At 46.7% G+C, this 125,123-nt stretch overlaps 4 protein-coding genes across 5 annotated transcripts; 2 read left to right on the forward strand and 2 right to left on the reverse strand.

The window, feature by feature from the left end:
* Positions 1-1,425: 1,425 nt before the first annotated feature.
* ARHGAP25 (Rho GTPase activating protein 25) lies at positions 1,426-28,338 on the reverse strand. The gene is made up of 11 exons (XM_083629424.1): positions 27,910-28,338; positions 17,617-17,816; positions 13,317-13,407; positions 12,443-12,562; positions 8,198-8,405; positions 7,116-7,248; positions 5,980-6,053; positions 4,524-4,645; positions 3,692-3,897; positions 2,779-3,374; positions 1,426-1,958 (listed from the first exon to the last, which is right to left on the reverse strand). Exons 1-11 carry the CDS (start codon positions 28,052-28,054, stop codon positions 1,760-1,762), a joined length of 2,094 nt encoding a protein of 697 aa, XP_083485550.1. The 5' UTR covers positions 28,055-28,338; the 3' UTR covers positions 1,426-1,759.
* Positions 28,339-31,471: 3,133 nt separating this feature from the next.
* CDS2 (CDP-diacylglycerol synthase 2) lies at positions 31,472-77,954 on the reverse strand. 2 transcript variants are annotated; one of them, XR_014551816.1, is made up of 14 exons: positions 77,747-77,954; positions 61,612-61,745; positions 51,300-51,396; positions 49,987-50,084; positions 49,468-49,607; positions 49,164-49,222; positions 46,444-46,526; positions 43,611-43,698; positions 42,686-42,754; positions 40,250-40,402; positions 37,919-38,038; positions 37,141-37,244; positions 33,428-35,998; positions 31,472-33,147 (listed from the first exon to the last, which is right to left on the reverse strand). XR_014551816.1 is itself a non-coding variant. In XM_083629541.1 (13 exons), exons 1-13 carry the CDS (start codon positions 77,810-77,812, stop codon positions 35,869-35,871), a joined length of 1,341 nt encoding a protein of 446 aa, XP_083485667.1. In that variant the 5' UTR covers positions 77,813-77,954; the 3' UTR covers positions 31,472-35,868. The 2 variants fall into 2 exon arrangements, 1 of the variants encoding a protein (XP_083485667.1); XM_083629541.1 differs by having other exon boundaries at positions 31,472-35,998.
* A 3,069-nt stretch (positions 77,955-81,023) lies between these two features.
* Positions 81,024-84,902, forward strand: PCNA (proliferating cell nuclear antigen). The gene is made up of 6 exons (XM_083629681.1): positions 81,024-81,399; positions 82,584-82,681; positions 83,536-83,603; positions 83,816-84,010; positions 84,212-84,335; positions 84,433-84,902. Exons 1-6 carry the CDS (start codon positions 81,179-81,181, stop codon positions 84,510-84,512), a joined length of 786 nt encoding a protein of 261 aa, XP_083485807.1. The 5' UTR covers positions 81,024-81,178; the 3' UTR covers positions 84,513-84,902.
* Positions 84,903-88,084: 3,182 nt separating this feature from the next.
* Positions 88,085-100,764, forward strand: TMEM230 (transmembrane protein 230). The gene is made up of 4 exons (XM_083629774.1): positions 88,085-88,228; positions 93,457-93,584; positions 96,072-96,194; positions 99,263-100,764. Exons 2-4 carry the CDS (start codon positions 93,489-93,491, stop codon positions 99,401-99,403), a joined length of 360 nt encoding a protein of 119 aa, XP_083485900.1. The 5' UTR covers positions 88,085-88,228; positions 93,457-93,488; the 3' UTR covers positions 99,404-100,764.
* The last annotated feature ends 24,359 nt before the right edge of the window (positions 100,765-125,123 follow it).

Consider the following 125,123-nt stretch of genomic DNA (forward strand, 5'->3'; position numbering starts at 1 on the left):
TTTTCCCCTGCCCACCCACCCTCAGTTTAAGCTGATAGTCAATGACTTTCTGTGGCTACGGTGGTCATCGTTCTTTAAGGGGCTGGGTAGGAATTTGCCCACCGGGCTAATTGGCACTGACCTGGTGGTTTTGTCTACCTCATAGCAAGCATCACAACTGATTGGGCATTGGGGCAATCCTTTGTTTTGGATGGAGGGGAGGCTGTAGTCTCCGCCTGCCCCTCCAAACGCTGGGGTATCCCGTTAAAGAGATCCAGGGGGAGTGGCCGTGTCCACATGCCCAGGGGGGCCAGGACCGAAGGCACCCCCCAGACGGCGGTCCCTGCGAGGGCCACTGTGGCGTTTGCCCTCCTATTGTGTGACATCATACTGGGTTCATAGGGAAAGGGTTAACTAATTGTAAAATGACTAACCAATTGGAACCCAGGGGGCAGAGTTAAGTGTGTATAACTGTGTATAATATAACTGTGTATAATTACAGAGGGTTTTTGGAGGAGTTAGAGTTAGGGTGGTTGAGAAGACAGTCTGGAGTTAGAAGAGACAGAGAAGATAAGTCTGTAGGTTGGGCTAGTCTGGTGTGAGAGAAGGAGAGAATTTGTTAAGAGGAGTCAGTCAGAAGGTATTAGGAAGGTAAAGGTAAAGGTAAAGGGACCCCTGACCATTAGGTCCAGTTGTGAATGACTCTGGGGTTGCGGCGCTCATCTCGCTTTACTGGCCGAGGGAGCTTCCGGGTCATGTGGCCAGCATGACTAAGCCTCTTTTGGCGAACCAGAGCAGCGCACGGAAACGCCGTTTACCTTCCCGCTGGAGCGGTACCTATTTATCTACTTGCACTTTGAAGTGCTTTCGAACTGCTAGGTGGGCAGGAGAAGGTACAGGCCGGTAAAGAAACTAAAGTTAAGATACTGACAGGAATAGTATCAGAGAAACCATAAACTTGTTAATGTTTGAAAAAGAAACTTGGGGGTTTTTTGGTTCACTTTTAACAACTGACTGGACTCAGTGTTTTACCAGAGAGTAACTGGTTGGTGGCAGCGGGGAAGCGAGCACAGTGGTGGCAGAGGGATCAATAGACCGTTAAACGTCCGGGGACCCTGTGTGATCGCCACAGCCACCCTATTTGATGTAAGTCTTAGGAACCCCCGTCTGGATTGACCACGCATCACTTCCGGCGGGTGGGCCGGAAGTATTTTGATTGCCCCATGCCTAAGCCAAACCTCTTTCATCTGTATTCAATAAAGTTGTGGCCTGTTGTAACCCAAAAAACCAGCCTCATTGGTCTCTTATTTGCATATGTTGAGGTATGGGAACCCCATGCCTGGTCCTTCAATCAACATTGCCAAGCAGGATTAAAAGGAGGGCTGAACTCTGTCCTGGCAAAATAAATATAACATGGAATGAAAACACACACAAAAAGCCAGCAAGTGGAAGAATGCTGGGGTGGCAGCTCTTGCAGTTTGGCCACAAGAACGGGATGTTTAATCAATGGAGGTCAGGAAGGAAAATGGCCTGAGGCAGCTGTGCTGTTATTGCAAAGAGAGTTGGGCGTGGGAGGACGTTGCAGCCTGCAGCTCTCCACATCTCCTAAGAGCATCTATCAGCTGGCTGGGACCCACCAGTTTCCACCAGGCCTGACCCGTGACCCAGCACATCAGGCCAGTGGAAGAAAGGCAGGCACGGTGCTCGAAAGAGCCTCTGACCGCCCCCTGCCCTGCAAGGAGCATGGCTAGTTTCTGTTCAGAATGAGCAGCCCTTCCCCTTAGTCAGTTTTCGTTGCAGATTGGATCATGGACCTTATGGAGTTCTCCAGAAGTTGGTTCTTCTTTTCAAGGTCAGCCTGGGATCGCTCGACGCTCTGAAGCTTACTTTCCAGCTCAGCAAACCTATTCTTTTCTTCCTCGATCTCTTTGTTCAGCCTTACCACTTTGGCCCAGACCTCATAGTTCTCCTTCTCGAGGCTGCAAAAAAAAAAAAAAAAAAAAAAAAGGAAAGTGATGTCAGCAGGCAGGGCAGGCCCTACCATTAGGAGAGTGAGGCAACTGCCTCAGGCGGCAGGGGATGGGAGGAATTCAGCGATGGGAGTAAGAAATGATATAGGGACGCGGGTGGCGCTGTGGGTTAAACCACAGAGCCTAGGACTTGCTGATCAGAAGGTCAGCAGTTCGAATCCCTGCCATGGGTTGAGCTCCCGTTGCTCGGTCCCTGCTCCTGCCAACCTAGCAGTTCGAAAGCATGTCAAAGTGCAAGTAGATCAATAGGTACCACTCCGGCGGGAAGGTAAATGGCATTTCCGTGCGCTGCTCTGGTTCGCCAGAAGCAGCTTAGTCATGCTGGCCACATGACCCGGAAGCTGTACGCCGGCTCCCTGAGCCAATAAAGCAAGATGAGCACCACAACCCCAGAGTCGGCCATGACTGGACCTAATGGTCAGGGGTCCCTTTACCTTTACCTTAAGAAATGATATATAAATGACACTTGTCTTCCATAATTCTTTGGGGAAATTGCTGGGGTGGGGAGGAGAGAATGTGCATTCTTTTAGATGACTGCAGGGCATTGGGATTAGATGAAATAGAAAAAAAATACATACGATAATAACAAACAATAACACACACCCCCGGATAATATTATTGTTGTGGTGATTAAAGGAGGAATGGGGGGAGAACCATGTGCCTTGAGCTCCATGGAGAAAAAGGTAGGATGGGAATGGAACAAATAAAGAATAAAATAAAACCATCAGCTTCAGAGAGAAACAGGCTCAACTGAGTTATTTTGCATTACCTCCTAATTTGCTCTTCATAGTCCTTTTTCTGCGACTCCATCTCCTCCTTCAGCTCCACAATCATCTTCCTAAGCACCTCAGGGTCCTCTGAATGGCAGCCCCTGTTTTCAGGACTGGGGTTTGCAACCACTGCCCCGTTCTGCCCAGGATGAGGAATGTCATGTATTGGAGAACCCTGTCCTGAAATTTCACTAATCTGGTCCAATGGTCTCTCATTGTGGGCCTCCTTCCTCGTTTCCATCGCTGAACCACTGGGGGTGTGGGAGCTGGAAGCCTGTGGGAGATTGAACCACTTGGACAGTCCCCCTGAGAGTGTCCTTTTGTGGGCACCTGTAGAAGAAACAGGCTGCAGGCCAGCTGGGGAAGGTGAGGACCAAAATTCACTGTTGAAAATCTCATTTCCATCCGTGCTTTGGTTCCCTCTGTTGGAGGAAAGGAAGGAAAAGCATTTCCTGCTGGGTAGTGTCTGAGTCCTTTTCCTGGGCTCTTCTGTCCATGACCCCAGAACGTCGCTGGGCTGCATCTCCCCGTTACCTTCTGCCGCCTCAGCTGACCTGGCAGCCGATTCGGAGATGGAGACGTCAGGGTTGTCTTTCTGAAAGAGAAGAGAGAAACCTTCAAGCGAATGCCGAGGCCAAACTAGACACCGGAAGGGCAGGGCGGAGAGGCAGTGTGGTGCAGTGGTCAGAGTGTCAGACTGAGACCTGGGAGGCCAGGGTTCAAATCCCCACTCAGACAGGAAGCTCACTGGGTGACCTCAGGCCGCTCACTCACTCTCAGCCTTGCCTACCTCGCAGGGTGGTTGCAAGGATAAAATGGGGGGGGGAGAGAAATATGTACGCAGCCTTGAGCTCCTTGGAGGAAAAGTGGGGTACACATTAATAAATAATAATAATAATAAAGGCTGCTCACGATTTGCCGCAGGAGAGTCCTGCTCCCTGCTCTGGCCATGAGCGGCCTCTGGGCAGCATCCCAGCCGACGGAGCTGCGAGGAACTGGAGATTTATTGGAGTCACTCTTCTGCAGAGGCGGAGCAGGAGCCACGTCTTTCGATATGGGGAAGAGCTTTTCATGGTCGCTGATCAAGGTTGACATCACTTTCTGGATCTGGGGAGTGCCTGTGGCGGGGGGGGGGGAGGAACACACCAAAGGATCATGCTAGGTAGAAGCTTGGGGCAGGGGGAATGGTGCCCCGGACCCCCTGGGTAGGTTATGGAGACCCCCTGGGGCCCAAAAACCACCAATTGGGAGCCACTGATCTATACAATATCAGCTTCATTTAGTAATATAGAAATGTAGATTGCACTTACACACCGTACTTTTCGCTCCATAAGACGCACCTAGTTTTTAGAGGGGTAATGCAAGAAAAAAACTATTCTTTAAAGGGAGCGCTGAGCAGAGCCTGTATGCATCCCATACAGGCCACACACACGCTCCGTGCGGCTCTTAGGGGCCTTTCCAGGAGGTGGGGGAAGGGACTGAGGGGCTAAGCCAGAAGCTAGAACAGCGAGAGGGTGCACTGCGCAGCGATCCCTTTCGCTGTTCTGGCTTCTGGGATAGCCACGCAGCCTGCATTCGCTCCATAAGACGCACACACATTTCCCCTTACTTTTTAGGAGGGAAAAGGTGCGTCTTATAGATCGAAAAATACGGTATGTGAACATTTGCAAAATGGGGTGCACCTTGTTGGATAAATGGGGCACCTCATTTCATCCAAACACCCCACCCTTCCACCCCATTGCACCTCTCATAATGGTGGCAGGGTCTTCTATCTTTGGTCTGATGAGATTCACTCCAAACACTGTCGCCAGATTCTCCACACTCATCTTGTTGGTGGAGGAACTCTGCTGGACTTCATGCAGGAACCTGCCAGAATCCGGAGGCCAGAAAATCGGAAAGTGAGAGTCCAGCAATAACAGGTCCATAGGTTTATTTTTTATTGTGACTACAGTTAACTCACAATTTGTATGGGGGTTATGCTTAGGGCGGTGGGGCGAGTTGCGTGCAAAGTCAAAATTGCATATAGTCCGTCTTGGCTGTGAGTCCTGGAAGACCTGCTCCCTGCGCCTTGCAGGCCTTTTCCCCTTGGCCTGGGAAGGTGGGCCCGGACCGACTCCAACTACAAAAGCAGTTGAATCAACTCTTGGTCTGAAGTATTGTTTAGGGGGCTCTGTGTGGAGGGGGCAAGGGTTGCTGTTATTGATATGAATTTTTGTATCTTTGTTTTAGATCTTTAGATTTCATGTGGAAATTGTTCAATTTGGCTGTTTGTTTTTTGAAGTTTTGTTTGTTGCTTATGACTGTAATTTTGTTATGTTGTGATTTTGGGGTTTTTTTCATGTTGTAAGCCGCCTGGAACATGGTTTCAACTTTCAAAAAGCAGCATACAAATAAAATTACGTATGTACGTAGGTACTCAAAACAACCACTTGGAAGCGCAACTGTGCAAGCAATCTTACCTCCCAGACCCAGCATGACAAAAAGGTCTTGTCCCCCTCAAGCAAGTTTAATTTGTGCAATTTGAGTTTAATTTGTGCAATTTCAGCCGGCTTGCTGGCAGCACGTAAAGCTGAAATTACACATGCATGAGTTGCAAATTGACTGCATTTTACTTTATTTTATTTTTTTTAAAGCACTTTCTGAGTTTAGCCTGTGCAAATGCTTCATCGGTGTATTGAGAAAAGCATGCCTCCCGGCGCCAACTCTTCTTTTTTTTTAATGTCTTTTATTGCTTTTTTACATATAACAATTAATTCAACATAACTTATAAACAATACCTGTCATTTATATCTCCAGTGCCCACTTTGGAAACCTATTATTATTATTATTAAAATTTGTATACTGCCCTCCATGCAAAGATCACAGGATAGTTCACAACATAAAAATACAAAACGAGAACAAAGCATACATATTAAAACAAAACCAGTGCTCTACACGTTCTTGCTACTTAGAGGGCTTGTCCCAGTCCTGAAGAATCTGAAAATTACCAAATGTTTCTGCTTACTTCTTTCTCGGACAAACAGAAGATTAATATTTCTACCTCTAACAATGTGAAGGTCCCAAAAGTCGGGACTGAAATTCACAGCCTGCTGTGGTCTGCAAATGAGTGCCCTGCCAGCGAGAGGGTTTGGATGTGGCAACTTGTACATCTCCTGGTATAAAATGGCGAGATATGAATGCATCAGTGAATGGGCACCTACCGGCAGATGTAACTGAGGAGGTTGTAATTGTCCCGAGGCAGAAGAGAGAGCTGCTTCACTAGCTGACGATGACCCTAGAAGAAGATAAGGCTGGGTTTTCAGTTGTCACAAGCATTTATCCCTAGCACAAAATAACATTGTCATTTCATAGAATTGTAGACTTGGAAGGGGACACAAAGGCCCATCTAGTCCAGCCCCCTGTAATGCAGGAATCACAGCTAAAGGATCCCGAACAGACAACCACCAAACCTCCGTTTAAAAACCTTCTGAGGGAGTCTTTTCCAATATCAAAAGCCCTTATCCTTGCACTTGTCCCTACAAAGCATCGGTTCAAGTGGTTTTGCTTTTGCCCCACTGCTTTGTCCCAGAAAACCCGGTTCTTGGCAGTAAATTGGAGCAAACATTGATCCAGAGAAAACTCGAGATTCAGCAGTAAACAGCGTGTTTGGGGGTGGGGTGACGCAGAGCAAGCAGAAGTGTGGGTGAGCCTTAAGTCTTTGAATGCAATCAACATACATGGTTTTCCTTATGCCAATAGCAGCTGGGCAGGGGGAAGCCTGAGCAGCTTCAGGGGGGCCATGGTCAAAAGAGTAACTCTCTTTTTCTCCTTGCCAAGGCACTGGCAAGAATCTCATAAAGTGCTGTTTGCCTTTCAATGGGAGGCCTCATTGGCATCAATAGGAACTTCCTGTGAAATGCAAAGAGCAGCTTTGGAGGTGCAATTTTTGTGAGGACTGTGGGAGGGAGAGAAAGTGAAGACAGTCGTACCTTGGATCTCAAACGCCTTGCGAGTCGAACGTTTTGGCTCCTGAACGCCGCAAACCTGGAAGTGAGTATTCCGGTTTGTGAACGTTCTTTGGAACCCAAACGCCCAGCAGGGCTTCTGCGGCTTCTGATTGGCTGTAGGAGCTTCCTGCAGCCAATCGGAAGCCGTGCCTTGGTTTCCGATCTTTATGAAAGTCGAACAGACTTCCGGAACGGATTCCATTCGACTTCCAAGGTACCACTGTACTGCTCTTGGAGGTGCGTCCCAAGGCAGCTCAGGCTGTTTACATAACCCATACAAAAAGCGTGCATATTCACTGCATCCTGGAAAGTAACATGAGATTACTGACAAGAGGTGCGTTATTCCAAACCTTTGCCTGATCGGCCGTCAGAAGCTGGCCGCACAAGAGGAAGTCCTCATACTGTGTCCAAGGAATGGCAGGCTCAGGGAGTTCCCTGAGGTAGAGTTTAAGCAGAGAAGCCACTGTGTGCACATCTGTGTCTCTGCAAAATAAGGAAAGGAGATAGAGAGGCATGCAAAAGACCTTGCTACTGGCAGGAGCAGACCCCACAAACAGTGCTGGAAAACTGGGGACATGTCATACCTATGTAACTCTAGGTTTCGCTTTAAGGAACTTCAAAGGTAAAGGTAAAAGGACCCCTGACCATTAGGTCCAGTCATGGCTGACTCTGGGGTTGCGGTGCTCATCTTGCTTTATTGGCCGAGGGAGCCGGCGTACAGCTTCCGGGTCATGTGGCCAGCATGACTAAGCTGCTTCTGGCGAACCAGAGCAGTGCACGGAAATGCCGTTTACCTTCCTGCCGGAGCGGTACAATTTATCTACTTGCACTTTGACGTGCTTTTGAACTGCTAGGTTGGCAGGAGCTGGGACCGAGCAACGGGAGCTCACCCCGTCGTGGGGATCCGAACCAGCGACCTTCTGATCGGCAAGTCCTAGGCTCTATGGTTTAACCCACAGCACCACCCGCATCCCATGGGAACTTCAAAAATGGGGCATAATTCAGCACCCAAATAGAACACCATATAAAAATACTTTTATTCTAGCATTTCTCTGAAGGCATGCATATGAGCCTAAAGCAGGGATAGGCAACCTAAGGCCCGGGGGCCAGATGCGGCCCAATCGCCTTCTCAATCTGGCCCACGGATAGTCCAGGAATCAGCGTGTTTTCACATGAGTAGAATGTGTCCTTTTATTTAAAATGCATCTCTGGGTTATTTGTGGGGCATAGGAATTCGTTCATTCCCCCCCCCCCAAAAAAAAATATTGTCTGGCCCACCACATGGTCTGAAGGACGGTGGACCGGCCCCCTGCTGAAAAAGGTTGCTGACCCCTGGCCTAAAGTGTGGGGAGAATGTGGGGTGTTAAATCTAAAGGTCAATCCCATCCCAGAACTGGCAGCCTTGGATTCCCTTGAGAAATACGCCACCTACTGGTCAAAGGACGGCCTCTCTCCCGCGTCAAAGGCATCCCGCAGCTCTTTCACCAGGTTGTCCTGGCCAGGAAGTCGGAAGATGCCCTCTTCGTTCAGGCCGTGCTTCCTGATGAACTCAGCACATTTCTCAACCAAGATGGGGACCTGATGCTTCCCAAATTTCTGCTCATACACCATGGTCTCCACCAGCTGTTGGCCAAAAACCACTGGGGGCAGGGGGGGAGAGAAGAAGACACAAAAGAAAGATAGGTTCTCACAAGGTCCTATTCTGGAACCAGCCCACTTAATCTTCAGTTCTGTTTCTGCATCCCTGCCCAGATTTTAAAGACTACAACTCGCATCTGGCATATGATGCTGGTCTGACGGGAGCAGGGATGGGTTGATGGGAGTTGTAACCCAAAATTGGGAACAGTGGGTCTCAACCTTTTTCAGACCACTGCCCCTTTGTTTCCATAAACTCACCCCAGTGGCCCCCAACCCCATCCTACCCTATAAAAAGCATCATTCAGAACAGTGGTTTACACAACCCACTAAGGCACCAGATCGGGGCAAGTCTGACACAGATGATCCTTAACTGAAATTCTGTGGAATTCAAAATACAGAAGTGCAAATGATGAAACAACAAAGTACTTTTGCATTTTAAAAAATATGAGAGTACAAATGATGAAATAACACCAAAAAAAAACCCCTTACTACCTACTACAACAGCCCTGCAATTTGGGCTCCTCTCATCCCCCTGTGGTAGATGAGAGGGGGAAGAATAGTAGCTTTTCTAAGACCACCTAGAGACTTCATTGACTCACAGCTCAGCCATTCCTGCCAGTTTATTTCACCACTTTAGAGACAAAAGCTTCTCAGTGTCTCTTGGCATTTGGCAAGTCAAGTCCTGCTGTATAACACACAGAGAGCAGTGGCGGACTTTGGGCTTTAAACTTTCAGCAGCACTCTGTGCAACACCAACATTCAGGCCCCCACCCCCTGCCTTCCATTGATCGTCATTGTTGCAGTGTCCCCTGCAACTCCTTTTCAGCTCAGTGCCCAGGGTGGGCAAACTGGTTGCACTCTCCTAAATCCACCTCTTCAGAGAGCTCCTGGCGCATTTGTGGGCACTGCTGCTGCACCACTCTGTGGCAGCTTGCGCTCTGCATGAATTTCTAAGAGGCTGGCATTTAAAGAGGCAGCAGTACCTTTTCTGTGGGCCATGGGCTGCTGCTGCTTCTTCTTCCTGTACTCCCAGCAAAAGAACATCTCCAGGTCGGGAAAGCAAAAGCCCAACTCCCAGCCCTTCATCGGGAGTCCAGGCAGGAAAAGGATGGCAGAGAAGTCCAAGTTCCAACCAGCAAAGGACTTCAGAACTTGCTTCTACGCCTTTAGGCAGGCTTCTGTTCTCATCCTTGCTTCCAGATTCTGGAGTCTCTTCCCTTTCCAAATCAGCCCAGCATCCACACATCCTTCTTCCCAGGAACGTCGAGAGGGGCAAGGATCTGACAAAGAGCTCTTTGGCTTTTAGAGAACCATCATAAACCTGTCATTGTACATAGTAAACGGGTGCCTCCTTCCATTACTCCTGCATATGACTTCCTTCACTCAGGCTGAAGCTGCCCTCTCCACATCACGGCTCCCTTCTTTGCAGCAAAAGAAAGAGGCAGTCATTTCCCTCCAAAACGGCGCCACGATTCAGCGCTAGTCAGTCTGGGGCCTGGGATCGCATCTTGCCTGCTCCCTTGAAATTATGGCACAGCCTTCGAAGGGGAGGGCGCCCGCAGCCTGCCTCCCCCAGTTGTTACGAGGCCAAAGACTAAAGCACTTTGAAAAAATCAATATGCTCCGTGGATGATCGAGCAGGAGCCCAAAGTCTCTCCGACAGGAATACGTCTGTGTCAGTGATGACGCTGCCCATGTCAGAGTCAGGGCTCTGAAGCCTGCAGCCGAGTCAAGGTCTACACTGACGAGTGGCTAACAGACAGGCTCTGAATGGGCGCTTCATGAGGGGGCCTGGGGAAGCCCAGCCATCTGCCAGTAACAGGCGCAAGCGTCTCTGGGTCCTCGTCACATCAAGGCCTCCTTGTCTTCACCACTAAGGTGGCCTCTTGTTGCCAAGGCCAAACTAATTACAAAATTATGCATGCTTTATTTTGCATACCACCACAGAGGCAGTTTGTTGGAAATATGGAGTATAAATAATATGCATATTTGTTTTACTTATTTGCTGCGTTTCTGTCCTACTTTCTTCCTCCAAGGTTGTCCCCGTCTTTGTTCAATCCCAACAACCCTGTGAGGTAGGTTGGGCTGAGAGGCAGTGACTGGTACCCAGGGTCACCCAGTGAGTGTCATTGCCGAGTGGGGATTTGAACGCTGGGACGCGAGTGGCGCTGTGGGTTAAACCACAGAGCTAGGACTTGCCGATCAGAAGGTCGGCGGTTCGAATCCCCATGATGGGGTGAGCTCCCATCGCTTGGTCCCTGCTCTGCCAACCTAGCAGTTCGAAAGCACAAAGTGCAAGTAGATAGAAGATTGGAAGAAATTTAAGGACTATTTACAGAAATATTGCAAAATTAATGAACTTTGAAAGATGCTGGATTGAATTTATGTGGTCTCTAGCTGTTATGATAAAAAGAACTGGGATTAATATTGTTTAAGTTATAAAATTTAAAAAGTTGATTGGAAAATAAGGTGTTAGTTAAAAGGAATGTTAAGAGATTAGGATTTGCTGGATTAACAATTTGAACTAGAAAACAAGAAGGGGAGGTATGAGGAAGTCAAAGAAACATGTTATTGAAAAATTGATATCGAAATTGATTTGTTTTTAATATTTTTCTTTTTCTTTTTCTTTTTGTGTCTGTATAAAATTGAAAAATTGAATAAATATTTATAAAAAAACAAAAACAAAGTGCAAGTAGATAAATAGGTACCGCTCCGGCGGGAACATAAACGCCATTTCCGTGCGCTGCTCTGGTTCGCCAGAAGCGACTTAGTCCTGCTGGCCACGTGACCTGGAAGCTGTACGCCGGCTCCCTCGGCCAGTAAAGCGAGATGAGCGCCGCAACCCCAGAGTCGGTCACGACTGGACCTAATGGTCAGGGATCCCTTTACCTTTACCTCCCAGCTCTTAGTCCGACACTAATCCCTACATGACTCATTTGCTTACACCCACCCCAGGAACATTCAACTGGCAATCAGGGGCTAAATACGGATCTTCCACACCCATTTTCCAGCACCCAAAGGTAAAGGACCCCTGGATGGTTAAGTCCAGTCAAAGGCGGCTATGGGGTTGCAGCGCTCATCTCGCTTTCAGGCCGAGTGAGCCGGTGTTTGTCCACAGACAGCTTTCCAGGTCATGTGGCCAGCAGGACTAAACCGCTTTTGGCACAACGGAATACTATGACAGAAGGCAGAGTGCAAGGAAACACCCTTTACCTTCCCCACTGCAGCAGTACCTATTTATCTACTTGCACTGGTGTGTTTTCGAACTGCTAGGTTGGCAGGAGCTGGGACCGAGAAATGGGAGTTCACCCCGTTGCGGGGATTCGAACCGCTGACCTTCCGATCGGCAAGCCCAAGAGGCTCAGTGGTTTAGACCTCAGCACCAACCACATCCTTAGCGCCAAAAGCACCTTGCTCACACCTGGCTCTTCAGCATGCGTGTATGCTTTTAGGACTCATCTGATTTTTAAGATTGCAAATTGTTTTTAATTGTTTTTAATACAGTCATACCTCAGGTTACAGATGCTTCAGGTTGCATTTTTTCGAGTTACGGACTGCCGAAACCCGGAAGTACCAGAACAGGTTACTTCCACGTTTTGGCGGCCGCGCATGCGCAGAAGCGCTAAATCGCAACCCACGTGTGTGCAGACGTGCTGCTGTGGGTTGCAAATGCTGTGGGTTGTGAACGTGCCTCCCACACAGATCACGTTCTCAACCCGACTGTCCACTGTATTGTGTTTTAATGATGCCACCTGCCCTGGGATCTTGGGGTGAGGGTCAGGTGATGAATAGCAGAACAACAACTCGTGCATTGCTGAGGCTGGCTACCACACAGCTCTCACAATGCTGCAACCCCACAGCTTTCTCACATCCTTAGAGTTTCAGAAACCTCCATCACAGGAAATTTTATCCTGCGACTTCCCGCAGTGATGAAGATGAAAACTAAAAGGTGGGGATGTCTCTTGCCCTACTGAAATGGATAGAAAGTGAATTAAACCAACAGCATGTTGATACAAAAGAGCTTTGCGTCCCCCTTTACCTCCTAAGGGAGACCCCACCATGCGGCGGAGAGATTTCACCCAGTCCTCCATGTCAGACTGAGAACTGGCCATCAGCACGTAGGAGTCTTGTCCTGCACGATTCTGGTCTCCCGAGACGCCTGCGTGGGGGTGGAAAAAAGCAAGTTACTCATCCTGGAAAGTGGAGAAACTGCTGCAGATGGATTTCTCTCCCTACTAATGTCTTTCCCCAACAGGCTTTTGCCTGTAAAATATGGCAGCAACTCAGAGGAGCAGTGCTTCCCCAGGGCTGAATCCAAAAAGGGCACTTAAAATCAACATTTATTCAGAGCTACCTTTTTTAAAAAAATGAGGAAACAGCAGTTCTGGCCACTCCCTGCTTTGTTCCAAAAAACTCCTCCCCAGTGTGTGCTAAAGGTAAAGGGTAAAAGGACCCCTGACCATTAGGTCCAGTCGTGGCTGACTCTGGGGTTGCGGCACTCATCTCGCTTTATTGGCCGAGGGAGCCGGCGTACAGCTTCCGGGTCATGTGGCCAGCATGACTAAGCCGCTTCTGGCGAACCAGAGCAGCGCATGGAAACGCCGTTTACCTTCCCGCCTGGAGCGGTACCTGTTTATCTACTTGCACTTTGATGTGCTTTCGAACCGCTAGGTTGGCAGGAGCTTTTCCAAGCGCTGCTCTGGTTTGCCAGAAGCGGCTTAGTCATGCTGGCCACTTGATCCGGAAGCTGCACGCTGGCTCCCTCGGCCAATAAAGCGAGATGAGCGCCAAAACCCCAGAGTTCTGTGACTGGACCTAATGGTCAGGGGTCCCTTTACCTTTACCTTACTGATTCAGACCAACACGGCTACCTACCTGAATCTGAAATTGCCATGCCATTGAGGGCTGCTCACCTTGGATGATTTCAAAGATAAATCTCCCCACTTCGTCAGAGCCTGTGGCTGCCACCTCCCTGATGGAACTTCCATGAAGGCGTATCGATCCCTGAAACCAGAAACAGCAGCAAGTGTGAAACATAAAGCAATATTTTATGATTTGTAAATTAAGTGAGTATATAGAATTGGCAAAATTAACTTCAATGATAAGATATCAATCAAATCAAAAGTTAAGAATGGAGTGGAAGTATTTCGAACATTGTAAGTCAAAATATTGTTCTAAAAATGACATGTTAATAAGCTTAGAATAAAAAATGTAAGCAATAACAAAACAAAGAAAGAAAGAAAAATCAGAATTTAACAAAAATAATTTATTTTGGAATGCAAGGGGGGAAAGGTAGAAAGAAATATACAGAAGTCGAATTGCTGTGGAGGGAAGTAGAGGGTGGGTGATGGGTTTTATAATTAAGTGTATAATTATGCACTTATAATCATTGGGAATTTTAGTTATTATGTATATATTTTAAGTTTCAATAAAGATCTTTGAAAACAAACAAAAAAAAGCAGTATTTTATTATTGACAGTTGAATGAATTCCCTTGGAAGGTGCTGGACTCTTCTTTGCTGAAAGTTTCTAAAACAGAGTTTGGATGGCCAGGCCTGTCACTGATTCTTCAGCTGTGATTCCCCTTCCAAATCTACGATGCTATGATTCTATTACTCCCCACTACCCACTCCAGAATGGAACAGAAAATCAGTCCCTGTTTTTTGCAAGGGGAAAATATTTTTGGGAAACTGGGTGGCGGGGGGCGGGCAGGCAGGGTGGAATTTCAACCCTGCCCCAATGAAGGGAGATACAGCCTTTTCTTCATGTCGAAGGAAGAGCTCAGACGACAACGTCATGAGTCGGGGCAGTCACGAGGAAAAGGCAGATGACTTGAGCCAAACTGGTAGCAAGGGCTGCCCTGGGTGTTTTCATGGTTACTCAGCTGTATTGCACTTAAAAATAAAAAAAAAAGGTGCAAAGTATTTTTATTGTGAAGATTGCACATCATCGCCAGATAACTCGTGGGTGTGACAGATTAAGTGTGTGGGGTTGCAGGGTCTTTTCCTGCCACAGGAAGCACTGTGGAAGAAGTCAAAGGCAGGAGGAGGTTGAAGCAGACGTGTGGGTGGAGCGAGACACAGGACGGACCTGTGCAAATGGGAAGTGAAATCAGAAGAGAGGAACTATATTGGTGGGGGCAGAGCAGCCGAGCAGCTTCAAGCAGATGAGACTGCTGTTAAGGGAGAAATCTGAGGGCTCCCTTGGACAAAAAACATGGACACCAGCCAGAAATACCAGAGCAAAACAGAAGCCGGTAGGCTTGGTCTTTATTGAAGACTGTGGCAACAGGACTCCCACCTGCCACAAGGTGGAACAAGATGGAAGCCCTGAACAAAAGAGCCCCCACACTTTTATTAGCTGCTAATCCCCATGTTACACCCCCAAAAAACTACATCACTAATACATCATGGTTACATCATGAAAGGGGAGGTCTGGTGGCAGGAATCTGAGCATCCTGTACCCTGCCCCATGGTTCTCCTTGCCCTCCACCAAACACCCATCAAGTGTAACAAAAGAGATATCTACATTTCCCTGTTTCCCAGCCAAGTTAATCACACCCTTTTGTCTTCATCTGGGTTTGTTATTTCTGGAATGGCTACCTGTCTGGCACTCAGGTATCAGGATGCCAGGAATTATCACTCAGGCAGAGGGGCAGCTGAGTAGCTGAGCTCACATGTCTATATGAATTTCTGAAGTTTTCCCTGTGAGCCAGTATATAGATACATTAATCAGTGAATTCTTACATTTGGTATTGTGCAGCAAAGGCCCTTTGAATAGATAGGAAGAAACTGTGATGAAGTGTTTTGTGAGGATAAATCACAAAAGTCACAAAAGCAGTTGTGCTGATTTTGGTAGTGGGCTGCATGTGCATGATATCTGCTGGAGGGGCAACCCCCTCCCCAACCTATACATAAATTCCCGCAACATTGCCAACTGTTTAACCAGCCCCTGCTCCTGCGCCTTTGATGGCAGTTCATCTCCACCACACCATGAATACTTCTTCCTGCATGGCAAGGGGCTGGACTAGATTACTCTTAGGGATCCCTTCCAACTCTACAATTCTGTGATTCCAGGTGACTCTACCTACTGATCTCTGCGGATTTTGACCTGCTGCTCAAAGCACAGGATCCAGGCCCATGTTCCTCTATTTTAGCGGGTCTTGATTTGTTTGGGGCACATTGTTTATTATAAGTCAGTCGGCACCCCTAGTGAAGAGTTTCTTGAGCAGGGGCTGACAAGATCACTGCCAATGAGTGAGGGTCTTTAGAGGTAATTTGGTTTGGGGTGGAAGCAGGGATGTGCAAAGTCCGTTTTGGGGGCTTAATCCGGCCCGCCAGTCAATTTAATCCAGCCCCAGAGGCAGTTTAAAACCTCAACAACTTCAATCTTTAAAAAAGCTCAAAAACATCAATCCTAAAAAAAGGTCAACAACTTTGATTGGCCCTTTGGTTGGCCCCCATGGCCCTCCACTTCATCAAATCTGGCCCTCTTTGAAAAAAGTTTGGACACCACTGGAAAGGCCTTTTCCCCACCCCCAGCAGTGTGCAGAAAAGTAAGAATAAAAGAACTGTCTTGGTGAGCCAGAGCAAAGTGCATCATTCTAGCCCCACATTTTGTGGTCAGCCGACTGCTCCTGAGAAGCAGCGGCATAAAGGCAACAGTGACCTTCTTCCGCTCTTTGTGCCCAGCATCTAAAACTCAGAGATAGACTTCTCTTAAAGATGGAGGTTCTATTCAGGAGCCCTTTGAAAAAACTTGTCCTTGGTGAATTTCATTCACGCCGTTAAACATTTGCCCAAGGCTAAAGCTTGTGAGAGCGAGCTGCCCAATGGTAGTATCCACTTAAGGGGGCAGCTTATTATTTTGCAAACATTCTACAAACGTTTTCTAGCAAACTTTCTGGTGACGGCGTCACAAAATCTGGTTTCGTGAATCTTCATCTACATCATGAAAGAAGGAGAATTTATAGTCCACCAGTGTAATACCAGCTGCTCTGTGAAATGGGGAAGGAAGCTGGGTATATATTTAGCTTATGACGCCGGCAACTTGTTCAGCACTTAAAACATGAAAATGCCACCAAGGCTGTGCACACATTGCCAGCTAAAAATGCAGCTGTGTCATCGTTCTTCTCAATTCAGATTGAAGCTGGTTTGGGGGGGGGGGGGGAATGTATCAAAATGCAGTTTTCCATAAGCAACAACAGGATAGATATGGGTTGTGGCCAACTACCAACGTCAGCAGTGGGGAGCCAATAGATGCAGAGGAAACCAACAAGGCCTTATATTGGATAACATTACCAAAGAAGTTGAAAGCTCAGAATCTGGTTCACACTTTATGTGAGCTGCAGGATAGTGAGAGCTGCGTAAGCAAGGAGGAGCCTCCACAAGCCCTGCCCCAGCCCCTCCCCACAGCCAGGAGAAGGACCACCAGCTCCCCCCACCCTTTTGCCCACTTTCCCTGAATCTTAGTTTGTCATATTGTCCAGAGCAGGAATCATGGTTTTTAGGAAACACTGGTTGGTTTCAAAAGAAGGCTACACCAAACCATGGTTTCTGAAAGTGGCTTGCCCATCTCCCCTGCCCTCCCCACATCTGCACTGCAGGGGCAAAAAAAGAACCCTTTGGATTTTGCCCCTGCAAGATTCCTCCCCATACAAGCTAGCAAAGAGAAGCAGCTCCACTAGCTTGCAGGTGGGGAAGAGAACTTGCAGGAGTCAAGCCAGAATCACTTCTCCGGCTCGGATTTCAATCTGAGCCAGGGAAGAATTCGGGGGCTGCTCCATCTGACCTCTCTCTTCTGAGGTGTGACAATATAATCAGCCCTTTCCCCCTCACAAGAACTTCACTGACTTTGCTTCCTGCCACCAGGGCCGGCCCACTCATGGGGCTCTGTGAGACAACTGCCTCAGGCGGCAGGCTCGGGACAGTAGGTAGGGGCAGCAGATCTGAGGGCTCCAAGGTCACTCCCTTCACCACCTCCTGTGCTTGTCGCCCACTGCCCCACCACCTGCTCCTCTCCAGCTTCCTTTTTTCTCCACCTTCAGAGCACCGGGGATTCCCCTGGCCATTTTCAGTCACCTCAGGTGGCTGTTGGGCCTCAGGTGGCAGAACATCCTGGGCCAGTTCTGCCTGAGACGGAGCTCTTTCCCCCTGGCCCATGGAGAGCCCAGACCACCAGGGCAATCCCTCTGGACCCTCTACCTGAACAGTACCTGGGGCTTGAGGTCCTCTTCATCCTTGTAGTAATACAGGTGCTGCCCTTTCAGGACAAAGTACCTCTGCTGCCAGTTCTTGACGATGGAGCGCTGCTTCTTCAGCCAGCCGGCCTTCAGGGGCCGCTCCAGAAGGTTGGGAGGATGGGGCCAGCTCCCCGAGCCCTTCGGGTCGACGGCCATCATGCTCTGGGAGCGGACTGGGGAGAAGCGAGAGGCAGTGAGCTGAAGCAGGGAGAACACACACACACACACAAAGCAAAACCAGGGGGCGTTTCTGGCCCAGAAGTGGCTCAGGCACGTCAGGGAGGAAAATCCACCATTGCACCGACCGAGCAAAGAGCAGAGGAGCGAGTCCAAGGAGCTATTGCTGGCGGATGGCGGGGCTCGCGGCAGCCCGTAGCTTTGAGAAAGGAAGCCACCGCAGCTATTTGTTCAAATGGACTTCCTTTTTCCTGCGTGGGCGTTCGTCTTCACAAATGCAGGCAAGCAACCGAAAGAAGCTGCCAACCAGGACATCAGATTTTCTTATTAAATGCGGCTGTTCAGGAATGAGGGGGACCTGCCGGGGGCCTTCCTTGGCAGCCACCGAGAAAAATCAGGATAGGACATTTGTGTCCCGTGCCAGGAATGCCACACTGGGCAAAAGATTCTTGCATTGTAAGGGTTGGACCAGATGACTCTCCAACTGCATGATTCTAAACCTAATCAGATGTTCAGAAAGTTGATGGGAGTTTTAACCTGTTTTTAGTCTGCTGTTATTTTAACTTTTGAATGTTTAAAATTATTGTTGTTGATTCTTCTTATTGATAATTTGATTCTTTTATCTTTGGGGGTGTTCGAGGAGAAGGAATGTTCCTTCTGGGGGAGTTTGCACACTTTTGACCCCCCAGCTCTCACCTGTGACTCCTAAAAGCTGTCAGCGTGGGACAGTGGCCACACCCCAGGAAACAGCTCTCACTGGCCCACTAAACCAGGTGAGGGTAGCCAGTCGGCCTCAAACCCTCAGTGAGTTTGGGACGTCCCCCTCCTGTGCAGCAGATTGAGGGGACGAGACCAAGAGTGGGTCCAATGGTCAGGAAGGTGGTTTCTGCATGCTCTGTAGGAGGGAAATGAGGGGCAGATGGGGCTCATCCCCCTTTAGGAGCCCTTTAGGAGAAGGAAAACTCTGGTCCTAAACCTCCACTGCTTTGCAGGATATCTTCAAGAGAAGAAAAGGCCAAGGAGTAAACCCTCTACAAATCTGGAGTGGAGTCCTGAAATATACTTGGATTCGAGAGTGGATTTCATGCTCTTTATTCAGCTCATAGTGGTGAGGAGGAATGGATGTTCCCCCAGAATGTCTGCTTTATATACATTATTTACACAATGGGCCCCACGTGATTGGCTAATTCCGGGATTCTCCTGTAGGCCAATCAGGTTGCGGATTCACTTCCACCTGGAGCTGGATTGGGTGGCTCCTGCGGACCAATCAGACTACTGCATTTTGGATCCTCTTGTTCTAGGACCAATCAGACTGCTGCATTCTGGATCCTATTGTTCTAGGACCAATCAGACTGCTGCATTTTGGATCCTCTTGTTCTAGGACCAATCAGACTGCTGCATTCTGGATCCTATTGTTCTAGGACCAATCAGACTGCTGCATTTTGGATCCTATTCAACTCAGTACATAACGAGTCCCTAAGGCGATCGGATGGTGCCTTGTACGCCTCCTTCCAGCAACTCCTGTTGGTGCTAAATGTATTGCTCTGCTTTCCTTCGGACCACATCAGTGAGGCTGAGAGTGGGGTCTTGGCATCTGGGCAGACCATGATGGCTTGTGCCCCAGGGAGGTCACTTCGGTACTGCTAACACAGCAGTTTGGTTTCATCCCTGGAGGTGCACTCCATTGTCTCTCAAGACAGACAGATGCTGACAACACACAACCTGAGCATAAGAGTGAAGGGCTCACAGCATTCACACCCCAGATCTTTCTTCTCCATTAGTTGCAGCTTTGGATTCAGCACAGAACTAGCAGGTCTCTGTGTCTCTAGCTGCCAGCCATCTTCCAGCTCAGCTCACCCACCGTCTCGCTGGCTGTTGTTCTCCTTCCTAGCAGCTACGGGTGCTTGTGGAGGGAAGATCCATTCATTTGTCTGCAGGGCCCCATCACTTGGTTGTAGCGTCCAACAAAGCAGTTTAGCTTAATCCCCGGAGGTGCACTCCATTGTCTCTTGAGACAGACGGATGCCAACAACTTTTTAAAGCCATCTTGGCTGGTGGCCATGACAGCCTCCTATGGGAAACGGGGTGGGGTGGGGACCTTTCTCTATCCACTTTCTCCATGCCATACAGTTTTTTTATATTTCTGTTGTGTTATCTGGATCTCCACCCAGGCAGTGCCAGATTTACATAGAAGCTAAACAAGCTATAGCTTAGGGCCCCACTCTCTTGGGGGGCCCCAAAAAAATTAAAGGGAAAAAACACAATGTACATTTCCAAAATATAAGATAAAAAACAAATAAAATTGCTTTAGATACCTATTAGGTCCATAAATTACATCATAATAATAATAATAATAATAATAATAATAATAATAATAATAATTAAAAAAAATTATTTATACCCTGCCCTCCACAGCCAAGACCTGGCTCAGGGCGGCTAACACCAGGTATAAAAACAATTACTGTATTTTTTGCTCTATAAGACGCACTTAGTTTTTGGAGGAGGAAAACAAGAAAAAAAAAATCTGAATCTCAGAAGCCAGAACAGCAAGAGGGATTGCTGCGCAGCCTGCATTCGCTCCATAAGAAGCACACACATTTCCCCTTACTTTTTAGGAGGGAAAAAGTGAGTCTTATAGAGCAAAAAATGCAGTAAATAGAATACAACTTAAAAACAAGAATAAAATACAACATTAAGATGCAGCCTCATTTCAGAAGAAACTCAAATCAAAAACTTTTGGGGGATGAAAACGTCAAACAGCATATATTCAACACAAACAACAGTGACAATTTGTTGCTGACAAAGGACAGCTGGACATATAAAGGGCCTCATTACCTTCAGTAGCTTAGGGTCTCATCAGACCTAAATCTGGCCCCGCATTCAGGCCATTCATTCCTCAAGTTTGCTGCCCCAAATCCCTTAGCAGGAGATGCTGTTGAAGCCAAGGCAACAACAGCAACAGCCCTATAGGCTAAGGCTCCTCCCCAAAGTGTCAAGGGCTAAATTAGGCCATTCAAATATTTGCTTCAGCAGAAACACAGCAGCCATGCAATAAGGTGCAAAGTGGAAATGAAACTGATTTGAGTGTGACTCTGAAGCTCCTGAGAGGTGAGCCAGAAACTAGGCAGACTCAACTGCCCAGGTCATGTGGGCTCTTGCTCAGGTTCAGTACTTGCAATACGGGGCCTGACCTGCTCTACAGGGCTGTTGTCACCAGGTAATGCATAAAACTCTCTCCAGCTCTGTAAAGGTTAAATATCATTATTAGCTAATGAGCTCCCTCTGCTGGAGGCTTGTGGATCAGGTTGTGGGTAAGATGTGAATTCAACGCAGTGCAAACGCATCTTACACAGGTGTTCTGTTCCAACAAGGGTTCTGTGTATACATGGAAAGTGTGTACAGTGGTACTTCGGGTTACAGATGCTTCAGGTTACAGACTCCGCTAACCCAGAAATAGTACCTCAGGTTAAGAACTTTGCTTCAGGGTGAGAACAGAAATCGCGCGGCGGCAGCAGGAGGCCCTATTAGCTAAAGTGGTGCTTCAGGTTAAGAACAGTTTCAGGTTAAGAATGGGCCTCCGGAACAAATTAAGTTCTTAACCCGAGGTACCACTGTATACCTAAACCCTTGGAGCTGTCCCTGTGGTGAGGCGGGTGCAAGAATGAGAAAGAGAGAATCTCCTTCTTGAACAGGCCTTGCCCAGCAAGCAAGGCAGAGAATTCAAAAGCTCCTTTCTTGTTAAGTTGTGGGCGAACATATCAGACGACACAGCGATTCTTCAAACAGCTCTTGTTTATTCACAGGCCAGAACAGAACTGAACTGAAGGGCTCAGTCAGCCTGCTTATATGGAGCTCCAGTACAACGTAACTGTAACAATTTTCTAAAACTATCCAATCACTGAACGTCACTTTCGATCCCTTATTTGCATAACTATCTACAGTATCCCCTGCTGGCCCAGGGTGAGAACTTCAGTACCTAACATTTCTCACCAGAAAACCCAAGCAAATTCATGGAGGAGAGGGCTATCGAGGGCTCTGAGCCACAAAGGCCATGTTCTTCCTTCACAGTTCAAGGCAGCCAAGCTTCTGAATACCAGTTGCTGGAAACAGCCTCTTGGGCACCTGGGGTGGCGCGCCCAGGGGTGGGGAGAACCACCCATAGGGGCAGGGTGCGCAGCACCCATAGGAACAGGATGCACGGCGCCCTTAGGGAGGGGTGGGATGGGGTGCGCGGTGCCCATAGGGACAGGACAGGGCGTGGGGCGTGGCATGGTGCCCTTAGGGATGAGGCATGCCCCGGGGGGTCAGGGCCTCAGCCGCACTATAGCTGCGGGAGAGGGGAAGCAGAAGGCGGACATCATGGAGCCTGTGGGCTCCCGATACATGTGGCTCCGGCACGCTGCAGGCCCCACGGTGAGTGCTGCCCACCATTTTGCCACCCCCTCAGTGGGGACACCCAGCGCAGACCGTCCCCATCGCACCCCTCGCTACGCCCCTGAGTGTAAACCACAGGAGGGGAGAGGGCTGTTGTGCTCAAATTCTGCTTGCGGGTTTCCCCATTGGGGCATCTGGTTGCGCACCATGAGAACCGGATGTTGGACTAGATGGGCCATTGGCCTGATGCTTCAGGCAATAGTAATAATAATAATAATAATAATAATAATAATAATAATAATAATAATAATTTATTATTTATACCCCACCCATCTGGCTGAGTTTCCCCAGCCACTCTGGGCGGCTCCCAATCGAGTGTTAAAAACAATACAGCGTTAAATATTAAAAGCTTCCCTAAAGAGGGCTGCCTTCAGATGTCTTTTAAAGATAAGATAGCTGCTTATTTCCTTCACATCTGAAGGGAGGGCGCCACTACCAAGAAGGCCCTCTGCCTGGTTCCCTGTAAGCTCACTGATGTTCTTGGGGATGTTGTTGACTCTTTTCTTTTCTTAAAAAAAAAAACATTTTTCTGTGCTGGGAGCTGCCCAGAGTGCCTGGGGAAACCCAGCCAGATGGGCGGGGTATAGATGATGAAATGATGGTGATGTTGATTTGAACTACAACTCCCATCAGCCCCAGCCAGCTCAACTTTAGGATGCTGGATCTGAAGAGAGTCGTAGTCCCAAGCTTTTTGAAGAGTATGCAGTTGGGGGAGGCTGCCTGGAAGCGCCACGGATCAGACTTCATATGGGGCAGCTTCCGATGTCCAGAAATGGCATCTGAGCTGCAAGTGAAGTTTCCAAACAGTCCAAATGCTTGTTGAGTCATTGATCAGCCACACACACAACTGTGATAACGGAGGCAGGAGAGGGAAAGTGAGGCGCAGGCACCTTTGGCCTGCTTTGACTCATTTGCACTCTGTGTTTCTTTTGTAAGCTCATTTTTTGTCTTATCAAGTAAGGTGGAATTAACGTATTGTCTCCTTCCTCTGATCCTCGGCATTTGAAGTTCATTGCCTTTGTCGTGATCAGCCTTTTGGCTGAAAAAGCTGCAGGAAGAACAAATGACGAGAGGATGAGCCACCCAGCTTTTGTGAAGCTTCGTTGCTCTGTCTCACAAAGCCCCAATCAAGGCAAGACACCAGAGATCCATAATCGGGTCTCCCACTTTAAAGAAAAGAAACCTTCCGGAGAAGAACCATTTTCTGATCTAAACCTCCCAGAGGTCTGAAGCTGTTTCCTCTGCTGGAGAAAACACTCTTTATTTCCCAGAAGCACAAACGACTGCGAGGGGGTGGGGTGGAAAATATTGCAGCAAAAAGGGCTGTTGTTGTTTTTAAGAACGTAAGGAAAGCCTGCTGGATCAGGCCAACGGCCCATTTAATCCAGCATCTTGTTTTCACAGTGGCCTGTTGCAAACCCAAAAGCAGGATTCAAGCGCAAGGGCAACTCTCCTCTCCTGTGAGGTTCAGAGCAACTGGTATTCAAAAGCCTCTGACTGTAGAGGCAGAGCAGAGCCATCAATAGACCTCCCCTCCAGGAATTCATCTTTTAAAGCCATTTAGGTTGGTCCTATGGGAGCAAGTTCTATAGTTGAGCTATCAAGGGCTTTCTTGAATCTTCCAGCATTCCAAGTAATTTCTATGGTGGCGCAGATTGCAGCTATAACAAAGGCGGTATTTTTTCATCCGCCAAGCTAAGCAGTTGGCTCCTTACCTCTCTCACCCTGACATAGCCACAGTGATCCACGTGACGGTCACCTCCAGACTGGATTATTGTAACTCGCTCTACGTGGGGCTGCCCTTGAGACTGACCCAGAAACTCCAGTGGGTGCAGAATGCGGCGGCGAAACTCCTTACAGGGTCCTCACCATGGGATCATATTCACCCAGTGCTATACCAGTTGCACTGGCTCCCGGTGGAGTACAGGGTCAGATTTAAGGTGCTGGTTTTAACCTTTAAAGCCCTATATAGCCTAGGACCCTTGTACCTATGGGACCGCCTCTCCTGGTATGTCCCATGGAGGACCTTACGGTCTTCAAATAAAAACATCTTGGAGGTCCTGGGCCACAGGGAGGTTAAGCTGGCCTCAACCAGAGCCAGGCCTTTTTCGGCCGTGGCCCCGATCTGGTGGAACGCTCTGTCACAAGAGACTAGGGCCCTGTGGGACTTGACATCTTTCCGCAGGGCCTGCAAGACAGAGCTGCTCCACCAGGCCTTTGGCCAAGGCACAGTCTGACCCCCTTTCTCCTTCTGTAATCCTCATAGAACTCTAGCCCAATGGTTGCCATTAACTTGATTCTGAATTGATTTTAGAATGTATTTCAATTAATTGACTGTGATTTTATGTAAACTGTGCTATTTTTACTGTTGTTAGCCGCTCTGAGCCCGGCTTTGGCTGGGGAGGGCGGGATATAAATAAAATATTATTATTATTATTATTATTATTATTATTATTATTATTATTATTATTTTATAAGTCAGAGCTGTCAAAATATAAAATAAAAACAAAGTATCCGAAATTTATAGGATATAACAAAAACTAATCTGTATAAAACTGTGCCACTCAAATGTCAGTAACTGTGCCTCTCTGAAGTCTTTACTCTAGCACAGGGGTAGGCAATGTGTGGCCCTTGGGCCGATGTGGCCCACGAAGACCATTTTACCATTTTTGCCATCCTTTTTTTCTTCTTTTTTCAAATTCAAAATCCATATTTGTTTTCCAACATAAGTCTATTACATAGATTACCTAAATTAAAATATACATCATTACTCTAGGCTTCCCTTTGCTATATGTAAATACATCGCAGTTAAGAAATTTCTATTATAAATAATATTATAGATTCCCACATGCCCCCCACTCCCCTTCACCCATGTGTGATCTCAATATTTTATTTCTTCTATCTTATTGTGTTGTTATAATTTAATAATTATTCAGTTATTTCTATTGTTATTTTCTTGCTTACCCCTGCACGTTTTACACATTATCTATTAATATTTCAATTCCGTAACAATATTTCTTCATGTATTCCTTCACTCCACCCCACTTTTTGATTATTCTCTGATTTGAGCGACCTCTAATAATTGCTGTCAATTTTGCCATTTCTACAAATTTGCAGAGTTTGTTTTGCCATCCTAATACAGTGGTTCTTTGTGCAGCAGGAAATCTCAACCTGTGGGCTGCCTTCTGGACTGCTTTGATGCCCCCCCCCCCAGCCCACCGCTGATTCCAAAAGAACTGATAGTGAAAACAATGGAGGAATGAATGCAAATAGGCTTGCAACAGATGCTTAGATACAAGCCGGATAACTTGCAGATATAAGAGCAAGTTCATAGAGTTGCAAAATGTGCACCTCATATTTCAGCTTGAGAGGAAACTGCAGGTAACCTGCACATGCCTTGATGGCATTTTCTGCACACTGAAAATAACGGCTCAGGCACGAAATGTCGGCTGCATGCCATTTCCGGGTGCTTCCTGTCGCAGGCTCTCAAAACACAAGCAGGAAGAAGCAGCGCTTCATGTTTTCAAGGTGCCCAGCAAAAAACCTTAGTGCTGGAAACATCCGCTATTTTGTGAAACCTTTTCTCAGTTTATTTCGTGATGACCTTCTCCACGTCAAGAGAAGCAGAGAGAACGTGCTAAATGGCACGACAGTTGGTGCCATTACTCAGAATAAAGTGCCCCTGGATTTAGCACAGCTGACGTGGGTTTATTGATTGCAGCCTTAGGAGGAGGAGCCAGACTTACTCGTTTTGCACACCCTGCTGCTATAGCATCACCCCTCGTGCATCTCCTGTGCTTTGGGGGACACACTTCAAGTAACAAAGGGTTTGGTCACATTTAGAAACTTATACAGAATGGCAGAAAAAGGTTTGGCAGCACTAATGCAGAAGAATGTTTTGCTCCACAGTGTGCCCACCCCCAAAAAGAGACAGTTTGTGCAAAGCAGGTAGGAAAGGTAAGACTCACTCTCAGGGTGCCAACTTGAATAAAATATTGGGGGCAGGTAAGCCCCACCCCGGAAGTGAGAGCTGGACCATAAAGAAGGCTGATCGCCAAAGAATTGATGCTTTTGAATTATGGTGCTGGAGGAGACTCTTGAGAGTCCCATGGACTGCAAGAAGATCAAATGCATCCATTCTTAAGGAAATCAGCCCTGAGTGCTCATTGGAAGGACATATCGTGAAGCTGAGGCTCCAATATTTTGGCCACCTCATGAGAAGAGAAGACTCCCTGGAAAAGACCCTGATGTTGGGAAAGATGGAGGGCACAAGGAGAAGGGGACGACAGAGGACGAGATGGTTGGACAGTGTTCTCGAAGCTACCAGCATGAGTTTGACCAAACTGCGGGAGGCAGTGGAAGACAGGAGTGCCTGGCGTGCTCTGGTCCAGGGGGTCATGAAGAGTTGGACACGGCTAAACGACTAAACAACAACAACAACAAACCCACATAATCAATCACATGACATGGTCACACACACCATTTTAATGGCAATGCCCATCAACTTGTGTGGGCAGCCCCCTAAAATATTTTATTGGGGGGACAAAAGCTCCCTTGGCCCCGAGGAGTTGGCACCTTCTTCCACCTTGGAAAGAGCACAGGACACAGGTAGACCAGCCCCAAATATGGCCCACTGCCGCCATGGCTAGAGGCCGTTGCAGCAGGTCCTGCGTTTCAACTCACAGAAGCAGCAGGTCTGAGAGTGTCAGGCGCTGAGGACAGATGGGAGATGGGGAGGCTGCTTTCAAACCCCGATTATGAGGACCTAGAGCCCCACCTGTGTGTGTGAGAGAGAGACCAGGGAGCAGCAGGAGAGAAAAGTATGACCTTTAGGACCTTTCTGCTGCAAGATCTTCTCCCTTCCCTCAGGGGCTTATTCAAGTGATACCAACAGACATGCAAATATTTTTCTCCTGCAGAACTGCTGTGGTTAATCCTTCTGCCCGGGGTCCCTATATTCCCTGGGGACAAACATTTGCTCCCTCTGTTCAGAAGCTGTGAGGTGGCCAGAAAGACACAGGTGAAACTGAGGAATAATGACATGATGTAGTCGAGCACGAAGTGGCAAAGTTTGGGGGGAAGAGCTCAAAGAGGAGGACAGAACTTCAGAGCATAGAAACTTCATCCCCTCAAGTGATCACCGCCTGCTCATTTGCAGAATCAAAAGGGTGAAAAATCCAACTTCCTCCTTCTTATATATAAAAAAAGAATTAAAAGCTGAAATGCTGACACTGCATCAGATCATAAGATGCGTAGAAAAGACAAGCAACATGTCTGAGATAAGGAGGTAAGCTAATCTGATATCTTTTTGTAGACGTGGCCCCTGGGCTCAAAACGGCCTGGGGAAAATGCTGTGCAGAGGTTTGTAAACAGCAGAGGAAGTGTGCCTTTGGCTAAAAGGGGGGGCTTCACTTCCAAGTTCTCACGAAACCCAAGCAGCCCTTGATACACACAAGAGATTAAGGAAACAAGAGCAGCAAGTGCGTTGGACAAGGGCCAGAGAAATCTGGGTTCAAATCCCCATTCAGCCAGGAAGCTCATTGGGTGACCTTGGGCCAGACATTCTGTCTCAGCCTGGCCTGCCTCGCCGGGTCGTTGAGAGGACAAAATGAGGGAGGACCATCTAGAAATGTAGTCAAGAAAAAACAGCCGTACCTATTTTAGACATGTCCATCTTCAGGTTGAGATCCCAATTCCGTGGCAGCTTCAGAGACATCCCAATTCCAGCGGCGGGAAGGTTTGCCCAACTGCGTCTGAACTGCGGGTCTGAATCTCCTCCACAGATTGTGTGTGCGTGCATGCTATATATATATTTAATTTCCTTCTGGGCTTACTTGAAAGAAGAAAAAAAGTCTCGGTTGACGTTGGTTTGCCAACAACTTCCTGTGATCTTCTGTGAGAAACCCAAAGGACTTCTCTTTTTGTATTTTCCAGTTCAGTCTCTTCAATTTCCAGGTGCAATGCAAATATCAGTTTATTTCCAACCTGCACCCCCCATCCCTCCAAGGACTTTGGAGAGCACCTGAGCTCTAGCTGCATTTAGCTCCCTACTAACGTGCAAACGTGGAGTAAGACCGGCACATGCACACACCCTGAAACATTTTGCAGGCTTGGTTCATGGAGCTGCATGGGCGCTGCTGTGTTAGTGCATTTGAGGAAGTGGGGGCTGCAGCTTGTACATCACTCATGCGCTGGGGGGTGGGCAGTGCCGGATTTATGTATAAGCTAAACAAGCTATAGCTTAGGGCCCCTCTCTCTTGGGGGCCCCCAAAAAATTTAAAGGAAAAAAAACCTGGATGTATATTTCCAATATATAAGATAAAAAACAAATAAAATAAAACCTACATACAGCAACAGTGTTTTGTGTTGTGTAGGCTCCTATGAGGGGACGTGGGTGGCGCTGTGGTCTAAACCACAGAGCCTAGGACTTGCTGATCAGAAGGTTGGCGGTTCGAATCCCTGCGATGGGGTGAGCTCCCATTGCTCAGTCCCAGCTCCTGCCAACCTAGCAATTCGAAAGCACGCCAAAAAGTACAAGTAGATAAATAGGTACCGCTCCGGCAGGAAGGTAAACAGCATTTCCATGCGCTGTTCTGGTTTCGCCAGAAGCGGCTTAGTTATGCTGGCCACATGACCCGGAAAAACTGTCTGCGGACAAACGCCAGCTCCCTCTGCCTATAAACAAATGAGTGCCACAACCCCAGAGTTGTCCGCGACTGGACTTAACTGTAAGGGGTCCTTTACCTTTACCTTTAGGCTCCTATGATGTAAGTAATGGGCCCCACCTGCTAGCCTGCTCCCTAAAATATCACTGGTTTGCTCATTTCTATATATAGGGTGCCTACATTCTGCATGTACAAATGGCTTTAGATACCTATTAGGTCCATAAATTACTATATAGCATGCATTCATCACAAAAACAGTGGCAGTTTGTTGTTGACAAAGGACAGCGGGACATATAAAGGACCCCATTACCTTCAGTAACTTAGGGCCTCATCAAACCTATATTTGGCCCTGGGGGTGGGGGGGAGATTACAACCAGAAAGTTTTATGGGTTTTGTGTGTGCAACTCAGCTCATGATTGTGGGAAACGTCTGGCAACATGCCGCGAGCGTGGCATCGCCTTTAGATCAGACTGTGAACAATGCTACAAATTTGCATTATCAAAAATGTACAAATTGCTTTTGGAAGGGTATACAACTTTCATCTTGGGAAAAGTTATGGAAAGAGGACATAAAATTTACTGCGTGCTGTTCGTTGAAGGAAAATGATATGAAAATGATGTGTGGTTGGTATCCAACACGAACTGAAATTGCAAAAATGTATAAAACTAGTTCAAATTTGTGTTGGAAATGTAAAGGGAAGGAGGGTACTCTTTACCATATGTGGTGGACATGTACATTGGTAAAGGCTGTCTGGGAATTGATATTTAATGAACTAAAGAAAATGTTTAAAAATACATTTGTTAAAAAACCAGAAGCCTTTCTACTAGGTATAATAGGTAAAGAGCTACCAAGAGAAGATAAAGTACTTTTTATGTATGGAACGATGGCAGCGAGAATGCTTCTAGCCCAGAGATGAAGAAGTACCAACAAAAGAATGGAAGACTAAACTGATGGAGTATGCAGGGATGGCGAAACTGAGGGGGAAGGTCAGAAACCAGGAAGATCAAGTATTCCTAAAAGACTGGAGTAAATTTTCCACATATTTAAAAGACTACTGTAAACAGTTAAACCTTTGGCAGGGATGTGATGACACTTGTAATGTGGAATCAACTATGATAACTGTGGATATATAATAGATGGATAAAGGTAAAAGATGAAGAATACTTGATTTTAAACACAGAACCCACAGAGGGAGGGAAGAAGAATGAACATTTTATTTTAATGTTTGAAATGGTTAAAGTTAAAATGTGAAAATTATGTAAAACCAATAAAAATTTATATATACTGTATTTTTCTGTGTATAAGACTAGGTTTCCCCCCTAAAAAATAATGTCAAAAATTTGTTGTTGTTTAGTCGTGTCCGACTCTTCGTGTCCCCCTGGACCAGACCACGCCAGGCACTCCTGTCTTCCACTGCCTCCCGCAGTTTGGTCAAACTCATGCTGGTAGCTTTGAGAACACTATCCAACCATCTCGTCCTCTGTCGTCCCCTTCTCCTTGTGCCCTCCATCTTTCCCAGCATCAGGGTCTTTTCCAGGGAGTCTTCTCTTCTCATGAGGTGGCCAAAGTACTGGAGCCTCAGCTTCACGATCTGTCCTTCCAGTGAGCCCTCAGGGCTGATTTCCTTCAGAATGGATAGGTTTGATCTTCTTGCAGTCCATGGGACTCTCACAGACAGTGTTCCATGAGGTCAGCCTCCCCATTTTGGACTCCCCAACAGCGCCCCCGACCAGCACAACCACCTGCTGCTGTAGAGTACAATCGCATCTTAAGAGGCATTTAATATAGTGACAATCCGTCATATAGTATATGTATAGTGACAGGCAATCATATAGTATATATGAATTTTAGAATGAATTGATTTTAGAATGTATTTCAATTAATTGATTGTGATTTTATGTAAACTGTGTTATTTTTACTGTTGTTAGCCGCTCTGAGCCAGGCTTCGGCTGGGGAGGGCGGAATATAAATAAAATTTTATTATTAGTAGTAGTAGTAGTAGTAGTAGCAAAGGTAAAGGTAAAGGGACCCCTGACCATTAGGTGCAGTCGTGGCCGACTCTGGGGTTGCGGCGCTCATCTCACTTTATTGGCCGAGGGAGCCGGCGAACAGCTTCTGGGTTATGTGGCCAGAATGACTAAGCAGCTTCTGGCGAACCAGAACAGCGCACAGAAACGCCGTTTACCTTCCCACCGGAGTGGTGCCTATTTATCTACTTGCACTTTGACGTGCTTTCAAACTGCTAGGTTGGCAGGAGTTGGGACCGAGGAATGGGAGCTCACCCCGTCACGGGGATTCGAACCGCCACCCTTCTGATCGGCAAGTCCTAGGCTCTGTGGTTTAACCCACAGCGCCACCCGCGTCCCGTTGTTGTAGTAGTAGTAGTAGTAGTAGTAGTAGTAGTAGTAGTAGTATATATGCTGTATTTGGTACAAAGTTGTAACTTTGGTACAAAGTTGTTTTTGAAAATGCAAATAAAAATTTTAAAAACAAAAAATAGAATAAAACAAACCCTTCTGCTTGGCGTAAATAACTGCACGCACACGCACACAAACAGTTTAGATACATTTTTATTTAACAATATTACTGTATATAAATAGGATAAAATACCTTTATATAATATTTCACATTCTGACAGTCAAATGAACCCAAAAGTAACAGAGGCAAGCCTACAAGTGTCTGCAAGAAAACAAAACCCAAAAGAAACCAACCACCAATATTCCCCCTGTAAAAGACAAAAGCACAGAGAAATAAAGCAGAGGATTTGTGGAAGGGATAAGCACATCAGAAGAAGAAAAACAGGAGGAGAGAGTCTGTGAGTGCAGAAAGATGTCACCGGGGCATCAAAGGGGTTCACAAGTTCTCGTTGACACAGACATGCCGATGAGCACAATGGTTGTATTGCCAGCTTTAGATATTGTGAATGCGGGACTTTTCTGTCAACCTAAGCTACCCCTCCAAACATACAGAGCTGTTAGCAGAAAGAATTGGGGAGGGACTGAGAAAGGTTGGGAAGTGATGGCGAAGAGTCTGCTTTGATGCTTGGGAAGTCTGTTGTCTAGAGGCAGTTAAGGATTCCTTCTGGGAGCCCTTGCTAGCAAGCGGGGCAAGGAGTCCCCCTCAGATACAAGTGGCAAAGCACCCCAAAATATACGCCCTGGGACCCCATCTTTGATATAACAAAGGGGAGTTATGAGGACATCAGCCTTCAAGCTCCTGAAACGTTAAATCTCATACTTCTGCTAAGCAACCAGTACCAGTTAAGCAAAGGGTCTTTTAATTGGGGGGGGAGAGAGTTGACCAGTGTTCCCCAGTTCTTCTGTCCCCAACTCCACTCAGCCGGCCTTCCAGATCCCCCCTCAAAGCATCACAACCGCCTTGCAAGTGAGTGCCCAGCTCCCACTCCAGAGACACTGCTTTGGTCTCTCTCTCCTGACTGAGTTCAGCCCCAAAGAATGCAGAATCTGGACTTGGGCCAGCTCCAACCCCTGTGAAATCCAGCCTCCTCACACAACCCCTCTGGATCCACCTTCCCTATCCCGTGAGAGGTGTGCAGGGCCCAGCTACCACTGGGATTGTGGGGAGGTGGGCCAAGGTCACCTGGCTCAGGTGTGACGCGCAACACACCTCCAGCTCCACCTGGCTTGCTAGTGTGCGCGTGTGCCGTGTGCCAGGCAATAAGGCCAGCCTACCAGGGAAAAGGACACACTTTGGCCTGACTAGGCCTAGAATCTGGAGCACACACTCTAAGTAATAGCTACGGCGCCCCAATTTAATCCTGCTCAACTCCAGGCTAACTCAGGGTTTTTTCACCAGCAAATACACCCACACCACTGACCCCTTAAGCAACCCCACTGCATACCAAATTGCCTTTTGTGACCTGCTGCTCCCCTTACCAGGTGCCAGACCTTTGGTACCTGTGTGCAACTGAAGTAAGACCCACAGGCTTCCCTTTGGGCAGGAGAGACTCTCTCCCACTCAGCCCCTTGGAGGAACCGGCTGTCTCTGGGTTAATGCGCTGGATCCCTGAGCAGCCCTTTTCTAATATGGCTGGGTCACAGCCCTCTTTGAGCTCCCCGAAAGAGTAAACTATTATGCCATTAAAAACAAAAAAAAAGGTATCGAACATAAAACCGTCCATAATGTTGTCATCTAATGCCTAAAACCAGTATGTGAATCCTTCCTGTTCTGGGTAACCTTAAATGAGTGCCAGTTCTCAGGGGTGCTCCTGTGGTGCCTTTGCAACAGAAATGCCAGCACTTTGTTTGACTTATACCCAAGACTGGCTCTTGCAAGCATCTGTAGACTGCAGGGATGTCCAGCATGTCACTCATGCGCTGGGACACAGAACCCACCCAGTACCTGAAATGAACTGACATGAGAAGCAATCCCAGAACAGTACACAACTATCCAGACAGAGTGCACACAACGAGCCTTATATATTAGAAGTGTTGTTGGCTGTTGCAGGTATATATATATGTGTGTGTGTATAAAGGTCTAGGATACACTGTTCTTTTCCAGTTCCCTTTCGGAGGCAGGATGCAAGGGATTGTGGCCACCAGCCAAATAGCTGAATTTAGCTGGAATCAGGAAATGTCAATGAAACAGAGACCCCGCTTGAAGCCCCTCCCCCAATTTTGTTTATTAATTAATTACTGTTGCATGGCCACTCGTTGCCCCACATACCCATTCTGCTTTCTGTCCTGCTTCCCCCAAGGTCAAAACACTAAGTTCAAACACACACACACACACACACACACACAGACTTGCCCTTTTTTAGGTATCAAAACCCAAAACTTCCCATCAAAATGGCAGGCAAGTCCAATTTAGGGGTCAGCTGTGGTTAAAGGCCATTGTTAGATCAGAAATAAAGACTGTTTCCTTTGGGGGGGCATATTGACAGCAGAGCAAAAGGAAGAGTGGGGCAAAAATATTTCCCTGCAACCCCCCTCAATTCAATAAGCTTCTCCCACCATGTGGTTTCAGATGCCTGGACTCCGAACCCGAGAGTGTTTGGGGCAGATGGGATGAGGGAATATACCAGAAGAGGCAGCAAAACAGTATAAGTGAGCAGCTCTCAAAAATACACCTTAAAAAAGAAGAAAAAGCTAATCAGCCTACCGCGAAGTGCTCCTCACGCACTCTCTTCTGTAACAGAGGAAGTGACAGCACAGGCGGTCAAGGTTGGCCCTGAAGTGGAACCACGTCAAGAGACACTTGCGTGGTATTACACCTAAGCTAGCAGCTGCTCCGTGACTCAGGTCCAGATCTCAAAGCATACGTAAATCTGAATCAAGGCTGGACCACTTCAGGCTGTGATGGGGGCTCAACGTGGTTGAAATTTCCTCCTTCCAACAAAACCCAAAACAAATAAATCCCCAAACACACACACAAACACGCCTTCAAATGGAAAACTAACAGAATCTTTATCCTCACCCTCTCACCTTCTGTGTCCTGATAATGCCTTTTTTATGCATGAGCTTTCAGTCATATGAGTCCCTTTCTGCAACTGAAAGTGGGACCAGTGCCTTGGGAACGAGGATCCAGGGGGAGCGTTTGAGGGGGCTGAAGACAAACAGGAACCTCACAACAGCAGGGACTAAAACAGCTGCATGAGCTGGACAATGCAATGGCGAGCCTCTGCTCCTTTACAACCCCTTGAAGTCCCCAAGAGGCCAGGTGTCCTGCCTCAATATCCATCTATCCAGGTACTTTTCCTCCAAAATGAAGGAAGGCTTAAAAAAAGAAGAAGCAAAAAAACCAAAAAAATGTTCAGTAGAATTTGTGAAATAAAACCTAAAAAAAATGAAATGAAAATGCATTTGCCTTCATGGTCTTCCAATTTTTTCTGTGGCAAATGGTTCGCTCTGCTTCAGGAACATAGATAAATGCCCCCTGCTTATCAAGAACAGCACAGCAGCAGGTGAACTTTGCATCCTTTTCTGCCAGCAATGCAAGAAATATGGCGACGCCACAAGGACAGGGAGCAACATGCATCCATTTCTGCGCAGGAAACTGGGTTAGAAGAGGAAGCACCTTCTCCTGCTGGCAGGGATTTCCCCTGCACGGAAACGAGACAAGGGCAGCTGTTTCCAGGGCAGGGTGGGAGCCCTTGCCTCCCCCCCCCCCCCCCGCTTGCAGAAGGGCCACTTAGGACATTTGGCATCGCTGTCCTTGAGTCTTCCTGGCTCTCGAGCTGCTTCCGTGAGCAAAGGGCCCCTGGATCCCAATTTTCTTGGCTGACCTGGGGGTGGGCAAGATCTCCAACCCATCTCTGTGAAAACCCACTCAACATTTATACACATGGCACTAAGGATGGCTCTTTGCACCACCAAATTGTTGGATGTTTGTGTGGTGAACGGGGACGCAGATTGGGGAAAACTGCTCACTTCACTGGACTTAGGAACCTGGGCGTTTGCCAAATGCAATACGCAGCACCGGATCCATCTCACAGATAAGGAAGCCAGGATGGTGGAACAGGAGTGCATAATCCAGGTAATTTTGATTCAACACCCCTGCCTTCTTTCTTTTTTTAACCCACGCTATTTGGCACTCTTCCCTGTCGCTTCCCTCTCCCTGCTAGAAAAGCACCGCTGCTCTGAGAGTAGAACGAGCCTCGCACGACTTTCTGTACACATCTGGGAATAAGAAAAACCACCGGGCAGATCCGAGGGGTAAAACCACCTTCCAAAACCATCAGCCGAGCGCCTCCTTCCGGGCCACAATTCCTTCCCAGCTAAAAGCTCCCCTCTGTTTGCTCCAAACCACCGCCACAGAGATATAGAAACATTTCTTTTTAAAAATGCACAAATGCAAACCTTTTATAAGGAAAAGGAAGTGAGAGACATGAGGCTTGGTTATTGTCCTAAATCAGGCAAGCTGGGAGAGGGTTTGCTCTGGGGGGTGAGGGGCTTGCCCAGGCTCAGTCCCATCCTGACAGCACAGGTGCCTACGCATCCTCAGAGCCAGCCAGCGTGCCCTTGTCCACCAGGTGGGCCTTTAGCGTGTTGAAGATATTCAGCTGCTGATCTGGTCGCAGAGTCAGCAGCTGCTGGATGAGCTTGCTCGGATTAGGACCCCTGGAGTGAGAAGAAGATAAGAGTTTGGATTTGATATCCCGCTTTATCACTACCCGAAGGAGTCTCAAAGCGGCTAACATTCTCCTTTCCCTTCCTCCTCCACAACGAACACTCTGTGAGGTGAGTGGGGCTGAGAGACTTCAGAGAAGTGTGAGTGGCCCAAGGTCACCCAGCAGCTGCATGTGGAGGAGAAGGGAAGCGAACCCGGTTCCCCAGATTACGAGTCTACCGTTCTTAACCACTACACCACACTGGCTCCCTAGTGAAGAAGAATAGGGCAATCTTGTCACCTCACCAGGCTGGGAACGTTTGGAAGGGGAGGCTTCCCACAGACCAAGGTTTCCCAAAATTGGGTGGCCAGCTGGACTACAGTTCCCATCATCCCTGACCACTGGTACTGCTGGCTAGGGATGATGGGAGTTGTAGTCCAAAAACAGCTGGATACCCAGGATTAGAAAACCCTGCTGTAGACCCATGCCTTGTTTTATGTTGCTACTGGGATTAATGGCTAAGGCGAGTCTGCCTTTTAATTCCACCGTCAGGCTCTCCTTTGACACTGAGCGAGGAATTCCTTTGATCCCAGCCTCACATTCTCTCCACCCTCCTATCCTCTGAACTGAGAACACAAAGATGATTAGAGATGGTATGGGGAAATTGTACCCTCAGAATATTTGATTCACCGTCCCAGAGTCAACTGAGGTTTGGCTAAACCAGACCCATTCGAGATAAGTCATTTGTAACTTTTATAAGCAATAATAGTGTGTTATACAAACCTCCAATGACTCATGCATAGCTCTGGAGGGGTATTCGCCTTCCTCCTGATGGATATTTCTTTTGCCTAGCCTAGACCTGTTTCTGACTGCTCCCTTCCCCAACCAATTAATTCTCTTACTAACGGCTTCTGTTCTGATTTCACTCTGACCCATCACTCCATGTTTATTTCTTAATATCGATGATGTTGTAAAAAACCTCTCTACTCCGTTCAGTCACAGTTGTGGTTCTTTGTTCTCCTCTTAATGAGCTGTACATCTCTTTGCCTTTTTACAGCTGCATTTTCAAAAGCCAATAAAGATATAATTTTAGAAAAAGAGAACCCAAGGATTGATGGTGCAACCCGAAACCAAACCAAACCATCATCTCACCTGATAAAGCTTGCAATGTATACATTCACAAAGGTGGCCATCAAGTACTGGCAGTCAAACCGATCCATGATGCCTCCGTGCCCTGGGATGGTGTTGGCAAAGTCCTGCGCAATCGAGGGAGAAAAGTAGAGAGTGTGTATGCCCTGGCAGGTGGAGGGGATTCCTGATCCAAACCCACCTGCCCTCTTGACACCAGGAAACAGGGAGGAGGAAAAGATCATCACTAATTTCCACACCCATCAGCCCCTACCAAACAAAGAGTCCTCAGTCTGTTCACACCCCACTGGAAGTTATGGAATCTAAATTGTTTCACTTCTTGTTTACTAACCCAGACTTTAAGGAGAAGGATTTCTGTTTTTGAAATCGAGCTCCTATATTTTATATAAACATTTGATTTTTTTAATTAAAAAACCCCTTGTAAATTTACATATACAGTAAAAACGGTTTTAAGTTTTGTAAACTGTACATTTTATCACTGCAAGACATTTTGATATGTAGATAATAAAAGTGGGGTATAATATAATATCTAGATAACTATTCCATTAGAGTTTTAATTACTTAAAATATTTTGCATGTTTTTAGCTTTCTTTTTTCTTTATCTGTGTTGTTTTAATCTGTGTAAGCTGCCTTGAGTCTGGGGAAAAGGCAGGATACAGAGAAATAGAACGATAACAAATATATTCCAGGAAACGTTTTATTAGAACTGAAGTGGGTTCAATAGACCTGCCATCCTGACCATGCTCTTTCAAGGTTGCCTCTCTTTCCCGCTGTGCCATACCTTGATCTTGAAAGCTCTTTTAAATCCGCTGGCAAAAAACCCTCCGAAGGGACCGATGAGGGAGGCGAAAGTCGAGAGTGCAATGCTGTGGATCTGGAAGGGGTACATCCGAACTGTTTTCTGGAGAAAGGAGAAGGGGGTGGGGGGCACTGTCAGTTGAAGAAGCTCTGCCACGCCAGAACTTCACACCGGCGGGTAGGTGAGCTGGAAAACGGCTCTGCAAATCCTGCCTATTATACTTGCAGTCTTACGACTTAATTCCCCTCGTTTACGCACCCACCAAACCCGAAAGTCAGTTGCCCTGTTGTTATCTTTTCATTCAGCAGCCTAACAGCCCACGGATAGAAGCTGTTCTTTACCCTGTTGGTGCGACTAATCATGTTTCTATATCTACTAATCATGTTTCTATATCTTCTGCCCGAGGGCAGGAGATCAAGAAAGTGCCGGCCAGGCTGTAAATTATCCCTGAGAATTTTCCTCACTCTCCTGAGGCAACGTTCTGCTATTTCATCCAACGGATTCACGGGACAGCCTATAATATCTTGTGCTGTAATCACCACTATCAGATGATGTCAAACCAGTGTAAGAACGTAAGGATAGCCTGCTGAATCGGGCCAATGGCCTATCTAGTCCATCATGCTGTTCTCATCAGCCAGTTACCCTGCATGCAGGATTCAAGCACTCTCCTCCTCCTCCTGCGATATCCAGCAACAGGCATTCAGAAGCATGAGTAGAGCCGTCTCTTCCATGAATTTGCCCAGTCCTCTCTGAAAGCTACCCAAGTTCGTTGGCATCAGTGCCTCCTGCGGAAGGGAGTTCCCTAGTTTAACGATGCGTGCAGAAACATTTTCCTTCATCTGTCCTTCATCTGTGGGTGTCCACAAGTTCAGCAGAATTGTTCTTTTTTTCTGGACTGCACCATTTTCGGACCGCAATTATGTAGGGGGAGGAAGCACTATATATATATGTGCTCTCCACAAATCCTTCCCCCCCGCACACATCCCCTTCCCAAAATGTCCACATGTAGCAAAACGCAGAGGCAGAACATTTCTCTCATACGTCCTCATTTTCTCAACAAAGGAGCTCACTTTTGTAGGGTAGATTCAGACCCTCCCTCACTTGCCCTGGTACAGTCCAGGGAAAGTTGTGCTTGATTCTGCTGAACGTATAAGCTGGTAGCCGTCAATCATCGCACACACCCGCTTTAGTAAAACAGTGTGGCACAATGGTTAGGTTGTTGAACTAAGACCTTGTAGACCAGGGTTCAAATCCTCACTTGGCCATAAAGCTCAGGGGCCCCCGTCATTGCCTCTCAGCCTATCCTACCTCAGAGGTGTGGGATGTGAAACTCAAGAGCAGTCAAGTACAACATTCCTAGAGTGAACATGTTTACACATGGGGAGGAAAGTTTGTCCAGCCAGCAGGTAAACATCCTGTTTCCTTTTGGGCTGGGACAGACTTCCTCTGCATGTGACCAGGGCAGCCATATCTCTCTCTTTGACTACATGCATCGAAGAAGCAACATCTGCTTAGCCAAAGATGTTCTCTTGGCTTCCAGCCAAGAGAGGACAAAGGGACTGCCTTCTTATGAGATAGTTTCCAGGTGTATGTTACTTTTCTAAGCTAAGTCTGCCTTCTGGGATCCAATTGTGAACAGAATGTGAGTAAACTCTTTTTATACTTTTATAGAAGAGTGTGTCGTGTCTTATCTTTTATGAGGGAATAAGGGGAAAATACCAGAACATTATAGAGGCTTTAGCGAGCCTGAGCATACGCATCCGCTGCAAGTTTAAAAAGGGGAATGTTACTCTGCTAAATTGTGGAACTTGTTAACACAAGTTGGAAAAGGATATAATCCAACAATATATCCTCTCCTGCATCCCTGAACATTCCCACAAGAGGGTTGTTGTGTGGAGAGGGAGAACCACCTTGAGCTCCCTGGAGAAAAAGGTGGAATATAAATGAACTAATGATAATAGTAAAAGAAATCATGCACATAGTTATCAACTATGGAACTCTCTCCCACAAGTGGAAGTGATGGCTACTAACCTAGATGGCTTTAAAAGAGATTCATAAAAGATTCATGGACGAGAGGGCTATCAATGACTACTAGGCTAGGTTGCTGGAACCAGCAAAGTTTCTGAATACCACTTGCTGGAAAACGCAGGAGGGGGGAGTGCCCTTGTGCTCGGGGGTCCTGGCTTATAGGTATCTGGTTGGCCACCATGAGAACAAGATGCTGGACAGGCTGGACGTTTGGCCTGATCCAGCAAGCTCTCCTTATGTTCTCAGAAGTTTTCCAAACCTGAATGCTTCGACCTGAATGCCTACCCAGCCGACGACAGACTGAAGCACCAAGGGGATGTTGTATTCTTGCAGCTGGAAGAGCTCGGGGGGCTCACAGTCCACGGTGAAGCTGTTGGTGTCGTTGTTAAACTCCACGGGGCACACGAAGCATCTGTATCCAGACATCACATACGACAGCTGGGTTGAGGGTGGGGCGGAGAGGGAAACGGAAGAGGCAAAAGGTAAATCACTGCCAAGGAACTCTGATATGAATCACAGCGGAGTTGGAAGGGCCATTTAGTCCAAGCCCCTGCAAGCAGGAATGAGAGCTAGAGAATCCCTGACAGGTGGCCTGCGAGGTGTCCCAGAGCTTACAGGGTTAATAGCTCAAGGGAAATGACATCACGTACGAATGTGAACTTACTTTTACTTTCTGTTTTGGCTGCAAAGGAGAGGCAACATGTAATTGCTCTCTCCTGGATGACTTACTGTTTTGCTAAGGTAAAGGTAAAGGGACCCCTGACCATTAGGTCCAGTCGTGGCCAACTCTGGGGTTGTGGCGCTCATCTTGCTTTATTGGCCGAGGGAGCCAGCATACAGCTTCCGGGTCATGTGGCTAGCATGACTAAGCCGCTTCTGGCGAACCAGAGCAGCACACGGAAACGTCATTTACCTTCCTGCTGGAGCGGTTCCTATTTATCTACTTGCACTTTGACGTGCTTTTGAACTGCTAGGTTGGCAGGAGCAGGGACCGAGCAACGGGAGCTCACCCCGTCGCGGGGATTCGAACCGCCGACCTTCTGATCAGCAAGTCCTAGGCTCTGTGGTTTAACCCACAGCGCCACCCGCGTCCCGTTACTGTTTTGCTGCTGTACATTAAAGCTTCGCAGAATAGAAGAAGCTGTGTAAGAGTTTTACTGCCGTGATGCTAAATCCTTACACAGGCACACTGCTACCGAAGAAACTCTGCCGTAGCCGGGAGAAGCGGAATGACTCAGCACCGCGCAACGAAAGCGTGCTGGGCGCCATTGCATTTCCTGAAGAAGATGGGTCCGACAGTCAAAACAGACAAGTCGGTTCCCGGTTTCAGTGAACATGGTTATCCAACCTCTTTTTGAAAACTTCCAGTGAAGGAGAGTCCATCAGCAACCAATGAAGTCTGTTCCATTGTCAAATCACTCTTCCAAGCAGAATACAGTGGTACCTCGGGTTAAGCACTTAATTCGTTCTGGAGGTCTGTTCTTAACCTGAAACAGTTCTTAACCTGAAGCACCACTTTAGCTAATGGGGCCTCCTGCTACCGCCGGAGCCCGATTTCTGTTCTCAACCTGAAGCAAAGTTCTTAACCCGAGGTACTATTTCTGGGTTAGCGGAGTCTGTAACCTGAAGCGTCTGTAACCCGAGGTACCACTGTATTCTTAAAGGTTATTTAAAATCTCCTTTCTTGTCATTTGAATCCACTGGTTCAGGACCTACGCCCTGGAGCAGCAGAAAACAAGCTTGCTCTGTCTTCCATGGGACAGCCCTTCAGATATTTATTTTAAGTGGACCAGCTGGATGGCTAGGAGCATGGGTAGGCAAACTAAGGCCCGGGGGCCAGATCCGGCCCAATCGCCTTCTAAAGCCAGCCTGCGGACAGCCCAGGAATCAGTATGCTTTTACATGAGTAGAATGTGTCCTTTTATTTAAAATGCATCTCTGGGTTATTTGTGGGGCATAGGAATTCGTTCATCTTTTTTCCCCTTCAAAATATAGTCCGGCCCCCCACAAGGTCTGAGGGACAGTGCACTGGCCCCCTGCTGAAAAAGTTTGCTGACCCCTGGCCTTGGGAACCAGGTTTGACAGAAATGTGTAAATTATTCTCATGCTTTGCCTAGATTTCTTTCAGGCTCTGAGCCCAAATATTACTGCTGTATTGGATAGCTACTTGGGTGTTTTAGTTCTAGATTCCTGAACTGAATTATTATTATTATTACTATCAAAATTGTCGCTCTTTTTTATTTTTTTTTAGCCACAGCAACTCCAAGTGACCTACACTATCTGAAGTAAAACAAGCACCAGCTACATTAAAACATCCCACCCAGGGAAAAAGGCAATAGATAGTTAAAAGGCAAAGGCCAGGTCGAAGAGGAAAGCTTTTGCCTGGCGCCAGTAGCCCCCCCCCCCAATGGGGAGAGCATTCCAGAAATGAGGAGCCACCACTATAAAGGCCCTTTCTCATGTTGCCACCCTCCGCACCTCCCATGGAGAGGAAGCACAAGAAGGGTCTCAGGTGATGATTGTAAATTCACAAAAGCAGGCTACCATTCAGAGAACGTCCTGGTGGGTTGACGGTGCTCTGTGGGGCAGGCCTGTCGCCCTCAACAGGCCCCAGACTTCCACCATCCATCTCCATGAGGCTGCTTTATGGGTAACACTGCCTGTTGCTCCAAGGCCCAACACAACTTTTGTTCTTAACCGATAGGGAAAGAAGCAACTTACTAGCAGGCCGAACACCACGGTGGCAAAGAACCCTCCAATAAAGCCTTCCCAGGTCTTCTTTGGGGAGAGCTGGAGATACAGGAACAGGCAAGAACATTAAAAGGGAGGAGCTGCAGAAGCCGCCAGAGTCTCCATGAACACATCGGACGGGACAGAAGTCCCCAAACTAAGTTTTGTTTCCGAGCACAATTCAAAGTGTTGGTGCTGACCTTTAAAGCCCTAAATGGCTTCGGCCCAGTATCCCTGAAGGAGCATCTCCACCCCCATTGTTCTACCCAGACACTGAGGTCCAGCGTCGAGGGCCTTCTGGCGGTTCCCTCACTGCGAGAAGCCAAGTTGCAGGGAACCAGGCAGAGGGCCTTCTCGGTGGTGGCACCCGCCCTGTGGAAGGCCCTCCCACCAGATGTCAAAGAGAACAGCAACTACCAGACTTTTAGAAGACATCTGAAGGCAGCCCTTTTTAGAGAAGCTTTTAATGTTTGATGTATTACGGTAGTTTAATATTTTTTTGGAAGCCGCCCAGAGTGGCTGGGGAAGCCCAGCCAGATGCACAGGGTATAAATAATAAATTATTATTATTATTATTAGTGTTGGGGAAGGGCCATAGGTCAGTGGCACATCTGCCTTGCAGACAGAAGGACCCAGGCTCCATCCACAGCATACCCAGGTAGGACTGGGAGAGTCTCCTGCCTGAAAGCCTGGAGAGTTGCTGCCAGCCAGTGCAGACAATACTGAACTAGATGGACCAATGGTCTGATGCAGTATAACACAGCTCTCTACATTCCTGTGCTCCAGTGCACCTGCCAAACACACTCCACACTCTCACACAGCACAATCAGGCCAGATGCCCTGGCAGGCATTCAAACCCAATGCCGAAAACAGCTTTTCCTTAGAGTTGTTCATCCATCTCGGGACCAGAACCAACCTTAATCAGCGGGGTGCGTCCAAAGAAGAAGCCGAACATGTAGGCCATGATGTCGTTGCAGATGACGCAGGAAATTGGGACGATAAACCTAGATAGCGGGGAAGGAAAAAAGACCTAGATAAGCCACTCAAAGGACCTGTCTGGATTAGAGAGAAACACACTTGACGACAGCAAGGGGCAGCAGCCCACAGCTGTGGCTCAGATCTAGAGATCTCCTTGCCAGCAGGGAGTTCTAACTGCTAATTTAGAAATAGCACTCTGGAAGCCCGTCCCCTGATGGGTGGATGAATGCGTTCATTTGAACCAGCAGACGCCATTTCAATCAGCAAAACTCCCGCTCCTAATAGTGCTTTCATAATTTCATTTTATAGAAAGAACTCCTGACACAAGTTAAGGGCCCAGAGCTTCTCTCAAACCTCAGTTTAAATAAGAATTTATATGCTGGTAAGCAGATCTTTCAGCTTTCAGAAACCACAAGTATCTTTCAAGTGCATGGATTTTCATACCCCTCCCCTCGGTTATTTTCAAAGATATTAGCTGCCAAAGCTAGATTTTGCTTTTCTGTGCTAAACACGTCTCTGCATTCTGTGATAAAATTTACATGATGATTCCAAGAAGCATTTGGATAGTTATCATTATCATTCAGGGACTAACTATACATGATGCTAAAAGCTACAGCCGGAAGCTTCTATTTGCCCTGAAAGGAAATTTTCCGCTAGTGTCCAGAGGGATTCTCCCCAACCCCTGCAAATACTAGTTTTGTGGGAAGAGTTTTCTCCAGGACTACTGCAGGGAGGATATTGTTAAATTCTCTCTCCATGTTTGCTGCAATCCCAACGTTTATTAGCTTGCCTTCCCCACCCCCTTGCTGATGCATTTTTTTAAGGTTGGCATTTCTGAATGTCATGCCTAGTTTGGCCTTTAGTTGCTATGTTTTCGCTTAAAGGGTGTGAATATTGGTTTGATCTGCAAAAAATAAAAATAAAAACAGATAACCCTGCCAGTGGCTGCATTTGCTATGCTGATTGACAAGCTACGCTAAATGTATTTTGATAGCCATGTTACTTAAAAAGGTAAAGGTACCCCTGCCCGTACGGGCAGTCGTGTCCGACTCTAGGGTTGCATGCTCATCTCGCTTAAGAGGCCGTGAGCCGGCGCCGTCCTAAGACACTTCCGGGTCACGTGGCCAGCGTGACGAAGCTGCACTGGCAAGCCAGCACCAGCGCCGCACACGGAAACGCCGTTTACCTTCCCGCTATAAAGTGGTCCCTGTTTATCTACTTGCACTTAAGAGTGCTTTTGAACTGCTAGGTGGGCAGGAGCTGGGACCGAACGACGGGAGCTCACCCCGCCGCGGGGATTCGAACCGCCGACCATACGATTGGCAAGTCCTAGGCACTGCGGTTTTACCCACAGCACCACCCGCGTCCATGTTACTTGCTAAGTGCCAAAAACCATCCTTATCCTCTGGACAAATGAAATTACAATTTACGCAAAAGTGAGAGCCAGCTGAAAAGACACTGGTTGTGGGAACCTTGATGTGTTACCATTTCATACTGGCATGGTTTGAATGGTTATTTATTGTTCTGGCACCTGGCAAAATGAGAGTGATCTCCCTCCAACTGTGTTTCGCTCTGAGATAGCCGTTAGGAGAGGTTGGCCAATGGATTTATTTGGGGTGGGGATTCCTGCTACGCTGAATTATCCCAGAAGATAATCTGGAGAAGATGGGACACATGGACCAGGTCTCACGTTAGGTGACGGCACTCATTGCCATTTGGGCCTCTCCTAGCTGGACTGAGTTGGAGTAGTAGACTGTGGGCCCCAAGGGGGTCTTGCAGTTTTTCAAACTGCTGGTTGCTTCATTTGGGCCACCAAGCTTGCAATTTGTTAGGGAACGGAGTAGGCAGCCTGTCCTGGATGGGGTTAAAGGTAAAGGGACCCCTGACAGTTAAGTCCAGTCGCGGATGACTCTGGGGCTGCAGTGCTCATCTCGCTTTAATGGCCGAGGGAGCCGGCATACAGCTTCCGGTCATGTGGCCAGCAGGACTAAGCTGCTTCTGGCAAACCAGAGCAGTGCATGGAAACGCCGTTTACCTTCCCGCTGGAGCGGTACCTATTTATCTACTTGCACTTTGATGCGCTTTTGAACTGCTAGGTTGGCAGGAGCAAGGACCGAGCAACGGGAGCTCACCCCGTCACGGGGATTCGAACCGCTGACCTTCTGATCGGCAAGTCCTAGGCTCTGTGGTTTAACCAACAGCGCAACCCGCGTCCCTGTCCTGGATGGGGCTGCACCCCCCTAAAAGAGCAGGTGTGCAGCCTGAGGACAGAAATGATGGAGACCATACAATTCAGGTTGCAAGGGCATTTTCAGACAAGAAGCTTAAGTTGCCTCTGGGCCTCTCGTGCGCTACTAATTCAGAACCGGTCTTATGCTGGCCTTAGAAATCAGATTGAAGCAAGAGCTAAACTTTAAGCCTCATGCAGGAAAATGCCCAAAGCGTACCTGCTTTTTTGCTGAGCAGAGAGCAGTTCCTGTGCAAGGCCCACTGAGTGGCTGCCTCATATTTAGAGAGAGCACGTGCATGCACAGCAAAGCAGACTGGGATTCATCCTTTTTGCCTGGTTAATGCCAGGAAAACTCCGACCCCCCCCCCCCGATCTCATCATGCCAACCCAAACAGTTGCCCAAACAGCGGCCCTTTGATTCCTGCTCCTACTAGTGACGCCCCATGCAAGAGGCCTGTCCCCATGCTATGTTCTTTGTCCTTCAAGGCAGCCCGGCGGCCTGCGCTACACAGCAGAAAGTCAGTAAGCAGCACCAACTCACCAGATCATTCCTTCAAACAGGTTGTGAATGATGAGGTGGGACTGGGTAACAACTATTAGCAAAGTCACATGGGTCCAGCCAAACTGGAAAGAAAGAACAGCATGCAATCCAGTTTGCAGGGGGCAAAAAAACAACGTTTCTCAAAAACACACACCAAAATGCTGATTAGAGAGAGAGAGAGAGAACATCAGGGAATTTGCCACCCCACGTTTCACAATGATAGGCACAGAGTTAGCAAAAAGACCACACACACACACACACGGCTGCTTGACTCTAGTCTGCAATCGAGGGAGCCCCTTCCAAAACTGCTCATCGCTTTCCAGGAGGTCCACTGTCCATGCCTTTCTTGCAAACAAAAAACCAAAGGTCCACCCAGCATTCGTTCTCTCATGCAGACCAGATCCAAATATTTCTGCATCCTCAGGGTTCTGATCAACAATTCAGCTGTTGAGAGAGGCCTTGTTTTGAACTGAGCAAATGTGAGGTCCAGAGATCTTGCTGGACCGCTCCCCCCATCACCCCCAGCCAGCATGGCCAGTGATCAGGGATGATGGGAGGTGGAGTCCAGCAACATCTGGGCGGTCACCTCCAGAGCAACGTTGGCTCTGCCCACTGAATCCTCCCACACAACCTGAGACACGGGCAAAGCACTCCATAGCCCCTTCCTCTCCAGCAGAGGCCCAGGGAGGGTCTTCCCTTTAGCTTCTCACAGCCATGGCCTGAGCCTTTGGTTGTGCTCGGGGGTCGGCAGCTGGTGGTGCTGAAGGGTTGGCCTGGCCAAAGCCACAGTAATAGAAGTGGGAACATGCCCCTTCACAACCTTGTACGTTGTGTATTATTAATCTAGTTATAAAAACATGTGTGTGCCTCTGTGGCATTAAAAAAAACAACATAGTTTACAGTGGTACCTCGGTTTACGAACTTAATCCATTCTGGAAGCCCGTTCTTAAACCAAACCCGTTCTTAAACCGAGGCGCGCTTTCCCTAACGAGGCCTCCCGCTGCCGGTGCCCTTCCACCATTCGGATTCTTTTCTTAGACTGAGGTAAAGTTCTCAAACCAAGACACGATTTCCAGTTTTGCGGAGTTTGTAAACCAAATCGTTCTTAAACCAGACTGTTCTTAAACCGAGGTACCACTGTACGGCAATAAAAACACAAAACTGTTTAATAAAAATCATTAAAAAATTTAAAATAGCCGCCAATAAATCCATTGCAGAATGATTTATTCTTAATTGCCTACAAAGGCCTGGCAGAATAGAAAAGCTTTCTGCGGGCATTCAAAAGTTGGCACAGGAGGCACCTGCTGTATCTCTAGTGGCAGAGAGTTCCACAGGACGAGGCCGGTGACACCAAAGGCTCAGTTCCTTGCTGTTGTCAAATGAGCCTCACCAACTCGGAGAATGACCAGCGATGATCTGGGTGATCAAGGTGGGATATGAGGGTTCAGAGGGTTCCTGAGGTACTCTGGGCCTAAGTTGTTACAGGTTTTGTAGATTAATACAAGGACTGTGAACCTGGCTCAGTAGTAGATGGGCAGCCAGCACAGATGCTTCAACCAGGCTCCCACATGTTATTGGCCAGAAGCTGCTATCAGCAGCCTAGCCACTGCATTCTGCATCACCTGGAGCTTTCAAACCAGACCCAAGGGAAGCCCCACGTAGAGCACGTTGCAGTAGTCCAGCCCCAAAATTACAGAGGCATGGACTACATTCATAATTTGGGCACTGGGATGGTCATCTTCAAGCCTGAGTTTACCTGGACACTCATGTTTAATTAATTCATGCTTAATCCATTTGTGTATTATCATACATTTTCAGGTGTTTAAGAAGATTTAAAGGTAAAGGGACCCCTGACGACTCTGGGGTTGCGGCGCTCATCTCGCTTTATTGGCCGAGGGAGCCGGCATACAGCTTCCGGGTCATTTGGAAACCCAAAAACAGGTTCTAAGCACAAGAGCAACTCTTCCCTCCTGTGGTGTCCAGCAACTGCTGTCTCTGACTGTGGAGAAAGACCATAGCGATAATGGTTAAAGGTAAAGGGACCCCTGACCATTAGGCCCAGTCGCGGACGACTCTGGGATTGAAGCGCTCATCTCGCTTTACTAGCCAAGGGAGCCGGCGTACAGCTTCCGGGTCATGTGGCCAGCATGACTAAGCCGCTTCTGGCAAACCAGAGCAACACATGGAAATGCTGTTTACCTTTCCACTGGAGCAGTACCTATTTATCTACTTGCACTTTGACGTGTTTTCGAACTGCTAGGTTGGCAGGAGCAGGGACCGAGCAACAAGAGCTCACCCCGTCACGGGGATTTGAACCCCCGACCTTCTGATCAGCAAGTCCTAGGCTCCGTGGTTTAACCCACAGCGCCACCCATGCCCCTCTTAAGATGATTTAGGCTATTGCAAAATAAACTTTTAAGACTGGCAGGAGTTGTGGGCCTCCCCGTTCTTCAATTCATTGTTCACACACAAAGGAAATACGTAAAGTGTTTTAAGGAATACAAAAAAAGAAAAAAGCTTTCTTCAAGCTGGTACCCTCCAATGGCCACGCTGGTAGGGGCTGATGGGAATTGTAGTCAAAACATCTGGAGGGCATCTGGTTGGGAAAGGCCAGTCAAAGGCAAGATAAGAACAGCCTGCTCCTTTTCATCTCTCTCTCTCTCTGTCTCTGTCTCTCCCTTCACAAGCTATTAACTCTGAAAAGAGAAAATCTCTCTTACCATGTAGAATTGGAGTCGATAGTGCTTTTTGACGAGGCTCAGAACAAACATGCAGAAGCCTGCAGAAATAGAGAAATTAATTAAATGAGAACCTGGTGTTCCTCCCCATCAGTACATCCTGGCCAATCACAGGGCTGGCCTCAGACCAAGTGGGCGATTGGGCTAGACTGTGCTTCTATCAAAACATGGCGCTCAATGAGAAAAGGACACCGTGTCTCCATATTGCAGCCTGGCTCCAGGAATCCTTGAAGAACCCACTTCAAGTGCCATTAAGTCCCGAATGGGAGACCAGAGTCCTGCTTACCTGTTAAGTAGAGGGCAAAGGAAATGAAGCGGTGATATTTGCTAAGGATCCTCAAGGGCTCCTCCCTCTGGACCAAAGTGAAGAAATAATCCGTCACAGTCTCTCCATAAAAGAAGTAGTTCACACAGAGCAGGAAGTACCTGAAAGAATATACGTCATCTTTTTCAGAGAGGCTCCGAAGGCTTCTTTCATGAGAAATACTTCAACTAAATTTGGAAAGTCTTCTTCAACCAGTTGAATGAGCTGATCAAGCTACAAATCGAATCCTGGTGTTGGAAAACACAGGAGCCTTGATTTATATTGGTTCCTTTTTCTTATTGTTTATTGTTTGCTTTCTATATGGTATGATGCACTACCCCGCACTGTTGGGTAACAGTCATAAAGGAAAACGTTAACATCAGCAGCCACCTTGAGCTGTTTAGAAGAATAGAGCTGCGTAGAGATATCCTCATGGAAAACAAGGAAACCAGACTTCTTCTAGAGCTTAACTCAGATAGCACAAACTCTGATTCCACTTACCAACTTAGGGTTCTGAACCAGGGCAGCTCGTAGGAGTGATAAACGTTGTAACCGATGGTGATGATCTCCTGGAAGCACTTGATCTGCACACACATCACCTGAGAGAGCGAGAGAGAGTGAGAGACAGAAGCAGTGGACTTTGGGGTCTCAAATTTCCCAAGTGCCCTGTACGACGCCAAAATTTGCCACTCACATACAACTTCTATTCTACATCATAGTTGTGGTGCCCGAGACTCTGCGCCCAGTGCGAGCAAACCAGTCATGCTCCCCTAAATCTGCTTTTGCAGACAGACAGACAGACAGACAGCAGGGGGGCACGAGTTTTGATAAATTTCCAGGCCACTTCAAGAGAACAATAAGCATTCTTGCATTTATTTTTTTGTATTTATATATTACACTTATATCCCATGCTGTTCTCCAAGGAGATCAATGGATGGCTCTCTGCTTGTGGAATTATCTCCCCACAGAGGCTTGCCTGGAGCCTTCAGTACATAGAATAGAATTTTATTATCACGGTCACAGACCAGTTCCGGCTCACTTACAATATCAGGAAAATTATAAAACACAACAGGAATACACTGAATTGCAATTGGGAGACAATTCAGATATATCGGCAGTTTAAAAAATATATTAAATCTTGATCACTAAAATATAACCTAAAATTATCATTTAAAACCTTAATCATTTTGGTAGTACAGCGTGTACCCTAAGTTTTATGGCAGTCGCACAGAATTTGGCCACCCTTAGCGTGATGTCTAGATACTTGTCCTCTACCAGGAGTTTTAGAAATTGAAGTTCGGACCCATTTGGAGATTTTGTATAACAGGAGTGATAAATACCGAGCGTATATCCCCGTAGAAACGGCAGCATAACAAGACATGAGAGACAGTTTCTACCTCCATCAAGCCGCAGGGGCAGACTCGTTCCACATATGGTTTACCCTCGAATCTGCCCTGCAATAAGGCAGACGGCAGCACGTTGAATCTAGTGAGGGTAAATGACCGTCTGTATTTGGGTATTTGTAATTTTGACAAATAATTTGCTGGGGTAAATCCTCTCCCATTATCTTTTATTGCTGGGTGTTTATTCATCTCGCTCACGTGGCACTGCAGTTCCACATCCCAAATTTGTTGACGGATTCCTTTAGTACATAGTTTTAGGCTCCAGACAAAAGCATTCCTCTTTCCCCATGGCCTTTTAAACTCGCGAGGAGGTGGAATCCAGCCTCGCCTTCCGGCAAGAGGAGGCCATTCCCGAAGCCCCAGGCCTCCATCGGGAAAAGATCAGCTTCCAGAAAGACCGCAAAGACTTACGATCATCATCAAGACCATGGGTCCCAGGTAGATGATGATGAAGAAAAAGACGATCATCGCCAGAGTCAGGATGCCTCTCACCCACCAGTTCTTCCATCTGCAGAGAAAGGAAAGCATCAAAAGAGATCAGGGATTCCTTGGCTGTGACTCTTGCATTGTAGGGGGTTGGACTAGATTGGTACCTCTCCAACTTTACAACTGTTTGAGTCCCGGGTGGATAAAAAAACAATGATTTTTTAAAAATTAGATTTCTTAAAAAATTTAAATCGGATTTTTAAAATAAAATGCTTTTGGAGGAAAGATCTTTCTAAAGATAATTTTCTATTTAAGTTACATTATAGTCCAAAGGCTACTCATCAGGAAATAAGGATTTGTTTAAAGTTTTTCATGTGTGCTAAATTTTATTTTAAAAAATCATTTAACTACATCGGTTAACAAACATGGATACATATGCTATAACGTTATTGTTTTAGTTAAATAAATTGTTTAAATTATTATTAAGGAAATGATTATTTTTCTCCTTCCAACAAAGTACAGCAGAAAAGTTGTCCAAATATAAACAATCATTTCATAATTATCTATGTATTTCTGATAGTATAACAAAGCAGTAATTTTTGATAATAGATGTAAAAACTACTCTGAAAATTTTTTATTCCAAAAATGAAACTTTCATCTGGTTGTAAATATTAAGAGAATGCCTGCAAGGTTGAACCTTTCTGTAAAACAAAAATGATTGAAATCAAGTCTTACTGACTACTGATTTAAATTGATTTGATTTGAATCAAATCCACCCTGTTTGAGTCTAAGCGGGAGCTTGCAGGGGAAGAAACATAAACCCCGCTGTGGAAATTTACTCTTCGCAGAATTGGAAGATCCGCTTCCTGATGGCTTTCAAAGTTTTGGCACATTCTTAGCAAGGGCGAAAGGCAACTGCTATTTCTGGCACCAGACTGCTTCCTGAGAGAACACGGCCCCCGTCCGTTCTCCCTCGGGGGTCTCTTGGCAGAAGGTCACGCTCCAGACACTGCCAGAGAAACGGAGGCTTGCAGAAGCATAGCTGTCAACTTTTCCCTTTTCTTGCACGGAATCCTATTCGGAATAGGGGAATTTCCCTTAAGAAAAGGGAAACGTTGACAGCTATGTGCAGAAGACGCCGTTGTGAAACACACACACACACACACACACACAGTAACAGATGCAAGACTGAAACACAACCCAAGGGCAGCGCAACGTAAGAATGCACCGTATTTTTCGCTCCATAAGATGCAATTTTCCCCTCCTAAAAAGTAAGGGGAGATGTGTGTGCACAAGAAGGGAGAAGGGACTGACGAAGCAGGCAGTCCCTTCTCCCTCCTCGTAGAAAAGCCTTCATCCCGCTGCCCTGCGGAGGCTTCGCGGGCTATCCCAGGAGCCAGATCTCTCTTGCTGTTCTGGCTTCTGGGGTTCAGAATTTTTTTCCCCTTGTTTTCCTCCTCCAAAAACTAGGTGGGTCTTATTGTCTGGCGCGTCTTATAGAGCGAAAAATATGGTAAGTAGAGTCTCCTGGATCAGGCCAGTGCTCCACCCTGCTTAGCATCCTGTCCTCACAGATGCCCCAGACCCACAAGCAGGAATCCAGGCACAAAAGCCGCCCTCTCCCGTCCTGCGGTTTCCAGGAACTGGTATTCAGAAGCCTTGCTGCCTCTGTGGAGACAGAGCACAGCCATTGTGGCTAGGAGCCAACGATAGCAGATAGAGAATAAACAGTACCATTGAGAGATACCTCCCACCCAAAAAACTCTTCTTTTTTAAGGTGCCCTTTCCCCCCCCCCCCTTGATATAGGTCTATACATTTTTAGTTCCTTTAGTGACTTTCCATATACAGTGGTACCTCAGGTTAAGTACTGAATTCGTTCCAGAGGCCCGTTCTTAACCTGAAACTGTTCTTACCCTGAGGTACCACTTTAGCTAATAGGGCCTCCCACTGCCGCCGCCGCCGCACGGTTTCTGTTCTCATCCTGAAACAAAGTTCTTAACCCGAGGTGCTATTTCTGGGTTAGCGGAGTCTGTAACCTGAAGCATCTGTAACCCGAGGTACCACTGTATGTGAGAAGCAACTTCGTAATTTTTGTGTGGCATTCCTTTGGAATGAGATGATGAAAATGTAGCATTATTCTTCATTGCATTTTTGGCTCACTATACCCCTTCCTGGGACGTGGGTGGCGCTGTGGGTTAAACCACAGAGCCTAGGACTTGCCGATCAGAAGGTTGGCGGTTCAAATCCCTGCCACGGGATGAGCTCCCGTTGCTCGGTCCCTGCTCCTGCCAACCTAGCAGTTCAAAAGCACCTCAAGTGCAAGTAGATAAATAGGTACCACTAAGGCGGGAAGGTAAACGGCGTTTCCGTGCGCTGCTCTGGTTCGCCAGAAGCAGCTTAGTCATGCTGGCCACATCACCCGGAAGCTGTATGCCAGGTCCCTCGGCCAATAAAGCGAGATGAGCGCCGCAACCCCAGAGTTGTTCGCAACTGGACCTAACGGTCAGGGGTACCTTTACCTTTTTATACCCCTTCCTATGTATTATTTCTTTATTGCATTTTTACCCCGCCTCTCCTCCAAGGAGCTCGAGGTGGCGTACGTGGTTTTCCTCCTCTCCATTTAATCCCCACGACAACCCTGCAAGGTAGGTTAGACTGAGAGGCAGTGAGAGGCCCGAGATCACCCAGTAACCTTCAGGGCTCAGTGGGGATTTGAACCAAGGTCTCTCAGGCCCTAGGCAGACACTCTAACCACTACATCACCCTGTGGTGTCCCTGAGGAAGCATCCCCCTCCAAATGTATCATGCCTGCAACAATTCATATTTCTGACACCTGGAGTCCCCCCCCCCAACAGCCTCCCCCAAAGCAGGCTGACATCACTGGAAAGCTGAGATGGACCACCTGTGGACATTGCCAGTGCTCTTTCCAGGCTGGTCAAGGCAGTCAGAGCTGGACAGTCCTAGGGGGAATTGGAAAATGCCTCTTCATGGGAGGGTCTAACACATGGGTAGGCAAACTAAGGCCTGGGGGCCGGATCTGGACCAATCGCCTTTTAAATCCGGTCCGCAAATGGTCTGGGAATCAGCGTGTTTTTACATGAGTAGAATGTGTCCTTCTATTTAAAATGCATTTCTGAGTTATTTGTGGGGCAAAGGAATTCGTTCATTTATTTATTTTTCAAAATATAGTCTGGCCCCCCCACAAGGTCTGAGGGACGGTGGACCGGCCCCCTGCTGAAAAAGTTGGCTGACCCCTGGCTTAGGGCATGGGTAGGCAAACTAAGGCCCGGGGGCTGGATCCGGCCCAATCACCTTCTAAATCTGGCCCGCCACAAACTAAGGCAAACTAAGGCCCGGGGGCCGGATCTGGCCCAATTGCCTTCTCAATCCGGCCCACGGATGGTCCAGGAATCAGCGTGTTTTTACATGAGTAGAATGTGTCCTTTTATTTAAAATGCATCTCTGAGTTATTTGTGAGGCATAGGAATTCATTCTTTTTTCCCCTCCAAAAAAATATAGTCCGGCCCCCCACAAGGTCTGAGGGACAGTGGACCGGCCCCCTGCTGAAAAGGTTTGCTGACCCCTGGTCTAACAATCCTGAATATAATGAACCCGAGGGTTTGTGTGTGTATCAGTTGACGTATACAAAATGTACGGATTGTAAAACTGCAGGAGGGGAGTGAGGGCTCACGTGCTCAAATCCTGTTTGCAGGTTTCCCAGAAGAGACGCCCGGTTGGTCTCCTCTGTGAGAACAGGGTGCTGGACTAGATGGCCCACTGGTTTGATCCAGCAGGCTCTGCTTAGGTTCTTGTGTTCTTAAATGCTCATCTCCATATGCAAAGTTCTCATTCCAGACACAGGATATACCCTGTTGGTCTGCTTGGGTGGTGAACAAGGAGATGTCACAAGCAGTTCTGAAACTGGAAAATATTTCCTGGGTGCAAGAGAAACAACAACAAAATTCTCAGTTGTGCAACCATTTTCTTCTGTTGCCTCTAGCTGCTTCTGATCCTCCCTATTTTAAACTATCTAACTGACATACAGGAACACAATAATAACACTTTCGCATTTTAATTTCCTTGCAACGCTAGCTTCAAAGTGCACCTTTTAAGTGGCTTTTATCTGCTGCCTCATTTCAAACCGTACTGGCTGCTTTTAGTGTTTCTTAATGTTACAGCTGGGTGTGTGTGTTTTTGCTGCTGTTGTGGTTTTTGCTGTGAGCTGCCTTGCAACGTTTCGAAAGGTGGAAGAAAAATCCTCTTAAGTACGTCGTAAAGAAAACTTTATAAAAAAGTACTGCAGGCTTGTACCAAAACTGCATCAGGTTCCTGGTCTCCAGGAAAGTCAAGTATGATTTGGGGCTTCTGGAGCATCAGTCCAAAGCCCCAAGCAGCTCAACCAGGAGGGTGCAATGGAGTGGGAAGGTGAAAGCAGCAGACCTGGGCCCCCAATAAGGTCAGAATAATGGGAGTGAAGCAGAAAGACCACCTCCCTCCTTGCAGACCCTCTCGGGTGCTGAGATCAGGAGAGGAGACCCTCCTGAGAATTCCTCCACCCTGAGGTTTGGGGATGGTGGCAGCCTAGGAAAAGGCCTTCACTGTGGCAGCCCCTAAGCCAGGGGTCAGCAAACTTTTTCAGCAGGGGGCCAGTCCACTGTCCCTCAGACCTTGTGGGGGGCCGGACTATATTTTGGGGAAAAAAGAAAGATGAATGAATTCCTATGCCCCACAAATAACCCAGAGATGCATTTTAAATAAAAGGGCACATTCTACTCATGTAAAAAACCGCTGATTCCCGGATCGTCCATGGGCCAGATTTAGAAGGTGATTGGGCCGGATCCGGCCCCGGGCCTTAGGTTGCCTACCTATGCCCTAGCCAGGGGGCAGCCAACTTTTTCAGCAGGGGGCCAGTCCACTGTCCCTCAGACCTTGTGGGGAGCTGGACTGTATTTTGGAGGGGGGAAAAGATGAACGAATTCCTATGACCCACAAATAACCTAGAGATGCATTTTAAATAAAAGCACACATTCTACTCATGTAAAAACACGCTGATACCTGGACTGTCTGCGGGCTGGATTTAGAAGGCAATTGGGCCAGATCTGGCCCCTGGGCCTTAGTTTGCCTACCCATGCCCTAAGCTATGCTACTCCCTGCCCAGAGAGGTGTTCCTGGCACCTTCACTGTACAGCTTTTGGAGGATGTTGAAGATGCACCTCTCCCCCCTGGCTTTTGGCAGCTGAGGTGCATGTTTTTATTTTTCTGACTGTAAGTTGCTTTAGATTGCTTTTTGTATTGTTTTTTAATGCTGTAACCTTTGGAGAACTTTATTGGCAGCTTCGCTTGCCCTCCGTGGAGCCCACACGCTTCCCTGCGTGTCTCTGCTGCTCCGGGCATCCAGCTGCAGTTAGCAGAGCTTAAGCACAGCGACAGAAGTATGAGCCGATGATACCTTGTGTGCTCAATAAATCAGGCAGACGCTCGGTTTCTTCCTTATCTTACAAAGAGCTTTAATCTCGTACAAATCAACAGATCGTAAATCCCGGTGACACGCAACTCATTTTCCCGGTACGTTCCGTGAGCGACTCAACTCACACTGTGTGTGTCTCTCTCTCTCTCTCTCAGAGACACTGAACACTCCCACTTCCGTGTTCTAAACACGCCTCTGAATGTGAGACGTCACTCAGAACTTCTTAACCCTGTAAGTTCTGACTCTCACCATATAACCCAGTGTTTCCCAACCTTGGGCCTCCAGCTGTTTTTGAACTACAATTCCCATCATCCCTGACCACTGGTCTTGCTAGCTAGGGATGATGGGAGTTGTAGTCCAAAAACAGCTGGAGGCCCAAGGTTGGGAAACACTGCTGTAACCCACACTGGGACCTTAGGGTGAAGGCCGAGTAGTAAATGCAGTGGTACCTCAGGTTACATACGCTTCAGGTTACAGACTCCGCTAACCCAGAAATAGTCCTTCAGGTTAAGAACTTTGCTTCAGGATGAGAACAGAAATCGTGCTCTGGCAGCGCGGCGGCAGCGAGAGGCCCCATTAGCTAAAGTGGTGCTTCAGGTTAAGAACAGTTTCAGGTTAAGAAGGGACCTACAGAATGAATTAAGTACTTAACCTGAGGTACCACTGTAAATAACAACAAGTGAGCCCTGGGGAGGAGAACCCCAGCTCAATGACAGCCTCCATCTAGCAAGTATTGGCCGGGGGGAAACCCCTGCAACCCGGGAGCATCACTTGTGCAAACGAGGACCAACATGCTCCAAATCATTTAAAGTCATTACTAATTATTACTGTTTGGCCATTGTTCCATAACTCGGCCCTCTGGGCAGTGTACGAAAAGAAGTTTAGCACAAATTAGGAATAAAGAAATAAACTTATCAAAACAGAGCACATCCGAGCTAGTTATTTGACAAAGCCCCCACTTGCTGTACTAAGAATCGCTTTCACAGAATTACGATTCCAATCGATGCCCTTGGTGGTGGTGGATGGTTGGTACGGCAAAGTACAGTACGAGGAGAGACTCTGTGGGCAACCTTGCGTAGAGGACCTGCACCACTATTTATTGCAATGCCCGCTATATATAGAACCAAGAGACCGATTTATAAAACCCCTGCTCACGAATGGAACACACTCGAACAGGGTGGAAAGGGGGAAATGGCTACTGAGTGATACTGATGACTTCGTAACTTATAAAGTAGTACTATATGCGTTGGCAGCTAAGAAGATCAGGAGAAAAGAACTAGATAAAATAGCGGTCAATTGCAAAGGTGATTTGGACATTTAACCTGGCACATTCTACCTGAGAACCCCTTGCTATTCTATCGTATGCAACAAATAATTTTTGGGAGAAGTGATTGTGGTTCTTTGTATCTGCAGTGCCTGATGTTCTTATGGTTTTAATGGTTATTGTTGCTTCTCTCTTTGTTCCCTTTGTGAATGATGCCATGGCCTTTGGCTAGTGCAATAAAGTTTATGATGACGACGACAAAGAAATAATACAATGGAAACGCTACAATGTAAACTCCAAATCAGCAAAAACAAAACATGACTTCTCTCAAATTCACCCAGCTAAGTATTCCTGTATCGATTCTGTAAGTTTGCAAAGCTGAAAATGAAAACGATAAGGAATAATAATAATAATAGACAAGAAACATCCTGTATACGGATGCTCTTATGCTTTACATTGCTTTCATTTTTAGCTTTGTAAACTTATACAATGCAATAAAAATATCACGGGGGGAGGAAATGCGCCTAATTATATGGAGAACTAAATTCATCACATAATCCCGCTCAGCGTAATAAAACTCTCTTAAAGGGTTTTCATTAAAAGCATATGAGCCACTACAGAAGCCGTGCCAAATGTCAAGATCCGTCTTGCGTGAGGCTAATGAGAGCAGGGCTAAGAGAAGAACAACAAAAAAGAGGTTTTCTTGGCAGAGAGGGGCCATCAGAGAAGGCGCCAGGCAAACCACTCCAGGCCCTCTCCATCGCAGCCACCCTCTGCACTCCAGAGTGAAGTGGCCGATGGAGAACAGCATCTGTTGACACCCCGGGGGCACAGGCAGGCTCATGCAAGAAGAGGCCCATCCCCCTGGATAATAATAATGATATAAATAATATAGAATCATAGAATCATAGAGTTGGAAGAGACCACAAGGGCCATCGAGTCCAACCCCCTGCCAAGCAGGAAACACCATCAGAGCACTCCTGACATATGGTTGTCAAGCCTCTGCTTAAAGACCTCCAAAGAAGGAGACTCCACCACACTCCTTGGCAGCAAATTCCACTGTCGAACAGCTCTTACTGTCAGGAAGTTCTTCCTAACGTTTAGGTGGAATCTTCTTTCTTGTAGTTTGGATCCATTGCTCCGTGTCCGCTTCTCTGGAGCAGCAGAAAACAACCTTTCTCCCTCCTCTATGTGACATCCTTTTATATATTTGAACATGGCTATCATATCACCCCTTAACCACCTCTTCTCCAGGCTAAACATGCCCAGCTCCCTTAGCCGTTCCTCATAAGGCATCGTTTCCAGGCCTTTGACCATTTTGGTTGCCCTCCTCTGGACACGTTCCAGTTTGTCAGTGTCCTTCTTGAACTGTGGTGCCCAGAACTGGACACAGTACTCCAGGTGAGGTCTGACCAGAGCAGAATACAGTGGCGCTATTACTTCCCTTGATCTAGATCATAATTTTATTTATATCCCGCCCTCCCCAGCCAAAGCCGGGCTCAGAGCGGCTAACAACAATAAAAGTAACACAGCATTCTAAAATCCATTCATTCTAAAATCAATTCAAAATCAAATTAATGGCAACCATTGGGCTAGAGTTCTGTGAGGATTACCAAAGGAAGGGGTCAGGCTGTGCCTTGGCCAAAGGCCTGGTGGAACAGCTCTGTCTTGCAGGCCCTGCGGAAAGATGTCAAGTCCCGCAGGGCCCTAGTCTCTTGTGACAGAGCGTTCCACCAGATCTGACCCACAGCCGAAAAAGCCCTGGCTCTGGTTGAGGCCAGCCTAACTTCCCTATGGCCCAGGATCTCCAAGGTGTCATTATTTGTAGACCGTAAGGGCATACCAGGAGAGGCGGTCCCATAGGTACGAAGGTCCTAGACCGTATAGAGCTTTAAAGGTTAAAACCAGCACCTGATCCTGCACTCCACCGGGAGCCAGTGCAGCTGGTATAGCACCGGGTGAATGTGATCCCGGGGCGAGGACCCCGTAAGGAGTCTCGCCGCGGCATTTTGCACCCGGTGGAGTTTCTGGGTCAGTCTCAAGGGCAGCCCCACGTAGAGTGAGTTACAATAATCATACTGCATCATGGTGTGGTATGCTGGTTTGACATCATCTGATAGGAAGTGCCTACAGAGGGTGGTGAATACAGCACAAGATATTATGGGCTGTCCTGTGAATCTGCTGGATGAAATAGCGGAAGAACGTTGCCTCAAGAGAGTGAGGAAAATTCTCAGGGATGATTCACACCCTGGCCGGCACTTTCTTGATCTCCTGCCCTCGGGCAGAAGATACAGAAACATGATTAGTCACACCAACAGGGTAAAGAACAGCTTCTATCCGTGGGCTGCTAGGCTGCTGAATGAAAAGATAACAACAGGGCAAGTGACTTTCAGGTTTGGTGGGTGTGCGTCAGTAAATGAGGGGAATTAAGACTAAGAGAGCTGATTGGGGGGGGGGTGCTCGTGTAATCTCACTGTATACAAGTTGTACAAGGGACAATAAAGTATTTCAATGATCAAGCCTGGAGGTGACCGTCGCATGGAAACACCTCTTCTGTAGACACAAGCCATGAGCAATGGAGAGCCCGGGCAGATTATGCCCCCTGCTCATTAGTAGATGGGGCAGGGGGTGGACAGAGAGGTGCCACGTCAATTTCTTGCCTCCGGCACCACCAAAGCGTCTTGAGTCAGCCTTGATGGGACTTGGCACCAAGCAGTATTTGTTGAGGGAGGGCCAGAGCTCAGTGACACAGCTTCTGCCTTGCAAACAGAAGGCCCCTGGCCAAACCCCAGTTGCACCTCCAGGCAGGGTTGGGAGAGATGGCTGCTGGAAACCCTGGAGAGCAGCTGCCAGTCAGTGTTGGCAATACTCAGCAAGATGGACCAATGGTCTGACTCTGTATTAGGCAGCTTCCTATATGCCTGTGCTATTTGTGGGGTGCCCAGCCCCTCATAACACGTCTGTAGGATTTCTGAAATAAAATATGGGGACGTTGGTGGGGTGGGGAGTCCTGGCTGCATACAGGCCACAGCCATTTTGGCACCCGCTCCTCAGCAGAGCTATGACACAACTATTAGATAAAGCACCCTTTCAGGCCCCCCTTTGGGAGGGAGAAATGCTTCTGAGGTCACTCTACTCCACTTGACCAGTCTACGGAACTGGCAGTCCCACAGGTGCCCCATGACGCCTGTTCCACATTTGTAAGAACTTTAATCTTTTAATGTGGCAGCACCCATACTTTGGAACTCCCTGCCTATTGATACCAGGCAGGAGCCTTGGCTGTACACTTTCTGGTGGCTGATAAATGCATTTTTTGTTCCGACAAGCCTACCCAGATGCAAAGGAAGATGGTGTGAGTTTGAAACTGTTCTCAGCCCATTGCGATTTTAAGTTTTTGAATGCCTTAAATCATTAATGATTCTTCTTATTGATCCTTTTATTATTTTGCCTTCTTTCTAAACCATGCTGAGATTTGTTTTGTTTCCCAATATTAATAAATAAATAAATAAATAAAAAGTGGGCTTTGCTGCAAAACGTCCAAGTGTGTTTTGACATCAGCATTTACCTGGAGGACAGGTTGGAGAGAGCCCTATTAAGGACCTCTGGGGTGTCATCCACCGGCGCTGCTTGGGCAATCTCCGATTTGCACTCGCTGTCTGACGCGGTTTCTCCATCCAGCTTGCTTTCAAACTCTGATTCCTGCAGGACAAGAGAGGCAAAGGTTTAATGCAAAGAAGCAAGGGGGGTCAGGGTGAAGGGCTTCCATCTGCACACATGCGATGGCTGTTATTGAAATTGAAATACTTTATTGTCACTTGTACAACTTGTATACAGTGAGATTACACAAGCACTCCTCTCCCCCACTCAGCTCTTAGTCTTAATTCCCCTCATTTACTGACGCACACCCACCAAACCCAAAAGTCAGTTGCCCTGTTGTTATCTTTTCATTCAGCAGCCTTACAGCCCATGGATAGAAGCTGTTCTTTACCCTGTTGGTGCGACTAATCATGCTTCTATATCTTCTGCCCAAGGGCAGGAGATCAAGAAAGTGCTGGCCAGCGTGTGAATCATCCCTGAGAATTTTCCTCACTCTCCTGAGGCAATGTACTTCCGCAATGTCATCCAGCGGATTCACGGGACAGCCCATAATATCTTGTGCTGTATTCACCCCCCTCTGTGGGCACTTCCTATCAGTTGATGTCAAACCAGCGTCCCACACCGTGATGCAGTATGAAAGGACATTTTCTATTGTTGAGTCTGTAACCTGAAGCGTACGTTACCCGAGGTACCACTGTAAACGGTGGTTTTTTTGGTTCACTTTTAACAACTGACCAGACTCAGTGTTTTACCAGAGAGTAACTGGTTGGTGGCAGCAGGGAAGCGAGCACAGTGGTGGCACAGGGATCAATAGACTGTTAAACATCTGGGGACCCTGTGTGATCACCACAATGACCCTCTTCAAACCCTGTTTAGGTTAAAGCAAGTCATGGGAAGGAGGAAGAAAAGGGGCCCGTCCCAGAGCGAGAAGGGTGCATGCAAATGTACAAGACCTCAGCACCAACTCAAATGCTGAGGGAGATCAGGACCAGAGGGAGGAAGGCATCAGCGCCTCTTCCTTCCAGCAAGGTTTAAACTGCATTATTACGTGGATGCATTTACCTCAGGAGGCCCTCGCCAGGTAGGAAATTGATAACATCAACAGAAAATGAGATATATATGCTGGCGTTGGCACTGTATATTATGTACTCATTTAAAAGCCACAGTACTCCTTCGTATCAGCAACGGAAAGAGTCATTGTACCAGCTTCCCAAAGTGCAAAGATGGCCTCAAGCCATCAGGGAATTGCAACAGCAGCCATAATCATATCTCCTGGTATGCCCCGCGGAGGACCTTAAGGTCCACAAATGACAACATTTTGGAGGTCCCAGGTCGCAAGGTGGTTAGATTGGCCTCAACTAGGGCCAGGGCCTTTTCAGTACTGGCCCCGACTTGGTAGAGCGCTCTGTCACAAGAGACTAGGGCCCTGCGGGACTTGACATCTTTCCGCAGGGCCTGCAAGACAGAGCTGTTCTGCCTGGCCTTTGGTTTGGACTCAGTCTGACCTTTATGTTTCCCTCCCCTTATGTTTTTGATTTATGGGCTACTATTAAAATGAGGCTGCGTTTTAAATTGCATTTTAACCTGTATTTTAAATTGTTTTTTCCACCCCCTATTATGATTTTACTGTAATTTTACTGGTGTTAGCCGCCCTGAGTCCAGCTTTGCCTGGGGAGGGCAAGGTATAAATAATAATAATAATAATAATAATAATAATAATAATAATAATAAGATAAGTAAAATTGGAATGCCATCTCATCTAATCCCTGAAAATGCAGGCAGCCCAGCTAAAGAATCCCTTGTGGCCACCCAAACCTCTGCTTAAAATCCTTCAAGAAAGGAGAGGTCACTATCTTCTGCAGTATTCTATCTAGAATGGACAAGGACAGCCAAGTTCCCACTATCCAATGTCTTGGCTGCAAAAAGAAGTCGTTTCCGAACCGACCGCAGTGGCGTAGCGTGGGGGGTGCAGGGGGGGCTGGCCGCACTGGGCGCAACATCTGGGGGGGGCGCGCACTCGCACTCGCAGCTCTCTGCCCCTACCTGGCTCACTCACTCTAAAATCCATGGGTTAGGGGGCGCAAATTACTTGCCTTGCCCCGGGTGCTGACAACCCACGCTGCGCCACTGACCGACCGCGCAAAGATAAATCTGCTGCACCCCACACAGGCACAAAAGCACCCTACGCCCGCCATCTCCACCATGGTGCCTTTAGCACCCAGACACCCCAAACCAGGAATTGTATTCCATCCAACCCGCATGTCAGAAAGCTATTGCTTTCTGCTTAAAAGTACCCAAAGGAACATTCCACCCCCAAAATATAAATTTATGCTGACATAAAAAGAATCAATCAATAAAAACTTTGCAGCTAAAAGCAAAGGACAAACACTGGTCCAGTTTGCGTGACACGTAAACCACAGTTTAAGCCAGCGGTTCCCAAGGTTTTTTCGGGGGGGGGGGCTCCTTGGTTTCATGGGCTCATCCCCACTGCCCCCTCCCCTCCTCTCTAAAAAGGATTATTCAGAATTGCAGTATGCATGGCATCTGTATTGATTTAATTTGTGTACATCACCTTGGGGGGAAAGGTGGGAGATATAAGATATAGATACATAAAATCAACAGTGGGTGGGGAAAATGGAACTGAATAAAGAAGAATCACAAACCCAAACAAGAGATGTCAGGACTGATTTCTTGACTTAGAAAGCTGTTGCTAATTACACAGAGCTGTGCTTAATATAGGACTGGGAGAGGTGGGTGGGAGGAGTAAAAATTCGGAAGTGGAGGGGCTTGCTAATTGCCAACCTTTCCATCACCATGCAAATCACAGCTGTCCCTCTGCAAATCACTGGCTCCAGCAGCTGATCAGGGAACCAAGCTGGCTGCTTTCTGATGTGCTGTGCTCTGGTCCATCCCAGAAGTTTCTATGGCAACCACCTCCTGCTCTCACGCGCCGGGATGAAAATGGCTCCGTTGCTCCTGGCAATTCTTACACAACTGGGTCAATGCACAAACACGAAGCATTATAATCCCACACACGCACAAAAAAGCCCCTCTGATTGGGCCCATGAGGAATGTCAATATTATCAATCCCGAGAATTTGAATTATGGTGATTTGTTATTAAAATCATGCGCGCGCACAGTTGTGCTTTCACCAGCAGCCTACGGGGAGAGAAAGAGAAGCAGCTTGGTGGAAGATCAGCTGCTTTGCAAAAGGTGCCCAATTCCATTCTCATCATCTGGAGGGAGGGAAAGATGGAGAGAATTTGCAGAGATGGATAGACCAATGGTCTGGAACAGCGCTGTTTCTAGATTCCAACGTTCCACGAGAAACTACAAACAGGTGACTCAAGCCTGATTCACCACAGTAACCCTCATGAAATCCAAAATTTCGAAGTGAGTTCAGAGCTGAGCAGAGCTTACCTGAGAATTATTACTATGCTAGTAGACCAGGGGTGGAGGGACGCAGGTGGCGCTGTGGGTTAAACCACAGAGCCTAGGGCTTGCAGATCAGAAGGTCAGCGGTTCAAATCCCCGCGACGGGGTGAGCTCCCATTGCTCGGTCCCTGCTCTTACCAACCTAGCAGTTCGAAAGCAGGCCAGTGCAAGTAGATAAATAGGTACCACTCCGGCGGGAAGGTAAACAGCATTTCCGTGCGCTGCTCTGGTTCACGTGAAGCGGCTTAGTTATGCTGGCCACATGACCCGGAAGCTGTCTGCGGACAAACGCCGGCTCCCTCGGCCTATAGAGCGAGATGAGCGCGCAACCCCAGAGTCGATCAGGACTGGACCTAATGGTCAGGGTTCCCTTTACCTTTAGACCAGGGGTGGCTAATCTTTGGCCCTCCAGATGATGCAGGACTGCATAAGAACTTAAGAGGCGGCGGCTGGATCAGGCCAATGGCCCATCTAGTCCAGCATTCTGTTCTCACTGTGGCCAACAGATGCCTCTTATATGAAGCCAGCAAGCAGGTACCAAACACAAGAGCAACTCTTCCCTCCTGCGGTTTCCAGCAGCTGGTATTCAGAAGCATTGCTGCCTCTGACCATGAAGGCAGAGCATCGCTATTGTGGCTAGTAGCCATCGATAGCCTGCTCCTCCTCCTTGAATTGGGCCAATCCTCTAGTAAAGCCATCCAAGTGTTGGGATACTGCCAGGGAGACGGGGGCTTCAGGCAGGCCCACAGCTGGCTCCAGCCACTAGCCGGCAGCCAGATGATCACCAGTCTCCCTTGGAAAACATCAATCAGCGACACGAGCCTCAGATACGTTTAGAGACTCGTGCACGCTCTGTCAGTAGAGTGTGTAAATCTTCTCACAGCAGAAGAGGCAGACAGAGAAATGTGTAAGCATAATGTACAGCATTTTATTCAGCATAGTTCAGGAACAGAGGAAAACATGTCTGCTTCCCTTCGTCTCCAGCAAAACAGCAGCAACGCAAAAGCTATATACAAACGGAAGTTCCCAGCAGATCTGTGCTGAAAGTAAACAGGCATGTGACACACAATAGTCATGCCTGTACCCTTTTAAGGTGGAACGGAACTATCTCCTAACACCAAATTGGTGGCCATTGCTGCCAGTAAGGCAAAGCTAAAGGGACATGGGTGGTGCTGTGGGTTAAACTACAGAGCCTAGGACTTGCTGATCAGAAGGTCGGCGGTTCGAATCCCTGTGACAGGGTGAGCTCCCGTTGCTCGGTCCCTGCTCCTGCCAACCTAGCAGTTCGAAAGCACATCAAAGTGCAAGTAGATAAATGAGTACCACTCTGGCGGGAAGGTAAATGGTGTTTTCATGCGCTGCTCTGGTTCGCCAGAAGCGGCTTAGTCATGCTGGCCACATGACCCGGAAGCTGTATGCTGGTTCCCTCGGCCAGTAAAGCGAGATGAGTGCCGCAACCCCAGAGTCAGTCACGACTGGACCTAATGGTCAGGGGTCCCTTTACCCTTAAGGCAAACCTACAGCCCAAGTTCGGAGGTGGATACAGATGTTTGCTACAGGAGGAGCCTCTAAATGGCAGCAAAGCCAAAGAGAAAAAGGCAGGACAGTACTCATCACACCGGCCAGATCATTTATGTATTATTTATTTTTTAAAAAAATATTTTTTTATCACCATGTCATAAAACCTACATCAATGTGGTTTACAACAATAAAACAAAACCGTACAATAAAACCCATAAAAAGTTTAAAACAGGCATCAATTAACCCCTGTGGAAAGATTCGCTCTTGGATTGCCAGCATGTTTAGTCATGTCCGACTCTTTATAACCCCATGAACCAGAGCACGCATAGGCCTGATTAAATAGGAAGATTTGCAGCAGGCACTTAGAAGTTGGCAGAAAAGGCGCCTGCTGAATCTCTAGTTGCAGAGTGTTCCACAGGACAGGGACGGTAACACTGGCTTAAGGCTCCCTTCTCTTGCTGTGAAAGGAGCCTCACCAACTCTGGGAACAACAAACGATGCTCCTGCAGATGATCTCAGTGATTGAGCTGTGATATGAGGGCTCGGGAGATTCCTCAGGTGCCCTCAGGTGGACTCGAGTTGTTCAGGGCTTTGTAAATTAATGCAAGGACCATGAACCTGGCTCAACAGAAAATGAGCAGCCAGTGCAGATGCTTCAACAAGAGTGCCACATGTTCTCAGCCAGAAGCTCCGATCAGCAACCTGGCCACCACATTCTGCACCACCTGGAGCTTTCAAACAAGAACCAAGGGCAGCCCCACTTGGAGCACACTGCAGCAATCCATCCTCGAAGTTATCAACACATGGACCGCAATGATCAGGCTATCCTTGTCCAGGAACGGCCATAGTTGCCAAACCAGGAAAAGCTGGTAGAAAGCACTTGCCATGGTGAGGTTGGTGAACAGAGCTGAGCATCCCCTGTAGACCTAATCAGAGCAGCAGGTGACACAAGCCAAGTTCTCCCCAAGGCAGCCCACCTGGGCTGTGCCTCATCAGGACTCACAGCAAGGATTGTTGCACAACACAAGAAGCACTCCCTGCTTGCAGAAAAGGAACACATCAGGGAACAGGCTAGCCAAGGGCCCTGAAAAGCTAGCTCTTCGTGTGCAAGGGATTGCTTTATTTACTGAGCTATGGAGCAACATTTAAGTCATGCAAGGCAGCCTCACACTCCAGTGCAGTCTCAAGCGGTAGCGTTGAACTAGGAAACCACAGCTACCCTAAAACCATTGCCTCTAGCCATTTCACAATCGCTAAAAAAGAGAGCTTGAAAGCTCAATTGCTTCTGCAGTCTTCAGCAAAATTCCAGGGGAGCTGCATGAACTCAGCACCTCGTAAAGAATGGACCCCTCTTTTCTCCTGCCTGCCATGCTTTTGAAAAACAATGCCAGTGCAAAGCATTAGGAACATGTGATTCAACACCTCTGTAAAGGCTACTTTGTTGAGGTGCACCTTGCCTCAACAGCAAAAAGCCCAGCAGGATAAGGATAATAATAATAATAATAATAATAATAATAATAATTATTATTATTATTATTATTATTATTATTATTATTATTATTTATACTCCGCCCTCCCCGGCCAGAGCCGGGCTCAGGGCGGCTAACACCAATAAAATTTCAGTAAAAACATAAAAAGAAAAAAAAACAGCAATTTAAAATACAGGTTAAAATGCAATTTAAAATGCAACCTCAGTTTAAAAGTCAAAACCATAAGGGGAGGGAAAACATAAGGGTCAGACTGAGTCCAAACCAAAGGCCAGGCGGAACAGCTCTGTCTTGCAGGCCCTGCGGAAAGATGTCAAGTCCTGCAGGGCCCTAGTCTCTTGTGACAGAGCGTTCTACCAAGTCGGGGCCAGTACTGAAAAGGCCCTGGCCCTAGCTGAGACCAATCTAACCACCTTGTGACCTCCAAAATGTTGTCATTTGTGGACTTTAAGGTCCTCTGCAGGGCATACCAGGAGTGGCGGTCCTGTAGGTACGTGGGTCCTAGGCCGCATAGGGCTTTAAAGGTCGAAACCGGCACCTTAAACCTGACCCTGTACTCCACCGGGAGCTGGGGGCCTGGCAGGGCCAGGATCGACACTTGCCACTGGTGGGGATATTTATGGGACCATTTACAACTGGGAGAGCGAGTGTGGTGCTCTCCAGACACTGCAGTTCCCATCCAGCATGGCCAGTGGTCAGGGAGGACGGGGCAGGAGTATGGAGAGTATCATGCTGGGCACCTTGAGTCTAGCAGCTTCAAGATGGATATACTGAGGCTGCTTTCATTGCTATACTAAGGAAGAATATACTGAAGATTTGCCTCTCCTGAAATGCGCCCTGGAGGACCTTAAGGTCCATATATAGCAACACCCTAGAGGTCCCAGGCCCTAAGGAAGTCAGATTAGCCTCAACCAGAGCCAGGGCCTTTTCAACTCTGGCTCCAGTCTGGTGGAACGCCCTGCCTCATGAGACCAGGGCCCTGCAGGATCTGATCTCTTTCCGCAGGGCCTGTAAGACAGAGTTGTTCCACCTAGCCTTTGGGCTTAGAATCAGTTTGATTCCCTCCCCCTCTTTCTTTTTCCTTTCTCCTCCTGTGAAGAGGCTGCATCCTAATATTTTAATGTTGTATCTTAATCTTTTAAATTGTATTTTAATCAACTTGTTTTTATTATTGGTTGTTAGCAGCCCTGAGCCAGGTCTTGGCTGGGGAGGGTGGAGTATAAATAAAAAATTATTATTATTATTATTATTATTATTATTATTATTATTATTATTATCCCAGCAGCTTGTTTTTATTGCACTGCAAGCTCTCACACTCCTTTTAACAGCTCAGAGACGTCCACAGGCCAGGCTTTGCCATCCTGGGTGCCCGGGTCAACCAAACCTTTTGGAAGGCAGTTCCCATCAGCTCAAAGAAAAAAGAAAAAAAGATAACCCGGTGACTTGCTTATCTCATCAGAGGCACGGGTATAGCGACTCAAAAGCCAATCCTGTAGACCTTTGAAAGCTGTTACTCAATTCTGGACACGTTGGAAGCTTTGAACTGCCACACAGGCACATCGCCACCACGTACGTTTGCCTTACGACAGAATGGTTAATTCCTTGTTTATCAGACTGCCTTATATTATTCCATGTTTTTTTAAATATATTGTTGATTTCTGTTTATTCTTATTACTTTGCCACTGAAAATAGTCAACGACAAGCAGGTGATAAATATAGCAAAAAATAAATAAATCACCACCATCTAAAGCAGCCTTCCCCAATAGAGAGAGCCTTTCTGGAAAGCTTCAAACAAGCCAGGACCACGGAAAAGCCAAGTGCTGCATGGATGCCCAGGCTGGACACATCTGCTTTCTGACTACCGCCTGCCCCCTTGTCTAACAAGTGGAGGTGGGGGGGGGGCGACATACAGAGACAGATAATCATTTCCATTTTTGCTGCACCACGCCTGACGCGCATCCTTTCATTGTGTGCAGAAACTCACGACATTTGTAGCCTATAAGGACAGTGGAAGGAAGACTCGAGCTCCTGGCTTTATTTTCACAAACACAACATCAGGAGCAAAAGCACAAGCCCTTAAAAGGAAACAGTGTTCCTTACCAATTCTGACTGCAGAAGCTAAACAGAAAGTCTGAGCTAGAAGGGCAGATGCAGACTGCTGCAAAGAGAGAAAAGATCAGGAGAAACAACCAGCTTACAAGGCCTTTTATCAGCAGCTAACATGGTGATTACATACATAAAGGTAAAGGTAAAGGTAAAGGAACCCCTGACCATTAGGTCCAGTTGTGGCCAACTCCAGGGTTGCAGTGCTCATTTCACTTTACTGGCCGAGGGAGCCGGCGTACAGCTTCCGGGTCATGTGGCCAGCATGACGAACCAGAGCAGTGTATGGAAACGCCGTTTACCTTCCCGCGAGAGCGGTACCTATTTATCTACTTGCACTCTGACGTGCTTTCGAACTACTAGGTGGGCAGGAGCAGGGACCGAGCAATGGGAGCTCACCCCATTGCGGGGATTCGAACTGCCGACCTTCCGATCAGGAAGCCCTAGGCTCTGTGGTTTAACCCAGAGCGCCACCCGCATCCCTTGTAATTACATACATAGAACATGTCTAAAGAGCAAAGCGGTTTACAGCAACCTTGCAAAGAAGTATGAAGATTTAAAAGCCCACTAAGAGCCTGTCCCTGCATCCTCAGATTAAAATAAGTCTCCAGACAAGTAACTGTGTTTGCAGCCCTCATTAACCTTGTCTCTTCCTTCCCTCCTCTTCTAAGCTCCCTGTCAGGGTTTGGCAAGGAGGGAGGGGGGCTTGTGGCCAGAAGACATGCCTTGAATGTGGAGGGTGCTGTTACTACAGAGATCCACCCCACCAGTGATTCCGTGCACAGAGTTGTAAAGGGAGCAAGAGGAATCGCTCCCACCCCCAAAGGGTCTCCTGCCTCAGGGTCCTTGAAGCCCAAGTTTGCTGAGCTGCTGTTCCCCTGGAGAAATCTATTCTGTGCCATGGGGAGACTCCAAAGCCTGTCTGGTGTGTGAATGCACTGTCCTGTTTGCCTTTACTTGCAAGGACAAGGAGACACCAGCGTGAAGCAGAGCCAACAAATTTCCAAAGGGGGAGATGTTAATGGGCTGCAAGCACTCCACCAATGGATGGAAATGTTTTCTGATGCCCCACAGGGAGGAAGTGCAAGCTCAAGAGATCTTTGGTGCAAGAAACAGTCTTCCGGGCCTTGAAGCCAACCATCTCGCATATTCCAAAATCTTAGGATTTGCAGCCTAGACTAATGGCCAATCTGTAGCTACCTGGGCTGATTCTGCTCTCGGCTGCCTTCGCAGAGTGCGTCTTTCAGGAAGAACAGGACAAGCTATTCTAATCTGTACCCAAGAAGATAAGCTCCTGCAATTACTGGAGCTGCCCTTCTTGGCACTCACACCAGCCGGAGTACAGGCTCCTTGGAAGGAAGTAGTCAGTGGGGCATCTCAAAGCCTCAGCAGGGCTTGGTGGAACCCACACTTTCGCCCCCAAGCCCTGCTCATAATGCCTCATAAAGCCTGTGGTCTTGAGAGGGCAATTTGCACAATCCTTAAGGCACTGTGCTGGTTTGAACCCTTTTGGAGCAAATATGAACAGCCGCAGAGCACTCCATATATCGCCTCTGAAGTGTCCCATCCGACCCCAAACATCCTGTGCACACCAGCCCATAAACAGAGGCACAAAAGCTCACCGCATGGACACTTCTTTTCGCAAGTTGTCATCCTTATTTCAGTTTAAACCTGGCTAATTTTAGTTGGCCGCAAAGCAGATTAGAATGGCAGAACCCGAGTAAGCCAATCTTAGAGCAAAACAAGATTTGTTAAACCCTAGCAAGAAACGTGCCCAAGACTCTGTTGTCCCTCAAGGCAGGTGGATTCCAAGAGAGGATGATTAGTAATAATAATAATAATAATAACAATAATAATAACAATAATAATTTATTTATACCCCGCCCATCTGGCTGGGCTTCCCCTGCCACTCTGGACGGCTTCCAACAAAATATTAAAATACAGTAATGCATCAAACATTAAAAGCTTCCCTAAAGAGGGCTGCCTTCAGATGTCTTCTAAAAGTCTGGTAGTTGTTGTTCTCTTTGACATCTGGTGGGAGGGCGTTCCACAGGGCAGGTGCCACCACCGAGAAGGCCCTCTGCCTGGTTCCCTGTAACTTGGCTTCTCACAATGAGTGAACCGCCAGAAGGCCCTCGGCGCTGGACCTCAGCGTCTAGGCAGAACGATGGGGGTGGAGATGCTCCTTCAGGGATACTGGACCGAGGCCATTTAGGGCTTTAAAGGTCAGCACCAACACTTTGAATTGTGCTCGGCAACATACTAGGAGCCAATGTAGGTCTTTTAAGACCAGTCTTATGTTAGTCCTCCCCCTGCCCCAGTTGGAGCCAGTGAATTGCCTGTGAAGTTGTGGGCCTGAGCCTGTGGGTCACGTGGGGCTGGCTACTTCACGATCTCTGGCTCCAAGACATGCCAAGAATTGCAGAAAATGATATTCAAATCCCTTTATGCCTCTGTCCTACACATATTTACTTGGGCATAAGTTCTAGCAAGCGCAGAGGGGTTTTGTTTCCCAGTTTAGGTGCGCATATGCAGCTTATAAAATCACACAGTCTGGCAATTAACAATATTACTGTGACATCTTCTCGTGACGGCATTGCTAAGACCAGCTTTGGCACTTGGCAGCTTGTGCAAAGTTAAATGATGACTCAACGTTTGCTGACTTGAGCTCATCATTGCTATTCTTTAAAGGAAAGGGGGAGAGAGACTAAAAGGGGGGCGGTCAATGCAAGTCCTACTCGGAGTAAGCTCATTTAAGTTAACAGACACAGCTAAATTCAGTGGGTCTGCTCTGAGTATAATTCATTTGGATACAACCCAGAGGTCTGCTTTTTATTCTTATTAAAAAGCAGTTTCCCAACTGATGGAATTAAAACAACCGCTTTACTGATGCCCTATGATTTAAGTTATAATGCTTTGGCAAAAATTTACTGCTGCTGAGCCTGACTTAACTGGAAGGATCTCTGGTGCAGATCCTCCACCTACTTGGGCTTTAGTAACCTGCAGTATGTTTGTGGACAAACTGCTATGCTTTTTTAAAGAGAGAGAGAGAAGGGAAAATATTTAGCTTGCCGGCAGTTGATTTTATTCAAGATGGACTGCTGTGAACTTTGAGTAATGTAGCATCTGACCTCCTGTTAGAAAAAGCTGGGCTTTATAGGGCATAGCTTCCCCAAAAATAACTTAAGACTAACAATGCATAAGCCATGTGTTTGCTTAGCTTGTTTTTGAACTACTCTAAATCGTCCCCTCTGATGCTATTCTGTCCTGAGCTACCACAGATTTCAGATTTTCCACTTTCAATGGATCCTTTCTGTATCCACTGATATGCCAAGGAAGTTGGATCAGGACAATGACCAGTCCAGGCCAGCATCCTATTCTCACAGTGGCCAATCAGATGCCTCAATGGGAAACCCAAAAACAGGTTCTAAACACAAGAGCAACTCTTCCCTCCTGTGGTCTCCAGCAACTGCTGTCTCTGACTGTGGAGAAAGACCATAGCGATCATGGTTAAAGGTAAAGGGACCCCTGACCATTAGGCCCAGTCGCGGACGACTCTGGGATTGAAGCGCTCATCTCGCTTTACTAGCCAAGGGAGCCGGCGTACTGCTTCCGGGTCATGTGGCCAGCATGACTAAGCCGCTTCTGGCGAACCAGAGCAGCACACGGAAACGCCGTTTACCTTCACGCTGGAGTGGTACCTATTTATCTACTTGCACTTTGACGTGCTTTGGAACTGCTAGGTTGGCAGGAGCAGGGACCGAGGAACGGGAGCTCACCCCGTCGCGGGGATTTGATCACGGTTAGTAGTCATCAATAGCCCTCTCCTCATGAATTTGTGCAATCCTCTTTTAAAACCATCTTGGGTTGGTGGCCATCACTGCCTCCCATTAGGGAGACTTCTATATCTTAACTCTGCGCTGCATGAAGGCTGGAATATAACTTCCAACTGTTGCTCAGCCTTCGATCAGGCCGGCAGGGAGGAGACGCAGAGTTGCATTCCAAAAGCAGCACCTCTCAGATCACCAGGCACTGAGCTCGCTCCCCTGAACAGAGGAGAGCCCAGTGCAAAGAGACAGCTTGCCCTCAAACCAGCCCTGGTTGAATTCTGTGGTTGCTCTAGCTGTGGCCTCACTGCTCTGGGCAGACACCAGCATACATCTGTGTTCTGGACACCACACTGTACCAGAGCAGCAGCAGCAGAGTCTCTTCCACCAAACCAGACCTTAAATTGCACCAGAAACACTTTTCTTAAAGATAAGCAAGTTGATGTTCAGCTTCTGCTCGCTCTTATAAGATTCACAGCTGAGTTTGGGAAAGATGAGGCACCTCAGACCTGAAAATGTTTGCAGAAATTCATTGTTAACCAACATTTCACACGGTCTCCCTTTCATTCCCAGAGGCGCAAGGCGCCAGGATTCTTGTTCACCTGAACAGCACTAGGTGAGAGAAAAAGCCAGAAGGTGGTGAATGAGCTACCCAAGGCCTTCCTGCAAGCTGTGTGGCGCTTTTGAGGTCCCAGCACACCCCCTTTTGTGGGTTAAATGGTGCATGTGTGTGTCTCCCAATAATGGCATTGTTAATTAGATGCTGAATGGCAGTATGGTGCGGTGGTTAGAGTATCAGGCTAGGATCTGGGAGACCTGGGTTCAAATCCCCACTGAGCCATGAAGCTCCCTGGGTGACCTTGGGCCAGTCACTGCCTCTCAGCCCAACCTACCTCACAGGGTTGTTGTGGTGATTAACTGACAGGGGGGAGAACTACATATGCCACCTTGAGCACCTTGGATGGAAAAGGAGGGATATAAAGGCAATAAATAGTCATAAATAATACCACTGCTTTTCCTACGCCCGTCCTTGCTTCCTCGGGATCACACACTTCTTGGCTGCACTGGTGCAGTTGGGTTACTTGCAACACTGCAGGTAAGACCGGCCTTGAGCAAAGAGCATCCCCAGCCAGGGGAGGAATCAAGACACAGGCTTGTATCCAACGCTAGTCCTACTCGGAGTAGGCAGCTCAAAACCACTGAACATAAACTCAGTCACATCCATTAGCTTCAACAGGTCTATTCTGAGTAGGACTAGCACTGGATACAACACATTATGTCCAGTCCTACACATGTTTACTCTGAATATAGTGGTACCTCGGGTTAAGTACTTAATTCATTCCGGAGGTCTGTTCTTAACCTGAAACTGTCCTTAACCTGAAGCACCACTTTAGCTAATGGGGCCTCCCGCTGCCGCCGCACTGCCAGAGCACGATTTCTGTTCTCATCCTGAAGCAAAGTTCTTAACCTGAGTGTATGTAAATAAAGTGTATGTAATAAAGTGTATGTAACCTGAAGCATATGTAACCCGAGGTACCACTGTAAATCACGGCAATCAGTATAGATTACTCTTCATAGAACTGCAGGGAAGGGAGGCTTCTGGCTCAGGCTGAAATCACACAATAACTTTTACATCACATTCTTTCCCTTGGTGAATTGTGAGCAGAGCTACTGTTCCCAGCAACCCTTAGCAAACTACAGTACCCAGAATTCCTTGCGGCTGCAGTGTGTGTGTGCGCGCACACACACGCTTTAAAGGTATGCAGCCTCAGTAGTAAAAAACGCAAGAGTCCCAACTTAATCTGTTCCGGAAGTCCGTTCTTAAACCAAAACCGTTCTTAAACCGAGGCGTGTTTTCCCAAATGAGGCCTTCCGCCACCAGTGTCCTTCCACCGTTCGGATTCTGTTCTTAGACCGAGCTAAAGTTCGTAAACCGGGACACTACTTCTGGTTTTGTGGAGTTTGTAAACCAAATCATTCTTAAACCGGACTGTTCTTAAACCGAGGTACCACTGTACACTGGAGCATCTCCAGGCAAGCCTCTCAAACCTAGAAGAGCAAGGCCAGTCCTTGGAGTCAAACTTTTCAGACCAGACCTTTAGCCCTTGGACTCACTTCTTACACCACAAGTCAAGCTGTGACCTAGTGGAGGGGTGTAACCTATCTTTAGAAATCTGAGGTGTTCTTAAACAGGTTTCTTAAACAGGCCCAGGGTTTCCATTTAGGCCACGAAAAAGTTGTGGGTCTGTCAGGAACATCTCTACTTGGCCCTACAGTTGACGTGTTTTCCTGACGACTGACATAAAAGCCATCTTCACCAGACCAGATTACTAAATACGCTAACCATCTCCCAGTTTGGGGCCATAATTTTCATAGTATGGCACTGGTGATGTCCCCCCGCCAAGGCCGACCATTTAAAAGGGGTTCTTCCTAGCAACCAGCTCTAGAGTGACTCTCCTAAAATGGCACTTTTAGGCCATGATGCCAGCAGTGAAGGGAAAAAATGTTCAGTGAGTCGTTTCTGAAACCGTGGAGTTTGAGAATTGGCGGTGTAGATGATAATGCGCTGGAAGTCTGACTCAATATAAAACCAGTAGTGTTTGTAGATGTGTGCATGTTCTTGTTTTTTTTTTCCTTTTTGTGTTTTGTTTTTCTTTCTTGTTTGTATAGTTTTATTTTGGATTCAATGTTTGTAATTTTTGTTGTAATTTTGCATTGGGGGGAAAAACAACATCCAGTAGTGCTTAAGAGTGCTGGACTAGCCCCTGGGACCATGGGTTCAAATCCCCACTCAGCCATGAAGCTCACTGGGTGACCTTGAGCCTCTCAACCTGACCTACTTCACAGGGTGTGTGTGTGGGGTGGGTTGGAGTGTGTGTGTGTGTGTGTGTGTGTGTGTATACATATATTGTGTTTATATATCACCTTGCCCTCAAAAACCTTGCCCTCAAAAACCATTTCAACCATGAACAGGTTAGAAATGGGAACTGAAAGCACGGCACATGTTGAGCAAAACACAGAGATGACCACACGCTGCTCAGACATTTAAATTTCCCAATATGTTGCATTGGTTCATGGCATGTGGCATGAAAACTTCATCTCAAAATGGAACAATGTGCATTTGAGCTCTCCATGTTTCTAGCCCTCATGAACAGTAAACAGAGAAGCTCCTGGGGTGGCGGAAACATGGAAAAATTCAGACCACTTTTGCATGCACATATACACACACACAGTATACATACACACATATATACAATCATCAAGCTTTCCTCGAGGCCTTGACACAAGTTTGGCGAGAGGAGCAGCTTCCAAGGGGCTTGGCGTTTGTCACATTGCACAGCAGCTCCGCCAAACCGAAGGCACGCCTGTTCGCACGGCCCTCCCCCGCCCCCCGGGGACACCGATCTCGGAAGCTGCTGAGCGCACGATGAAGGCTAAAGCATCCGTTATCCTACGCACGTTATTTTTAAACTCATTTATAAGCATTCCCGAGGGGAGAAGCGGGCAGGAAGGAAGGACCCCCCCGGCCCTCCTCGTTAGAAAACAACTCCTCAGCATTGCAACAATAGGACGCAGGAGCAGCGCCCCCCCTCCGCGAAGAGGCAGCTCTCCCCTCCCCACGAGACACGCGTCAGCGCTGCACCCCCGGAGGCTACTCGTGCAAGCTTCGCCGTGTGCGGCCGGGATCCTATGCCGAAGCGCGTCCCACCCACTGCCGCCGCCCGCTCACCTTCCCCTCCGAGTCCTGCTGCTGCCCGTCGGCATCCCGGCCCAGCCTCTGCCGGAGCTCGCTCATCTTGCACTCCCCTTGCGGCTCCTCCACCCTCGCCTTCCGCTCCCCTTTGCACCGCGCAGTGAAGCAGCAGCAACAGCAGCAGCAGCAGCAGCGAGCGCAGCGCGAGCCGCCCAGCGAGATGGCCGGGCCCGGGGATTGAGGCGGGGCCAAGGCGGCCGGGCCAATAGGAAGCTCCCGTTCGCTCTTCTACGCATAGATCTTTCAATTAAAGAAAAAAACTAAAAGGGTAGAGGGACGACTCCATTATAGGGAGGTGCAACTTCCTGGTTTCTTCAGGCGCTATTTCGTTTCTGCCTTCCACAACGGTTGGCACCCGTCTGTCTCCCAGAGACGAGTGCACCTTTGGGAATGAAGTCAACCCGCTGGGAAGCTACAGCGCCTGCTGTGGTTGTAGAGACCGATATGGGAGAACAAAAATTTTTTTCCTTCCAGTAGCACCTTAAAGACCAACTAAGTTAGTTCTTGGTATGAGCTTTCGTGTGCATGCACACTTCTTCAGATATGTATCTGAAGAAGTGTGCATGCACACGAAAGCTCATACCAAGAACTAACTTAGTTGGTCTTTAAGGTGCTACTGGAAGGAAAAAAATTTTTGTTTTCACTATGGCAGACCAACACGGCTACCTATCTGTAACTCGATATGGGAGAGACATGTTTGGTTGCAGCTGGGGCAGATGAAGGCATCGGGCTGTGCTGCTGCAGATGCTCTCTGCAGTCTCCTCCCGACAGTCATTCCTTCACTGGTCCCTGCTGTGGAGTGGACACATGACCCGTCTATCTCCAGGCACTGCGGTCATCTGCAAGGGATTCCCACATGGTGGGGTTGATGTCATCAGCCTTCACGTCAGATATAATAATAATAATAAATTATTTATATCCCGCCCTCCCCAGCCGAAGCCAGGCTCAGAACAGCTAACAACAGTTTAGCGTACATAAAATCACAATCAATTAATTGGAATGCATTCTAAAATCAATTCATTCTAAAATCAATTCAGAGTCGAATTAGTGGCAACCATTGGGCTAGAGTTCTATGAGGATTACAGAAGGAGAGACATCTCTGTAAAGCAGAGTTGGTCTGCCAACTGGCCTGGTACCTGAAGCCAGCTCCCTGTAGAGTGCAAGCATGCTGCCAATGTGGGCTTGGGAGAGCATATCTTTGTTTGAGAGATGTGATGCCCAAAACCTTCCTGAAACAGCATGCACTGAGGTGTCGCTTCTGGCGGGTGTCGGTTGCCCATGACTCACTTCCATAAAACAGTCCACTCAACACGCAAGCCTGGGTATTGGTCATTAGCATCACATTCTCCCAGACGTTGCTGGACTACACCTCCCATCATCCCTGATCACTGGCTATGCTGTCTGGGGCTGATGGGAGTTATAGTCCAGAAACATCTGGAGGGCTACAGGTTGTGCACCCCTGGGTTAGATTGTTGGACTGTGACCTGGGAGAAACCAAGGTTGGAATTCTCATGGCATAAAGCTCACTGGGTGACCTTGCGCCAGTTACTGTCTCTTAGTCTAGCCTACCTCACAGGGTTGTTGTGAGGATAAGATGGGAAGAACTATGTATGCTCTCCAGAGCTCCTGGGAGGAAAGGTGGGGTATAAATGCAACAAAATACAGTGGTACCTCAGATTAAGTACTTAATTCGTTCCGGAGGTCCGTTCTTAACCTGAAACTGTTCTTAACCTGAGGCACCATTTTAGCTAATGGGGCCTCCTGCTGCCGCCACGCCGCCGGAGCACGATTTCTGTTCTCATCCTGAAGCAAAGCTCTTAACCTGAAGCACTATTTCTGGGTTAGCGGAGTCTGTAACCTGAAGCGTATGTAACCTGAGGTACCACTGTAATAACTAAACCTCAGCTGCGCTGTAATCCTGAATGTCTATGGACATTCTATGGAACGCTGCAGGAGAAGACGCACAAAGCTAACTCGGAAGCTGCCGCGCACGGTGCGACTCTTCCTCTTCTGAATGCATGCTCTTGCTGCCACTTTCCTAAGCCTCCCCTAACCCCCCCCCCCCGCCGCGGATACCCGGATGTGGGTGCTTCTCCGCTGCCTGCCTGCGCTGGCCTGATTGCCTTTGCAAAGGCTGCCACCAGCAGTGCACCCTCCTTCTCACATCTGCCTTGCAACCGGCCTCTTCGGCTGCAGCAGCCTCCCCTAACATAGACTGTGCCTGGTCAAGCGTTCTGACAAAGCGATGACTGGTGAAACATGCATCGCACGGTAAAGAGCCAGGAGACTGCCAATGATGGACAATAACTAATCTGGCGGCCGCTAGTAACATTAAAACTAGGTTTTTATGTGTATTGGAGGGATTGGCATCGCTCTCCAATGAGAGAACAGCTAAGAGGGGTCAGGAAGCATGTTTTGCTGAGTAGTATTTGATATTTAAAAAAAGCAAAATTAGTTAACCACCTTGCATTCCCACTACATATGCAGAAATGAGCCTCGTTCCCCACATTTTCTTCAGCAGTAAGGGGGCATGGACTCCATTGCTTGGTAAAGTCTCTCGAGAGTCCAGTGCAATCTCAAAACAATTTTGAGAGTGGGCTGCTGGATCCTGGTTGATACAGGCTTTAAGGAAAGCTTCGTCCAGAGACCATTCCAGAGTGTTTCATCAATGGTTCTTTGTAGGTCGGCTTTACAAATCGTTGTGAAAAATAAATTAATGTGATGGGGGAAACCAGCTTTTTCCTACACCCCCACCCAGGCTTTCACCTCTCTATGCATAAATATATATCTTATTTATTTCATAATATTTATACACTGCTTGATTTTTTGTTTGTTTTTGTTTTTAAACCCCTCAAAGTGGTTTCCAGTATGTGAATAAAATCGCAGCAACTCAACACGAGCGCCCGCCCCTCTGCCGGCCAGGCAACCTGCGCCGCAGCGCGGACAAGCCTGGGCAAAGCGCGCAGGGAAACTGGAGCTCCCACCTCCTCCTTCTCCTCCTCCTCCCTCTAATTGGCCGATTAAGGGAGGACGGACCACCTCCTGTGAAATGCGATTGGCTCCTCCGCTTAACGACGTCACCGCGGATCTCCCGCTCAAAAGCACTTGTTCGCGGGAGAACTCTTGGGGGCGTTGCACAGGCGGCGCGTGCGCGCCGGAGCTCCTTTCGCGCCCGCCTTCCGTTTGCAGGGATGCTCGGGATTGGCCTACGGCGGAAGAGCGGCGCGCTAGAGGGCGGGGCCAAGCTCGGGTGGGCGGAGCATAGCGCGTGTGGGCGGGGAAGGTATAAAAGCGGCCGTCCGGGACCCGCCAGCGCCAAACTGCGTTCGCCTTCCTTCGCGCTCGCTGCTTTTGCTGGGAGGGCGCGCGCGCTTCTTTGCCTCTCCGTCTTCTTCCGCCGCCGGCGAGATGTTCGAGGCTCGGCTCATCCAGGGCTCCGTCCTGAAGAAGGTGCTGGAGGCCCTCAAGGACCTCATCACCGAGGCCTGCTGGGACCTGGGCTCGGGCGGCATCAGCCTGCAGAGCATGGACTCCTCGCACGTCTCCCTGGTGCAGCTCACGCTCCGCTCCGAGGGCTTCGACACCTACCGCTGCGACCGGAACATCGCCATGGGGGTCAACCTCACCAGGTGAAGAGGGGCGGCCGAGCCCGGCCGGGGAAGAGAAGCGCCGCGCCTGTCTGAGGGGCGGCCCTCCCTCCCTTCCTGAGGAGGATGGCGGCAGCGGCGAAAAAGGCGGGAGTTTCCCTCACACAGGAGTTAGGGAGGCTTAGGCCGCTGCGCTCCAGCCCCGCGCGCCAAATCCTCTCAGGCGGCGTCGTCGCCGTTTGGGTGACGTGTAATAGAAGCGTCCCGCCATTCTTGACATTGGCGGGAAAAGCGCGCGGGAGGGGGAGGGGTCTGCCTCTGTTAAAAGGGGGGAGCCGTTTGGCGCGCGCTGGAATCTCGGAGCGGATTGGCTGGTTCCGTTCTCGAGCGCTTTTTTTTTGCTTTTCCCTGATTGGTTGGTGCGTCCTGTCGTGGGGTGTGGCTTGTTTCCCCCTCTAGTTAATACAGGCGGGCGTATCCGGCTGCTACTCCTTGAAAAGGGATTTGGCGGGACCTCGTGGTCCTTGAATGGTCGCGAATGAGGCCACCTTCTCCAGAAGGAGGCAGGCCTCTTCACTGCCAGCATTGAGGCTCGTGGCCCCTTGAAGTTTGACTGGCGCGTTTGCCATACTTTCTTTCTCCTGCCCCTGAGTAGCACCCCCCCCATTGGCAGCACCTAAGCGGGCAAATACAGTGGTACCTCAGGTTACATACACTTCAGGTTACGGACTGCTAACCCAGAAATAGTGCTTCAGGTTAAGAACTTTGCTTCAGGATGAGAACAGAAATCGTGCTGCGGTGGCAGCAGGAGGCCCCATTAGCTAAAGTGGTGCTTCAGGTTAAGAATAGTTTCAGGTTAAGAATGGACCTCCGGAACGAATTAAGTACTTAACCCGAGGTACCACTGTATTCAAGTAGGTTTGCATCTGCCTTGTTGGTGTTCCCTGTTTTACAATGTGGATGAAACAAAAATCCGGCACAAAAGGCGTTTGCTATTGATTCAGATACATATACAGTAATGTATACATATACACACTCTTGACTGGGACGTCCTTGCCTGATATTCACACAAATCTGAAAACAACCATCTCATAGTGGTGTGATGCCTCTTGCTTGTGTTTTGGCGTGAGCAGTCATTCCCTTCATTCCCCTTTGTATGTTCTTAATATGCTTCCAGTGGTGATGCTTTCTTAAGATAAGAATATGTCCTTTTTTTTCTTTCCTAGTATGTCCAAAATACTGAAGTGCGCAGGTAATGATGATATCATCACCCTGAGAGCAGAAGACAGTGCAGACACACTGGTTTTGGTGTTTGAGACACCAAGTAAGTAACTGAAACTTAACGGATGCAAAATAGCTAAGTTTTGATCTGGAGGTATTATTTATTTAGGGCACTTGCCCAAATCAGACGGCTCTTGAGTTGTCTTATTGCTCAGGCTAATGCGAAATTGTGATGTTTCTCTTTGCTTCTGAACATTTGCATAGTGTGTCTCTGTCAGTCTGCAGCCATGCAAAGTGAGAGAGAGATGAGAGACATTAACAAATTTGACTTGCAGAATTGCTTCCTTTCTTCCTGAGACAATGTAATAAGCTGCTAAGTGCCCCACAGGAAAATGAAGCAGGCTCTTCACAGCCATCCCTGTCCCAGTGTCCATGCATGCAGAATGATCCACAGAAACTTGTGCAAGTGGCTGCTGCAAATATGTTTTGTTTTAAACTTCTAATTCTGGAGCTGGCCAATAAGATGTAACTTCAGCTTCCTAACAAGGATGGCTACTTGATGATTATCTGAGCAGATCAGTTGCCACTGCCATAAAACTTGCCTACATGAACTACCTAAGCTACTTTAGGATCACAGATGAAGCGATCACAATTTCTTGAAAAAGTAGATTCCCGGCATGTACGCGTGCACACACACAAAACTTGTTAGAATTGTCACCACTATAGAAGCACCAGAAGCAAAATTGACATGAATTCTGCTAGTAACACTATAGAAGGAGCCTTGTGGTCTTGTCATTGGGTTTTACATCATAATGTCTCTCCCTGGAAGGAAGGTTTTAAAATATTGTGGGGAAGGTTGGCCAGTAAGCACTTCCTGTAAAACTATTTAGGCTGAGGAGATCTCTTAAGTTAACTTCGTAATTATATACTTGACTAATACTCCCATTTTCCCCTTAGATCAGGAGAAGGTGTCTGACTATGAAATGAAATTAATGGACTTGGACGTAGAACAGCTTGGAATTCCAGTAAGTGCACTTTGGATTCAAATTTATTGTAATTAACTGAGCTTAAATATAAGCTTGTGCTGTAAAAAAGGCACATTTTTATTGCTCGTCTGAATCTTAATGAATAACCAAACTATATTTATGTTTTGTTTTAGTGAATATTTTGGTTTGAATTGCTCCTGCAAACATTGTGAAAATGCTGCTCAAAGTAAGGCTCTGTGTTGCTCTTTCAGGAACAAGAGTACAGCTGTGTGGTGAAAATGCCTTCTGGTGAATTTGCTCGCATCTGCAGAGATCTTAGCCACATTGGAGATGCTGTTGTAATCTCTTGTGCAAAAGATGGTGTTAAATTTTCTGCTACTGGAGAGCTAGGAAGCGGAAATATAAAACTGTCACAAACCAGTGATGTGGATAAAGAGGAAGAATCTGTAAGTTGGTGAAGTTTTAACTGCAGGTTGTAGAGATGATGTTAATTGTCCTTTACTATCTCTTCTCTCCCCTCCATAAACTTGCAGAACAGTTTGCCTACCTTGCTTGTGATAAAGCTGTTTCTAATGCAGTTGTTAAGCTTGTTGGACTTCTAAAACAGTGCGCTATAGAATATTTAATTCAAATTTAATTTGTTGTAGGTTACAATAGAGATGAATGAGGCAGTCCAGCTGACTTTTGCTTTGAGGTACTTGAACTTCTTCACCAAAGCCACACCATTGTCTTCTACAGTTACCCTCAGTATGTCTGCAGGTGTCCCACTAGGTAAGTTTCATTAGGAAGCTATCTCTGCAAACTAATTTGGTTTTAACTTTGGTTTCAATTTAAATCAAACTAACTTTTGTTTATTGGTCTCTTGCAGTTGTTGAATATAAGATAGCAGACATGGGACATTTGAAATATTATTTGGCTCCAAAGATTGAAGATCAAGAAGAATCTTAAGAATTTGATGGAAAGAATCAGGGTTTTGTGAAAGAAGAACCTCTGCTGGAAGCGTATTCACCATTCCGTCTTGGTGCATGGAATTGTCATATATGCACTTAGGTCCAATTGTAGATATCTCTGTGTAAATACTTTTTTCACTTGTTTTGAAAATTCCTCTCTCTCCCTCCCCCTATCTTTTATACCTTGTTTTTATAGCTAACCCTTTACTCCAGAAAGGGAGTACAGTATTTAAAAAGACAAGGAGGTTCTGTGGCAATCTTCACAGTGAGGCTGCTGTTCAATTTCTAAAAGTAATAATGATTAGAGAAATTGGATTTTAATTATTTGTCTTGAAGCAGGAGTCCTTGGAGCTGAAAACTTGTCAATAAAGAATATTCAGTTTGTTAACTTGTGTCTGCCTGGCTTTGAACAGAGGGAGGGAGTACAAGAAGGCTTAAAGCTGTGTCTGGTTCCATGTTGTGGGGCAGGGGGGAGGGTTACCCAAGATCTGGTCCTGGGAAGCAGTGCCATTTTAATTTGTTACATGTCCAGAGGTGCTGTGCTGTACATGCCAGGGCATTGTGGGAAATGTGTGATGATAGGTGGCTACTCAAAACAGCAGTTTTCACCAGTGCAGGCAGTGATGACAGCCCATTCCTATCTAGCAGGTGAAGTCTTACCTGCATACTTAGAAGTTTTGGGGTCAGTGTATGAATGTTGGGTGCCTGTTTGTTTTTTTAATGGTTCTATTGTTTGAAGGCCAATTGTGGTAGCTGGATCACTGATTTTGTCCCCCTTTCCGTGTTTAGAAAGCAAGTTAACGCCACAGTGATGAAACATAGCCTACTTTGTCCTGGAGGCCAAACTAGAGCTACAGTATGGCAATATTTTACCCAGAAAATTCCAGCATGCTGCCACTTTGCTATAGCCTGCCAGTGGCATTTCCACAAATTCCAAATGTATGTGTAAGCTATGCTCCAGAATGGTTTCAAGACAACTTATTGCTTGTCTTTCTGAACTTTTGAATGTGCCTTGTTAATTGATACCTGTACCTTAAACATTCCCTTAATGCTTTTTTAAAAAATTACCGTTCTATCACTTCCTTCGAAGAGCTCATGGTGGTGTTCATGGCTCTTTCCCACCCCCCTCTCCATTTTATTCTTACAACCCTCTGAGTGGCAGCGACTGGCCCAAGATCAACCTAGTGAGTTTTGTGCTGAGTGGGGATTTGAAGCTAAGTCTCACAGTTCCTAGTCCAGCACTGCCCACATCTCTTATCTGTCCTTCACCATAATGTTGCTGGGTGGGTGACAGCAGCAAAAACTACTGCTTGAAATAAAACCAACTATATTCAACAATCCTCAGGTTTAACTTACGGTGCTGAAAATAATTGGCTTTAATTGGACCGCAACCTTATACTCAAAGCTGTGGGATAGCCAACAGCAGAGGGCTAGATGTGTTGCTGTGCAGTGGGTGTTAAGTGGACTTTGTGAACTTAACCACGGGCCTGAAGTTGAAAGATCTCAAAGTTCATCAACCATGGCTACTACAGGGAATATGGGAACTTTCTGGTAGCTGTCCAGCGTCTTAAAAAACCTTGGGAAAGGAGAGCCCTCCATCTCCTGAAGCAATTTGTTTCACTTGAAGAAAACTGGAAGCTTTCCTAACATAAGGATTTGAATGAATTCATTGGCCCAGGTCTCTTCCCCCCCCAATAATAATAAAAAAATTGTTCATTGTACTTGTGACAGCCCTTTAGTTTTTCCAAGCTAAATACAGTGGATGCTTGGGTTGCGAACGTGATCCGTGCGGGATTCACGCACGGGTTGTGATTCGGCGCTTCTGCGCAAAGCACAATTTAGTGCTTCCGCGCATGCATGAAACCCGGAAGTAACCCGTTCTGGGTTTCAGCGGGTCCATAACCCAAAAAAATGCAACCTGAAGCATCTGTAACCCGAGGTATGACTATTCCCAACAACTCTTATACTTCCTATGGCTGTCTCCTATGTGCCATCCTCTGGACACGTCAATTTTAGATCTCAATTTCTGCTCTGCAGAACTAGACACAGGGCTCCCAGTCTGCCCTGGTGCAACTCAGACGGAGTGACATCAATACTTTTCATGAGCTGTGAAGAATATCACAATGTAAAATTGCATTGGGTTCTGCCTTAAAACACTGAATCTTAAGCATGCCTACCTGGAAGTCCCACTGAGTTAAATGACACATCTGAAACGCAGGTACTGTATAGGGTTGTAATGTTTGTATTTGAAGAACATAAGAACCTTCTGGGTCAGGCCAGTGGTTCATCTGGTCCAGTATCCTGTTCTCACAGTGGCCAGCCCGCAAACAGGATGTCTCAGTCTCAGTCAGTTTTATTGCACATAGCCAAAGGCTGCCGCAATGTACACAGAATTATTTGACAATTAAAAGAAAATATACTGGATTGATAAAAAAGACTTAAAACATTTATATTATTAATACATTACGTACTCTAAACAGAGCTATAAAAGTACCCCAATGTACAAATAAAAACATTAATAAAATTCATAAGCTAAAATCATCACATGGTCATTAATGTTAAAAACAATATCAATTAAAACTGCAATTTATACTCGGAGTTTGGTGACAAAGATAGAGCAACAGGATGTGAACATGAGTCCCTCTCCTGTGGCTTCTGGCAACTACCACTGTGAAACTATTCCTTCAATAGAACAATAGCCATCATGACTACTAGCCCTCCACGCATTTGTCTTTTAAAGCCCTTCATGTTGGTGGCTATCGCTGCCTTCTGGAGGACAGAATTTCATAGTTTTTAACTGCTGCATAAATCAGTCCTATCTGCCCTGTAGGGGATTATTTATTATTCTTTTAAAAACAACCTTATGATGTGGCAGTGTGCTGGGCTGCAGAGACGTCGGATAAATTACAGAACCAATTGTGGAGTTGGAAGAGAATTTCATGGGGGAATTTGCAAAAAGCCTTAGTGAAATCAAGATATACTCTACATCTGCTGCATCCCTCCTAATCCCCCAAGCTCATAACTCTTATCAAAGAAAAGAAATGAAGAGCCTTTGTTTTTTTGATTGTGTTCAGCGGCTGAATTTTAAACAAAAAAACCAAATTGAATCATTATTACCAACCCTTCACCTTCGAGCCCTCAAGAGTGGCTGGGGAAAGCTAAATAATAATAATAATAACAATTAATTAAAACCTAAATAATAATAATAATAACAGCGCAATATGGTATCAAAAGCATCCATAAATATGGTAGTTCTGAAAAGCAGCGCAAACAAGGTGAGGCAAAAGCATCCATAAATACGGTATAATAATAATACAGTTACATCATTACAGGTTATTGCATTTTAGTGTTCTGTTGGAAGCCACCCAAAGTGGCTGGGGAATATTATTATTATTATTATTATTACAGCGCAATACGGTATCAAAAGCATCCATAAATACGGTAGTTCCTAACAGCAGCGCAAACAAGGCGAGGCAAATCCCTGGGCCTGGAGCGCCCCCTTGTGGCGGCCCCCGGCTCAACAGCGCCTTGCCGTCCGAGGGCGGGGCCAGCTTCGGCACCGTCCAATCCGACGGAGGCGCCTTGACCCGGAAGCGGCTCTGGCGCGAGGACCGTAAACTTCCGGCCGGGGTATCGGGGGACAGTCAGCGGAATCGGCGCGACAGAAGCGGGTCTGGCTGCCTGAGGGAGCGGAGAGATGGCGCTGGCCTGCAGGTAGGGAGGGCGGGGAAGGCGCCGGGGAGGGAGGCTGGCCTCGGGGGCCGGCAGTCCTTGGGCCCGAGGAGCTCAGCGGGGCGGGCGGCTTCCTGGCTGAATCCTCACAACAACCCTGTGAGGTGGGCCAGGCCGAGACGTCGTCGCCCGGCAAGCTCCGTGGCCGAGGGGGGGATTTGAACCCGGGTCCCAAAGAGGCGGGGTGAAAGCAAAATGCCCGCCCAGTAGGGGGAGGGAGGAAGAATGGGAGGGAAATAAGGATGATATGTTTCTGGATAATATGTTTTGTTTTTAATTTTGAATAAAAAGTTATTATATATATATATATTTTCTTGGGGGGGTGTTGCTTATTTCTTGGGGGAAAGCTGCTCTTCTTTCATAAGCCATTGTCTGTGCCTGTTTGCATTCTGCATCTGGCAACAGACAAAAATAAATCAATCAAAAAAATCAAAATAAGGATGATATGTTTCTGGATAATATGTTTTGCTTTAATTTTGAATAAAAAGTTATATATATATATATATATATATATATATATATATATATATATATATATTTTGGGGGGTGTTGCTTATTTCTTGGGGAAAAGCTGCTGCTCTTTCATAAGCCATTGTCTGTGCCTGTTTGCATTCTGCATCTGGCAACAGACAAAAATAAATCAATCAAATAAATCAAAATTCACTTGCTTACTACATTTGTACCCCCCGCTAAGGAGCTCAAGGTGACCTACATAGTTCTCCTCATCTCCAAAACAACCCTGTGAGAGTGTGGCCCTGCGTCACCCAGAGAGCTCCGTGGCCGAGGGGGTGATTTGAACCCTGGTCCCAAAGAGGCGGGGTGAAAGCAAAATGCCTGCCCAAGTGGTGCAGAAGCTGTGGGGTTTTTCTTTATTTTCTTGTATCCTGATATTTTAAAACATTGCATCCTAATGTTTTAATGTTGTATCTTAATCTTTTAAATTGCATTTTAATCCACTTGTTTTTATTATTGGTTGCTAGCCACCCTGAGCCCGGTCTTGGCTGGGGAGGGCGGGGTATAAATAAAAAATTATAATTATAATTATTATTATTAGGGGGGTGTTGCTTATTTATTGGGGGAAAAGCTGCTCTTCTCCCAGAAGCCACTGTCTGCTCCTGTTTGCATTCTGCATCTGGCACCAGGATCCTTGATTTGCTGCTTAAAAACAGCACCCGCGACATAAATAAATAAAATAAATCAAAATTCACTTGCTTGCTACATTTATACCCCTGCCTTCCCCCCAAGGAGCTCAAGGTGACCTACGTAGTTCTCCTCATCTCCATTTTATCCCCAAAACAACCCTGTGAGAGTGTGTGACTGGCCCTGCGTCACCCAGAGAGCTTCGGGGCCAAGTGGTGATTTGACCCCTTAGTTTATGCAGATCCTAGTTCGGCACTCTACCCCGATCTTCTCTAGATGTCATTCAAAGCATCTGGGGGCACCAGATTGCAGGCGTGCGTTTTAAAACAATTTAAGGTGCTGAACATCTCGGTAGTGGCACCTGCCCTGTGGAACACCCTCCCACCAGATGTCAAAGAGAAAAAACAACCACCAGACTTTTAGAAGACATCTGAAGGCAGCCCTGTTTAGGGAAGCTTTTAATGTTTGACAGACTATTGTATTTTAATATTTTGTTGGAAGTGCCCAGAGTGGCTGGGGAAACCCAGCCAGGTGCGTGGGGTATAAATAAAGTATTATTATTATTATTATTTATTATAAATTATTAATTATAATTGGGGGACTTGAGCAGTAGCTCCAAAAGGGTTACTGTTGCTGCTGGTGCGTTTGTTTACTATTAAGTTGATGCTTAAAATTGTACATAAAATTATCTAGGTGGCTTGCAGAATAAAAATAATGATTTTAAAAAGGGATAAGAGCAGCTTAAAGCTCCACAAGGGTGAGAACATTTTTGTACATGGAATCCATGTGGGGGCGCTTCTGCTGTTGCTTAAGTTGTACGCATCTCTCATTTGTTTCGGCTCGTTGTTTGGAAGCCTGTTTTGCTCCAGTTTTTCTTTCTAAAGTTCCATGCAGTCTTCAGCCATTGACAAAGCGATGTAGCTTTGGATGATAATGGTATCTTGATTTCTGTTACTGTTTTTAAAATTGGGTGTAGGCTTATAATTGCAGAAAGAAGTTTAAAAGAACCCCAGTGCATATAGTTTTAGAAGGGGGGCATTTTGGAGCAAGATTTTCCCCAACTGGGGAGAATGCTCTTGTGCTCGAATCCTGCTTGTGCATTTCCCACAGATATTTGTTTGACCATATGAGAACAGGATGCTGGACTAGATGGGCCCCTGTAGGACTGTCTTATGCTCTTAACTTGGCCAGAATAGAAATAACCGAGTTGTTGTGCACTGGAGCAGCAGTGAAAACAGGGGCTGCCTTTTTAAACTGCAGTAGGGTGGGGCTGAAGGACCAGAATCACTGGCTTCACCACCCACAAATGACTCTTTGAACTTCTCCTTCCTAGTGTGAACAATAGCAGAAGCTCTGGCAAAGCTTTCCCCTATATTTTGCTGTCTTGAGTCACATAGAGGTGAGGTGCGTAGGCGCATAGTGTTGTGGTTTGGGTCAGACTAGGATCGGCTGCATGCAGATTCTGCATTCCTCTGCCCTGGGAGGTACTTCCAAGGTGCTTTTGGGTGCTAAACTGCTGGTGTGGTGCTCTAAAGGGATTTTGAAAGTGGGCACACTTTTCCAGGAACACCTTTCTGACTCCAAAATGGGACTGAATGGATCAAGCCCTCCAGCTTTCTTAAAGCTTAACTCCAAAAGCAAAGCTCTGTTAACTCCTTAGTGTGACATGGATGACTAGGATAAGTTGATCCAGAGAGAGGGGGAGAGGTGCGGTGGATAGAGTATTAGGACGGGGTCCCCCTCCCAAATTCATCTATGGAAATTGTCAGTTGGTTTGGGGTCAGTCACCACCTTCTCTCACGTGACTGTTCAGAGAATAAAAGCACTGCCCTTGGTAGAAAGGCAAAGCCCTTCTGTATTTTCATCTTTTTCTTATGTGGATCTGTGTGTGAAATCTGATCTCAAATTAATATTGCAATGGGTTGGGGGGGTCACCTTCTCAAGAGACAATGGCCTTTAATACATTGTTCCTAAAGTGAATGTGGACAGTTGTGTTCCATAAATGTATGAGGAATTAGAATCCAGTGCTTAGTAATACGAGTTTGTTTCATTTAATAATGTCATTTCTGTAGTGCTTTTCAATATGTTTCTGCAGCTGTTAGCCTCCCTGATATAAATTGTGATTTTCAGAAATAGAACCTATAAAAAAGAGAATTAGCCACTTCAGTGCCTTCTAAGAAGCTTAGTTGGTCTCTAAGGAATTTTTTAATTTTGTTTTGACTATGGCGGACCAACACGGCTACCTACCTGTTTCTAGGAAGCTGTCATCTTAGTAGTTTTTTCCGAGTTTTTTTTTTTAAGCAGGGAGAAATTCGAGCTTTTCCTTAAGCTAGCAGAGTGGAAGCTGATACCTGACACCACTTGAGATGTTGCTGGCTGCAGAAAAAGGTCCGCTCTGGGTCTGAAATGGCTGGAGTCTCATGGAATCTGTGTGTGTGTGTGTGTGTGTGTGTGTGTGTGTGTGGCAGGGAGTGGTGAGGAGAGGGGACAATGCTGCTTCTCACATTGGAGCAGAATTATTCTTGTGTCTGTAGAGATATAGGACCGTTGTGTAAGTAACTAAAAAATGAAACTGTGTGTGATTGCTTTGAATGATCAAACTGATTTTAAGGTCATATTTGTTACCTCAGTGATCATTGCGGCTGAAGTGGGATTTAAACTGATCTGAGGGCTTATTGCGCAGTGAGAAAGGGAAATGCTTCGGTTAATGTTGGCTGCCTTAAAGCTACCAGGCTCCATTCACATTGGGGCAAAAGTACTTGAACAAACACCTTCCCTGTGCCTTCCAGATCTTGATTTATTTTTCTTGCTAATTTTTGATGCATTTTAATTATTGCTTTTATGGCTTACGTTTAACTACAGTTGTTAGCTTGCATGGATAGCTATCAAGAGGAAGAGTGAGCTAGAAGTAACAAAACAATATATTCTTGATGAGTGTGTTAGCCTAGCTCTGGTCAGAATACCTGATGTATTTCCCCTGTTTATTCAAATGTAATTCTCCTGTTCGCAGGGATTGGGGTGGTGTCAGCTTGTGTTCTGTTAATACAGTGTTTCTTACACTACAATTTCCATTACCCTGACCACTGATCCTGCTAGCTAGGAATGATGGGAGTTATTGTCCAACAGCAGCTAGGGACCTAAGTTTGAGAAACTCTGTTTGACGCATCAGGAAGAACCTCCTATACACACACACACAGAGAGAGAGAGAGAGAGAGCGCATTGAGGCTGTACTGGCATCAGATGAATGCACTGGGCCAGATGTTTTCACTCCTTGGATGTTTTTGCTCCTTGGAAGCCTTGCCCCGCACCCCGAAAACAAAAGCTGCTGATTCAAGCTCTGTGGATATAGCTTGCAATGTAACTTGCTAATGGCATAAAAACCGCACGGCTTCGATCCCCAGCAGGAAGAAATTACAGGGCTTTATAAAGTCCAGGGTCAAAGTGGTTTGCAGTGTTAAAATAGCACAGCAGGTGGAGGGCTAGGACTTATTCACCCCCAAACCTCCTTGGCCATTTCCCCAGGCGAATGGCTCAGCCATCAGGGCCATTCTGGCTTCTAGTGGCATATCTATGCCAGGAGCAACTCTGGTTTTTAAACAGGATTGTCTGCCCTGCATTCTCCATGCATGCTTTAAAACAAGTGCATTTCTACACCTTGTGAGTCCCCATCTATGGCTGAAAGTAGTCCAGACCTTTATGGTTTCTTTGGTTTCCTTTAACTACAGTATTTTCTTTGGTTTCCTTTCATTTGAAACCTCTGTGTGACTTAAATTGTGGGCCAATGCAGATGGGGACTTCTCTGTCTGAGGGCTTAAGCTCAAATCCTGCATATGGGTTTCCTGCAGGCATCTGGTTGGCCACTGTGAGAACAGGAGGGTGGACTAGATGGGCCATTGGCCTGATCCAGCACGCTGTTCTTACGGATTAACAATTAAACTAATGCTCAAATGTAAACAAGCCCTTAGTAACATAGGCTGCTTTTCTTTGTTGTCTCAGTTCCTCTCCTGCATTAAAATCCGCTGTTCCTACTCTCTTCCCGTCCCCTCAAGAGCTTTTTTTCTCTCTCCCAGGCTGTAGGTGCTGATGCTTCCTACTGGTAAAGATGCCATCCCGAACTAACCTGGCAGCTTCGATCCCCAGCAGCAAAGTGAAATATTCCAAGCTTGCGAGCACAGATGAAGGCTACATTGACCTTCAGGTAAAATTGGGGGCGGGGGGAGAACCAGGACAAAATGAATACCTTGCATTTCAGAAGCACCACTTGTGTCGTGATCCTCACTTGAGTTCAGATATTCCTTACAAGGTGGCCGTATCCTCCTGCTATTACATGTAGCCATTTACTGGGACTGGAGCATTCTGTATAACCCAAAAGGGTTTTGTACTTTGGGAACTTTAGTGTTAACCCAGTCAACATCTTGGGGTTGCTATTGAAATGTTAAAGCCCCTATCAATTAAGCAATTCCTGTATGCTTAAGCCTGGCCTCCTTGCTCATTTCCTTTCTTTGCTTTGCTTCTGTGGAGCTGAGAGCTCAGACACGCCTGCCTCTTCCTCCATCCTAAAAGGTTGCATTTCCACGGCAGCTTAGAGGGTGTAAGCGTTAGCAGGAGCCTCTTCTGCTGCACCTTCTCTTCTCAAAACCTCAGCGTAAAAGAGACAGCCCACCTGCCTCTCATGATTCCTCTGCACAGGAGGCTCAGGAGAGTAGAGGGGTAGATGACCCCACCATTGCAAGCCAAGCCAAGATTTGTGGGCACTGGTTCAAAAGCACAAAACTGTTCACGCTGTTCCTTAAGAGTCTAATAATAATAATAATAATAATAATAATAATAATAATAATATAAATTTTATTTATACCCTGGCCGGAGCCGGGCTCAGGGTGGCTAACACCAGTAAAATTACAGTAAAATCATAATTGGGGGGGAGGGGACCAATTTAAAATACAGGTTAAAATGCAATTTAAAATGCAGCCTCATTTTAAAAGTAGCCCATAGATCAAAACCGTAAGGGGAGGGAAACATAAGGGTCAGACTGAGTCCAAACCAAAGGCCAGGCGGAACAGCTCTGTCTTGCAGGCCCTGCGGAAAGATGTCAAGTCCCACACGGCTCTAGTCTCTTGTGACAGAGCATTCCACCAAGTTGGGGCCAGTACTGAAAAGGCCCTGGCCCTAGTTGAGACCAATTTAACTACCTTGCGACCTGGGACCTCCAAAATGTTGTCATTTGTGGACCTTGAGGGCCTCCGCGGGGCATACCAGGAGAGGCAGTCCCGTAGGTAAGATGGGCGAAGGTGGGTTTCTTTCTTTCTCTTTCTTTCTTTCTTTCTTTCTTTCTTTCTTTCTTTCTTGGGGGTGGGGTGTTGGCTCCAGAGGAAGAAGCTTTCCCTGTAACTTCACTCTGCATTTACTATAGATGGGCAACTTCCTCCCTCAAGCATCCTGGTTTGCCAAGACCAGAGGAGGAGATTCAGGTCTAAATGGGGAGCTGATCTTTGCAGGTGATAATTTCAGAAAAGGGATGAAAAGCAAGCCAGTCCAAAAGGGAGATATTACCATCAGAGTGGAGGTTGGGTTTGGGGGTGAGAGGGCGGCAAACACACCCAGATCGTTTCATTTCTGTTCCAGGGTCGGTTGGGGTTTTCGCTCTTCCTGAGTTTTGTGTGTTTATGAAGATGCATTAAAAGTGGGCCACTTGGAGGCAGCATTGTCACGCTGGCTGGTCGTAACATTAAAGCAGACCTGGAATTGCCTGCTATATTGGCTGAACATACAAAGTAGCTTTGTACTGAAGGCAGGCCGCTGGGCTATCCAGCCCAGGCTGGCAGCATTTATCCCAGGTTTCATACAGAGGAGTTTTCTGTAACATTTGCTCCCTAGGAGGCTTTTCCTTGGAGACCTGGCAATTACCTGTGTCCTTAGGTTATGCTCTTTACCTGTTCTTCTACCATCACCACCCTCTTGGCAGTGACACTTTCAGCCAGTACAGCAGAGCCCTCCTAGATGGGCAGTGCCTGTGTTGGGAGCACTCCAGGATAATCAAATATGAATGCACTCCTCCTACCAGTGGAAGAAGTTGCTCCCTTTCCCATGCAAGGAGGGTTTTTTATTTTGGGGGGTATTTTTTGCTGGGCTGTTCCAGTGCTAAAAACAGAGTTGATTTGGGCTGCTTAGATGAAGCCTGAAAGCCACCCACCCAATGGCTCCATTGCCTGGTTACATCACTGGCTCTGGAGCACTATTCAACATTTATCTGAAGGGAGTTGAGTTCCAACTTGTATCCTCAGGAAAGATTTCCTTCCTCTTCAGCCTCTCCATTGTTTACCTGCAGCTAATGCACATAGCATTGGGGGGGGGGAGAGAAGGGGGCTGTAATTGTGTCTCTCAGTGACCTTGTTTGGTTCTGGCCCAGAGTATTTCTAGCCCACTGTTCTGAAACTCTCTGTGGAGTTTGATGCTGATGGACTAGCCCCTTCATCAAGATCCTTGAGGACCATCCTGTGTGTGAACATGCAGGTTCCTCTCATCTGCCGCTGATCAGCCTGACTTATACACGTTTGTCGTCTACTCCTGCCAAAGCCATCCATGCTGGCAGCTCTAGTGGTTCCATGGAAGTGTGATGCTTTCATAACCGGGTTGAAAGTGGCCAGTGATGCTTTTGATGCTGACCTGTCTCTTCTTCCTCCTTTAGTTCAAGAGGAGCCCCCCCAAGATCCCCTACAAGGCCATTGCTCTGGCCACTGTGCTGTTCCTGATTGGCACCCTTCTCATTATCATTGGGGCTCTGCTCCTGGCAGGATACATCAGCAAAGGAGTAAGTGGCTCGGCTCTTCTGCCAGGGCTGACCTGGCCTTGGAACGATCATAAACTGAGATACAAGACATCAAAATTGCATTTTTCCAGAGCTGCCCTGTACATAAAGGTAAAGGTAAAGGTACCCCTGCCCGTACGGGCCAGTCTTGTCAGACTCTAGGGTTGTGCGCTCATCTCACTCTATAGGCCGGGAGCCGGCGCCATCTGCAGACACTTCCGGGTCACGTGGCCAGCGTGACATCGCTGCTCTGGCGAGCCAGCGCAGCACACGGAACGCCGTTTACCTTCCCGCTATGAAGCGGTACCTATTTATCTACTTGCACGTTAAGGGTGCTTTCGAACTGCTAGGTGGGCAGGAGCTGGGACCAAAGGACGGGAGCTCACCCCGCCGCGGGGATTCGAACCGCTGACCATACGATCGGCAAGTCCTAGGCACTGTGGTTTTACCCACAGCGCCACCCGCGTCCCTGCCCTGTACATAGGAGTCATTTATTTTGGATGCAGGATTTGGAAGGGACTTTGGGGGCATGGTAACGGAGGGGCTGCCATTTTGTCTCAGTTTTGACCAGTAGGGTATCTATGTGTGCTTTGAAAAAGTTATAGTTGGTGACCTGTTACAGCTCTTGCAAATAGTGGCTTCCTCACCCACCAAGAGGTCCCCCATCCTGGGACTAGACTTAGGTATTTATTTCACAAAATTTGTGCATCGCTTAATTGTAAAAAGCAAAAAGGCCTCAAAGCAGTTTACAGAAAAGATAAAACGATAAAATCATCAATAGGAAAAATTAACAACAATAAAGGAACAGCACATTGCGTAAATTTCTAAACATCTGGCTAGGCTTGCCTGAACAGGAATGTTCTTAGCAAGCACTGAACAGGGTACAGTGAAGGCAGTTGCCTGGTGTCAGTAGGCAGGGGGTTCCACAGTGTAGGTACTGCCACACTAAAAGATTGAATTTTTACAAATACAAGTAAGGCATTATGTGGCACTTATAGCAATGCCAGTTCCGCTGATTGAAGCAGCCCAATGGGCACATACAGGGGGAAGGTGATCTTGTAGTTAAACAGGTGTCAAGTTGTTAACTTGCTAGCCTTTAGAAGTTGGTGTGTGTCCTGTTCCTTCAGGCTGTTCCATGGGCCTGACAACAGTTTGCATGTTATCAATTTAAGGTGAAACAGAGGGGGAATCCAAGTGAGTTTTGCTTCCTTTTCTCACACTTTTTTGAAAGCCCAGAGCGGAGGATGGGCACATTCCACATGTGGAGACATTGCGCCATCCACATTTCCTCATGGAGGAAGGAACTCAGCGGTCTGCTTCAGGCACTTGAGCACATGAGGAGAGTCCTCTTTCCTGCAACTGACCCAGCACTTTGTTCTCACAGTGGCAAACCAGATGCCTCAGTTGAAAGCCAGAAAGCAGCACATAAGGGCCATGGCATTGACCACACACTGGTGCTGCCCCACCCTCCTTTAGAATGTCATTGGCTGATCTTGGGGGTTCTCCCCCTTGCATTTCTCTCATGACATCGGGATCAAGAGCTGGGCTACTTAGTGGCATGGATTTCCAGACAATAAGTCATTTTTTATTTGGGGATGGAGTGAGTGGCTTTTGTGTTTAATAATAATAATAATAATAATAATAATAATAATAATAATAATATTTTATTTATATCCCACCCTCCCCAGCTGAAGCCGGACTCAGAGCGGCTAACAACAGTGAAATAATACAGCATTCTAAAATCAATTCATTATAAAATCAGTTCAAATCAAATAGATGGCAACCATTGGGCTAGAGTTCTGTGAAGAATTACCAAAGGAGGGGGTCAGGCTGCGCCTTGGCCAAAGGCCTGGTGGAACAGCTCTGTCTTGCAGGCCCTGCGGAAAGATGTCAAGTCCCTCAGGGCCCTAGTCTCTTGTGACAGAGCGTTCCACCAGATTGGAGCCACAGCCGAAAAAGCCCTGGCTCTGCTTGAGGCCAGCCTAACCTCTCTGTGGCCTAGAATCTCCAAGATGTTTTTGTCTGAAGACCATAAGGTCCTCAGTGGGACATACCAGGAGAGGTGGTCCCGTAGGTACGAGGGTCCTAGGCAGTATAGAGTCTGTCCTGAGTCTTTAACTGATCTCTGCATACTGGAATACCCTCACCCCCAAATTTGATTTGGTAGTGACCTTGGATAAAGTTTGTGTTCCTTTCCTTATGTTCCTTATGTGTGTGTTGTTGGAAACTGAAGTAAAGGACACGAGTCAGATGTTGTTCATCAGGTGAGCTATGCATAAGCAAGCTGGCAAGGGAGCAAGCTGCCATCTAGCTCAGTAGAAGCTCCTTTTATTAGCACAATATGCAAAACCAGTCAGATACATTTTGGACTGTGACCTTTAAACATCTTCCAATCCCAAGATTGAGGGGTGGTACAAAATTATTTTGGCACCTGTTTCCTCCGCTTCATTTTCCCCTTGAACAATGTGTGACGAAGGAGACAAAAGTCACAGACAGGGCACGGCAGACCACTAAGAGAACAAAGGTTACATAGAGGGCATGATGTTCAGACAGCTGTGGCTTGTCTGTGGGTGGGAGCGTGCTCTGCATCCGAAGGTCATGCGGTCAAACAGCTAAGGCCTGTCTGCGGGTGGAAGTGTGCTCCACACCCAGCGATCATTCCTTCAGGAAACATCCAGGATTACTGAACTCTAGAGTTTGAAATGACCCCAAGGGTCATCTAGTCCAACCCCTTGCAATGCTTTAAGTACTGTACCTGTACCCACTTAAAGTACATTGTGGTTGGGGTGATGTGGGAGGAAGCAAGAAAGGGGGCTGGTGTGAATGGTCCCAGTTTGGACTGGGTAGCCTTCTGCCCCCTCTGGCTTTCACCGTCTTAGCACTGGTTTTCCTGTGCAGTATTTTGTCAGATGATGGCTGCAACTTTGAACGGGTGAACGGGCCATGGCAGGCAGAACTTTCACATCTCCTCACCTCCGTCTGCACATCTAGCTGCATGTTGCCTGGTATAGAGAAGGCTAGCTGTTCCAGGCCAAGGTATGAAAAAGCCCTTATTCTCTTTTGTTTTCCAGGGAACCGATCGAGCGATCCCTGTCCTGATCATCGGAATCCTGGTCTTCCTTCCTGGCTTCTATCATTTGCGTATTGCGTATTTTGCTTCCAAAGGCTACAGGGGCTATTCCTATGACGACATTCCTGATTTTGATGACTAGAAGATGGCAGGACACAGATTTTTCTTAGGAAGAGAAGTTTTTGCAAGTTTTGCAAAAAAACAAACCACAAAATGAAAATGGGGGTTTCTGCAGAATTTCCTTTTGATTTAGGGGAGAATGTTGCCACATCATGCAAAGCAAATCATGTGAGCAGCTGTCACGGGAAACATGTTTTCTTTGAGATGGGAAGTTATATCTGGGCAGCAAATGCAGCTGTGCCTCTTAGCCCAGTTCCATATGGAGACACGTGAGCTTAAGGGGGAGGAAGAAACTCAGGTGTTTTCGTTTCGTTTTTTTCTAAGTCTGTTGGTATTTCTTCTGAGTTGACTTTTTATCTAGAGCTGAACATCTGCAAAGCGAGAACTGGAACTAGTTGCTAATGATTGTGTGACCAAGAAATCCGTTCAGGCAGGCAGTCTAGCAATTTGACCTTTTGAGGAGCCGGTCAGAATTTAAGGAAAATAGACGGTGGCTTTTAACACCACCTAGAACACGACATTTTCCAAGAAGCCCAATTACTAGTCCTTGCTGATACTTTGCTAAACTCTTTTGTGAAAACTGTTGTAGAATCCCGAGAGCACAAATCTGGAAGTGGTGTGTAGCTGTCGTGACTCAGGCTGCAAGATACTGCCATTCACTTCTGGGAACTGCCCCCAGGCTGGTTCAACATAAAACTAAGCGATACATAAAAATAGAGAAAAGACTGAAAACCCAGAAAATAAAATCTCCGGCTGGGGGGGGGGGGAGCATGTCCTCCATGGCATACACACACTGTTTCCTCCGACAAAATATTTCATTTTTGTGGGTGATCCAAAGTACACCAAAGTGGACACACCTCTGTCTGGCTGACCCAGATTAGATCAGTTCCAACCCCTGCTAAAGTCTTTCCCAGGTACCATGCCAAAAGGTTTCCTATTACATCTCTCCCCCCCAGCAGAATTCAAAAACTGTTGTCAAGTGGGACACAACTATTCAAAGATGCTGTAGTTGTCCGTTCTGTCCACTGTCTAAATCAGCTTTCCTCAACCTAGTGCCCTCTGGACGTTTTGGACTACAGTGTCCATCAGCCCCAGCCAGTCCATGCAAGATTGATGAGAGCTGTAGGACAAAGTACCTGGAGGGCTCCCTCTTTAGAGGAGGCTGGTCTAAATGCTATGCTGTGTTCCTGAACTGTATACATAGAAAAATCCTAGTCTGCATAATAAGAGTTCCTTTTGTTTTGTCTAAACCTCTGCTTAAGTCTGGATTCCACGCTAGGTTTACACAGCTTTTAGAATGCAAAAGAGGATGTATGCAATGAGATTTTAATTTGTGCTTGCAGAATATGTAATTAATATAAATAAAGAACATACAATATTCTACCTTGATTTAATGTCATCTTCTAAGCAATATGAAGGGTTCTTGATTTTTGTCGATAACACGGCAAGGGGAAATGGAAGAATCGGGGCCACAAAGGAGGGACAGGCCTTTCTGAAGAAATCCCTTCCCCTGACCACTTGACCTACTTTCCAGAGCCTTTATCAGAAACTAGCAAACTTCGCTTCAAGGCTTGACTTTTGAGGCGTTTGAGACACTGGAATCCCTGCGGACAGTGAACACCTGTGAGTCTAGGACCACAAAACCCTTTTTGGAGATGCTGCCACAGAGAAAAAGTTTAGCTCTATAATAGACCCGCTGCTTTGCATTTCTAGGTAGATCTGGGAAAGATTTTGTAGGTGATAACAGCTTCCTGTGTTCACATCAGCATTCCTCGTGTGTTTCACAATGTGCAATCCTAGCCCTGAGGAGCTTACAATCTAAACATTGGCGTAGGAGACGACAGCAGAAAGTAAGGGAGATGCAAGCCAGGGTGGTGGGGAAGAATATTGTTACACGCCACCCCAGTCTCTGAGCAGTGCAACATTCCAGGGGTACTAGGAACACATACCAAGGTCTATATTTCTTTTTTGGAAATGAGGCACAGCGGAGACGGTGGTGTCTTTATGATGTATGGTTTAGTTACACATGTTGTTGTTGTTTAGTCGTGTCCGACTCTTCGTGACCCCATGGACCAGAGCACACCAGGCACCCCTGTCCTCCACTGCTTCCCACAGCCTGGTCAGACCCATGTTTGTCGCCTCAAGAACACTGTCCAACCATCTCGTCCTCTGTCGTCCCCTTCTCCTTGTGCCCTCCATCTTTCCCAACATCAGGGTCTTTTCCAGGGAGTTTCTCTTCTCATGAGGTGGCCAAAATACTGGAGTCTCAGCTTCAGGATCTGTCCTTCCAGTGAGCACTCAGGGCTGATTTCCTTAAGAATGAAGAGGTTTGATCTTCTTGCAGTCCATGGGACTCTCAAGAGTCTCCTCCAGCACCATAATTCAAAAGCATCAATTCTTCGGCAATCAGCCTTCTTTATGGTCCAGCTCTCACTTCCATACATCACTACTGGGAAAACCATAGCTTTAACTATACGGAATCTTTGAAGGTACTTTTTATCATATGTGGTGGGAATCTAAGAAAGTAAAAGACTTCTGGGAAATGATTTATAATGAAATTTTTAAAATGTTGAAATATACATTTGTAAAGAAACCAGAAGCCCTTTTACTTGGTATACTTGGTATATATATATGGTCCAGCTCTCACTTCCATACATTACTACTGGGAAAACCATGGCTTTAACTATACGGACCTTTAGTTACACATACAACCTCTTTAAATTAAAGAACCTCTTAATGAGAGTGAAAGAGGAGAGCACAAAATATGGTCTGAAGCTCAACATCAAAAAAATTAAGATCATGGCCACTGGTCCCATCACCTCCTGGCAAATAGAAGGGGAAGAAATAGAGGCAGTGAGAGATTTTACATTCTTGGGTTCCATGATCACTGCAGATGGCGACAGTAACGAAATTAAAAGACGCCTGCTTTTTGGGAGAAAAGCAATGACAAACCTAGACAGCATCTTAAAAAGCAGAGACATCTCCTTGCCAACAAGGGTCTGTATAGTTAAAGTTATGGTTTTCCCAGTAGTGATGTATGAAAATGAGAGCTAGACCATAAAGAAGGCTGATTGCCGAAGAATTTATGCTTTTGAATTATGGTGCTGGAGGAGACTCTTGAGAGTCCCAGAGACTGCAAGAAGATCAAACCTATCCATTCTGAAGGAAATCAGCCCTGAGTGCTCACTGGAAGGACAGATCCTGAAGCTGAGGCTCCAAGACTTTGGCCACCTCATGAGAAGAGAAGACTCCCTGGAAAAGAACCTGGTGTTGGGAAAGATGGAGGGCACAAGGAGAAGGGGACGACAGAGGACGAGATGGTTGGACAGTGTTCTCAAAGCTACCAGCATGAGTTTGACCAAACTGCGGGAGGCAGTGGAAGATAGGAGTGCCTGGTGTGCTCTGGTCCAGGTGGTCACGAAGAGGCGGACACGACTAAACGACAACCTGAGCTTGAATGGAGGAGAATCCCAGCATTACACCCCAAGGTGCAGCAGGCCTGGGTCTGCAAATGAAATCAGCCACGCTCTAGTATGTGTCCTTGTCTGAGCCAGCCCACATGGGGCTGAGACCCCCATTTCCCTGCATTTCCAAACCGCTTGCAAAGCTAACACTTTCCCCTTGTTTGCTTATGTCATCCACCCTGAAATCCTAAATTGCTTTGCTCTCTGCCCACCATCTGACCGGCTGTGGGGGGTTCCCCCCTGTGTCCAGCAGAAAGTCTTCTGCCTTGTTGATTCCTTTCTTGCTGGGTTAATGACTACCTTTGTTCCATAATAGCGCATCTCCAGGCAATTCTCTGCTCAGGAAAAAAAGTCCAGCTTGTATTTTTACCCTTCTAAATCCATTGGTTAAACTCCAACATTTACTAAAGCCAGGAATCACGGGATTTGCTTGAATTCTAACCCTGTTACAGAATCCAGAGATATTGGGGGAGCCTTAACAATATTAATTAATTTCAGTCTCAGTAGGATACAGGGCAAACTGCTTGTTCTCTTTTCCCCTAAGCATTGCCCGAATACCTTCAAAACCATAACAGACTTCATTTTTAGTAAGAAAAAGAACAGAATGAAAGGTGTTCTTTCCAGGATCCCACAACCTCAGGTTTCAACTCTACTGTTTGGCTTCCTTCTGTTTTTTAAAGTCCATCTTAATAATGTTGAATCCACAAAACTGTTGTCATTTAATAAATTACAGGGAATGTTTAATGGGGTGGGGTGACCTGGAATTAGGAGCGAATAGTGTGAGGCCAAGTTTGCTGATGACAAAATGAGATTGTGAAGAGCTCCAAAAGGATCTCTCCAAGCTGAAATTTTACTGTTTCTTTTTGGTGCAGCTGGAAGTGATGCTTCCTAACTCCCAAGTAGCCTCTGTTGGAGCTACCTTTGAATGATATCTGTGGAGGTACACTTGTGGAAAACGTTGTGTCAGAATTCTTCACCAGTGTGAAGTTTCTGGAATGATACCATGAGCAATGAGTAAAACCGTAACTCTCTGTGGATGACCAATTTTAACTTAACATTTATCACATATATGCCTAAAGGAATTGTTCAGGAACATTCCTGTTGAGGCAAATGTTACATCAGAGTGTTGTTCATTTGCTTTTATGAGCCCTGCAGGGTGGGAAACCATGCATGCATAGTTGAAAGGGCTGGCCTCCAGGGCATGTTGGAACAAACACATCTGAGCACTACCAAACATGCCATTCCCTTCCCAGGCACATGCAATTCAGTGCAAACAAGTGTAAAGTGATAATGCACACTGGGGCAAAAAATACAACTTTGTGGTGACTGACAAGGACAGAGAACTTGTGGTTGTGTTGGATGATTCCTCTGTTGACTCGCCAACGCTCTCCTTTTCATGGGCCTTGTTTCCCTCTGGGAAAAGCGAATTCTGTGTTCAGGATTGTTAGGAGGAAGATGGAAAAAAATAAACTGCCTACCTCAAGGTGCTTTTATGCAAAACATGCTGGGGGAAATGACTGTGGTTGCTTCTGGCTGCCACACCTCAAAAACGATACTGTACAAGTTTCAGAAAAGGGCAGCCCAAATGATCAAGGAGCGACTCCTCTATGGGGGGAAATTACAGCGTTCAGGGCTGTTTAGTTGAGAGAAAAGGCGAGGAAGAGGAGACCTGACAGAAGTGTATAAAATTGTGCATATTGTGGTTAAAAGTTATTCTCCCTCTTGCCTAACACTGGAACTCATGGACATCCAATGAAGCTGAATACTGGAAGATTCAGGACAGACAAAAGCACTAATTCGCACAGCGCACAGTTAAACTTTGGAATATGCTCCCACAAGAGATTGTGACGGCCACCAACTTGGATGATTAAAAAGGGGTTGAAGACAAATTCATGGAGGGCAAGGCTATCATTAGCTTCTAGCCACAATGACTGTGCTTTGCTTCCACTGCTGGAGGTGATTTGCCTCTGAATACCAGCTGCTGCAAACCACAGGGACAGCGTTGTTGCGTTCACGTCCTGCTTGGGAGCTTTACACAGGTGTTTGCTTGGTGTCATCCAGATCCAGTCTCTGAGGAACGTATTGCAGTGGCAACAACGGCTGTGGCGCGCTCCTTGGAGGCCAGATGTGTTGTCTCCTCGGCAGCCACCCCATAGCTGTCAACTTACAGATTTTAAAATAAGGGACCAGCAGCCTTGAAAATAAGAGACCAGCAGCCAAAATAAGGGATTTTAGTCAACCAGCTCCCGAGCCAAAGGCAGAAAGCCCAGCTAGCCCAGCAGCCAAACGAAGCCTCAAGCGATGGTTCCCACAGTGCAGCAACCCGGCAAAGGGGGTGCAGCAAAGAAAACCACCGTCACCTCTTCGCTGGGAAGCGCTGAGCAAAGGCGAGTCCCCAGGCAATGCGGCCGATTTGATCGGTACAAGGCATGCAAGCTCCACCCCCCAGTCGTTCTTAGACTCCTTATTGGGTGAGCAACGCAGCCAAGCAGTTGGAGCCTCCCTCCTCCCTGGCCGGCAGGGAGGGAGGGAGAGGAGCTGCTTCCTTTGAAACTCGGGAAATTTAAGGGACATCATCAATAAGGGACAGCAGCGGGACACGGCGCTGGGATAAGGGAGTTTCCCGCCAAATAAGGGACAGTTGACAGCTATGAGCAGAACCCCACCAAGCTGCCTCTAGAGTGGCCTCTTGGCAAATAGGAAAAGTGCTGGTCTCCTCCCACCCTTAGGGAGGAAATGGCAGAGGCGGCCCTGGCATGATTCAGAGCGGCCCCTTTCTCCCCTGCCTTTGATTCTCACTTCAGCCATTGGATAAGGTTGGTTTGATCCCCCACCCCTTGTTCCCAATGTAGATCTTCACTCATCCCTTGTTCCCGAGTGGGGTGTGTGTCTGCCATTTTGTGGTTTACCTCAGGTGACAAAATGTCTTGGGCCCGCCCTGGTGATTGCGGACTTACCTCATCTGAACCTTTACAGACGTTTCCTTATTGAATTAAGCACATTCAGTGTTTCTGCTCCCTCTTCTGCTACTCCAGTCTATGACTTGGACAAGGAGACGTGACGTCGATCACCACCTTGCTGCATCATGCAGTCCTATTTTTCCTCTTGCAAATGCCATGTGCTTTCTCCGTTATCTGATCTCGGGGCCTGTTCCCAGATGCTCCTGCTTAATTGGCCAAAGGACTGTACAATTCATTGAGCAAAAACTGCTTCTGGGCGTGGAAAGCTGGCGAGGAAAGCAGTTGGCTGATTCATGCAGATGAGTCAGTGTCTGGTCAGCATCTTGTGTCAGGGTGCATAGCTTTCCCTTCAGCAGCAGAATGGCTTGGAGGGGAAAGTACGTCTTGAAGGTGAAGCACTGAAGATGGGAGGCATGGTGGGGTAGTCATAGGCTGATTCTGTTTAGTGATAATTCATCTTGATTAATACACATTCAGGTTTGCTCCTGTTTGCCCTAGCAAGAGATGCGTGCTGCCTGCACCTCCACAGAGTTACAGGTTCACATCTATTTCAGCAAAAGCATCCGGCTGCAGAGACTTTGCTTTTGTGCTTGTAGCGGCTGATTAGTCATATGACCCTACATTTGCCATCGAGCAACTCAGAGACTTGCTGCTATTTTTGTAGACAGCCTGGATTTTTGTTTTGCAGAAATGTGGACACGAAAACCTGGAGGATAGGAAGAGATGACTTGCTGGAACTTCATTCCTGTCTCTTCTTGTTTGATTTCAAGCCATAGAGTCAGCTTCCTCCCTCTCCCTTTCTCGAGATGCTTCTGAGAGCATCAAATGAAATAACATCTTCTATGACTGTCTGAGGAAAAACACTTGCTAGACTAACAATACTGGAGAGAGAGAGAGATGGATGTAAACTCTTGCTCCTTGTGTGCATGTGTGTACATATTCTAATATTTATTGGTACTGATTTATTGCATGCATGCATGCAAGTTGAAATTTCTACATGCTACCAAGGGAAAGCTCAAAACTGCCAGCGCACAAAATGGTAACATCCAGGCTATTAGAAAATTCAGGTAGATTTAACTGCTTGGTTGTCCTGCTCTTTGAGACACCAAAGGCAAAAGGAATGGTGAATTTCCAGAATTTTTTTTATTTTTTGGTGGGGGGCAGAAGGTTCAGACCTGCATGAATGTCAGCCTTGTCTGCAATAAGCCATACAGGTGTGCAAGTGTAACTAAATCAGGATCTTACCTTTATATGAAGACAGCCACAGGTTTGCAAAGAACAACATGTGCATGTAATCATGACAATGCTGGGTCAGATCCAAAGGTCAGTCTAGCCCAGCCTTCCCCAGCTGAGAATTATAGAATTGTAGAGTTGGAAGGGACCCAGGGGTCATCTAGACCAACCCCCTGCAAGAATCTCAGCTAAAGCATCCATGACAGATGGCCATCCAACCTCTGCTGAGAAAGCCTCCAAGGAAGGAGCATCCACAACCTCCCGAGGGAGTCCGTTCTACTGTTGAACAGCTCTTCCTGTTAGACAATTCTTTCTAATGTTTAGTTGGGATCTCCTTTCTTGCAAGCCAGCACAACCACTGGACTGGTGGGAGTAGCAGTTCAAGACATCTGGAGAGCACCAGGTTGGGGAAGGCTGCTCTATCTAGCCCAACACTTTCTTCCCATCAGCGGACAGCCAAAAGCAGAATGTGAAGGAAGGAGATGCCCCTTGACTTTTCCTTGACCATCTGGTGGTCTGTGGCAGGGTGGCTACGACTCAGCACTGAAAGGGACAGGTCTGCTCTGAACTTGCAGGATGGCTGAGAGTTTGCCTGATGGTGCATCTCTTAAACAACTCCATTGTGGCTGTGGATCTCAAGCCAGCCTGCCTCTCCCACAGCCATAAAGGGGGTCCATTGGGCACTGCCTGAGGAGTCAGGCAACTTGGCTTAGCTTTGCCACAGCAATGCCTCCCATTGTCTTTCCTATGGTACCAAGAGTTCTGCTGGGAACAAGGACAAAGAGATTCTGGACCCTCCAAACCTACTGTCTTGCCTCTGGGGTGCCAAATCGGGGGAAGGGGTTTGTGCAAAAACCCTTGCACGATGGTGCAAAGGCTGGGAACAGAGTGCAATCGACAACTGTTCTTGAATGAAGCCCAGTGCTGCAGTGAATGAGGCCTGATCCAGATCTGTAGGGAAGATAGGATGAGGGAAAGGGGGAGCACTCGGGTTTGTTTATGTTCTTTCATGGTGACCCAAAGATCTTAAAGCTAGGCAAAAGGCTGCACAGTGCTACAGAACTGTTTCATTAAATTGTAGAGTTGGGAGTGACCCTGAGGATTATCTAAACCAGTGATGTCCAAACTTTTATGAAAGAGGGCCAGATTTGATGAAGTGAAGGGCAGTGAGGGCCAACCAAAGGGCCAACCTTTTTTTAGGACTGAAGTTGTTGAACTTTTTGGGGGATTTTACCCCAGGAAATAAACTGCCACAGGGGCCGGATTAAACCGACCACCGGGCCGGATTAGACCCCCAGAACAGACTTTGGACATGCCTGATCTAAACCAGGGGTCAGCAAACTTTTTCAGCAGGGGGCCGGTCCACTGTCCCTCGGACCATGTGGTGGGCTGAACTATATTTTGGAAAATAAAAATAAAAAGGAACGAATTCCTATGCCCCACAATAACCCAGAGATGCATTTTAAATAAAAGGGCACATTCTACTCATGTAAAAACACGCTGATTGCCAGACTGTCTGCGGGCCAGACTGAGAAGGCGATTGGGCCGCATCCGGCCCCCGGGCCTTAGTTTGCCTACCCATGATCTAAACCAACCCCCTACAATGCCAGTAACACAGCTGAAGAATCCCTGGCAGATGGCAGTTCAACTTATATTTAAAAATCTCCCATGAAGGAGAGTCCACTACCTTCCCAGGAAGTCTACTCCACTGTCAAACAGCTCTTACCATTGTAAAGTTCTTCCTAATCTTTAGCTGGTCTCTCATCTCTTGTCATTTGAATCTACCGGAGCAGCAGAAAGCAAGCTTGCTCCACCCTTTTTGTGACAGCCCTTCAGATATTTGAAGATGGCTCTCATATCCCCTCTCAGTCTCCTCTTATTCAGGCTAAATATCCCCAACTCTCTCAATTGATCTTCATCAGACTTGGTTTCCAGAATCCAGACCCCTTAGCATCTCTGTTGCCCTCCTCTGCACAGTGCACACCTTTCAGCTGCTCAATATCCCTCTTCAATTGTGCCTAGAATTGGACACAGTATTCCAGGTGTGGTCTGACCAAGGCGGAATAGAGCTGTACTATTCCTTCCCTTGATCTGGACACTAGACTTCTGTTCAAGGGATTGCATTAAAAATGTGGTGGTAAACACAGGCAGCAGAGGCTGGGAAAGTTGCGTAAGCTTTGGAATCAGGAGAAAGTATGACTTTGTGGAATTTGAGAAGCCTGTTTTGCTTGCTGTAATGTTTTTGTTGTTGACTCCCACAGCTTCCTTCCTGCCCCAACACTACACACCCAATAGGTTGTGACGGTCCCGCTCTATCACATCGGCTTCCTGGGCTTGGCAGGGCTTATCACATCACATTTGGTGGCTTTTAACCAAACCTGACTGACAAATGGAGGCTCAAGAAGCAGCTTGTCCCTTCAAGCTTTGGTTTTAGCCAGTGCTCAGAACAGCTTTATTCATGGCTTATGACCTAAAGAAACATGACGCACAAGGGAAAAGAGACAGGGAGGGAAGACGAAGAGGAAAATCAAAACTCATTCACTGATTTCTGAACTGTTGTTCCTATAAAGGCTAGGGGGCACAGTTCAGGGTCGTGGTGAAGAAGAGGAAGAGTTTGGATTTGATATCCCGCTTTATCACTACCCGAAGGAGTCTCAAAGCGGCTAACATTCTCCTTTCCCTGCCTCCTCCACAACAAACACTCTGTGTTTAACCACCGCTCTTAACCACTACACCACACTGGCTCTCTGATGTCTGATGGAGGTGAGCCTCTAACAATGAACCCTGCAGCTTCCTCTATCTCTTCCACGGAGGCCGCCTGATGGAATGGCTGTCCCCAGGTGTCAGGCGAGGGGAGAGGAGGTTTGAAGGAAGCAGAGCATAGCCATCATGACTAGTAGCCATCAGTATAAGGTTACCAGGTTTTTTTCAAAGAATCTGGGGACACTTTTTTTTTAAAGAGAAAAAAAAGTTATTAAAAAAAGGTTTGTTCTTTTTTAAAGAAGTAATATTTTCTCTTCTGTAGTCTCCTGTCATGGAGCCTTTCTCTGGGCCCTGGCTTGCTCTCTTGGAGCACTAGCCACTGTGGAGTAGCCTCAGGTCGGACCTGGGCTCAGCCACATGTCCTTGCTGTTATGTACTGAAGTTCTCACCCTGGGCCAGCAGGGGGATACTGTAGATAGTTATGCAAATGAAGGATCGAAAGTGACGTTCAGTGATTGGATAGTTTTAGAAAGTTGTTACAGTAACAAGGTTCTGGAGCTCTATATAAGCAGGCTGACTGAGCCCTTCAGTTCAGTTCTGTTCCAGCTTACAAATAAAGACCTGCTTTGGAGAAATCGCTGTATTGTCTGATATGTTCACCCACAACCTAACACTTGCCCTCCCGGTGCTCTCCTACCTCTCCTCCTCAGCGGCAGTGGCACAGCAAGGTCGGGGCTCTCCTCTTTTTTCTCCTTCGTTTTTCTCTCTCTTCTTTCTCCTTCTCCTCTCCCACTTCTCCCTGCATTGGCTCCGGGGTTTTCCTGGCCCTGGAGAGCTGGGCAGTCGGCCGGGTGCTCTAGCCCTCGGCTCAATTTGGGTCACAGGGGGTGGTCAGTGGTTCCCCCAGTTGACGCACCAGGCGTCCCCGGTTCCCCCTCAGCAGTTGCAGCAGAAGTGGCAGTCTCAGCAGCCCAGAGCCAGCCTGGTAGCGCAGTTGGCTCTGGCTGGCTTCAGGAGCTGCTTGCTGCCGTGGAACACCATTTTGCCTCGCCGGAAGTCCCCATATGATGTGTCTTGTGCCGTTGAACCAATCACGCAATATTCATCCCCTACTAATAAATCTACAACACTTAAAATATACATCCGGGGACATTAAATGAAATCCGGGGACATTCTGGGGACGGATTTTGTCCGGGGACAGATTTGTAAATCCAGGGACTGTCCCCGGGAAAGTCTGGTAACCATACACCAGTAGCCTTAATCTCCTCCATGACACCTGGGAGAAACTCTATTTGAACTAAATGGGATTAACTTCTCCACCAACCGGCACAGGACTGTTCTGTTAAGGAATTAGTCCTGAAGCAGTATTGCCCTACAAAGCACCCAGCAGGAAGACTGGATTTATATAATGAAATGGACTTAAGTGACAAGGCAGCATTTCTTCCAACATACTGTACTACAAATGAAATTAGGGCAATCCTCATAATAACCTATATTTGATATCAAAGGTTCCTGTATTACACACTGCAGAAGGCTCTACTCTGCCTTCTGTAGCTGTTTACTCTGCAATACCTTCATCCCTGGTTTTTTAAAAATATACTTGATAACATTTTGCAGACAGTTATGTTTCTCAGTAAATACATGAGCAGCTGCATGGTGTAAATTGTCAGCCTGTGAGTGACTTGGGTCTCTGCATGTGGACAGGGAGGACATGTCATCATGTGGATCAGAGACAAGAGGCATCCCTTTTTCCGTCAGAGATCTGAGACTCCCCAGGAGGAAGCTAAATGCTGGAGGATGGCAAGAAGTCTTGCAGTTTCCATTCACAACATTTTAGGTAGGTATCCACAAATGGCAAGCATCAGAGTAAAACAGACAGTGAATGACCAGAGATCAGGAAATTGGGACTGCCCACAGTCAATAGCTGTGGCATATGGAACATGCCCTTTGGCACCATGGGACCCCAGAATACTTTTGGGCTCTGGGTGGAAATACATGTTCAGATGTCACAGGAACTGCCTCGTAGCACTTCTCGCTTTGCTGTCTCAGTCGATCAAATCTTTGAGAAGTTCAAGAGCTGTGTCTTCCTACCCATCCCAATGCTTGTTTTTTTCACTCAATCACTTTTATGCCTTTCTCCCAACATGACAGGCCCAGTAACCACAATGCCAGTCCATAAAGCAGAACGAAATTAGGATGTTAAAAGCCCCGTGTTATGCTGCTCGTTTCGCTTTCTGAGTACGTAACACAGTGATGTTTTTGCAATTCTCTGGGAGCTTGCAAGTGGCTGAGGTGGGTGTGCTTCACAAAGGAGGGAATTTCACAAATGTGCTGCCACCTCTGAGAAGGCTGGCTGTACGCTGAGATGCAGCCCCTTCTTTCTCCCAATGGTACCTGAAGTGAGGATTGCTATGTGCACCATGTGTGACCATCCCAAATACCATTTGGGCAAAACCCAGCTTGGATACAGGAGAGCGTGTGACCATCCCAATACCATTGAGAGCAGGAAACATCCTGACTGCACAAGTTATAAATTCAGCCAGTTATAAAAACAGTTAGAATCTGGCCAGAGGGTGCTCTCAGTCAGCTCTAGATTTCGAAAGTACTGATTGGAGCGTGTTTGAACATCAAGATCTGCACTGATACACAGACGCTGCACTTTCTTCTATCAAAGTATGCACCGACAATATAACAACAGAGAGGTGCATTAGAGTTTATGGGAACTGTAAACCCTGGATGACTGCTGAAGCAAGGTCACTCTTGAAAGCTCAGAAAGGCCCAACAGAGACTCCATTTCCTCAGGGTCTTGCGAAAGAATAATGTTAAACAACAACTGATGAACTCCTTTTACCGGTCCACAATAGAAAGTGTCCTTTCATATTGTATCACAGTGTGGTATGCTGGCCTGACAGCCACAGACAGAAAGTCTCTACTGAGGGTAGTAAATACAGCACATGATATCATGGGCTGTCTCGAGTCCGCTAGATGACATTGCATGGGATCGTTGCCTTAGGAGAGCGAGAAAAATTATCAGGGATGACTCACACCCTGGCCATCACCTCTTTAATCTTCTACCCTCGGGCAGGAGATATAGAAGTATAATCAGCCGTACCAACAGGCTAAAAAATAGCTTCTATCCGTGGGCTGTTAGGCTGTTGAACAGAAAATAACATAGCGACATTGACTTGCAAGGTGGTGTGTTGTTTGATAAGAGATTGAGTGTTTGTGGGGGGGAGGCTTGTTTAATTTCATTGTACACAGGTTGTACAATGACAATAAATGTAATAATAATAATAATAATAATAATAATAATAATAATAATAATAATTCCTGAAGGGGTTTCCTTGCCTCATGATCTTGACACCAAACAAGTCCAAGGTTGTCTCTTTGGGAAGCTTTTCTATGGGCATCTCCAGGTGGGTGTCTTATTGCTGGTACAGTGGTACCTCAGGTTAAGAACTTAATTCGTTCTGGAGGTCCATTCTTAACCTGAAACTGTTCTTAACCTGAAACACCACTTTAGCTAATGGGGCCTCTTGCTGCCGCTGCGCTGCTGTAGCATGATTTCTGTTCTCATCCTGAAGCAAAGTTCTTAACCTGAGGTACTATTTCTGGGTTAGCGGAGTCTGTAACCTGAAGTGTCTGTAACCTGAAGCGTCTGTAACCCGAGGTACCACTGTATATGCAGCAGTAGCTTTATGCTTCTTGACTAACTACAGTGGTACCTTGGGTTACATACGCTTCAGGTTACAGACTAGGTACCACTGTACTTGATACTTAACGATCTACTTGACTGACTACTCGGCTGTCCTTCCACCCACTACGTGAATCTCCTTCAATTCTCCCACATTACTGACTCTGCTGCAATGGCCTCCTTTGACTCTCCCCAGGCCACTGTTTCCGCCCCCACCCCCTGCTCCCTTTTCCCCCACTAGTGAAAGCTGGTTGCACAATGATGCCTTGCAACCCTCACTGTAGGCAAGTCCCACCAAGAAATTCCAGGAAAAAGGGAGGAACACTTTCCCCACCCCCCCATAAGTTTTATTTTTATTTTTCCAAAACATTAAGAAAACAAAAACAAAAAATTAAAAATAGACGACAGGAACTCCTTATTCTAAAGGAGCCCTGACCTTTACTTGCTGCTCTAAGATTGATTTGATCAATGCAATGTCTGTGCTACAAAAATAAAGATGAAAAGAATCAGCTTGAGGCATCTTTATAGATTTTGTGGGGCGGAAGATTTGTGGATTTCTAGCGCATCATAGCAGCTGATGCCGCAACAAATCAGCTGGTCTTTAATGGAGCCACAAAACTCAAGGTATTGGTTCTTCTTGTGGCAGATTAATCCTGAAAAAAACTAAGTTACTCATCCAAACCAAAAGCTCTCGAATTTGATTAATTACGATAAGCACGTTGTTCCAGTGTGCTTTTCCTGTTTACTCGATTGCCTTTTCAGATGGCTCGCTTGGTCTGTGGGGCCAGGGCAGTGTCGTCATAAGGACAGTCAGCTCCTGGACTGATGCTGTTAGAGGAGTGAGTTTTATAAGCCAAGCTAACTACGTCAGTGCGAAACTCTTATGTGCAGCAGAAAGTGGTGTGTGCAATAGGCTCTCTGTTTTTCTGCCAAAATGTTTCCAAAGAGATCCTTGTTTGGAGAAGAAAACTAGTGTGGACAACAACCTGCTTGTCTCCCTAACCACCCCTCTCTGCCTGCCCTCCCTGTGTTCCATGGCTGCAAAGTGGGGATAATACACAAGGCTCTCTCCTGATTAATACTGATAAAGTCTAGCAATTATATCTAGCAGAGGAGGGTGACCAAGATGATAAAAGGTCTGGAAACTAAATTTTATGAGGAACAGTTTAGGGAGTTGGGTCTATTTAGCCTGGAGAAGAGAAGAGTGGGTATAGCCATCTTTGAAGGTACTTTTTACGATATGTGGTGGGAATCTAAGAAAGTAAAAGACTTCTGGGAAATGATTTATAATGAAATTTTTAAAATGTTGAAATATACAGTGGTACCTCGGGTTACATATGCTTCAGGTTACATACGCTTCAGGTTACAGACTCCGCTAAACCAGAAATAGTACCTCGGGTTAAGAACTTTGCTTCAGGATGAGAACAGAAATCGTGCTCCGGCGGCGCAGCAGCAGTGGGAGGCCCCATTAGCTAAAGTGGTGCTTCAGGTTAAGAACAGTTTCGAGTTAAGAACGGACCTCCGGAACGAATTAAGTACGTAACCAGAGGTACCACTGTACATTTGTAAAAAAACAAAACCCAGAAGCCCTTTTACTTGGTATAGTACAGGGGTCAGCAACTTTTTTCAGCTGTGGGTCAGTCCACTGTCCCTCAGACCTTGTGGGGGGCCGGACTATATTTTTTGTGGGGGAAACAACGAATTCCGACGCCCCACAAATAACTCAGAGATGCATTTTAAATAACAGCACACATTCTACTCATGTAAAAACACCAGGCAGGCCCCACAAATAACCCAGAGATGTATTTTAAATACAAGGAGACATTCTACTCATGTAAAAACACGCTGATTCCCAGACAGTCCGCGGGCCAGATTGATAAGGCGATTGGGCCACATCTGGCCCATGGGCCTTAGGTTGCCTATCCCTGGTATAGTAGGTACAGAGATTCAGAAGCATGATAAAAAAATTGTTTTTATATGCGACAACTGCAGCAAGAATACTACTAGCCCAGCGATGGAAGCAGGAAGAACTACCAACAAAAGAAGAGTGGCAGATGAAACTGATGGACTATGCCGAGTTGGCAAAATTAACTGGGAAAATTCGGAACCAGCAAGACCAGACTTTCCTGAAAGACTGGAAGAAATTTATGATATATTTGAAAGACAATTGTAATCAATTGACATCACTTGTAGGGTTGCAAGAAGTTTTGTAAGGAGAACCATATGAATTATTGCGAAAGAGGACTAAGGAGGAATTTATTTAGGATATGGATTTTATAGCAATAACTATTAAAATAAAATGCAAAATCAGAAAGAAAGTTAGAAAACCATCAGTCAAGGTTGACAAGTGTCTCAGGCTGTGATACCTGAAGGTTTGTTATGTTGTATAGGATCGGATGTTATATTTGGAAAATATGTGCAGAAACCAATAAAAATTATATTTTTAAAAAAGGACACACACACACACACACGAGAGAGAGAGAGAGAGAGAGAGAATAGCCATCTTCAAATATCTAAAAGGCTGCCACATGGAAGATGGAATAAGCTTGCTTTCTGCTGCTCCAGAGGGGAGGACCTGAACCAGTGGGTTCAAATTGCAAGAAAGGAGAGTCTGACAAATCTTAGGAAGAAGTTTCTGATGGTAAGAGCTGTTTGACAGAGGAATGGACTCCCTCAGAAGGTGTGGGCTCTCATTCATTTGAAGTTTTTAACAGAGGCTGGATGGTCCTCTATCAGGGATGCCTTAGCTGCAATTGCTGCATTGAAGGGGTTGGACTTGAACTTCTTCTTCTTCTTCTTCTTCTTCTTCTTCTTCTTCTTCTTCTTCTTCTTCTTCATCATCATCATCATCTCTTCTAACTCTATGTCTGTGATTCTTCGCAAGATGTGATCCTACCTTTGAGTTATCCCTGCTCGATCAGGATAGGCTCTAAATTCCCATTTGCTTCAACAGAACAAAGTGCTAGGCTGGTGCAGCACTAGGAAGATGCTGTATCAGGGTAACGCTGCCAGTAGCAGGGCAAAGTCTTCTGAATGTCTATGAAACACCTTTATCTCCCCAATACTACCTAAGGACAATGCAATCTTAGCAACTGTGCATGCAAGCAGGGTTACAAAAAAAGCAAAGAACAACTACCTTGTAGTTTGAGTCAGAGAGAGCTTTTTTTTAGTGAGACTGGAACAAATAGCTAAGAGAGTAAGAGAAAGCTGAGTTTGGACACTAAAAGCTAAGGACATTTTGGGGTGCTGGCTGCCCTAGCTCAGATCTGCTTAGCATACAGGCATTTCCATGTTTGATCCCTAAGATCAAACAGGTAGGACTGAGAAAGGCCCTGCCGTCTGAAGCCCTGGAGAGCAACTGCCAGTCAATCGAGGCCTGGCTTCCTCAACCTCGGCCCTCCAGATGTTTTTGGCCTACAACTCCCATGATCCCTAGCTAGCAGGACCAGTGGTCAGGGATGATGGGAATTGTAGTCTCGAAACATCTGGAGGGCCGAGTTTGAGGCAACACTGAGATGGACCCCAAGTGTCTGTGTATAAGGAAGCTTCTCGTTTCAGTGGCCTTTGGCTGCCTGTTGAGGGTGCTTGGCTGTGCCTTACACTTGTATATTTGAGTAAATAAATAAAAATGTTACAAAGCAACAAAAGCCTCCAGTGACATCCTTTCAAAGAAAACGGAATGTATCTTAGCATTTTGCTCTTGGAACGTCTCACCACTTGGAGAAGCTGAACAGTATTATCACAACAGCTGCAAAGAGTGTTTAAAACCATTTGGTCATTGCACTATATTATAAACAGGACTTGAAAATGCATTGGCTTAATCAATTATAGTTAGGACCTGGTTTTTTTTTAACAGATTATCCTGGCTGTTCTTCACCTGGAGGCACCTTGCTAGAGTCTTTACACATGCATTTCAAAAGCCTTGCTCATTGGAACTGCCGTATTGGATGCAGTTCGCAGTCCATGCAGAGGCTGGTGCTAATTGTGCCAAAGAAAGCAAGAAAAGACCCACAGGCCAAAGTTTATTTCTGAGATGAGACATTTGGCAAATGGAGTGTGCTGAGAGCATGAGGGTTTATGTTCCTTCCATGATGAATTATTTTGCTCTGATGTAACTGAGACTGTTCTTGCATCTAGTATTTTGCTGGAACCATCCATAATCTATCATGGGGAAGTTATGTTCACAAGTTAAGTGTGTCACAAGTTAAGTGGGCCGGTCCACTGTCCTTCAGACCTTGTAGGGGGTCGTACTATATTTTGAAGAAAAAAATGAACAAATTCCTATACCCCACAAATAACCCAGAGATGCCTTTTAAATAAAAACACACATTCTACTCATGTAAAAACACACTGATTCCCGGACCGTCCGCGGCCGGATTTAGAGGGCGATTGCGCCAGATCCGGCCCCCGGGCCTTAGTTTGCCTACCCATGTTTTAACCTTTACAGCTCTAATCTGCTGTGGACCAGGGTACTGAAAGAGCAGTCTTCTCCCAAATGAACCTGCTCACCCTTTAGGGCTGTCACATGGAAGATGGAGCAAGCTTGCTTTCTTCTGCTCTGGAGAGTAGGACTTGAACCAATAGCTTCAAGTTACAAGAAGGAGATTCCGACTAAACATCAGGAATAACTTTCTGACAGTAAGAGCTGTTCGACAGTGGAACAGACTTCCTCAGGAGGCTGTGGACATTCTTTCCTTGGAGGTTTTTAAGCAGAGGTTGGATTGACATACAGTGGTACCTCAGGTTAAGTACTTATTTTGTTCCGGAGGTCCGTTCTTAACCTGAAACTGTTCTTAACCTGAAGCAACAAATTAGCACCACCTCCTGCTGCCGCCGCGCCGCCGGAGCACGATTTCTGTTCTCATCCTGAAGCAAAGTTCTTAACCTGAAGCACTATTTCTGGGTTAGCGGAGTGTGTAACCTGAAGCATATGTAACCTGAAGCGTATGTAACCCGAGGTACCACTGTATGTTATAGATGCTTTAGTTGAGATTCCTGCATTGCAGGGAGTTGGTAAAGGTACTCCTGCCTGTACGGGCCAGTCGTGTCCAACTCTAGGGTTGTGCGCTCATCTTACTTAAGAGGCCGGGAGCCAGCACTGTCCGCAGACACTTCCGGGTCACGTGGCCAGTGTGACGAAGCTGCTCTGGCGAGCCAGCACCAGCGCAGCACACGGAAATGCCGTTTACCTTCCCACTATAAAGCGGTACCTATTTATCTACTTGCACTTGGGAGTGCTTTCGAACTGCTAGGTGGGCAGGAGCTGGGACCGAAAGATGGGAGCTCACCCCGCTGCGGGGATTCGAACTGCCGACCATACGATTGGCAAGTCCTAGGCACTGAGGTTTTACCCACAGCGCCACCCGCGTCCCTTGTAAGGGAGTTGGATAGGATGACCCTATTCTATTATTCTATCGATCAGCTATTGCCGGCTCATTTGGTTGTGCATCCCCCAGTGATATAAACTGTCACCTGTTACCAACAGCCTTGGGCCATTATGTGAAACTCTTTAAACACCAAAGTGCAATATAGATTCTCAACATTTTTCATCCAAACTAGAACTGGAACCTTCTAGTCTTCCCTTTTCCTCGCTCAAAATCACGTGTATAGAAAGAGGCCTTCACATTCTGACCACGCATGAGTTTAAAAAGGAAATGCTGAACAGGCAGCAGAGATGCTTGCCAAATAAATAAATGAATAATCTCAGCATTAAAAGTTCATGCTGCTGACACTGTTCCCCATATCACATGGAAACCCTGACCCTATGCAGACATAGTTTTACAATTTATGATTTTAAAATATCAAGGGGGAAGACAGAGAACGAAGGACAAAAGGGTGATGAGTGCACAGCTTGTGGCAGGCTAAGGCAAACACAGCCCACCAGTGCTGCATATTAACCACAGTGCTCCAAAGCTGCCTCCTCCGCAGGCAGGGAAACCAGGAAGTTTTCCAGGTGTGGCCACCTTACAAGGAAGGCTGGTGAACTGCCTTTCCAGGTGACCCAGGAAAACATCTGCCATGCTCTGACCATGTGGGAGAAAGATAGAAGTGGTGCAACCTTAACCACCCCTCTTTTCTCATGCAGTCATCCATGACACACTTGCTTAAACCCATTTCCAATGACATCTGTGGCACTAATCAAAGGAGCATATGCAGATAGAGGAGTAAGTAGGATGCTGTTTTTGCTTGACCCAACAACATGACTAAGGTATCCATTTCTAATGATTAATCAATTATGAAAACACAATACTATCTAAAACAAACCTGTCATAACTACCACTTATATAACCTATTTATTTGCTTATATCTATGGTAGAGAGAAAGTTCTGTTTCTATCTGTTCATAAATCCATCTTCATTCTAACTCAGGCATGTCCAAAGTCTGTTTCGGGGGCCTAATCTGGCCCGCCGGTCAGTTTAATCCAGCCCCTGTGGAAGTTTATTTCCTGGGGGTAAAATCCTAAAAAACCTCGACAACTTAAAAAGCTCAACAACTTTAATCCTAAAAGGTTAACAACTTTGGTCGGCCCTCACGCATGTTCACTTCATCAAATCTGGCCCTCTTTGAAAAAAGTTTGGACACCACTGAGGGCACAAGGAGAAGGGGACGACAGAGGACGAGATGGTTGGATAGTGTTCTCGAAGCTACCAGCATGAGTTTGACTAAACTGCGGGAGGCAGTGGAAGACAGGAGTGCCTGGCGTGCTCTGGTCCATGGGGTCACGAAGAGTCGGACACGACTAAACGACTAAACAACAACAGCTAACTGATCCTTAGCAATATAGTCAGGTGATTAGTGGAGTCTGTAACCTGAAGCATCTGTAACCTGAAGCATATGTAAGCCGAGGTACCACTGTACATTTATGGAACACAACTGTCCACATTCACTTTAGGAACAATGTATTAAAGGCCATTGTCTCTTGAGAAGGTGACCCCCCAACCTATTGCAATATTAATTCGAGATCAGATTTCACACACAGATCCACATAAGAAAAAAATTAAAATATAGAAGGGCTTTGCAGAGCTAAGAGAGTTTAGACAACTAAATGTTACTAAAAAATAAAATTAAGGGGGAAAATATTTAAGATACCTGAGTACATTTTTTACTTTCTTTTTATTTGTTGTTTTTGAGGCGTAACATACAACTACTGCATAACAAGCAACCAACACATGCCTCCTTCAGATAAACTGAGGAATAGGATTTTGGGGGTGGGAGTTAAAGATAGATCCACGTAGGTTAACATGCTTATTCTTGAAATACAAAGGGCTTTTTAGAGCAAAAGCCTCCTCTTCTGTATACAGCTTGACTTCCTCTATTGAGAGAAGCATGTAAAGAAATATGGAAATGTGCTATGCAAGTATCATGCAGCAATATCTGGGTATATCAATGGGTTTGATTTCAGCACCCTAATCAATATTCTTTCAGACTAAGATGGCCCAGTGTAAGCTGGAAGACTTTTTTAATGTTGTAGAAATGGTAGGCTGTACGTTTTTACTTTCCAGTGCAGTAGTAACTGCTTTTTGGTAGGCCTACATGCAATTCCAGTCTAATATAATTATGCATAGTTCATGCCAGTATAATTCTACCTGCACACAAACCCCACCACTAAATGGTACAGCATGCTGCGTGGGAAGGTATTGTTTGCATAGATGATGGTGTAGATGCATTCAAAATAACTCCTCCTACACTACAGATGGCGTGCATTAAAAGGATACAAAAGTCCCCGTGCAGCGGAAAACTACACTATTATTCATGGTTGTGGCTGCTCAAATAGAAACAATGACTACAGGTGCTTTCACTGCTAAAGCAATATAACTCGAACAGAATCCTCTGACAGTCATTGGGCAATATGTGTAAAATAAACAGCCAGATAACTTATTCAAATATTTCCTCTTTTTGCTTACTAGTGTAGGAGGGAAATTCCAGCAGCAATCAAGTAAATCTAGGATGGCTGAGATTGAAACTTTCCCTTACCTGCCCTGCGCCCCCAACAATATTAGGAAGATTAGGAATGTGGATTTTGCTCAGGTTTTTATTGCTGTTATTCTTTTTTTGGAGTGGCATAGGAGAGCAGTAGTCAGTAAAGGCTATAATCATATATGCATATATACCTGGGATTAAGTCTCACTTAATAGGCCTTTCCCTTCCCAGGTAAACATGCATAGGATTAGGCTGACAACTGTTTTATTATGGGCAACAGTAGGGTGTTTGTCACAGGCAGTGGGAACCCCATTCATTTCTCCACTTAACTGGGCTTGCATACACCCCCTTCAGAAAGAAGGGGGCCCAGAGAAGTGTGTTAATGTATCCCATGAGCACAGGATCCCCTAGGCAGCACTGTGCCTCAGGGAGATCAGACTTACCGTATTTTTCCCTCTATAACACGCAGATTTTTTCTCCTAAAAAGGAAGGGGAAATGTCTGTGCGTGTTATTGAGCGAATGTGTGGTCCCTGGAGCCGAAAAATCAGGCAAAAATCAAATTGCGCTTCACGGAGATGGGAAATCTGAAAAGAGGAAGTGGCTGCTTTCCTGCATTCTGCCTCAGGGTCTTACTGCCCACCCTCCTCTGTTTCCTTGCTGTGTTTGCTGAAACGGAACAAAGAGCAGGGAAAGCCCCTCCCCTCCAGGCAAGCAGAGAGGAAAGCAGACTGTGTTCCTTCTATTTCCTCTCTGTGCTCCGGTGCTGCTGGGGGAGAGGGAGAGGGAGAGGGAGAGGGAGAGGGAGAGGGAGGGAGAGAGAGAGAGAGAGAGAGAGAAATGGCTGGGGTGGGGGGAAACGTTTGCCTTTCTTTTCTCCCTCCCGTTAAATCCCTCTCCTGCATTCTTAGCCAGCTGCTTCTCTGCACACCACCTCATGTCCCTTCTTTGTTTTTCCTTCGCTCCCCATTTAAAATGTGGTTACAAAGCATAGATCCACATGGATCCTCAGGATCTTTGCATTGGGTCACCCCAAATTCACCATCAGATCACATAGCATGTCCATGGCTACAGCCTGCACCAAAAAAATCACGCACCCACTGTTGCCTGGGGCTGCAATGGTGCAAAAATGTGGTTACAAAGCATGGATCCACAGGGATCCTCAGGATCTTTGCATTCGGTCACCCCAAATTCACCATCAGATCACATAGCATGTCCATGGCTACAGCCTGCACCAGAAAAATCACGCACCCACTGTTGCCTGGGGCTGCAATGGTGCAAAAACGTGGTTACAAAGCATGGATCCACAGGAATTCTCAGGATTTTTGCATTGGGTCACCCCAAATTCACCATCAGATCACATGTCTGTGGCCACAGCATGAAGCACAAAAATGATACATCCACTGTTTCATTCAGAATGTTTTTTCCCTTGTTTTCCTCCTCTAAAAACGATGTGCGTGTTATGGTCAGGTGCGTGTTATAGAGCGAAAAATACGGTACTTTCTCTTTATCTGATTTTCAGAGCTCTCTCTACTGTCTTAGCAAGACCAGGAAAGCAGTCAAGCTCTAGGCAAACAAGAAATTATTTGCAATGACTGAAAGATCAACAAAGATTTGAAGGCCAAAGTGGAATGTTGTAACATGCTGGAGATTGAAACAAAAAATAAAAAAATTCCTTCCCGTAGCAGCTTAGAGACCAGCTACGTTTGTTTATTGGTATGAGCTTTTGTGTGCATGCACACTTCTTCAGATATCTCAGAAAGCCCATATCAATAACAAACTTAGCTGGTCTCTTAGGTGCTACTGGAAGGAATTTCTTTATTTTACAGTATTTTGTTTCGACTACGGCAGACCAACATGGCTACCTACCTGTAACTAGAATGCTAGAGATTGTGTCACTGACCTAGAGAACAACCTGCTCTTTTGACAAAGCCTGATCCAGATGCTATAGTTTCTTTTGCAGAGATCAGCCTCTAGATAGAAAAAGCAACATGGTTTGAAATGTGACACTTATCAAGCAACTAATGCAGGTAACAGTTCTGAAGTGGTCAGTCGGTTCACATGTACCAACAAGAAGAAGACTGGAGTTAAACTTCAAATGCTACCAAGGACACGCTTCCTCCGGAGATCGAATGACATGATAAAAAGGCACTCCAAGATGAAAGCACTCCAAAGGAGAGAGTTGAACTGCCATCCTATATACCCCTGGAAACTATGCATGGGAGCGCAGAGACCCCAGATACAAGGAGAAGCTGAATGCACCTTAGGTTTCCCCTCCCAAACTGCCCAGTGCCCAACCTAAACTTTTTTGAAAAGAGAGTACAGCAGCCAGCTTTTGTCTCAATTGTATCTATCATCTTAGTGATACAGTACTATTTCATCTTCTTAAGGGGGCACAGATTTGACATGTGCAGTGATTTATCTGTGTGCATCTGTGACTTGGTAAAATAGATATTTTCATTTGTGCCCCCCATAAATATTGAAATACAGTATTTGATTAAGAAAATGCTTTGTAGTCTTTCTGTTCTGTGCAATTTTAACTTTTTCATGTTCTCCCTTCTTTTAAACCTGCAAAAGCCTTGAAATGAAAACAAACAGAATTGATAAATGTTTTAAAAATGGCAGAGTCAGGTGAATTGGCTCTTTTTGGTCATGCTTACTAGTTTACTAATATTCCATAATTCTTTTCTTATTATGTACCCGTATTTTTCGCTCTATAAGATGCACCAGACCACAAGACGCACCTAGTTTTTGGAAGAGGAAAACCTGAAAAAAAACATTCTGAATCTCAGAAGCCAGAACAACAAGAGGGATCACTGCGCAGTGAAAGCAGCGATCCCTCTTGCTGTTCTGGCTTCTGAGATAGCTGCGCAGCCTGCATTCGCTCCACAAGACGCACACACATTTCCCCTTACTTTTTAGGAGGGAAAAAGTGAGTCTTATAGAGCAAAAAACACGGTATTTATTAATTTGCACCCAGTTCCTTATCTTCTGTTCCCCAGTTCCTGTTTTCCATCCTGTTTTTTTAAAAAAATATTCTTCTATTTATGTTTCCTCCATGTCTCCCCTTCCCCCCCAAAAATGTTCCAGCGGTTTACAGCATGATCCTAGGCATGTATTGTTCACTATTATTTATTACATTTCTATCTGGATCTCTTCCATCATGTAACTCAAGGCAGTATACACATGGTTCCCAGTGTTATAAGAAAAAAACTGCTCCCTGTCCCCTATGGGGTATCTAAGAGCCTGTATAGAGTTCTTAAGTAGGTTCTCTTTTGGTAGGAGAAAATAACAGAGGTCAACCAGAGAATACAGTGGACCCTCAGTAACGTAACTTTCAGGTTGCGAACGCGGCAAACCCGGAAGTGTATACTTCTGGGTTTTGCCGCGCATGCATGCGCAGAAGCGCTATAACGTGCCGCATGTGCGCGCAGAAGCAGCGCCTCTAGATGCGGACTTTTTGGGGTACGTATGGACCCCCAGAACAAATTAAGCTTGTATCCAGAGGGTCCACTGTATTAAGAAGCGAGGCAGTTAGCGAGCCTGATCTTTATTAACTGTTGCAACAGGGCGCCCACAACCACAGGAGTCAGGAGTCAGGAAGGACCCAGTTCCAGAATAATGGTGCGCAAGCCCTTCTATAGACTTTTGAAGTTGCCCATCCTGTAGCCAGAGACCACCCCCAAAACATCATACATACATCACAGAAGGAGGCGGGCTACAGCATAAATCCTGTCTGGCAGGATTGACTGCTTCACCTGGGCAGCCTA

The sequence above is a fragment of the Podarcis filfolensis genome, assembly GCF_964270895.1.
Source record: "Podarcis filfolensis genome assembly, chromosome: 8".
Classification (NCBI taxonomy): Eukaryota; Metazoa; Chordata; class Lepidosauria; order Squamata; family Lacertidae; genus Podarcis; species Podarcis filfolensis.

Excerpts from the sequence above, each read along its gene's own strand:
- ARHGAP25 (XM_083629424.1), bottom strand. The coding sequence starts at position 28,054 with ATGCACGCACACACAATCTGTGGAGGAGATTCAGACCCGCAGTTCAGA. Across the intron at positions 8,406-12,442 it reads GGTGGGGTCTCCCTTAGGAG|TGGTTTTTGGCCAACAGCTG; the intron begins GTAAAGGGGGAC and ends CCCTGCCCCCAG. Across the intron at positions 1,959-2,778 it reads TATGAAGAGCAAATTAGGAG|CCTCGAGAAGGAGAACTATG; the intron begins GTAATGCAAAAT and ends TTTTTTTTGCAG.
- CDS2 (XM_083629541.1), bottom strand. The coding sequence starts at position 77,812 with ATGAGCGAGCTCCGGCAGAGGCTGGGCCGGGATGCCGACGGGCAGCAG. Across the intron at positions 50,085-51,299 it reads CCATGGTCTTGATGATGATC|GTGATGTGTGTGCAGATCAA; the intron begins GTAAGTCTTTGC and ends TCGCTCTCTCAG. Across the intron at positions 49,223-49,467 it reads CTTTGCCCTCTACTTAACAG|GCTTCTGCATGTTTGTTCTG; the intron begins GTAAGCAGGACT and ends CTATTTCTGCAG.
- PCNA (XM_083629681.1), top strand. The coding sequence starts at position 81,179 with ATGTTCGAGGCTCGGCTCATCCAGGGCTCCGTCCTGAAGAAGGTGCTG. Across the intron at positions 81,400-82,583 it reads ATGGGGGTCAACCTCACCAG|TATGTCCAAAATACTGAAGT; the intron begins GTGAAGAGGGGC and ends TTTCTTTCCTAG. Across the intron at positions 83,604-83,815 it reads TAGAACAGCTTGGAATTCCA|GAACAAGAGTACAGCTGTGT; the intron begins GTAAGTGCACTT and ends TTGCTCTTTCAG.
- TMEM230 (XM_083629774.1), top strand. The coding sequence starts at position 93,489 with ATGCCATCCCGAACTAACCTGGCAGCTTCGATCCCCAGCAGCAAAGTG. Across the intron at positions 93,585-96,071 it reads AAGGCTACATTGACCTTCAG|TTCAAGAGGAGCCCCCCCAA; the intron begins GTAAAATTGGGG and ends TTCCTCCTTTAG. Across the intron at positions 96,195-99,262 it reads CAGGATACATCAGCAAAGGA|GGAACCGATCGAGCGATCCC; the intron begins GTAAGTGGCTCG and ends TTTGTTTTCCAG.